At 41.5% G+C, this 144,179-nt stretch overlaps 1 protein-coding gene across 2 annotated transcripts; it reads left to right on the plus strand.

Moving 5' to 3' along the window:
- The first annotated feature begins 12,236 nt into the window (after window positions 1–12,236).
- On the plus strand, window positions 12,237–103,433 carry spsb4.S (splA/ryanodine receptor domain and SOCS box containing 4 S homeolog). Of its 2 annotated transcripts, XM_041564959.1 has the most exons (4): window positions 12,237–12,901; window positions 14,332–14,442; window positions 49,731–50,585; window positions 100,454–103,433. In XM_041564959.1, the coding sequence occupies exons 3-4, from the start codon at window positions 49,892–49,894 to the stop codon at window positions 100,579–100,581; spliced, it is 822 nt and encodes a 273-aa protein (XP_041420893.1). In that variant the 5' UTR covers window positions 12,237–12,901; window positions 14,332–14,442; window positions 49,731–49,891; the 3' UTR covers window positions 100,582–103,433. The 2 variants fall into 2 exon arrangements, with proteins under 2 accessions (XP_041420893.1, XP_018121287.1); XM_018265798.2 differs by lacking the exon at window positions 14,332–14,442.
- The last annotated feature ends 40,746 nt before the right edge of the window (window positions 103,434–144,179 follow it).

Genomic DNA, 144,179 nt, shown 5'->3' on the forward strand with positions numbered 1-144,179 from the left:
ATTTGGGATAAAATAACATGCAATTTGAACAACAGCAGACATATCCCAAGTAATGCATTAAAGGGAAAATTTGCTTCCTTAAAATGCAGACTAGATGGTCTTAATAATATTCCTAGATGGTCTTTTTGTCAAGCATTTTAATGTATTTTTGAAGCCACTTTTACAATATGACCAGAAATGCTATGTGACTGGACTTTTTAATTGTGGGAACCACTTACACTCACCTCTGTTTGAGTCAGAAGTACCAGCAAAAATCCCATCCCAGTCAATGAGACATAGCCAGGAGAAGGAGACAAAGCAAGAATCCATGAGTATATGATACAGGGTAACATTGTACAGAACTGACAGGATACTCATCAGATGTTAAAGGAGGTATGAAAGCGCTGTGCTACAATGACCCTATGCAGTCTACACAAGCCGGGATCTGGGGCGAGAGGCCTGACTGTAGATTTGCTGGATCAGAAGACAGGAGGAAAAAAGGGGGAAAATAGGGTCTATTATAGGCCATGTGTAACCTCTAAGGCTAAAGGCACACAAGCACACACAGCCAGTGTCTAAAATGTCACCACAAAGCAACACTTCACTGGGTTGTGCAAAGTTAAGTTGAGACCAGATGTAAAACCAGTACCATTTCCTGATTCAGCATGGGAAAAACTTGCTATTGATATTGTCGGCCCTTTTACAGATGCTCCTATATACTGTAGATTTGCTATAACCTTGATACAGTAGTGTCACTAGAGGGGGCGGGCCCTGGTGCGTGACGCGCAGCCGGGCCCCGCCCCCTCCATATGGCCACATTTTCAGTGGCACATGGGCTGCCGGGGGGTGCCCTGGCCCGCTCGCACCCCCTGCTCCCCCGGTAGTTCCGCCACTGCCTTGATAGACTATTACAGTAAATGGCCTGAAATTGCATTTGTTTCTCGTATAACATCAGCTACAGTAATAACATTTCTGTCTACAGTCTTCAGCAGAGAAGGTAATCCAAAGGAGTTGATATCAGACAACGGACCACAGTTTGTCTCATATAAGCTTGAATCCTTTCTGAGAGAGAGGAATATTGTGCATAAGAAATCTTCAGTGTATTACCCACAGAAGTCTGAAAGAAGCACTACAGACAGCAAATCTTACTGGGAAATCTTGGAAAGGATTTACATCAGAGTTCCTAGATAACTACACAGCAATGCACCATGCAACAACCCAATCATCTCCAGCTGAATTATTACATGGCAGATGCGCACTAAGTTACATGTTGCAGACATCAAACTTCCACAAAATACTATGCCTACAAAATCATCTACTGCTGACATTGTGAACGTCAACAAGCCAAATGCAAGGCTTATTCTGACAGAAAACATGGTGCAAGAGAAGTACACTTTCAGCCTGGATCTTTAGTCAGAATTAAGAAACCAGGAATACTAAAATACACCACTTGAAGTGAGATGCCAGCGAGGACCAAACACATATGAACTGTCTGATGGACGCATATGGAATGCAAGTCGTCTTGCTGCTGTTAGATATGACTTTGGAGAAGCTCCATTTGATGAAGGGCATTTTCCTACTCCTGATGTCAACTGCAATAGGCCTGAAGAAAGTGAACCTATAAGGCGTACTGAGAGAATCAGAAAATTACCTGCATAGACCCAGAACTATGTGATGTGAATAATGCATAATATTGCTTTAAGATGCATACTGTTTAACTGTTGCTGTTTATTATAGTTGTCCAAATGATTTCCTACTATAGGGGGAATATGTGGTGTTTATACAAATGGCCTGTAGATGTCACTGTGCCCACACTTATACTGTGCATACTTCCTGACGGCTTAAACGTAAAAGTAAAAGTTACTGTTGTGTAATGGCTGCATGAGAGCCTGCTAATAAAGCACTGTTATACTCTACTCATCCTCGGCTACCCAAAGCATAACACAGGGCAATGCAATATAAGGGGCCACAAATGTAAATAATTGAGAGGAACCTCATGTGTCCGTGAGGCTCTGGGAACATTATCAACATTAGGAGGTCATGTCCATTTCCTTACTTATCCCTCAGTATCCTCTGTCTGAGTTTAGCAAAAAACTGGAAGGGATACATTTTGGCCAATAAAACAACTACTGTATTTTATGCCTCTCCTATGATGTAATAATTATTATAATAATAAATGACTACACTTGTTCTTATAAGAAAGATCAAAAAGGCCCTTCCCAAAGCAATCACCCTCTCTGTCCTGCCTTTAAACCAGTCCTGGTAATATTCTCAGAAGAGCAAGTAAAAATGCAGTGGGTTCTTTATTCCAAGTGCTCTGCAGTTATTTTTACAGATCCTACAGCGCTCGCATTCGCTGGATGACACCGAGGGCAAATAATACTGAAGCAGAAAAACATATCAATGTCAAAAGCCTTATTCCTCTGAGTTCCAGGCAACGAATGCTCTCTCTGTGCGAGGGAATTGCGGTTTCACTGAAAGAAAACCAGGACACTATCTCTGCAGAATATCCACTTAACTGTATTCTGGCAAATAATGCTGAAATAAATACTTGTGATTGTATTGGTTCAGCTTTGTTTGAAATACTATTGCAAAAGCATTATTCATTTTGTACTGTTTATCTGAAAGGCATGCCCAGAGCCCAGTCATTTGTCTTTCATGTTTGCAGTTATTATATTGTAGAGATTCAGGAAATAAAGTCATGGAGGTGCAAAAATGGGAATGAAAAACGTGTTTCACAATGTAATAATAATAAATATATTTTGTAGGCAGTTATTACACGGTATATTGTCTATGCTTAAAAATAAAATAATTCATGCAGGAAATATAAACTTGTATTGCACAAATTTTTTTCCTTCACATTGTTCGTGCCATTCCCCAGTTAGAAGATCCCATTGATTGCATAAATCTTCATACAGGTCCCAGAACTCATAGATTTTAAAATAGAGGTACAGATTGCAGATGAAGATTTATAGAATTATTCTCTGCCTTCTGTAAAAGATAAAGATATCAGAGGCCACCAAGGATTTCCATTACCAGGTCAGGTGTTTTTATATAGGCCACAGAACACTGAAGTTTCTTCTAACACACTGTATATATTTTCTGCAGGGCTGTATCATTCCTTGCAAGAGATCAGCAATTATTTTGTACAAGCAAAACATTATTAGTAATCTGTTTTTAAACTTCAATAATCTGTATAAATGATTCCTACTGCTTGAGTCCTCAACTTATTGGCCTGTGTATGTAGTTTTCCCAATGGCCTGCCGAACCAACGACTGTCCAAAATTTGGGCAGATTAGAAAATCTGGTAGCCCTGATCTGGTTCTTTCCTGATGGATCTGCACAGGCCCATAAATGTTATCCCAGGGTCCAAGCGATCAGATAAGCCCAGTTTGGCTCAACAGTTTAGGCCTAAATTGGGTAAAGATCCACTTTGGAACCATACTAAACAAGCAAATCTAGCCCTGTATGTTCAAGTTTAGAAAACACTTTCCTTTTGGTTTCAGTGGCTCACCATTTAATTAGAAATACCTTTACCCAATATAAAGGCTGCAATGTGTATATTGGTAATTCTGCTATAGTTCCAGTATATCAAGGACATACGAGTACAATACAATAAAACCTCACTCCAAAATGCAGACATTCAGCCCAGGCCATCCTAGCAACCTTGTAAGGAGAAGTGGACCTACAATCTCTCAACCTATTGTATAAGGCACTGTAGGGCTGCCTCCACGGGGGATCAGAGCAGTGGCTAGGAGTTCCAGCCTAATTATGGAGAGATTTGTGATCAATGTGCTGAATACCTAGTTGCTTTCCTAGATATGCCTTGATATTTTTGATCTAAGGCTAAATGGTAGTTTAATATATATATGTAACATTGCTATCTTTAATCTGGCCGTGTATGGCCACCCTTAGGCTCTGCTTTGTGCTTGTAAGGATTCTGATCAAAAGTCATCTGAATGCTAGGTGGATCCACTTTATTTAAAATAGTTAAAAATAATATTTAATGAAACCAGTACAGAGCGACCAAGCTATGTTTTACTGCAGTCTTGGTGTAATTGTTGCAGTGAAGGTGAGACAGGATCTGCCCTAATCCCAGTCAACAGAGTACTCATTGTTACTATTATAATGGCAACATATTCTGCAGCAATGAACAATTAATCCGGTAAAACACACACACAGCTGGAGACAAAACAATTGCAATGGATGGAGCAAGCATTGATCGAGAGATGAGGTCAGGGATCCCTGTACAAGAGAGCCTGCGTTTAGTCAATGGGCACACTAAACTGAACTGAGTTAGAAGGGCTGCAATGGAATAGACTTCATTGACAGGGGCATTCCAGAGTAGTGATGTGTGGATTCACCCAAAACCCACACTTACATAGTTAGATTGGGTTGAAAAAAGACCAAAGTCCATCTAGTTCAACCCCTCCAAATGAGACCCAGCATCCATACATACACACACCCCTCCATACACTCATATATGCACTATATACTGTATACTGACACAGTAACTATAGATTTTAGTATCATAATAGCCTTGGATATTATGTCTGTCCAAGAAATCATCCAAGCCCCTTTCAAAGGCATTAACAGAATCAGCCATCAAAACATCACCCAGCAATGCATTCCACAACCTCACTGTCCTGACTGTGAAGAACCCCCTACGGGTCTTTAAATGAAAATTCTTTTCTTCTAGTCTGAAGGGGTGACCTCTGGTATGGTGGTCCTCTTTTTAGGCTAAATGGTCCCCGACTATTTATCTATAATGTTCTCTAATGTATTTTGTAAAGTGTAATCATGTCCCCTCTCTTTTTTCCAGAAAAAACAACCCCAACCTTGACAGTCTACCCTCATAGTTTGTCTTCAATCCCTCTAACCAGTTCAGTGTATGTCTCTGCACTCCAGCTCATTTATATCCCTCTTAAGGACTGGAGTCCAAAACTGAACTGCATACTCCAGATGAGGCCTTACCAGGGACCTATAAAGAGGCATAATTATGTTTTCGTCCCTTGAGTTAATGCCCTTTTTTATGCAAGACAGAACTTTATTTGTTTTAGTAGCCACAGAATGACACTGCCCGGAATTAGAGAATACACTGAGCCGCACACACTCAAATTATGCAGTTGGGGAGCTTACCCCATTTATCAACGTTTCAGGGACGGTGTTGTTAACTATGGAACTAATGGGTTCAGGCTGACCATTGTCCCAAGAGGCAAGTCAAATTAGCTGCCACCTGGCAGCTCCCTACCATTCCAAGCCCCATTACTATAGCGGCAGTTGCCATGTCCCCTCCAATGATGTCAGGTAGGTGAAAGTATATAAATCAATGCAGGTTAGTGTTGGGTGGGGGTCAACAATTTTATTACTACCCAATAGAATGTGATGACCATTCCAACACCTTCCTTGTACAGTGGAAGCTGTGACCATTTCATCTATGGAATTCCATTTGTGGTTAAAGCTCATAGGTTTTTATGCTTCCGTCCTAATAATTCAATAGTTCAAAAAAACTCAAAGGGGTATTATTGCAGGTCAAACTCAATGCACGCTGCGGCTATGTATCTGAGGTCCTGAAATTTGCTGCAAGTTCAAGAGTTGAGCCTGTTATAGGTCAAAATAATTTCAAGAGATAATCATTTTAGTGGATTAGGCATTATCTTAGAAGGATTGGCAGGGAGTAAACAGAGAAAACATAAGGGCATGAAGCAAAGATTTGGAAGATTAATTGATTCAGCAAATGAAACGAATATAAACATTTATGTCTAAAACATCCTGCAAAACATGATTTTCATTTCTGTGTACAAAGAGACTGTAGAACAAGCATACTGGAGGTGTTTAGTGTTGTTTATCAAGGAAAAGTATATTTGTATCATCTGCTCATGTTTCCAAGGGAAAAGTATGGTATTGCGTTAATCAAAATGTCACAGGGTAAAACTTTCAAAATAAATAAAAATAACAAAAATTGATGTAAAGGTGAGCCCATTTGGAAACTAAGATGATAAATGCCACATTCAGAACATTCCAAAATGTCCCGTTAAATTATTACATGATATCACACTAGAATGAATAATAACAAATGTGATACATGTAGTGGCTAACTAAGAATATAATCATAGCAAGCCCTCTTGTTCCCTTTTAAAATTAATTATGAGGAAGTATTGGGGGCTTCTGAAGTTAAAGAAAAAGGCCTGGACTTGTGGAAAGGCCACCAAGGCCCGGGCCTAGGGTGGCAGGATTTTAGGGGGCAGCATGCTGCCCAACCACACTGAATTTGCAGGATTTGCAGGAGATAGAATAGCTATCCCCATAGCGTAGGTCGCAATGATGAAAGTTTGCGCAAATAAAAGGGAGGGGACGGGGGCGACGAACAGCAGCGGGCCTAGGGGCACCCGCTTTGTAAATGGCTATGCTTTATAATAGGGGTCCCCAATCTTTTTTACTTGTGAGCTACATTTTAATGTAAAAAGGATTGAAGAGCAACACAAGCATGAAAAAAGTTCCAGTGTGTGCCAAATAAGGACTGTGATTGGCTGATTGGTAGCCCCTATATGGACTGGTAGCCTACGGGAGGCTCTGTTTGGCAGTACATCTGGTTTTATGCAACCAAAACTTTCCTCCAAGCCAGGAATTAAAAAATAAGCACCTGCTTTGATGCCACTGGGAGCAACATCCAAGGGGTTGGTGAGCAATATGTTGCTTGTGAGCTACTGATTGGGGACCACTGCTCTATAACTTGTACTGGATTATTAAATCTATCTGAAGGATGTGGAAATAAGGGAACAGGAAGGGTGTAAGCAAAGCTGCAGCAGTAAAGCAATTGGAGAAAGAAATTGTGTGGCCCTGGCAAAAAAAACCCCGAAATGTCTCTTTTAAGGTGGCCATAGACGCACAGATAATATCGTACGAAATGAATTTTCGTCCAATATTCGGTGTGTGTATGGTGGAAAAAGAGCCGACCGATATCGGCAGAAGGCTTGGATATCGGTCGGCTCGTCGATCGGGCTGGACGGAAAATTTTGATCGCCCATTGTTAGTGCTGAATCGTCAGATACAGGTAGAATTCTATTGTTTCTACCTGTATATCTAGCTGTATATCTGACGATTCAGCTCTACAGGTGTATATTGAAACAAACGATCTTTCTTGGAAAAATCTTTTCCAAGAAAGATCATAATTGTTACGTCTATGGCCACCTTTACTTCTGTGTGGAGCTGGTCATTGCAGCTGATAGTAGATAACTAGATAGACTTCTAGGAAATCTGCCAGTTACCTAAATGTTAGAAGATAACAGATCCCCATTACATCTAGTATAACATGGTTATCTTATCTCATCATAGTGAGACACTATTATCTCTCTTTTGCCAGCTGAACTGTGGGAAGGGTGGAGGAAGACCTCTCTACTCAAAGCTAATTTATCTAACATATTTGCTTTCCAGTCCCAAAGCTCATTTTAACCAAAGGTGTCCTCTCTTTCCAAATGGGGGGGGGGCTTTCTGGGTCTGACACTCATCCATGTGCCTAGCCTGGTGGCAGCTGTTTGACTCATTTTGCGCGAATAACTCCATAGTCTTTAAAAAGCAGATTTTTACTAGCTATTATAAAACAGATAAATCAATAAACGCACATGCCCATCTTAGTTTATAGAAACTATACAGTATTTGCATTTAGAGCATGGACACAATTTTTTTTTATTGCAATTTTTTTTAAATTGCTTTCAATTATTTTATTTTTTGTTCATGGGGAAATTAGATGAAAAAACTCATTACTTCAAAAGGCCTAATCTCAATGGAAAATAGTAGGAGTCACAGAAGGTAAGGCATTGAAGAGCTTTGCTATTGTACGTAGATTAGAGCAGCTGCATTTCAGTTGTCTGTCTGAGCACTGGTGATCTTTAGGGAGCAAGAGGAGGATGTGAGGACAGAACAAGGCTCACAAGGACAATAACTCCTGCCATGACACAGTGCTGTGCGCTATTGAATAGTTGGGTGAATAGTAGCGTTTTAAAGCTGAGGCAATTAGCTGTTCAATACGCTGCATGTGTCATAGCCCTAAAGAGGACATTCACTTCAATTAAATTCTTTAACTCTTTTTCCATGTGTCCATTTTGGATTTTAAACTATTATCCAGTTGTTAGGCCCCTATTCACCCTAGAAACTGCACAGCAGTCTGGTGGACAAACAGCAAGATAAAAAAAAGAGAGAGAGAGTGGATAGCAAGAGAAACAAATAACATAAAGTAATAACAATAATACAACTTGAAAACTTAAAATTAGTCTGGGTGAAAATTTGCAGTTGCGCAAAGTGTGGTGGAGCCTTTCAAGTCGAAAATTTGCCCTTTAGTAAATTTCCTCCTATGAGTTTTATTTCAACTGAAAGACTGTAGTTTGGGCAAATATGTAATGATGATTTGTCACTGCTGCCTTGTGGTGGCTCTTCTAGACCTGTTAATACTCAGCCAGACTCCCAAAAATGATAATCCCAATACTACTATCAATTAAACTTCAAGTGCAATGGCACGGTCTAGATAATTTACTATTCTGGCCAATGGAGGGGCAATTGCAAGTGTTTTGCTGCTCACCCAAACAACTGGACATCACACAAGCAGCAAAACACTTGAAATCTCCCTATTTGCCCTAAAGAAAGCAATGTCTTTTAATAACATTGTTGATTAATTTCTCTGCATTTCCCTGAGATAACGATTTCTAGCAAATAAAAGTCACATAGACAGCATGTGCTGCTGCACCATCTGTTTGAAGACAAAAGGGGTTGCTGAAAGTGTATTGCCAGGATATGTCGCACTAGTAATTATGAAAGCTCTTATTCAAAGGTGTCAATGCAAATATTCAGAAAATGAATGCTGTGCTCAGAAAATAATGCAGTCTCTTACACTTTGCTGTCTAACTGAGCAGAAATAAACGGAAGATCAATATTGTTTTTGAATGAGATATACTTTGCCTTTGCAAAATGCAGCTGAATGTTTGCCACCTTTTATCTACAGTTTATTAATGGCATTCCGTTTCAATAGCACTTGTCTGCCACGTGATTAGAGCTTGGAAATGCGTCAGTTAGCAGGTTTCTGCAGGCTACAGGCTGATTACCATTCAGGGCTAGGGAGCAGCAATATATGTAAGGCAGCTGATCTAGAAATTGATCAGGTGGCACAAGGCAAGTATTGATCCTGTTTGCCATTGCCCTTTGACTGATAGGACTGACCAGAGCTGTCCCTTAGTGGCCCCATTGGTTAGCAATAGGGATGGGAGAATTTGACCTGTTTCGTGTCGCCAAAAATTTGCTGTCGCCGACGGCCATTAAAGTCTATGGGCGTTGAATTTTTTTGACGCATGTCTTTTTTTATTTTTTTTGACGCACACCGCCATACAAGTCTATGGGCGTCATTTCCGCGGCGAAACAAGGTGAAAAAATTGGCCCATCCCTAGCAGAGATAGGGAGTTAAGCTGCTACAATTTATTCTTTATTTAAAGGGGGAACTATCACAAAAACGAAAACGTAATTTAAGCTTCAGCATACTAAAATAAGAAACTTTCTAAATACAATGAATTAAAAATTCTGTAACATTTCTGAAATGATCAAGTTTATCTTCACTATCCCTCTCTCAGCATCTGTTTCTCTTCATTCTGTCTTCATGCAGCAGTTGTCAGATATTCATTGACAGTCAGATCCAATATATCTGATAAGGGGGCTCCTTTTGCCTAGAAGATGTATTAGAGCTCACTTTATTAAAATCACCAGACATCATGTCTCTCTACATGCAGGATGTGTGCAATCTATTGTGTTAGATTTTGTTTGTACTGGGATCAGTTATTTGAGTGAGCTCTAATTCAGCTTTTAGGCAAAAGTAGCCCCCCTATAAAATGTACTGCTGCATGAAGAGAGAAAGCAGAGAAACAGATGCTGAGAGAGAGACAGTGAAGATAAACTTGATTATTTCAGAAACAGTACAGATGTTTAATTGATTATACTTAGAAAGGTTCTTATTTCAGTATGATGAAGTTTATATAAAGTTTTCATTTTCATGGCAGTTCCCATTTAAGAAAGCAAAATGCCAATTACCCATATAGTTTTTCAGGGGAATAGATTCATGCTCTTCTCTTGTAAGTCTACTGTAAATCGAAGGAGTACCGTATATTATATGGAGAGACGATGAGATTAATGATGCTAAGGTTACCTTGTCCATATTAGTTTAAAGGAGAAGAAAAAGTAAAATCACAGGGGGGGTTCCAACTTCTTAGGCACCCCCAGTCAAAGGTAACATTACAAAACTGCTGTGGGGTCCAGTCATGTATTTCATTTCCAGGCCTGAGTTTGTGGGAAGGAAATAAAGGCCCGGGCCTAGGGTTGCCACCTTTTCTGTAAAAAAATTCCGGATTTCCTATATTCTTGCCATTATTTCCTATTAATAACATTGGCATCAAGCATCATTTTTACCGGCCTACCTGGGCCTAGGGTAGCATGCCAGAGCTGCCTCATATGCATTGGTTCTGAAGCACTGGGGATGCACAGGAGATCTGACAGTTTTTTAAAGGAAACATGTAGGATAAATTAAAAAAACCTAATTTTGTAGGCAATTATAAGTAAGGGGTGATATGAATGACACCCACTATGTAAATCCAGCTCTGCTAATTCCAGTTAGGTACTTGCTACATCAGCACTGCAATTCACTGCTCAGAGCATGCTGGGTAGGTGAGACCACATTATATCATAGCTGATGTCACTGGGGCAGAGAGTGTCCAGTTAACAGGGACCATAAATAGTTGCCTCTGGTAACTTTAAGTACATCATTTCCATTTTTTAGAAAGAAAGTTTGACTCTTTTATGGCAACAGCGCTCTCTGGAATGCACCCCCCTCCCCACGTTCAGCGGGTGATGGGGACAGCATCTGACAGCACTACCCTCAAATTTGCCTCTAAACTCCAAAAATGAATTGATGTAACATGATGGTGGTCATACACCTGAACATCCTCTGCGCCATTTTGAAGGCCAATACAAACTGTTGGGAGATGACTTAAAGGAAAACGTTACCCCAAAAATGAATACTTAAAGGAAAACTATACCCCCAAAATGAATACTTAAGCAACAGATCGTTTATATCAAATTAAATGGCATATGAAAGAATCTTACCAAACTGGAGTATATATTTAAGTAAATATTGCCCTTTTACATCTTTTGCCTTGAGCCACCATTTTGTGATGGTCTGTGTTCTGCCTCAGAGATCACCTGACCAGAAATACGGCAGCTCTAACTGTAACAGGAAGAAGTGTGGAAGCAAAAGACATAACACTGTCTGTTAATTGGCTCATGTGACCTAAAAGTATGGTTTGTTTGTGTACACTGTGAATCCTAGGATCCCAGGGTGGAGCCCTTATTTTTTAAAATGGTAATTTTCTATTTAGGATTACCCAATGGTCGGTTCGTGGGCTGCATCAACAAACTGATGCACTTCTTGATCTGAAAATTGTCCGGGTTTAAAAATCCCTGGACAATTTTCAGACAGATATTGATCGGGGAAGTCCGTCGGAGGGCTCCTTATTGGTCTTTCAGCTGCTTATATTGGCCCATGTATGGCCAAATTACTATATAAAAGGACAAGGAAGCTAACGTCACTGTTGGTGGCAATTCATTAGGCACCTCCTGTGACTTTAATTACCCTGGGTTGGTGCTCCTCTTCTATTATAAATACCAGGCTTCCACCACATCCTCATGGCTCTCAGGTGTGGGGTAAGGCCCTGAAAGCAACGAAAGTAGCCAATGGGTAAATAGTGACTTTAGCTTTTCCTGTCCTTTCATTTTGGTTAGTGGTTTCTGAGATATTAGCGTAGCTGTAGATTGGTATAGAGCACTCAGGTGACAGCACAATACACAAGTAGGGTTGTCACCGTTTTCCTATATATTTATCTTTTTTCTCTATTAATAACATTGGGATCAACCATCATTTGTACCGACCAGGCCTGTAAAAAAACGGCCAGGTGCCAACCCTATACACAAGTGACATCACTATGCAGCTGCTAGTACTGATGACATCACTAAATGCAATGTATGAGGTCACTGGTGATTTCTGTGATTGGTATAGCATTAGAATTTGTGTTCTAGAGCTTGTTATTGGGTCAATGCAGTAGCACGTGGATTAAACCGGTTTATTATTGAGTACAAAGGGACCGGACTATTGAGCCCGCAAACAAGTTCCAGTTTTCCCATTGACCTCGTCGCAGCTGGGCAGGAATTTGACTTCCAAAAGGGCAATTAGTAACAAAGGGATTAAGGCCGCATGACAAAGGCAGAGAGAGGCAGCAGCACAAATCCCCCAACCCCAGTGCCACCAGCAGAGCGCGGATGTCAGTTTCGGCAGCAGCTGCTGGTGGGCTCGTTCCATTGTGTGCGCCGCCGCCGCCGGGAGAGGAGGAGTCAAAGAAGGGGCGTGTCCGTGCGTTCCCCATTCCTCGGCCATTGGATTAGTTAGTTGTGACTGATGAGATCAGCAGGGATCAGCTTGCAGGATGGGGCACTGGTTCGGCAGCAGCGGCACAAGTAGAGTCTTCCCATCTGGGCTGTCTCACTCGCACGGTGGAGCTGGGGGGAACAATCTCTGAACACAAAGCGGAACCTGCAGCAGCGGCCGGGGAAGGATGAAGGAGCAGGGATTCTTTGCTGGATACCTTTCCATTGTGAGCTCCTAGAAGGGAGGAGTCGGTGCGGTGCTCGGGCGAGCGACCTGTGTGTGAGCTGTGATCACTAGTGGAGTAACTTATTCTCGGGGTCCCAACTGGTGCTAATGAAAACCCCTCGCTTCTCATCTGCCCCCTCGCTACGTCTGGGACCTGTGGGATTCTATTGCCCTTCTATTCTCTTAGGATTAGAGCCGACATTGAGGCTTTATATCAGCCCAGCTGCATGGATCTCTCCCTCTGAGGTACGTACCGACCCCCTCTGAAACAATGGGATGCACCGGCCTGGGGGTCAGCTGCCATACAGACTCCCACTACATAAACTTACTGCAGCCCTCTGGGACCGGGGGACCAATTACTGGCAGACTCTTGCAAAAATCATCTACTTTTCTTGCACAGTGTAGATTATAAATATATAATACACAAAAGCCATGAATATCTTGTAAATTATATCCTTATAAACGGTGAGTTCTGATGTCATCAGTTATAAACGGTGAGTTCTGATGTCATTTCTGTCACATGACTCACTGAAACTTGTGTATTATAATAAATAAAGTACCCCCAGTTGCAAAATATGAGGATATTAGAAGTTACCTCGCAGTTCCATGACCTGTATAAAAACACTCGGCTTTCGGCCTCGTGTTTTTATATGGTCATGAAACTCCTCGGTAACTTATAATATCCTTATATTTTACAAGAGGGGGTACTTTATTCACTATATAATACACAAGAGCCATGAATAGCTTGTAAATGATATCTTTATAAACGGTGACTAGTGATGTCATCAGTTATAAACGATGACTAGCGATGTAATTTTTGTCACGTGACACACTAAAACTTGTGTATTATAATAAATAAAGTACCCCCTGTTGGAAAATAGGATGTTAGAAGTTACCTCGGAGTTCCATGACCTGTATAAAAACACTCGGCCTTCGTTCTCGTACTTTTATATGGTCATGGAACTCCTTGGTGACTTACCTTTATATCTTACAATAGGGGGTACTTTATTCACTATATATCTACATACAAAAAACACTCTATACACTGTATTACAGTAATATGTCACAGGGAGTTTCATAGTGTTGTTAGGGAGAAGGTTGCACAAATTGATGGTTTTAGGGCTCTAAGCTTGCACCCTTGATCATTATTATTTATTATTATTCATATATATTGTGTGTGTATATATATATATATATATATATATATATATATATATATATATATATATATATATATAATTTGCAGAGGGGGGTTACACTTATGCTTTTCATCAAACCCTAGCATAAAAGAATTGGCCTACTGAGTGTAGGATACTATAGAGCTCCGTCTGCTGGCCCTATATGGCATAGCACTGGATGTATATATGGAAGCCCTGAGGTTATTCCTGACTTTGGTTTTTCCGAGCACTTGTAGACACCTCCTTTCCCAAATTATTGCTAGGCATAATAGTTTCAATCTAAATACCGAAATCTTCTGGGCAAATGTGAGTGCAAGGCAGCACAGTCAGTCTCTGTCTTTAGCTTATCATCTCAACATGAGATTGTCAGCAGTTTCACCCAACTCATTTTACTCTTTTGCTGTGCTCTCTCTCTCTCTCTCTCTCTCTCTCTCTCTCTCTATGTGTATATGTATGATATGTATATAATAATTGGCTTGTCCCTCTTTACTGCAACAGGGTGGATAGTGAAGATACTGTTTCTTTGGGAGAATGTTTATGATCTCTGCAGTGGCTCTTCCCAGATATTGCTGCACATAACACGCACACGTATGACTCTGCACAGCAAAGGTGGAAACTGCAAAGTTGCTTGTTGTAGTTTGTTTACCGTAACTGTTGCAATTTCTGTAGGGAGGCAGGATTGTTGTGTATATACTGCAAATTCCTAGGGATCCCAGTAAATAATGCAGATAGACTGGGGCAGCAGTCGCCTTTCTGGACGTGGCTCTTTTTTGTTTATCCTTCAGATTTCCAGAGAGTCCTACATTTGCCTGGAGCAAATAAGCAGCAAAGCCTGTAGCATTAGGCACCCGACACATTGCTGAGCCATCTATTTGGCCATTCAAGGCAAGACAGCACTATGGTCCGGCCAAAATGCATCATTTATGCACCTGGGGGGGAGGGTTTAAATCGGATAAATACAAAGTTTTTGTAAAAGCAATATTGTGTCTGTGTGTGTGTTATGAACATGTAGGGGTTTTAAGGATAAGAAAGTATAAAAGCCTGCACCTGTGAGTATTTGGAATTGAAAGATATGGAACCAATATTGATCATATAAAGATGTTGTTATTGAATTAACTGTATCATGGGATACTGTAGGCAACACTGTTTATTATCTAACTTAGTGTTGCCCAACTGTTTCCATAATGTCAGCCACTTATTTACTGTTCTACAAGTTAGGGGTCCACAACAAAATTTCTGATTCATCATGCAGAGGTCAGTGAGGTTCTTAGTCTGGGGGCCACATAAATCTCATGGAGGGCCTGGGTCTCTATTTTGATAGCCCTGAACATTTTGAAAGCTAAGGTCACGCATGTGAGTTCTGCTGGTACAGTTAGATATCCATACTGATAGTGCCAGTAACTGGCCCAGCTGGTTTGTATTAAGGAAACAGAGATGAGGGGGGATTAGACTGACTGCACCAAGAGTGTTCCTACAGCCAATGAAGTATTCTGCTATTTGTGTATACGAAGGCTATGCATACAGATGTGTATATAAATATTAATATGGAGTTGCTTGATCTCCACACACATTCATCAGCCTGACTGATAAACATAACACATTTATGGGTGTATCGACTGGCTTCTTCTGACCCACCAACACGCTATATTTATTGTGGCACTACATTTTACAGACAGCCGTAAATCCGGGCAGAATCGTTTTGTCAGAAATGTGTCATTTATGGTTGCAATTTCATCTGGAGACGTAGCGTGCATAATTCCTCATTCGCTGCAGGTGTGGGATGCGAGCAGGGTAAATGAAACTGACAGAGGATTTTAATTATTGTATTAGTAAATTATTATTTGATGATTGCAATTAGAGACAGTGTGTGCTCAGTGTCCCTGTTCTACAGAACCAATGCACAAGGTGGGATGCCCAGAAGTATAAGGCATCGCTGTGTTCTTGTTGGCAAAGTATGCCCTTATCTAAACTGTCAGTTCTACTTGGCAGCAAGGTCAATGGATTTCAGCCAAGCAGGACCCCTTGTGATATACTACATGGAACTACAATGGAAGTGCTAGAGATTTATTGTTCTGTGACAGTGCTTTTAGATTGTAAGCTTTGTTGAGTAGGACTCCCTTTACCTCCTCCACCAATCCGTTTGTATATTGTATGTTTGATAAAGCCACCCGTTCTATTGTGCAGTGCTGCAGAGTATGTTAGCACTTATAAATATACTTTCATGATAACAGTAGTAAATTGTCATGTAGACAGTGTATCCCATGACTCTACATGAAGAAGGATTCTTAGTGGGGGCTGCAGGGTTCTGTATAGGCTCCACTCTTATTCAATTTAGTCATTAAAGACTTGGAAGAGGGCATTGAAAGTAGTGTATCTGATATAAAAATGATTATGAGAAATGATATGCAGTCTATCCAGGATTCTACATCCTTCAGGGGGTTGTGGACAAACTGTAAGTCTGGGCTTATACCTTTAATGGGATTACAGTAGCCAAACCCTTGATGGAGAAGGATATGGGGGTACTTATTGAATAATAACAGGTAGGGAAGGTCTCCATTATGGAGGAAGGATGGCAAGTTGGTTTTGTTTATGTTGGAGAGGTGGTAGCTGTGATAACTATATACAACTATACGGTTAGATCATACAATAAACTCCAATGCTTTATTCACCATTAGATCCTTCCAGCAGATATGAGGACATCCATTCAGATTAAAAGAAAGGAGAGGTTTCATTTTAAAATGCCAAGATGGGGTTTTTACAATAAGAGCTGTGGAATTCTCTCCTCAAGTGCTTGTACTGGCAGATACATTAGAGAAAGTGTGGGTGGCTTTTTAGAAAGTGAAAAATTCCGGGCTGCTGAAATTAACTCATAATACAAAGTTTATCCAGGGGCTGGTACGATTATCATCTTAGAGTCTGGAAGGAATCTTTTTCTCCTCTGAGTCAAATTGGAGAGGTTTCTGTATTAACTAGCAGTTAACTGGCAATACGCTATAAGATCCACTAATTTGGCAAGGTCCCAAACAAGCGGATCTTTTCCCCAGTGTGCACACCTATAGTGAGCACTGTTCTAAATGTGGCACTATCTATAGCAAGAAACTGACTGGAGTATACTTTATGATAGGCTTTAAGATATTGGGCTTAATCCGACTCTTGGCCCTAGGGTTAAACAGTTGGATTACAACAGTGAAATTAGAAGCCATCAGAGCAAGGACTGTATCAACTAGCTGACGGGCTAACGTCTGGTTGATTTTTGGCCAGATATCGGTCAGGGTGTTCCCATCAGAGGGCCCATTCAGAAAAGCTGCGGAGTCTAAAGGACCCAAATTGGCAGTTTAATCTGCCCTTGTATGGCCACCTTTAGGGATGCTCACTTAGAAAGCAACGATATGAGTATTTTTTTCTGTCCTGTCTACTATGTGGAGGGGGTGGCTGGTTTAACCTCCACTGCAGCAAACTTCAAATCTTCCATGGTGACATTAGCCTAAGGAAAAGATCATAATGAGAGACTGCCTGCATTATTTGTAGGTGTCACATAACATAAAGGTGGCCATACACTATAAGATCCGCTCGTTTGGCAAGGTCACCAAACGAGCGCAACTTAACCCGATATGCCCACTAACGGCTGGGCGATATCGGGTGAAGCCGAACGTTCGGATTACAATACTACGTATGGGCTCCAACGGGTCGCAGGACTGCATCAACTAGCCGATATGGTCCTGGATCGTTTAACAAATCAAACTTGACCGATCGATATCTTGCCGATTTTTGGCCTGATATCAATCTGGAAAACCAGTCGGGAGCCCCCACACATGGGCAGATAAGATGCCGAATGGGTCTAAAGGACCGATATCGGCAGCTTTAATCTGCCCGTGTATGGCCACATTAAGTGACTACTGCAGTTTTTACTCAAAGTTGACCTTAAGGCTGGCAGTTCATGGGAGGCTTCTTTGCTGTGTTAAATGTTATGAAAAGTTACCAAAAATGTATAACAGTACCACTGAAGATATTGTCCTCGGATACACGTAGTAAACTTGCAGACTCTCTTGTTACAGTGAGAAAGCTGAGTCACCAGTCTCCCTTACTATAAGCCAGCAATAGACGTTGGTGAGGTTACACTATAGTAATGTGGCACTACCTGTAGCATGACACTGAGCTGGAATATCAGTTATGTTGGGTTGGGGACTTGAGGCCTCCTGCCCTACGTTCCATTCCCACATTGCTGCATATACTTTAGGTTCAATGTAATGAGAAGCCTGTGAATTTGCATGTTTGTATTAGAGTACGGGAGGCAACTGGAGAATTCAGATAAAAAGCAACGCAGACACGGGAAAGTATACTAACAAGCAGATATGTCCGGAGTTGGATTTGAACTCAGTTAGCCTTCACTAAAGGCATCAATAATGGCAAAAGTAAAACATACGGTTGACTGTATGGGAAAACCTTGTTATGGTGTTACCCTGATGCTTTGTATAAGACCTTTGTGTAAGAGGAAAAGCTGTGTTTCAATCTGAATGTGATGTGTCTCTTCTAGTTAATGGAGGGACAATTGCCAGCATTTGCCACCTGCCAGCCATCCTTTGAATCATATGGGTGTCATAACCAACCATGTTCTATCACCCTAATGATAATGAGAAACCCCCTTGACTCCAATAAGATCTTTTATTAGTTTCCTTGTATTTCCCTAGGATACAAATGGAAACTGAGCAAAATAATAATAAAAAAAAAAAAAGTGTTATGGGTTGCTGTCAGTGTATGCCAGGATATGCTGTACAGGCAATTATGAAAGCTCTTCTTCATAGGTGTCAATGCAGATAGTCATAGAGTGAATTCGGGTGTGCAGACAATATGCCTGTCTTATACTTTACTGTCTAATTGCACAAATTAAATGGGAGATGTGGAATATACAGCCGAATGTGTGCCATCTAGATTTTTTTTTTTTAGAATTTATCATATATCATATTCAGTATCAGCAGTCTTTAGATTATTATTTAAAGCCATACTTTTTTTTAGTCATCTGTAATTCAGCAGTGTATTACTAGCCAGCGCAAATAAAGGCAGATTCATTAGAAAGCAAGTGGTGTATCCCTGCGCAGTGTAACGTTATGTCTTCCTGTTTTTATGAAGGCAATTTGTATTTTCTTTGCCCAGGAGAGAGCTGTTTCCTATAAAAGGCCCAGTGTTCCAGCAGCAGACTGCTAAGTGCTAGCACTTCCATGGAAAAACAAACTGTGACGTTGCAATGCGCTCTAGACTCTTACTGACACTCTGGGTGCTTGTGGCTTTAAAGGAGAACTAAAGTCTAACTAAAGAAGAAGGGTAGAAATATTGTACATTATGTTTTGGACTTCTGTACCAGCCCAAGGCAACTACAGCCCTTTAGCAGTAAAGATCTGTGTCTCCAAAGATGCCCCAGTAGCTCCCCATCTTCTTTTCTGCTGATTCACTGCACATGCTCTGTGCTGCTGTCACTTACTGAGCTTAGGGACCCACTCACAATATACAGTACACATAGAATAGAAATGTCACAATATAAGGCTGATTAGTAATTAATACAGCACAGAAACCGGTGTAATTAGCATCAGAATTTAATAATCAGCCCTTTAAGCCCCTTTAGAAGAGCAATTGTGCATTCTGAAAAGCGATGTATAGTGTCTTGAGTCCACTTATTGCAGGGGATCAGCAGTCCTAGCCATATTTACTGGCTCCTCTGAAATCAGTTTTTTGGGTGAAATGTTGTTCTCATATGAGACTTGGGATGGGTTGGACTGCACCAGCCCATTATTAGGGTCGATGGGAATGATCAAAGCCTATCCTGCAACTGCGTTTGATCCATCTGTGAATGTCAGTGGGAGCTTTGGGCCAGCCTGTGTTGACCATACCATTCACATGTATTAGTTCTTTAGGGTAAGGCCAGACGAGGAGATTCGGGGAGTTTTTGTCGCCTGGCGACTTATCGCGACGTCTTTTGCGCGACTATCTCCCCGAACTGCCTCATAGTTTTTCCCCCAAAGTTGCCTCACACTTTGGGCGACTATTGAAAACGCATCGCCGAGTGTGCATTAGCGCAGGCGATTTTGCGCTGTAGCCTATGGGGAAAAGACGCTGAGGCAGTTTGGGGAGATAGTCGCGCAGAAGACGTGGCGATAAGTCGCCAGGTGACAAAATCTCCCCGAATCTCCTCGTCTGGCCTTACCCTTAGAATGTAAGACCTTGGGGGCATTAAGGATAAAATACACAGGGCCGAAAAATGAGCTGTAAGCCTAAGGGCAGTTTCGCAGAGGGTGGCATTAGCTGGAAGATCAATGTCTCTCCTGATTCCTCTATGGTGACTTTTCATTTATGTAAATAGGAAGATACCAGTGACAAACCGCAACACAAAAATGGTGTAAAATTTACATAAAAATAAATTATTGGGATAATAATTAGAGGTCATTGTGTAAACTGTACCTTCATAATTAACTTATTTGAAAGAAAATACAATTCAGCCTTTTTTCCCCCAGAGCACCCCAATTTCAGCACTGAATTTTCTGAAATTTGGCAGTTTCTGGCAAAGAAATGGATTAATGAAGCTCAATGGCTGCAATAGTGGCTCCTAGTTATTGCTGCGACATAAATGGCATGTCAGTTTCTCTTGCCAGTTGTAGCTAAGTGAGACCGATGCGGAGAGCAATAATAATGGTTGCGGTTGTGGGAGAAAGTGCAAGCTGTAAGTCAAGAAATCCTTAGAACCTAGAACTCTGCCTATCTGGAAAACAAAACGGATTCCCCCAGGTGAGTGATTTTGTCCTGGGACTGCAGATCCGAGTTATTGGAAGGGGGAGGGATCAGAAGATTTGAAATTGTCTGAATTTCACAGTGAATGACTGCATGGGGAGCTAGTGTACGTTTGTGGGTGTCATTACAGAAAGGGAAGGTTAATATCCTTTTCTATACAGTGAATGTCTGCAGTCTGAGTGACGGAAGGGGGTTTTGTTAGCAAAGGAGGCTCCTCTTTCCATTCACACTTTAGATGTATAGGTGCTGGGAAAGAGGAAACCCTTCCAAAGCTTGCACACCTAAATAACATTAGTTTGAAGAATGTTTTCAAACAATCTATCTGTAACCCGTCCAAGAGGATTTTTCTCAGACAGATTACGTTACACCCGAAAGAGAATATCTGTCCCACACACCTTTATGTATTACTGAATATCAAATCTCCATCCTTATTTCCTGCTGTAACTGTAATGTAACAATACTGAAGTTCATACTGTCCGTGGTGTTACCTTTTCCTGACGTATGCCTTATGGCCAAACCTGGGAACCCTACGATTACATCTGTGATTTATTATTGTATTAGACGGACAACTCCCGGACGCCTATCCACAAGGTCAGAGTGCTCCCATACCTTTTTTCTCCGCTTCCCGGAGTTCCATAGACAGCTGTGTAGGTATTTCATATGAATCTGGGAGGCTTTGGGTTGGGCTTTTATCTAAATAGGGATACTACCGTTTTTTTATGATTTATCAACATCCTGTGTTCAAACATAATATACTGTATGTTAATACAGTCATTTAATAGGTTATATAGGGTCATGTGTTCAGTAAATTGGCTCATATCACACATAGCTGATGGGATACTACACTCTGTGGAACAATATCTGCTCAGGGTCCAGTCCCAGGTATGCAGAGGACCATTCGATGTTTTATTTGCTGTTTTATATTTGTTTAATTTATCTAAGCTCTTTTCCCATTCATGTTTATTATCTGCTATAACAGGACAGGTGTAGGCAGAGCCCTATTTAAATAACAATGACACTCCCCCAAAAAAGCCTGTTGCACTTGTGTGGCATCTGTACCCAGGGCCTCTTATTCTACAGTCCTGGTTTAAATTAATGTTGGTCACCTACCCAGAGTTCTCTTGTATCCTCAGGGATGTCTTGTGCTTGTAAAGATGTTGGAAGTTATTTATAGAACTTGTGATGTTCAGGAGCTGGTGCCATATAGCATGATGCTAGGTTTTTAGCACCTTGTCTATTTTATTAGAAACACTAGAAGCTTAACAATCCTTTGACTTGAATATATGTATTAGCTTACCACTGGGTCCGGGTGCTCATGCCCAGACCTTCAGCATAGGGGAGTAGTTCACTGGGAATTTGTAATTGCAGGCAGGCATCAATCTGGAAGCATTCAGCCCAAAATTTAAATAATACAAAATCTTTTACTTTGCATTATGTATGAAAACAGAAAGCCTTACGCGTTTTGTGTCACCTAGGGACACTTAATCATAGGCTAAATTCTTGTAGACCTTACTCAGAGTAAGATCAGGTGCTGAAGATTGACAGGGTAGTCTAGTGCAGATAAAAAAAAAGGCTTAGTTGCAGAACGTCATTGACAGGCAGCTGACTTGTAGATAAGCTGGAGAACTGCAGGTTGTATATCACTCTGCCATGAAAGATCCATGTATCTGCAAGTCCTGTGTCGTGTGAAGATGAATGCTGCACCAGAAACCATTTACTATCGACTTCATTTTCTTCTCATCGGCAAACTGCATATTTGTTTTTCGATCTCGTCATCTGTCAGTTATTCAGAAACACAAATTTGTTTCGCATCTGAATAGTGCTGTTCCATAAACAGTCACGCATATTGATATACTTTGTACGCTGTTCATAGAAATGGAAGGAAAGATACAAAGGGTCAATGTTTTTGTGCTAACTCTAGATAAATAACAGTAAATTCTATGAGCTGGGGCAATGGTGTAAACGACACTCCAGTCTTACATTGCTCCACTTCACCAACCAGCCTGGCCTGAAGAGTGGATGCCTCTTATGCCCACAATGATCATCATTTATAGTTGCTGCACCCAAAAAGAGAGAGTGACAAAAGCTGAGTTTTAATACAACCTGTTATGCATCATTTATTAATTTACCTGCATTAAAGTCATTAATTTAAGTATCCCTTTTCACCTAGGCCAAAACTACAAGACAGTTGCAAAAGTCATTGTGCATGTTCTTCATGTTTTCTGGGGGCAGAGACCTTCCATCATTATGGATCGTTCTCTGGCAGGAATTGTTCTGCAATAGTGATGGGCAAATAAATTCGCCACTCGCGAATTTGCTGTGAATTTCCGCGTTTCGCCGCTGGTGAATAAATTTGTGAACTTCAAAAAAATTTGGATACGCGTCAAAACCATCACGCGTCAATATTATTTGGACACCTGTTGACTTTTACTCTGGCGTCAAAATTAACGCAAACGTTAGAATTGATGCTGGTGTCAAAATTCTCGTTTCGATAATTTTCCGGCAAAACGGGACAAATTCGCCTATCACTGTTCTGCAAGCCATATTTTTCCTTGCAGCCAGCAAAGGTGTCTCCATGCATCACTGAAATGGATCAGTCCACTCTATGTATATGATCAATATACAGGTATGGGACCTGTTATTCAGAATGCTCGGTACCTGGGGCTTTCCAGATAAAGGATCTTTCCATAATTTGGATCTTTTTACCTTAAGTATACTAGAAAATCATGTAACCATTAAATAATCCCAATAGGCTGGTTCTACTTCCAATAAGGATTTTATATATATATATATATATATATATATATATATATATATATATATATATATATATATATATATATATATATATATATATATATATATATATATATGTTTGGATCAAGTACAAGGTACTGTTTCTATTATTACAGAGAAAAAGGAAATCATTTTTAAAAATCTGGATTATTTGTATAAAATGCAGTCTATGGGAGACGGCCTTTCCGTAATTCAGAGCTTTCTGGATAACGGGTTTCCGGGTTAACAAATCCAATACCTGTACAATGATCAGTTTGTATCTTTACTATCACAAGATGAAAGATATAATGCCTTGTATCTGGTTAACTTCTGATCTACTTAACTTTAGAACATAGTGTGCGTAATTTCTTATAATAAGCATTTCTTGTGAAAAAAAAAAAACTCTGCCTCTCTGGAAGGCAAAACTGATTCCCCCAGCAGAGTCCTTTGTCCTGAGACTGCAGATACAAGTTATTGGAAGGAGGGATCAGCTGATCTGAATTTCACAGTTCATGACTATATGGGGAGCTAGTGTACTTTTGTGGGTGTCATTACAGAGAGTGAAGGTTAATATCCTCCTCTGTACAGTGAGGGGCAAATTTACTTAAGGTCAAATATCGAGGGTCAATTAACCCTCGATATTCGACTGTCGAAGTTAAACACCGAAGTCGAAGGATTTAGTGCTGTTCGTTTGATTTAATCCATCGATCGAACGATTTTTCTTCGACCTAAAAAAGCTACCAAAGCCTATGGGGACCTTCCCCATAGGCTAACATTGACTTTGGTAGCTTTTAGGTGGCGAACTAGGGGGTCGAAGTTTTTTCTTAAAGAGACCGTACTTTGACTATCGAATGGTCGAACAGTCGAACGTTTTTTAGTTCGAATCATTTGAGTCGAAGGTCGAAGTAGCCAAAAAAAACATTAGAAATTCGAAGTTGTTTTTTCCTCTATTCCTTCACTCGAGCTAAGTAAATGGGCCCCCTAATGTCTGCAGTTTGAGTGAAGGAAAGGCAATATTGCTTACTAACTTACTAACTCAAAAAAAGATTGCACCTTCCTGTTCCTTTTCTGTAGTGGGATAACTTAGGTGCTGGGAGGGTTTTGGTATTGCTTCTGGATAATGTTACATATTAATATAGTAATTACCAACACACATATCTTTGCTGTTATACCGTATTTTTGGGGTTAAACCAATGAAACTGACTTTATGTAACATTTAGGAGAACTTTTGAGTTTTTTGGTACTACTGCAGCTGCAGTGCCACTGGGCAGAGGTCACTGGGCAGAGGTTCATTTAAAATATAGTCATTTCTCCACATGGAAAGCTTTCTTGCCATCATTTCTGGGTAGTTTTAAGGTCTTGAGTCGGCACCCCACAGTCCAGAATAGCAATCCAAGACCCTTGTATCAGCTCATTCGAATCTTAAAAGTATTTGTTAGTTATTTTCAAGAAACTAATTTATTAGAAAATGTAGCAATCAAATAAATCACTATTTTGCCATTCTTGTAACATGTTTGCAATTTTAGCAATAACATTGTGGCAAACTATGTTCTAATTATTATATATATATATATATATATATATATACATATATTGCCAAATAATTTCTGCAATGACCTAAGTGATTTAAAAATGTTGCTAAAATGCTTACTGGTGTCTAATTTAATCTAGGTTCTGTTCCTCTGCCATAGAATATTGGCTGGCAGTAGTAGTGAATAATATTTGTATAGCAGCTGTTGCCCATTTCAGTCTGTTAGACATGGCTGGCATTGCCAGCTGCTTGAAAAGAAGCATCATTTTTAAATTCCAGTTGTGAGACAGAGGGCCAAGTGGAGGAGCCAGTCCCAGAGTCAGGGCTGTAGGATAAAGATGAGCTTATCTGTTGCTTCATAACTCCCATACTTTCCTCAGGCTGCTTCAGCTAATTATATGGTTTTGGACATATACATGCATGACTGTAATGGTCATCCTCCAGATTATTCAAAATTGTCCATTCACCCTGAAGGGCTTTAAAGGAATAGTTCAGTGTGAAAATAAAAACTGTGTAAATAGATAGGCTGTGCAAAATAAAAAATGTTTCTAATATAGTTAGTTAGCCAAAAATGTAATATATAAAGGCTGGAGTGAACAGATGTCTATTAAAACAGCCAGAATCCAACTTCCTGCTTTTCAGCTCTATAACTCTGAGTTAGTCAGCGACTTGAAGGGGGGCCACATGGTACATTTCTGTTCAGTGAGTTTGTAATTGATCCTCGACATTCAGCTCAGATTCAAAAGCAACAGAAATGACCCATGTGGCCCCCCCTCAAGTCTCTGATTGGTTACTGTCTGGTAGCCAGGATAACCAGTCAGTGTAAACCAAGAGATCTGAAAAGCAGGAAGAAGTGTTCTGACTGACTTGTTATACATCAAATCACTCCAGCCTTTATACATTACATTTTTGGCTAACTATATTAGAAACATTTTTTATTTTGCACAGCCCATCTATTTACCCAGTTTTTATTTTTACACTGAACAGTTCCTTTAAGCCCGGGCACTCTGGGCAGCTGGATAGCCTAACAGTTTTGCAATCCCTTTTCTAAATGGACTGGGGCTATGGCTTTTTTTTGTTTTAAAAGAAGAAGACTCTTGGGGATCCCTTGGAAAAAATACAAATGACCTACTATGTTGTAGCTGTAGGGTTTTTATCAGGGGTGTCTGATATTTAGCCCCAAACTATTGTTAAACTATAACTCTTGGTAGCTGACTTGGGGAGGCACATTTATCAAGGGATGAATTTAAAATTCATGTGAGCTTTTTAAAACTCTACTAAATTTGATTTACCTCGAAATGCGATTGGGGGGTTATTTATTAAAAAAATAGAATATATCAAACTCGGACTAATTTTACCAACCCGAAAACTGGAATCGAGTTTTTTTTTCCCGAAACAAACAGGAAGGCTACTAACATCTTCAACTTGGTCACTGGACCTCTCCCATTGACTTATACATGAATTCGACAGGTGGCAAATAGTCGAATTTTTAAATGGCCACAGTTTGATAAATCTTGAAAATCGAATTCAAATTTTTTAAAAAATTTGAATCGAATTGGATAATTCACTAGTCGAATAGACCATAAAAAAAATGCGGAAATTCAAATTTTCAATTCGACCCTTAGTAAATCTGCCCCCTAGTGTAGAAAGCTGTAGGTCGGAAGGTTAGACTGTAGAAAATCTGGGTATACCCTCTTAAAATTGGGGGTAAAAAACCTTCTGTTTAGGATTATGGTATATTCCTTTATCCAGACAGATTTTTTTATGTTTGAAATAATTTCATAGAGAAGTAAACTTTTCTCCCATCTTGTAACGTTTCCACTCTATTAGAAGACCTCTGTCAGAACAGCTGAATGGAGATATATTTTATTTGATTCATGCTCCATAGCTTTTGTGTATAACAGTATTAACATTAGTCATGTACAGTAAGTGGAGCCAGTTCATTAGCACGACAGGGTGTGAGAGCGGAAAGTACAGGGAGAGCTGTGCAAGCAGTTGCCAGGTCACTATGAATACAAATTAAACACAAGGATGATTGTTTAAATTGCATTTAATAAACCAACATCCTGGCCAATGTTATCTTAGGCTTTGATGAATGATAATAAGTGTGAGACATAACAACTGGCGACATGTAGAAAATGGAAATTCGACAGTCCTTGTATACAGTACCTTCTTTTCTGGTGCACTGTTATTCCAAATGCCAATGCCACTATTTTCGATCTGCTGGCAGGGCCGTTTTTTAGTTTCTCATTTGCATAATCCTTGTGTAAAGGCTTGGGGGTCATATAAAAAAAATTAGATACAGGTCTGGTAACCAATTAACAGTAGCTTTTTCTAGTCAGCTGTTTGAAAGCAAACATATGATAGGGGTTATAAGACCTGGGCAAAATTTGACTTTCTTTGACATTATCCCATTGAAGTATCCCCAGTGGCCTGAAGACAACTCTGCTTGGAACTTTACTTTGAGAAGCACAAAAGCCAAACATTACCTATAAGTCTCCTGTACAGAGCCCTCTCCACAACTGCACCAAGCCACCCCACCCAGAACTGCCCTGCTCCCCCATACTTGTGATGAATACCCGTGCCCTTCAGGGTTTGCATCTTCCATTTCTAGCATCTCGATCTTAAGCAAGGAACATAAGACGTTACAAGTGTGCATGCTCCTGGTTGGATATCTCAGACAGAGAGCATAGGATATATAGACGAGTGACCAGACAAGGCGAAGACAAGCCTGCTACGCAATTCTGCATTTTAAGCACATGTACAGTAAAGCATGACAGTTCTTTGAGTATCACGTTATTGTTTGTAGGGTAGGCACTCCAAGAGCAGTCCTCCAGGCAGTAGTATTAAAAACCAGGTCTTAATTGAAGTGTGGAATACAGCCTTACTCTTTCGTGTTCTCACAACACTTCGAGTATTCTTGGTGCATTTGGTGAGAAGGAATTTTCTTTTGCAGGAGACCAATGGTTAATTGTTGGTTTTCATACAACATTTTATGAAACTTGTGACGGAATAGCCAAAATTAAATTAATTTACAGATTTATTAGCGTGCCTCTGGATGATCAGTATGATTGGTAGACCTTTCCAAACCTGATGTCTCTTCAGGCTAATTTTAGTGCTGTAGCTTCAATTCTTTGTGCAATCCATGGAAGTTGAAATGTTAACATTTTGGTGGTTAAACACCCCAAATCTCTGTGTAGCCTAGTATCCCTGTTTTCTAAGTAATAGTTGCTTTCAGTAGGGCAATACGAATATACTGTTTAATAAACAGGAATTTGGGATTGAATAATCAAAATTTCCTTGGTAAAATTTTATGTTGGACCTCTAGTTGTTGGTGAACTCCTAGGAATTCTAGTTCAGCAATGAGCCCTGTCTGTTACTGACCCCCCCCCCCACTCTCGTATCTAGCAGAAAATGATCTCTGTTGCACACAACATAATGAAATAGGCATTATAATCCATCTCTTCTCCTGGTTTCCCTTACACGTTGGTAATTGTGCATACAGGTCCTAAACTAGGCATAGTTTTTAGTTTAACTTCGTATTCCTCAGACAGATTTCTATTGCAGAAAAAGACATTGCGTGTTATTTTTCATAACTGACTTCAAATATGCATAAGCCTCCCATGAGTCTAGCTATATTTATCTTGGTACTTTCTCTTGGCCCTATTAAACCTTTTGTTTTAATTAAACCCTCAGGAGTGAGGCCAACATCTCCTTGTCAAGGGTTCCCGGGGGTGGTGCACTTGGGGTTGGTAGGTTATGTGAGGTTTTAGAGGGTGGAAGCAAGAACCTTCTCTTCCCCCTAATATAACAGGGCTCTTGTAACAGAGCAATGAATACTCAGACTCATGTGTTTGCTTAGTGGGGTCTGGCCAACAAGTGTTCCTAAACGGAGCTGTGCAGAAGAGGGCTTTGTACTCTTTCATCTCTGATATTTACCTTGACTCCTCAGCAGCTTGTCGGGACTGGAAACACAATTTCAATGCGCTGATAAATTCTGAATCACTATCTTGCTAAGGAGTGTCAAAAGCAAATGAATGAAACATGATGACAGGTCAGTGTGTGCCTGGCATCCCTTGCATTTGAGGGAGAAAGACGCCTGACAAAATGTAGGTTACAGGACTGGCCTGTAGAAAACAAGGGGAAGACTGGTGGCATTGTTTTAATTTAAAGTAAAAACTACAGCCTGCATGGTTTTAATGTAAAATTATTATTTTGATATTGGTGGGGAAGAGACCTGTGTGTTAGGTAACCTTTTAAAATTATAGAGAGCAGTCATATGAAAAAGTTTGGGAACCCCTTTTAATTCTTTGGAGTTTTGTTTATCATTGGCTGAGCTTTCAAAGTAGCAACTTCCTTTTAATATATAACATGCCTTATGGAAACAGTAGTATTTCAGCAGTGACATAAATTTAATTAGATTAACAGAAAATATGCAATATGCATCATAACAAAATTAGATAGGTGCATAAATTTGGGCACCCCAACAGAGATATTATATGAATACTTAGTTGAGCCTCCTTTTGCAAATGTAACAGCCTCTAGACTCCTCCTATAGCCTTTGATGATTGTCTGGGTTCTGGATGGCAGTATTTTTGATCATACAAAATCTCTCCAGTTCATTTAAATTTGATGGCTGCCGACCATGGACAGCCTGCTTTAAATCATTCCATAGATTTCCGAAGATATTCAAGTCGGGGGACTGTGACAGCCATTCCAGAATATTGTACTTGTCCCTCTGCATAAATGCCTTTGTAGATTTCCAAGTGTGCTTTGGGTCATTGTCTTGTTGAAATACCCAACCCCTGAGTAACTTCAACTTTGTGACTGATGCTTGAACAGCAACCTGAAGAATTTGTTGATATTGGGTTGAATTCATCTGACCCTCGACTTTAACAAGGGCCCCAATCCCTGAACTAGCCACACAGCCCCACAGCATGATGGAACCTCCACCAAATTTGACAGTAGGTAGCAGGTGTTTTCCTTGGAATGCAGTGTTCTTCTTCTGCCATGCAAAGTGCTTTTTGATATGACCAGATAACTCAATTTTTGTCTCATCAGTCCAAAGCACTTTGTTCCAAAATAAATGTGGCTTGTCTAAATGAGCTTTTGCATACAACAAGCGACTCTGTTTGTGGCGTGAGTGCAGAAAACACTTTTTTCTTATCACCCTGCCATATAGAAGTTCTTTGTGCAAATTGTGCTGGGTTGTAGAACGATGTACAGATACACCATCTGCAGCAAAATGTCCTTGCAGGTCTTAGGAGGTGATCTTTGGGTTGTCTGTAACCATTCTCACAATCCTCCGCATATGCCACTCCTGTATTTTTCTTGGCCTTCCAGACCTGGGTTTTACAGCAACTGTGCCTGTGGCCTTCCATTTCCTGATTAGACATACCACTGTTATCTTTTTTGTTGAAAGTGAAGTAAATTATTATGCAGGCTGAGAGGGGTTCCCAAACTTTTTCATATCGCTGTAGATGTTACTGGCCCCCACAGCAAATTATTTTTCAGGCCCCAAAAATGTCTAGAGATTGACCTGTTTTACCAATATGTATTGAAATTGTATATGAATTTGGGCCTCATGGGGCCCCTATACCTCCTGGGCCCCCCAGCAGCCGCAGGGTCTGCTTCCCCTGTAGTTACGCCCCTGATAGAGTATTTATGTATATTTATTATACCATGGCATACATGCCCAATTAGAAAGCAGAAACATAACTAATTCCACATCATGCACCTTCCCAGGTAAAGAACATTGTCTCTCGGTTGTTTCATTTTATTTCCACTTGCGATTCTCAAGCAACTGTCACATATAAAAGCAACTTCTTAGGGTTATCTCTGAACAAATGTCTTAAAACTAGAGACAGGCATAGATATATTCTTCCAACATCCTTGGCAGAAGTAAATGCCATAAACCATGGTTCCTTTTTGCAACCAATCTGGCACATGTAAATGCATTAATTGCAGTTGTTTGGCTTTTGATCTGAATAAAGGCTGGCAGGCGCTAGTGAGAGTAATTGCAAAATGTAGGGGAAAGGGACTATTTAATGTTAAAAGGAGGAAGCAGACAGGAATCACATGGTTTCCTAAAAAATGAACATCACAAGGCAAATTCAAAACTGGCCAACATAAAAAAACTACCAGGCCTTTTGTTGCACTAAATTTTCAGACACCTAGACATGAGATCAACCTTGGGGTATCAATAAAAGAGTGGAAGCAATAGCTAAGTCCATGTAAGCGAAGTCTTTTTTTTTATTAAAGACTTGTAGAAGACTGTTAAAGATGTGAACGGGTAAATAGCAGTTTCTCTTCATACACACAAACACACATATGTATGTATATATATATGTATGTATATATATATATATATATATATATATATATATATATATATATATATATATATATATATACACACACACATCAAATGGTCTTTTATATACTTCTCAGAACCGTGGTTTAAAAAGCTGCAGTTTAGTCTCTTACTTGGACCTGATATAAATTAAGCAGCAGTTCAATAGTGGTTGTCGGGCTGCTGAAGAGCATATATAAAGAATGTTTCTTATTCTTAGCCTTGAGATGTTTGCAGAAATCCGCCTGTCATTGCAACATGCTTTAAGCAGTGCATCTACCAGAAATCAAAATGGGAAGCAGTGTCCAGTGGATAGGGGCTTTTAATCAGAGGCCAACAGAATGGGCCAGCGACTATACACTAAGTCTTAGTGAGGCGGTGCTCCTTTGATCGGTAAATTACATTGTAGGCTTTGGGACAGATGGAAATGATTAAACAGAATAAGTTGGAGCTGTACTGGAATGTAATAATAATAATAATAATAATAATAAAATGAAGGTTACTGTAGATCTATTTCTAAAGTATATTTCTGGTTTACAAAGTTTGCCAGTGTGATGCAATGAAATTCACCTGGAGCTGATCATCTATGATAATACCATATACTATTGCCAAAATGATAGCAGACATAGACATATTCACTGAACTTGTGAGTAAAAGCCTTTTTGGTGGTTCATGATATCTGTTTTATTTTGGCCAATGTGATCTTCTTGGGCAACACCCAGTCCAGTATTAGACCCAGTCCTATCCTGGACTGGGTGTATACAGTATATGGCAAATGTATTTTCAGACACTGGGGAAGAGGAAGGAAATCATAAATATTTAAAGGGTTGTTCACCTTTAAACACTATTTTCCAGTTCAGTTGTTTTCAGACAGTTCAACAGAAATAAAGACTTTTTGCAGTTATTTTCTATTTGTGATCATTTTTCTAATATTGAAGTTTAAAGTTTCATTTTTCATCCTCTAAGGCAGGGGTCCCCAACCTTTTTTTTACCCATGAGCCACATTTAAATGTAAAAAGAGTTTGGGAGCAACACAAGCATGAAAAAGTCCCTAAGGGTGCCAAATAAGGGCTGTGATTGGCTATTTGGTAGCCCCTATGTGGACTGGCAGCCTACAGGAGGTGCTACTTAGTTTATATGCAAGTAAATCTCACTTCCAAGACTGGAATTCAAAAATAAGCACCTACTTTGAGAACACTGAGAGCAACATCCAAGGGGATGGAGAGCAAAATGTTGCTCACGAGCTACTGGTTGTGGGATCACTGCTCTAAGGGCTCTTACACACGGGCGGTTGTTCCTGTGCTCCCCTGCGTTGCACTTTCTTCCGGTCAGCTGCAGGGGAGCGCAGGAGTAGACGCGGGTGAAATGCAACATGCTGCGTCCCACCTGCTTTTGGCGCTTACATGCATCTGTGTGAGTACAGCCCTCTTCACAATAATTGAGTGTGTCTACTCCTGCGCGCTCCCCTGCGGTCACCGTTTTTTTAACTGTTCTAAATTGATACATTTTTTCTTTATCCCTACTGAGCAGAATTAGAATTGATACAATAGTTGCTAATATTCTAAAGATGCTGCTGATAAATGTATCAACTAATGTAGCCACTAAATGTAGAAAATTGCAAAAGTTCGGAATCTGCTCCTGAATCACTGAGCTGCCAGACTGAAACACCAGAGACACGAACATTAAACTTTAATTTTGGAAAAACAATAAAAAAAATGGAAAGCAATTGAAAAAGTTGCTCTTTTTGGGGAACTATCTGAAAACAACTCACAACTTCACAACAAGTGAAAAAAGTGTTTGGATGGTGAGCAACCCCTATAAAGGAACCCCAAAAATGAAAGTGTATTTCTCAATTTACTTATAACTGATGTGTTTCCTTCAGGAAATCTGCTATAATTATATAAACAAGCTGCTATGTAGCCATGGGGGCAGCCATTCAAAGCTGAAAAGGCACAGGATACACAGCAGATAACTGATAAGCTCTGTAGTATACAATGGGATTCTTCTGAATTTACCTGTTATCTACTGTGTATCCTGAGCTTGAATGGCTGACCCCATGGCTTGTTTAAATAAACTATAGTAGAGTTTCTGAAGCAAACACACCAGTTTTACCAGTGTGGGCAACACTACATTACAGTATATCATCATTCCCTTTAAAACACTTTCATTACTGTTCCGCTAATGAATGTGACAAGTGAGTGGGAGAAAGTGTCTCATCTGCCACGAGCAGCATCTTGCAGGTTACATAGTACAGTCTGAGTACTTTGTTGCATGGAGAATAGAATGCAAAAGAGAACGGTGCAACCAGTGCAAAATGCCCCTTTACTTTCCCACCACCCTACATCCAGCCCTGATTTTCCTCATTGCATATTTGTAATCAACTCCTCTATTGCTTCTGATAGTGCTGGACTTCCAGAAAACAGTCACATGCATGTAAGCTTCATGCCTTGCTAGTTACAGGCCTTGCTAATTGTAGAGTAGACAACCCTTACCTTTGCCTGTTCCACAGCAAACTGATCTTCACCCTATCGTCAAGATTACTTTGCAGAGATCAGTTTGCTCTCATTAATTGCAATGAGACGAAGATCAGTTTGCAGGGATCAGTTTTGTATTGGATCATTGTCATATGGAAGGATCATGTGGCTGGATTATGGATTTGGGAGGGCTCCAGGTAAGGACTTTTAAACAATACTTCACACTAGATTCTTATTTTTCTATTATTGCTATGTTGATAATATTTCTAAAACATACGGATTTAATACAAGCAACCTGTAAGATATTACAGGTATGGTACCTGTTATCCATAATGCTCGGGACCTGGAGTTTTCCGGATAATGGTTCTTTCCATAATTTGCATCTTCATACCTTCATACCAAATGGGCTGGTTTTGCTTCCAATAAGAATTAAAGGAACTGTAACACCAAAAAATGAAAATGTTTTAAAGGAAAGCCAATATAATGTGCTGGTGCCCTGCGCTGATAAAACTGGTGTGTTTACTTCAGAAAAACAACTATAGTTTATATAAGCAATCTGCTGTGTAGCCAAAGGGGCAGCCATGTAAGCACAGGATACACCGTAGTTAACAGATAACTTCTGAAGAATCCCAATGTCTGGTACAAAGCTTATTTATCTGCTGTATATACTGTGCCTTTTCTCCCTTTTCAGCTTTGAATTGCTGCCCCCATGGCTACACAGCAGCTTGTTTATATAACAATAGTTGTTTTTCTGAAGTAAACACACAAGTGCAGGGCAACAGTACATTATATTTTCATTACTTTAAGACACTTTAATTTTTTTGGTGTTTTGTTTCTTTAATATACCTTAGGTTAGATCAAGTACAAGGTACTGTATTACTATTGTAGTGAAAAAGGAAATTGTTTTTAAAACTTTATATATAACCTCGGCCTGATTTTTGGATTTGGGCTTTCTCCATCCTCTGGGTATAATAAATACTGAAAATTTGAGTGTTGTTTTTGGCAATCGGACTTTAATAAATAACCCCCCCCCCCCAATGTCCAGACCTGCAGTAATAAGCTTGTTGTCCAAACTGTTACAGCGCTGCAAAATATGCTGGCGCTATATAAATAAATGTTAATAATAACTGTTGTCCCAGAATTCCTTCACCGCCACAGCTTGGGTATTTCTGGGGTACCCTCTTGCGGGCTTGGAAGAACATAGGAATTTTCTTTTTCTGCTGCCTCAGGATAATTCTTTTTCCTTAATGGTAGTGGCAAAGCAGCCCCCCCCCCCCATTTTCTCCTACACCAGCTAATGCAGTGCACTCATCTCTTTAAAACAATCAATCGCTGTTGTATGGAATTGTCATACACTCTTACATTCAAGTAAGTGATATGAGAGCCTTCTTTTTAATTAGGCCATAAGAGGATACCTCTTAAAGGGAAAATATTCCCTTTAGTAAGTAATGTCTCTGATCTCTGTAATAAAGGGACAGTATACCCCTTTATGAACATGAATGCAACAAACAGGGCTTGTGCCAAACATACTTTTTGCCAACTGTTTAAATCACAAACCATCTATGGTTTCTTTTATTTCTTGAGCTAAACAAGCCATACAGAAGAATTAAGATAATCCATGTTTTGTCCTTGCAAAGTGGATCATTAGATTCCCAGGGTACCGCCCCCCCATTTACCCTTTGTTGTGACTGTTTTAAAAGCAGGAGTCCATTGTGCAGTGCATTGGGAATCGAATTATCTACTTTGCGTGGAAGGCACTAGTCCAGTGTAATTTGCTTACTGAGCAAATCTAAATTGACTCACCATTCTGTAGGGACAAGCATCCATCATCCTGTCTTTTCTTTTACTATTCAGCATAGACAAGCGAGCCCTGCTGTAATGGCGTCATCATTTTTTCTTCATACCACCTGCTGGCCTCATACATATTTCTTTCATATTCCTTAAATAATTCAGAAGCCTGCAAGCCATTGCAATTGTGACCATTTTAGAAGCCTGTCTTTAAACCAACCTTGAGTCCAGTACCTTTATTTAATAAAATCTTTTAGAACGAGCACTTCCTTCCATGACTGTAGCATGTTTGGGGAAAGCGGAAAGTGTAATAATTTCCATTAGTCCATTTTATTGTCGGGACAAAACGTGCAGCCACTTGTGGAGCATTACATTTCCTGAGTTCCAAGTGTTTGTGATGTAAGGGGAAACTCCTCATTACATGCTGATTTATTCCCAGGAATTCTGCCTGTACATTCCAGCACACTTTGATTTCCCAAGGCCGTGGGTAGTAGTATAAACCTGACGATTGCCCTTAGTTTTTAGTGCTGCTATTTGGGCTGGCATTTGATGGTTGATAAATTTCTTGCATGCCCAGTCTCCAATAGTCACATGCAACATCACTTTAGTTTACTGTAGACCTAGTGTTCATAATTTATGCCTTAAAAGGACAGTTCATCTCTACATTACTGTAGTTTTTTTTTTAAATCAGCCTTCCTCTTATGACCCCAGCAGCCATAAACTATTGCTCTGTTTAGTTTATTGTTCGTGTTAATTTTTATGGTTTATATTCCTATTCAGTTCCCTTCCTATCCTGATTGCAGTTTCTCACTCAGGCTTCTGCCTAGTTGCTAGAGAAAATAAGACCCTAGCAACCAGATAGCTGCTGAAATGAGAGCTGCTGAACAAAAAGCTTCATAACTGGATAACAAAAAATGAAGACCAATTGCAGATTGTCTACATTTCTATATATCACACTAAAAGTTAATTTAAGGGTTGTTGCAGACGAGGCTACTGGGAGAGATTCTAGCCGGCGGGAAGGCATTTAGTCGCTGGGCGTCTAATCCCCCCCAGTAGCCTCGTCTGCCACCCTAAATGTTGGTTTTCATTTTTTATTATTTGTGGGGTGGGTTTTCATTTTTTTTATTTATTATTTAGCAGTTCTCCAGTTTGCAATTTCAGCAAACTGGTTGCTAAGGTCCAAATGACCCTAGCAAACATACATTGATTTGAATAAGAGACTGGAGTGTGAATAAAAGAGGGTCTGAATAGAAAGGTGAGTAATGAGTAGCAATAAAAACTTTTCTTGTCTTTACAGAGCAGTTGAAAGTTAGAAGAAGGAAAATAATTAATCAATAACTAATACTAAAGGTGAACCCCTTTAAGCTGATGTTGATGAACTTCTCTTTTCAGAGCTACAGAAATAAAAAAAAAATCCCAGCTGTATCACATTAAACCAGATACAAGAAATATAATACTAATCGATGCAAATTTTTACCAAGTCTAGTAACCAAGATAGAAACTAAAGCAAAATATGATTGGCTTACACTAGACCTGCGTAAACGTTGCCTATTTTTATAATCCATGGACAAAATGAATACTCCAACCACGAATAAAGAATCTTGTACCTACACCTCCTTTTGAGCCCCTTCTCTTATATCCACGTCCAATCAATGTCCCATCAGATAATATTTTTGGTAATGGTTCCAATTTTCTGTACCCCACTAATAGCTTTCCTACTTTGATGCGCTTCATTCAGACTGAAAGTCTAGCTCACCAGACTTGCTGTAAATGGTTGATGATAACATGAAAGAGATCACAGTATCGGCTACGTTATCTCGCTCTCACCAGATGCTTCACGTAGACGTGTACAGGGCAGCCCATTTATATTGTAGAAATGTCCACGTTTTCTGCAGTTCTGCTTGATCCAAAGAAGAGTTGAGCCTTTTAAATGCATGAAGGTCTTGTAATAAAGTGTTCATCAAAACTAGAAGATTTTTGCATTGTCGGTAAGTATTATCTCTTTGGCACTGCACACAAGGCTCCCATCTGCCTTCTCTGCCTGCCAGTTACAGGATTTGTATGTATATGTGCTACAGCTCTCCTCCCGTCAGTTATATGGACAGTATTAGCAATTAGTGGGTAAGCCTTCCATTTATATTCCCTTTAATAAGCATATACTTTGCAGGTCAGATAGGTACTGAAAACTCGGGGGTACATAGCCTGTATGTGTAATTGCTGTATTTTTCCTCTCTCTAATTTCACAGTTCATCACTCTTTGTTCATTGACCAGCTATAGGGATCATCCAATACCCCCATCAGTTTTAAAATACACAGGAGCCATGAATATCCTGTAAATGATATCCTTATAAGCAGTGCTTAATGATGGCATCAGCTATAATGGGTGCTTAGTGATGCAATTTCACATGACACACTAAAATGTGTGTATTATAAAAATTAGGAATGCACCAAATCCACTATTTTGGATTTGGCCGTACCCCCGAATCCTTCACAAAAGATCCAGCCGAATACCGAATCGAATCCTAATTTGCATATGCAAATTAGGGGTGGGAAGGGGGAAACATTTTTTACTTCCTTGTTTTGTGATTTGCGATTACCCTCCCCGCCCCTAATTTGCATATGCAGATTAGGATTCGGTTGCTGCTAGGGCGGGGGGAGCTTTGATGCAGAAGCCCAGTGGGCCCCGGACCCCCCAATGTGACACTGCATACTAGTATTATTGGCTATTACCAGTATGCTGTAAAAGTAAAAAATATGAATAAATTCCATTTTCTATGCTGAAATCCAGCTGTTTATTAGTTCTTCTTTTTCTGCATCATTTGAAATCCTGGCAGGGAAGGAGGTACTAAAACACTGATGTTACAAATTGTAACAACTTCTCGACAGTTTACAGACAGCATGCAGGAACTACATAACCCACAATGCATTGCACTGTGATGTTCGTTTCCTTATTGAAATCATGTGTGCAGGGAATTGTGGGGTTTGGAGGATGCAGGCTGAGAACAGATGGCTGTTGATAAATAAATAAAGGTAGTCAGCCAGCTCAGCAAAGTAGTCAGACAGATCAGCAGGAGAGCAGGGGGCTAGGCTTAGGGAAACCATAAAAAGTCTGCATATTTTTTCAAACTTTTCAAAAAGCTTGTTATGTTGTTGTGGAGTTCCTCTTTAACACAGTAAATATTGTATCTCAATGTAAAATGGACTCCTGTGTTTATATCCATTCAGAACTTGAAGAAAAAGTTACTTTAACTAATTTCCCTGATTTTACTTTTTCCTGGATTTTACATAATTTTTTCCTGGTCCCCTTAAAAAAACGTAAAATGGGGGTTCTACTGAATATCAAGCTTAGGTTCAGGTTCCCCTTATTTTTATTACAGCACTTAACAGGAATATGTAGTAATAAAGAAAGAATATTAAATACTAATAATGAACAGTGTTGTGTGACGTTTTGACAAAGGGCAGATTTACATTGGCAATAACCCATGGAAAGCAATTAATCATTATTCTTCCTACAGTGGATTGCCAAGTGTTGTTTGGTCGCTATTGGTTACTGCCCAGGTGCAAATATAATCCGTGTTCATAAATGAGCCACCAATTATGTATAAGTACAGTACTGCGTGTGTTTATAACCAGATACTGGAGGCAATATGTGCAAAAAAAGCAATTGAACTCTATAGAGAACATGCTGGGTAAGAATGCTGATACCTTTCTACTGCTAATGATCCTGACATACTAAGCAGTAAGGCTTATTATCTATCTACTGATAACGAACGCAACAAGCTGTGTAATGATGCTGAGAATTTCTCCAGTGATAATGAAGCAAGCAAACGGCACACTGAGTATTTATAGATAACCACTGAAAATTATATGTTGTTCAGTAATTGTTCCTGGTAATGGAAACCGGACAGACTGCTGTGCAGATGTTAGAGGCAAATATATTTGCTGGATGAACACTCGAGAGCCTACATAAATCCCACCTATCCTCCAACTTCACTCTGCTTTGTTAAAACTAAAATCCAGCATCCCTTAGCATGCAAAGGTGGCTTGTAACAGATCAGTTAAACTGCAACTCTGTTACCACTGGCAGAGCTTAGACCTGTGGGGTTCCAATATGATATCATATAAAGAAGTCAGGGGAGCCTGTGTTTAGACAAGGGGCCATGAAATAAGCTTACTCAGGTTCATGCATTCAGTATTCGTGTATTATAGGTGCGGCCCACTCTGTGCTCACTGGTAATTATGTGGCTATGATCTAAGACAGGGATCCCCAACCTTTAGAACCCGGGAGCAATATTCAGAAGTAAAAGGAGTTGAGGAGCAACACTAGCATGGAAAATGTTCCTGGGGTGCCAAATAAGGGCTGTGATTGCCCATTTAGTAGCCCCTATGTGGATTGTCAACCAACATTGAGGCTCTGCTTGGTTTTTATGCAACTAAAACTTGCCTCCAAGCCTGGAATTCAAAAATAAGCACCTGCTTTGAGGCCACTGGGAGCAACATCCAATGGGTTGGTGAGCAACATGTTGCTCATGAGCTACTGGTTGGGGATCACTGATCTTAGAGCACCTTGGTGTTACTGTCGGTTTGGTTATTTTTGGTGAGTGGGGGGGCACGTCTGTCTGAAAGTTAAACCTGGTAGTGTCCTTTTATATATGTATTATTTTATTTGTGTAGCACTACTTCTATTCTGTACAGCAGAACAATAAATGAACCCAAGTCCCAAGTATTCCGGATAATAGATCCTATACCTATGTACTACTCTATATATTTTCGTATTATTATAAGCTGCTATATACAGTACTGTATATTATGATACGATACTGTATACTGTGAAGAAAACGGCAAGCATTCCTGGAGCCACTCGTAGGTAAAAACAGCTTTTTATTTATTTATTTGTCGGTTAAAAACATGCAGTCCTATATATACTGTATACTGAACTATCAATAGCTAGAGCTAAAAAAGCAGTCAAGCAATTCATTTTAAAACTTTAGTTGAAGTCTCTGTCCTATAATGTGCCCTATAATGTAAATATATATATTAAAATACCTGTATTATAATGTAAAACTCTGATAAAAATGACATATTAAAATATCTGGTTGTATATACTACATTTAATCAGAAAACAATTTAAAATGCTGGTGCGTCTCTATGACGATGGAGCTGATTGTATGGAGTGCTGACTTCCACATTCTTCATTCCACATTCCCCTCATGCTGAATGGCTCCTAGAATTAAAAGAAAAATACATTTTTTTTTAAACTGCTTGACTAGTTGGGTGGTGAAATGCTTAGCAGTGGGAAATTGACACCCAGTACACTTTTTAAAAACATTTTCCTATATATTTTTGAGTGGTAGTCCTCTATACAACTGCAAGTGGAAATAAAATGAAGTAAATAAGAGCAGCAGGAGAAGTGCACAGGCATGAGCACAGTGCTGTAAGCAAATATTGGAGTTGGTGGGATATATACAGCAGCAGAGTTGCCTTTTTGTGCCATAAAAGTAAATATTGATAGTAGGTTGGCCAGCCACTTATTTATTCCGTAAAAATAATAATAATCATTCATCTCTTATACTATATGCAAGTCCTAAAAGAGTTGTGCTATTGCCTTCAGTAGTAGGGATGTCCTGCAATCTGCAATACCCCTGGTCCTTCGTATTTGCCAATAATGCCTCACGTGGTATCTACAACTGCATGATCAACATTATGTGGGCTTAAGAAAATAACTTTTCCTCTGTATTTTGACCCATTTTGCTGAAGAATGCTGCCCAGAGAAAGAACATAGTTGCCATTCACTACCTGGGCTTTGGCTTATTGCAACATGGCTTATGCAATGGCTTATTGTATTATTGCACAGGGGAAATTCGTTGGTCTGGCATCAGGGATGTTGAAATAGGTGAAACAAAGTCCATCAGTCTCGAGTGAATCCTGATGGCCAAGTCATAGTCCTGGCGCCTTTCATGCCTCCATGTCCAGTGTGATGGGCAGTCTTCCAATGCCTGGAGGAAATGTAGACATTTTTATACTCATTTATCATTATTTTGTTTTAAAATCATGTTTCAATCTAACACCAATAGAATTAAACATATGCTGAAAACATGCATAATAATAAGCCACAACTTACAGTATTACTGCACAAAGTCACACAGAGTACATTATTGCTTTGACTACAGGTCAGTGTTAATCAATTATGATTGCACATTCCTAGGACCATTGCAGTGGTTCTTTTCCAACACAATATTGTTGACTGCAATTTCCCCTTAGCTCCTTCCCTGAGTGTTCTATCACAGTTAAATGGATCAGTTCTCTATTGCCTGTGCCCCCCAACTCGCATTCCTGTATGAACTGCAGCCCTGCCAGAAGTGCAACCAGATATACCCACAAATTGCCCAGAAATACTAGTGCCTTGGGTTGATAAGTAGAATACTGTAAAGTACTCTTTATAGTATCCCTTTATCAACCCAAAGCAATTGAAAAATGTAATTTTTTATTAGTTCTAATAATGTTGGAAATTAGTGAAGGTGAAGTACTTGATTTGATAAACTCTGTAAAATTGATAGTAAATGTTATTTTTTTGCAATCTGTTCTACCCTGCCCATGCAGGTCTCTGCGAATCCTGCCTACATAGTGTATTAATGAATATTAAATATATAACTGAGGTCTCCCGTACTTTCCCTTCAGTTTGTTTGTGGGGCCCAGGGCAAAAGGCAGTCACTGTTGTTTGAACTCCTTTAAAAGCAGCACTGAACTCAACTATGCCTTTATGTCCATTTTAAAGGAGGCATTTTATTGCCAATAGATTAGCTGCAATAGTGCAAGCTAGAATGCTATATTTATTCTGTAGAATGTTCTACCATACCTGAGTAAAAAGCTCTAGAAACGCTCTGTTTGTTTAGGATAGGAGCTGCAGGATTAACATGGTGTGACATCACTTCCCTCCTGAGTCTCTCCCTGCTCTGGGCTCAGATTACAGTAGAGAAGGGAGGGGTGGGGGGAGAGGAGCAAACTGAGCGTGCTCTTGCCCAGGGCAATGAGGTTTAAGCTGAAGGCAGGAAGTTTGATACAGAAGCCCATGTGTACATAATATAAGGAAAGAAATGCTGTGTTTCTTTTGACAGGGGACTCAGAGCAGCACTACTTTGGGGGTTTACTGGAATATTTAGATGGACCTTTCTGATAAGGCTTACTTAGTTTTAACCTTTCCTTCTCCTTTAAGGGATGTATAGGTTTAAAACACATGAAATGCATCGTATATATGTATGACATGTCATTTGTATATGGACTCCAGTGTTGCTGTGGACAAAACAGTTAGTGGAGAATTTGTCCAAAAGCACTCGCACACCCTGGCCTTCACCAAAAACGGCGACCTCTCTATCCAATGGCAACAAAAATTCACCGGCACACAGGTAATGCAAGCAGGTTATACCTTGCTTAAGGTTTATTGCAGCATGCAACGTTTCGGGGGGGGGGGGGTATAACCCGCTTGCATTACCTGTGTGCCGGTGAATTTTTGTTGCCAGTGGACAAAACAGTGACACAAGACTTTAAGATGTCAGCACCGGCAGATGGAGCTGGCAGTTATATAGTTGTGTTACACCCTTTTGTTGTTTCTGTTTGTGTCCCAGGCATGTCTGTGTAACACGTTGCATTGAAGCAGTTAATATGTATTGTAGTCATTCCTGAGTCTCTGCATAGCTAAAATGTGAGCAGACTGCCAGTCAGACTCACAGGCGTGGATTTTTTGTTGCATACTTATGTCATCCTGCAGCTAAAATTAGTCTGGTGCAATTGTCAGGAAACTCAGGAATCTGATATCTAGGCATGGATGGAATATCACGCAGATGTACGTGTCTGCTCGGAACACTGCTCATGGGCCAGGGATTTCCGTCTTTCGTGCCTCCCACCCAGTGTCCTCGTCCTAGGAACCCCAACCAGCTATTTAGTTGGACAATCATTAGGGTGCCTATGCAGGCTATAAGCTTTTTGTATGGACTTTATTTATATGTTAGGGAGGGTCCTCTGTACTGACCAGTTATATCTTTTGAGAAGAAGTGTAATTTTTTTAGTTTAGTTTAAAAAGTTGGCAATAAGGGGGTCCCAAACACACACACAATGAAGATACACTGTGGTTCCTGTTCTTTTTGGTCCCTCAGGAGCTTTATGGAAGCTTTTAAAAATGGGAAATAGATATGAAGACAGCAGGAAACAACTATAACAGGACCGCTTTCTATTTCAAATATACAGTATGTCATGCTATGGTACCACTGTCTCCTTGGCATGTTGAGAAGCAAATAGTAAATGGCCAATGCGTTTCATGGAAGTATAGGCATGTGCCGTCAGGTTATAGCTTGCTCTCCATGCCTGTTTTATTTTTTTATATACGTTTTTTGGTAGATATGAGCAAATCCTTGGTGTACATAACAGCAATTCAAGAGCAATGAACAGCAGCCCACGATTGAAGGGGTTGTTCAACTACCAGTATGATGTAGACATGGATATTCTGAGACTCTTTGCAACTGGTTTTCATTTTTTTTCCAGTTATTTCCCTTTTTATTCTGCAACTCTCCAGTTTGGAAGTTCAGCAGCTATCTGGTCGCTAGTGTCTTGTTTAACTTATCAAGGAGGCATTGGTTAGAATGAGAGAATGCAATATGAATAGGAGAGGAGCTGAATAGAAAGACCAGGAATAAAAAGTAACAATAATAATAAAATTGTAAGCTCACAGAGCAAATTTTTTTTTTTTTGGCTACCGGGATCAATGACCCCTGAAAGATGTAAAAAATGAAGGCAAATAAGTCAAAACCTATAAAATAAATAACAAATGGCAAAGTTGCTAGGAATGGGGCATCCTCTAACATACTAAAAAGTAACTTAAAGGTGAGCCACCCTTTTAATTACATTGGTTTACAATGCATTTTGGTTGTATGCTGGACTGGTCTTTGGGCTTCTTTAGTTTGCATTGTTGCAAATTTTCCAATTAAGCTCCTTTTTCCCCTATTGCTTAATCTGGTATTTTATGTGATGTTCTTTATAACGGCTGCATCTATACTAGGAAATATAAACCTAATAACTTATGTGCTCTAAAGCCCTAAGCTGCTTTCCAGAAAACCAAATAGCAAACAGCTTGGATTTCCTATCATGTCACATTTTTCGAATGGAAAATACCCTCAACCAACGCACTCATTGCTGCCTATTTTATAACAATTACTTGTGATGGCTTTTTCGCACAATCCCATAGGCAGAAACAGGTGTCGGCGTTGAGCACTTTGATTTGTAGGACAGATAAAATGCCAAAATGATAGCAATTAAAGAAAGTCTAATTCTAAGCAACTTTCCTTTTCAAGGATTTTTAAATGGTTTGTAAAATGTAATTGCTAATAAAAGCAGCATCTGTCCTTCTCTGCACTGCGGGTCCTGACTACATGTGCCATTAAAGAAGTGTAGCAATAGTTGGCTCTCCTCTAGCCAAGAATCCCTTTCTTATAATACTTGCATAATTTTCCTTGTTTATAGTCATAGGACCTGCAAAGTATTAGGGGAACAAAAGTTTTTGCAGGAGGAAAATGATGCTATAAAGCAATGGCATATGTAGCCAGGACAACCGTAACAGACAGACACAACTTTTTAGAGCAATTTGCTTATAAATGACGAAAATCATTACAGTAGAACTAAAGGTTAACTATAGAAGTATGATAGAAATGTTGTACATTATGTTTTGGGTTTGTGTACCAGCCCAAGCAGGGCCCCTCGCCCCTATATGATGCGCCGAGCGCGCATGGATGCAGGCGCCGCTCGCTGCGTCTGCGTGAAGTCGCCACGGCGCTCCTAAATCAACAGGTGCTGAGCGCATGTGCAGGCGGCGCTGCACAGCGCCTGAAAAAACTTCCCCCCCCCCGAATCTGATTGGGAGAGGGGACTGGCCCGTCGGGGCCCATTAAGGGTTGGGGCCCACTGGGTTTTTTCCCGGTATCCCGCCGGGCCAGTCCGACACTGAGCCCAAGGCAACCACAGCCCTTTAGAAGTAAAGATCTGTGTCTCCAAAGATGCCCCAGTAGCTTCCCATCTTCTTTTTTTGCTGATTCACTGCACATGCTCTGTGCTGCTGTCACTTACTGAGTTTAAGAACCAACTCACAATATACAGTACACATAGAATAGAAATGTCACAATATAAGGCTGATTAGTAATTAATATAGGTAATTACTACATGGCAGCTCAGAAACCAGTGCAATAAGCATCATAATTTAATAATCAGCCTTGTAGCATCAATTTATATTACAGGCCAACATCATTTCTTGATAATTTGCAACAACCCCTAAGCTTAGCTTCTCAACAGCTGCTCAGAGCCCACTGAGCATGTGAGTGTCACAGACACTTTCCAAGATTGTGACCCCCTGTGACAAGTTTGAAGTCCTGGATCATTGCTGCTATTGACAAGCTGAAACCTTAGGCTGGTGCAACAAGTTCAGTATATAAAATATGCCATTTTTACCCATATTAGTTTTTTTTTTTAATATTGATACTTAAAGCTGCTACAGTTGCTTTTATTATGTCAAATGTTATATTTGGGCTTACAGCCGTCCTAAGGTTTTTCTTGTTATGTAGATCCAGCAGTAATGAAGTACAGTACATCCCAACCCCATATTTTTCTGCCCTTGATCATTCTGAAGACATGAGCACTTGTGATGCAAACGTCTGCTGTGCTTTATTACTAATGCATTTTTTTCTTATCCTTGCTCGTAACACTTTGTTGGTGCTTCCAGCATGACACAGACTCCTCCAACATACTGTAAACTAGAGGGATAGGAAATTCTTTCTGATATGCTGTCTGCATACTGTACATAACCTAGAGAGATCATTGTGGGCACTCGTACTGACTCATCAGCATTGCATCTCTTCCTATTGCTGATTTGAAAGAATACGTATAAACTTTAATGTGTTATTTATGTACTTTGTATCAGTGTTTATTGTTGTATTTTCCTGTATCCTTCTGCTCTTTGAAAAAACCTTCTAACTATGTTCAACAGTAAACAAGGAAACTATGAAATAGAAACGGTGATATATTTAATAAAAAATAAGCTACTTGTAGATTTGAGGAGTGCCATTTAAGTTCCATTCGGGCTGTATGGCCCACTTCTGCATGGAATCATGGAAGATAATCAATGTAGAGTCAATGGTTTTAGATATAATTATGGTATAAAATGCCATTCACAGCTTTTCTATACACCTAGACATGTTTTATTTTCAGGAAATGGATTAAGAGATATCATTGTAAATACAATATTTATAATTGTCCATAGCTTTCAAAGATTCAAAGAAGGGTTTTAGATATAAATATGGGATAAAATGTAATTCGTAGCTTTTCTATACACCTAGACATATCTTTTTACAGGCAATGGATAAACAGATATAATTGTAAATACAATATTTACCATTGTCCATAGCTTTCAAAGATTGAAATCGTAAAAACACAAATATGTAAATCCATGCTAAACCTCAACTTCACTATCCTAACACAAATGGAGCTTTGCTCGGCGTGTCACCTACCCAGAAGGTTGAAAAGTCGCCCTGAAGTCAGCACCACTATCCCAAAAGAACTGGCCTGAGATGCTGAATCCCATAGGAGCCTCTGGGAAACGTTTCATTATTTTTTGATTTCCTTTCTGTTTGTTCAATCAGTATTCGTACACACTTTCCTAAGGGTTTTGATCTGGATAATATCATTATGATTCAATTTCATTATAACAACAGTGTCCATTGGTCTGTAGCAATCTGTACTGACATTCCATGTGGGATGCCTCATAAGCTCTTTCCTAATTCTTTTCCCGATTATAGCAAGAGTCAGCACCAGTTGTTTGTATGTCTCAATGGTCGGCAGACAAGAACACAGGGTTTAGCCCATGAGTGGTCAGGAAAATCTTGGAATCCATGTATAACTGAAACCAGTGTTCCCCAACATGTTGTTCAACAAACCCTTGGGTGTTGCTTTCAAAGCAGGTTATTTTTGGAAGCTTTGGTTCCCTAAAAAACAAGTTTACTGCCAAACGAAACCTCCTGAAATTTTTTTCATGCTTGTGTTAAGCTCCCCATAGACGTAAAAGATTTCTCTTGCTGAATGACCGATTTTTGGCGAAGTCCGACCAATCCACCAAATTAACGTGCGGTTAGTGGGATTTGAATGATCGATATCTGTCAGAAAATTGATCGGCCAGGTTTAAAAATCTTTATCAGTCCCAGTGCAATCTATCTATGTTTGCCAGGACAAGCAGGCAGCTACCCTTTGTTTTCCTGGCAAATGGTCTTTTTAGTTGATGGACAGATCGTATAATCGTTTCGAGATAATCGTGGTCTTATGATGATGATCGGATCTTTTAAAAATCTTTACATCTATGGCCAGCTTTACTCCCTATCTCTTTTCACAGTTGAATGTAACTCACGGTAAAAAAAAAAAAGTTGGGGACCCCCACCATAACCCCTCTTCCTCAGATGCTCTACTACATACAAAGGCACTGTCTGGGTTTTAAAGTTTATCAATTAGGTTTATCAATGATCAATGTCACACAGACTGGGGCAGAAAACATATTTGGTGTGGAACTGGCAATCTGTAGCTCAGTCTATTGCACTAAATCCAGTACGCAATGCCAAAGAGGGGTAGAAAGGAATTACAGGGAGATGATGAAGGGAATAATGTCTGGGAAGAATTAAAAAGGAGCATTTGTGTTATCCCCCCTTTTATCATATACATTTGCAAAATCATTGCGTGAAAATATTATAACAAGTACTGGAGAGAGGTAACGCTGGTATGTCAGTGTTTATTATTAGTGTTACTGGTCTTTCAACATGTAAGTGTATTTATAATTCCAGCAGGGTATGGCAGGCATTGAGAAATGAATGAAGAGTGCTAACTAGCATAGGCGGTATCTAGGATTTCTGATGCCCTGGACAAGGTTGTCATGCTGCCCCTTTATCTTTATATAATTGCTCCTCCAATCTGGTGCAATTAACATATGGTAGCCTTACAGATTCATAATGTACCCTTGTGTGGTCTCCTAACTGGTCCTCTGTTAGTTAAAGACAACTGTGGGTATTCAAATAGGTAAATAAAAAAGGCAGAAACATTTTTGGTCTACAGTTCACTGGCTTCCTGGTACTTTCCCAGCTGTGTTTAACTATTTCTAAAGCAACACCAGCCCGGATCACAGGTCCCACGCAGGCGATATATAGAGAACAAGTACCTGACAAAGAGTTAAATTTCCCACTGATGTTCTAGCTGCCATGCAGGACCGTTACCTAAAAGAATGCAAGTAATGTTCTTATATCCAAAGGCGAGGCTTTGGCTAGACTGCTAGGGAGGGTGGAGAGAAGGAAAGCAGTGTATGTCTGTATCCCATTATGAATCAGAGGAAGTTATTGTCTGTGCTGCACACTGTGAGCTCTGTACATTGTCAGGCACATTTTGTTTTCCGTTTGCTGTTTCGGTTTGTCAGCGTCAGAACAGGGCGCATAAGATTATCAGCAGAGTCTGATCACTGAGACATGCATAGAGTTGCCTTGGGAGTTGGACAGTGAAGAAATTCTTTGTGAAACATTCAACAGAATTTGTTAGTCTGATGTGTTTACATTTAGTAGGTACCAGGAAAGTGGTGCTCTCGCCAGTCAAGTAAACTCAGTATGGGGGTATGATATTTGTTCATTAATATTTTGTTTAATAACCTTAAATTAGCCTGTTGGTCAGTGGATAAATATTCATATATTTTAAATCAGGCACCTCCATACTGCAGGCCACATTGCTGTAACTCATTCTGGGGGTTATAGGTAGCAATTTCTGCAATGATTATTTTTGCTGTACATGATACTGTGCCTGAAATCTCTTGTACTATGCTTTACTATTGACTGGCTGAGAATGCTGGGTAATCTAGGATTATCCCTCTTTCTCGGTGACGTGAGCCCTCGGTTGCATTTTAAACATCATCATCATCACATGCTTTTCCTATTGCGCAAAAACATTTGGAAACGTTAAAAAAAAAAAAGCCACGGTTATCTAGTTCTTATTAACGGGAATGATTTGTAACCAAAAACACCATTATCAGATAAATGATGTTTAGCAACGCAATTCTCATGAAACTCTGAGTCCCCGGTTCAAGGCTAAGAATTCCGAATTACTTTAAACCCTTGTGCTAATGTGTGCTCTTTTTCTTTTGCAGGAGCGTTTTCTCTGAAGATCTGGGCTCAGTGACTTCTGCACTAAAAGGGTCTTTCAAGACAACATATCCTGCATTTTAATGAGGTAACAACAGGAAACTAAGGAACACTCCCCCCCCCATCCCTCTCCCCCTTTAACATTGTTAGAACCCAAAGCTTAGAAATGGGTCAGAAGATCTCAGGGAATATAAAGTCTGTGGATGTTCGAGACCCCCCTTTTAGGCCAGTCAAGAGGGAGTTGAGAGGTCCTGACTTTTGCAAACCTGCCCGGTTGGATATGCTGTTGGATATGCCCACTGTCTCCTTAGAGGTCCAGCACAAACATGCTTGGAATAATGAGGATCGGTCGTTGAATATTTTTGTGAAAGATGATGACCGGCTGACGTTCCACAGGCATCCAGTGGCACAAAGCACAGACTGCATCAGAGGGAAAGTTGGCTACACAAGGGGCCTTCATGTTTGGCAGCTCCATTGGCCTATCAGGCAAAGAGGAACACACGCTGTTGTTGGGGTATCTACTGCAGATGCTCCATTACATTCTGTTGGATATACTTCACTAGTGGGAAGCAATAGTGAGTCTTGGGGCTGGGACCTGGGACGGAACAAACTTTATCACAACAGTAAAAACCAACCAGGAGCAACGTATCCAGCTTTTTTAGAACCCGATGAATCCTTTGTACTCCCAGACTCTTTGCTTGTAGTTTTAGACATGGATGAGGGAACACTTAGCTACGTAGTAGATGGACAATACTTAGGAGTTGCCTTCAGAGGACTTAAAGGGAAAAAACTTTATCCTATTGTCAGTGCTGTATGGGGTCACTGTGAAATTACAATGCGATACATCAACGGACTGGATCGTAAGTACTATCATTATTGTCTTCCTCCTTTATTAAAAAAATACGTAAGTTTTACAAGGTCGTTTTAGAAGGTTTGAGGTAATACCATGTGGATATCCGAAATGAGGGGGCCAGCTGCTAAGATTGCATGTCTGTTGTCTTGCCATAAATGAGCTATTGTGACATTAAAGCCCTGTTTTAGCCTAAGCTAAAAGCTGTTGGCACCCAAATCCCTTGCAATCCACAGCTGGCTGCCTTGTCTTGACGTAAGCAAGCACTGGAGGTAGGTCAGTAATCTGGCATAAGTAAATAGACTCCATCCTATGGCCCTTCAGCTCCCAGCTCCACCAAAGGGCCACAGGTTGGCAACAAAGCTATTAAACATTACTGTCACATTGCCTTCACAACCGCAGATAATGCACTCTACATTTCCATTGGCTTCCATTTAGAAAATAGCAGTCATTAGTGTGCATAGCAGTGTTTATTTAATACAAAAGGGAGAAATGAAAACTATTAACTGGTAAATCTGTTTTAGGACAATTTTTAAAGCACCAGTATATAAATAAATTTGCCATGTTATCACATCACATGCTCCCTCTATGTAAAACATTATGTTCGCAACACAGAGCCAGTCAGCATGATGAAATCTGTAGCGCCTGTTCCTAGCGACTCTCACAGCATGCTTGTTGCAAAATATTGCGGAGGCGGAAACCAGTAAGATACCGAGTCTGCACAGCTTTCTCCATGTTCTGGCCTCTTTGGGGGGGTTTTTTGCTTTGCCAGTAAACACATTTCTTGAATGCTCCAGTACAGAGAGTCCAGGTTTTGTGTGATGACTCCTGCTTGGAGGATTGTAATGCCAAAGGGAAACCAAGTTTGTTTATCTTTTTTCCCTCTTGTGTTTATTAACCTTTTCACACTGCTAGGCATATACATTAGCCCTGAGCCCTGCGTGGTATGATGGAGGCTTCTTCTTTGTAAAATGAAGAGGAAATTCTAAAGGTAGACACACTTTGATGATGATGCTGCCAGACATTGCCATTGGGACACTGACACTGTGGTTGGACGACCATGGTTAACATCAGAGGTAGACCAATCAGTGAATTTGTCCAGAATTGGCATCTCAGTGTCTGCTATTGTTTTGTTCTGTGTCATTACATTATGTGCAACTTGTCTTCTGCTCATGGTTCAATTTCAAGAGTACAATCCTATTGGATAACCAGTCACAAGGTCTGCCAGGCCTTTAGACCGATAGAGATTAGTGACTACTGGCTAAGCAATTGAAATTCAACAAGAGTAAATGATCCTCATGACAAAGAACACAACCCAACTGGCCAAGTATATTTAAAATGAATAAACTGTCTTATTGGGCTGTTGTTGGGAGAAAGTTATCCCCAACTAGTGGTTTGTGTGCATCCAAGACCTTGGATGTTGCTCCCAGTGGCCTCAAAGCAGGTGCTCATTTTTTCATTCCTGGCTTGGGAGCAAGTTTTGGTTGCTTAAAAACCAAGTTTACTGCCAAACAGAACCTCCTGTAGGCTGCCAGTTCACATGGAGTCTACTAATAGTCAATCACAGCCCATAATTGGCACCTCCAGGAATTTTTTGCATGCTTGTGACTCACTGGTAAAGAAGGTTGAGGACCCCTGATGTAGAGTATGTATTGCCCTGTGGCTGCAGCTGCTGGGCCATACTAAGAGTAGCAGAATTCACTTATTTCTATTTTCAAATCTGCTGTCATTCATTTGACTCATAAAGTTTAAAAAAAAAATGACAAACTTGGGCAAGTCTTAACCGCTTCCTAAGGCCACAACAATGCTAATTTTGTTTCTCCTCGTCTGACCTTTCAAGATGTGTTGTGTTACCAAATTACAGAATTTATAACATACATAGCTGGTAATATCTGATTGGAGTTCGTTAATAAATTTTGACTGCTTAATTACAGTCGTTTTGTGTCTGCTTGGAGGAGGTTAGTCCACTACTGCCTCCTCTGATTACCAAGTTCTGGTTTTTAAACTCGTTTATATCCTTTTATTCTCTTGGCGCTTCTTTTTATACAATACTAAGTCCACCCTGGGTGGAGGGTTGATACCCTTTTTCTATCTACAGAGAGCGACTTCTTAATCCTGAGTGGGGTCAGGACAATCTCCCCACCTGCCTTTACAGTGGTTGCCTATTGGTAACCTTGGTTTGTGAGTATATGTTATCTACTCTTATTTCATTATCCCTTACCAATACATATTACACTATTGGCGCTCTTGGTGTTCCTTTTGTTTATAGCTGGTAATATAATTATATGGGGAAACACCTCAAGATCATGAGATTTGTTACCTGTAACAAAATGTATGGATTAAGGAATGTATTCGTATAACCCCATCTCTCTCTTTAGCAGCATTTCATGCAAATAGGAAGCCCTTATGGCTTCAGCTCTGTATGAGACACAGTCAATACTATATTTGGCTATGATGGAGGGGAGAACAACAGAGGGGTGGGTGACAGAGGGAAGGAAGGGAAGTAAGACTGTGGGGTGCGAACATGGACTAGGGGTAGGCAGAAGACAATTTTAGAGGTAGCTGCCCATCCCGCACCCCCTATCATTACGCCCTAGGCAGCTGCCTCTTCTGCCTACCCATGATTCCAGCCCTGGCGCAGGAAAGATCGTAATTGTGACGTCTATTGCCACCTTAACACTCTTGGTCTCAACCAGCATTAACTATTCCTTACCAGAGGCTGGTGACCAGAGGTTCAGCTTTTAAGGAGGGCCCTGGCCAAACTTTGGACCTTCAAGTCGGAGTATATGATACTGAAATATATATATATTTATTTATGTAAGATGAGGGAGCTCTTTTGAGGTCCTGCCAAAGTGCGTACGCTATTTATAAATCTGAACATGACATGAGCATGTAATGAGGCAAAGATTTGTTCTCAGTGATTTTCTAAACATATAAAGGCCAGCTAATGATATTCCTGGGTGCTGTTAATAACAGTAAATTGCCTGGAAGGCCCAGACCTACTACAAATTAATTGCATGTCCTGTGATCATGTCAGCCTGGTGCCTCAGTAAAGATTTACAGAGCTAATGAATGGAGGGCACCAGAGCATTTCTTTTGGGATCCCTGAAATGCCCATTGCTTGCATACACTGATTCATTTGCACATCAAACCAGCAACCATCTGCTGTTCCAAGTGTTCATGGCCCCTTACAGCTCCTCATTAAGAAAATGATATTGCAAGGGCTATAAATGATTTTTCTCTGCCAAACAAAAGGGGTGAGGTGACAAACTGCCAACCCTCCAGGTCGATCTCTCTCATGAGCCTTGTTTGACACACAGACAAATAGGAGGGTTTTGATATTCATGTTTTTAAGAACTATGTCCCTTAGAAAAATATAATATTTTTAGGCTGGTTAAAAGGAATCATTGCCTAGCCTACACCTTTCTGGCAAGTGTGAACTATGCTTTCCAGTTGGCTGGGAGATGTAGCTGTTTAAAGCAATTTGGGTTTAAATCGGTGTAATGAATCTTATTTCTTTACCTTTGGGTGATATGTGCTTAATTAGTGAAAGCTGTCACTGCCTGTACCATATTGCAAAACAAAAAGCATTTTTTTTAAAAATGTCCCAATGTCCATATCCTATATCTGTTTAGGTTTTCCTCTGTAGCAACATAAAAATTTGGCCATTCTTGGGTACTACCAAAAGCAGCAAATCCCAGTCATTAGCAGAACCAGCTGACATTCAGTGATTGGGCCAAAGGGCTTGATATTGTTGGCACAAGCAGCATACATAAGTCAATGGTAAAACTTTAAGACATAGGTCCACCTTTCTTATGGAAATCACATACCAAGTTACCAAGCACAGGCTACAACTGACCAGAGAATGATCCTGAATTCCATTGTGGAAGAAGGTGGAGAAGCCCTTCAAGCTGTAACAAAGCAACTGAGCATATGGTCTACGAGTCTTCATACCTCATTAGTCCAGCCCAATTGATAGATTTTACACATCCAGCACTGAGTACTAGTAGATTGATTGCTGGGTCCTCTCTCTTTTTAGAAGCAGATTGTTCTTCGGGATGAACATAAATAACTCCCCACTTCCCTGCCCCCAGCATATGGAAATGGTGGTGGCCTTACTTAAAAGCAAAGTGACTCATCTATCAGGAATTGCAAAGCAGTTCATCCCTGCAGATGATTTTACATTTCCAGCTCTCGCATTGGTCTTTGATACAGTTAATAAATGGTATCACTGACGTCAGCAGTACAGTAAAGCTGAGTTTGATCTAGGAGGCCATTTCACAGTAACACTTAAAACGTTTGAAAGTATAAAAAATAATTGTATATTATAGTGATAATTATATTTGTGTTTAATGCTAATGGGATACCTTTATCCAATAACCAATAGCAACCATCTAATGCTATTAGTAGTACTAATGCTATGAGTACACAGGGGACATCAGGATATAGGGGCATCCATTGACTTACGTTGTCACCAAAACATTTGCCCTCCTGAATGATACTTGTTTAAATATTGACTGTGGTTGGCATGAAACCTTATTGGTCTTTGTAAGTGATCCATGGCTTTAAATTATTTTTTAAAAAGTACATGTATTTAATGGAGTAAAAAAAAAATCACCCATTAGTGACTTGGCCAAATAAGCAAGACTTGCATGTATAGAAAGCCTTATTCTAAGGGGCAGATTTATTAAGGGTCAAATAGTAAATTATTTGAATTGGGAATAATCCAAACTTGATTTCAAATCGAAAATTCAAGATTTATCAAACCTTGACCCTGGGAACAATTTGAAATCAACTATTCGCCACCTAAAACCTGCCGAATTCATGTAGAAGTCCATGGCAGAGATCCAGTGACCAATTTGAAGATGATAATAGCCTTCCTGACATTCAAGTTTTTTTCCGAGAAAAAACGTGATTCGAGTTTAGTCGAATTCTATTTAAGTTTTCGACGTTCACATTTTTTATCAAATAACCTCCCATTCGGATTTCAAATATATTCGTATTTATTAGAGTAAAAAAATTCACATGAATTCGACCTTAGATAAATCTGCCCCTAAATGTCCCCATACCAGTAAAACCTTGTAATCTGAGTTACAGGGCCAGGGCAAAATTTTACTTACTTATTAACCCCTCCACAATAATAATAATAATAATAGTGCCCTGGTCAGAATCAATCTCAAGACCCTAACTCTGCATTGCAGCAGCTCTAATGCACACTATGAGCCCCAGTGCTGTCCATGTTCTATAGTTCTTGCATAATGGGGGTTCATTTAAAAGTTTAAATTCAGTACATAATCTGTATGTTCTAGTTATACTTTATAGAACAGTCATTACACACAGTCGATTCTGCCACTTTACATTTGTGGGTGTTGGTTCCCTTTAATAGAAAGGTACTCTAATCCCTACAGCTAAACCAACCTAAAAAAAGACATTGAAACCTTGAACCCTTCCTTTTAAAAAACAAAAAACGAAAGGACAAAAAGTGGGACATTTTGTTTGCAAATACAGTGTCAAAACAGGCAATTGAGTTGTTCTGCTACTTCCTCGTAGGCCTATTCAGACTGTAGATGTGGGTGGCAAAGCTTTGTATATACACACACTGGGAAGGTTAATCTTATTCCATGCTTCATGGTCCTGCTAATCACGTAAGGTTCAGTTGGTTTTAAAGGCTATTATCCCTCCTTTCTGCCTTTCTAAAAGCATGGCTGAAATATCAGTTTCTATGTTTAGCAGATGCCCTGGCTGGAGAGTAGTTTCCTGTCTTACAATAGGATGTTTACAGCAAATTGTGTGTTTGATAATCCCTTTTATTACTCCGAATGCAGCAGCCTTTAACTTTGTTAATTACTTCGCAGTTCTAGGGGCAAAGTTAAAATGTATCGATCCTTGTTTCAGCCAGGAACTAATTAAACCTGTGGGCAGATAGAAAAAATGCACTGTTAACGGGAAGATTTCTTCACTTTCTTGGTGTTAAAGGGGAACAAAAGGCTAAAATAGAATAATGCTAGAAATGTTGTGTTTTATATGCTAAATATAAACATGAACTAACTGCACCAGAAGCCCAATTAAACAAATGATTTAAGCTTCCAAAGTTGGCCGCAGAGGGCTATCATCTTGTAACTTTGTTAAACATCTTTGCAGGACCAAGACTACGCACATGCTCCGTGTGGTCTGGGCTTCAGTTTGGAGGTTAAGCTTAGGGATCGTCATAAATTATCAAAACCACACAAGTCAAATAATATCTGCCATAGAAGCTGATGCAGTAAGACTGATTAATAATCAGAATATGCAGACTGCACTGGGTCTGCAAATACAAATCTCTACACGGTCGCCAGCAGCTCTACAAGGAAACAAACAAAGCTGTACTAGTTCTGAGAAGTAAGGTGGAGGGAGCTCCCCCCTGCCATTTGAAAGTATGATCGTTTCCCTGCAGAGCAGTTATGAACCGTCTGAAGTTTCCTATCCTCAGCAGTCAGAGCTGAGGATAAAACAGTTTCTTATAAAACCGGTACACATTTTTAATTTGTTATATTGGAGATAGATTTCTTTTTCATTAAAGAAAGTAAAAATAGGATTTTATTTGTTTGCCTTTACATCCCCTTTAATAAGAATGATTTTACTATTCTCTAGGGACAAGGCCCTGCGTTAACGTAGAGGCAGCTCAAGGCAAGATAGGATGAGGGTGGAAAGCCTTTGATACCCCTTGGCAGAGTAAGGGGGAGGTGTAAAAGGCAGATGAGGAAGCTGCTGGATATGGGCTTTTATGTTTCAGTCAATAGCTGTTCAATGAAGCAGGGCCAGATTTAGTGAACAGGGGCCCAAGGCAATATGGGAGCTGAAAGCTCCACGGTGCAAGCTAAAACCAGGGATGGTCAACCTACCAGCCATTGTTGCACTGAAGCTTGATGCTCGATGCCTGATAGTAAAATTAAGACTATATATCCAACAATATTTGAAAGTGATTATCATTTTTGCCAAAGGCATTTTCTGGCCAAGTGTCACCTTCTTATGTTAGTGCCCCTCTGTCCTATAAATAGACTTACAGGGGAGAAATAAAGCACCCCGGTCTTTGAAGTGAATGATTTGGCCGCCCACAGGTTAGTCTACTTACTGAACATTTCTCTGAGTGCTGATCTGGAAGGGATTAAAGCACATTGAGGTTCCCCTGTAAAGCTATAGCTAGATGTTTCAAGGCAGGTGGTATTTCCTGCAGCACTGTTTGGAGAAGTATTGTCCTTGTATGTGGTCTCTCCAGTTCATTTCCATGAGCCAGGGCAATACTAGTGCAAAACATACTGGGGCTCCTTTATAAACTTTGCGCAGGGCAGAATGGTTCGCACAGTGAACATATTTGCCCTGTACATGGTTATATTTATAAAGCTGGATAAGAGTAGTGTATTTAATGTGCAAACAGAATTAGCGAATTGCTTTTAGCACCACGAATGTCCATAAGAGCTTTGTAAATATAGCAAAAATTGCAAATTGAAATTACTGTCAGCGCCATTTTCGTGCACAACAACCTTGCACAGTGGGAGCACTCGCACAAAAACCTCTTATTTGCCAGCCATTTTCCAAAAATTTGACAGCAATGCGAATTTGCAAAAAACTGAAAGACGGGCACAGCAGTGTAATATTTTAGCTTTCGGGAAAAAACATTGTGCTGCATGAGGTGGCCATAGACGCACCACTAATATCGTACAAACCGAATATTCATGCGATATTCAATGTGTGTATGGTGAGATGAGCTGATCAATATCAGCAAAGGCTTGGATATTGGAAGGCTTCTCTATCGGCCCAGGTGAAAAATTTTGATCAGGTGCCTTTGAAGGCAACTGCACATCGGCCATTGTAAGTGCTGAATCGTCAGATATACAGGTAGAAACAATAGAATTCTACCTGTATCTGACGATTCAGCTCTATACGTGTGTATTGAAACTAAAGGTGCCCATACACTGAGAGATCCGCTCGTTTGGCAATGTCGCCAAATGAGCGGATCTCCCTCCGATATGCCCACCTTGAGGTGGGCAATATCGGGCTGACCCTAGGGCCCAACGATCGGATCCTAACTGATGCCTTAACGGGCGGTCAGATCGCGGGACCGCATCAACGAATAGATGTGGCCGCGATCCGACAGGATTTTCTGTCCCATCCGATCGAGATCTGGCCGACTTTCGGCCAGATCTCGATCGGTGAAGCCCGTCGGGGGGCCCCATACACGGGCCAATAAGCTGCCGACACGGTCTGTCGGCAGCTTTTATCGGCCCGTGTATGGCCACCTTAACAATCTTTCTTGGAAAGATCTTTTCCAAGAAAGATCTTAATTGTTACGTCTATGGCCACCTTAAGAGTGTGAATCTGTTCTAAAAGCTCTAAATGCTTTTACATTGAAGTCGTCAGGGCTAGAAACAGACTGTAGAATGATATCATTGGATACTCCCAGTTTCAAAGATGTTGGTGCGAAGTATGATTGAGAAAGCTTCTCTGTATGTAGTCCATATATCCAATTTGTTAAACTTGCTGTTGGCATATCCGTGTGCCAAATAGGTATTATCCATAGGCTTTGTTACTAATAGTTTCTTGTCTCTTCTCCAAAAAGATGGTCAGCTCTGGTAACTATTGGCACTCCTTGCCATCAGGTAGTTTAGCGGGGACATACATCTTGCCACTACTTGTTAGATCATCTCAGTCACTCAAGGATGTTACTTCTAGTTGGATGACCTTAGTAATTCAGGAACATAGACTGTCAGAAATAGCATCTCTGGCTGAATGACCTTAGCCAGTCAGAGACTGCATCTCAGGTTGGGTGATCTTAGCAACTGCGGGGGCAGTACCTCTGGTTTGGAGGACCTTAGACAGCCAGTTTTTCTGGTGACTGCAGAAAAAGCAAAACTGTGACTTTCAAATCCACTTCTATAAGGAAACATTTCAAAGTTGAATGTGTTGGGATAGTTAAAGGCTCTGCAATTAAGTGTTGATTGCCATCAAGCCTGGCTGCATGCAAAGTAGTGTTTCGTTGGAAATACATTCACTGGCTCAGATTCAGTTTTTGTTGTGCGCCTTAGGTATCTCCATACCTGCACTTCAGCCCCCAAAACCTGATGCAGGAGCTTCTTAGTCTATTCCCACGATTTATTTTCTTTGTCAGAAAGTTTGGATTTGAATGTCTTATAAACACACGCTCTTGGGCTGATGGTGACCTTTTTAATGTTCAGTCATTACATTTCCTGTGGACATTAGCCCAGCATTCTTATTGGTTGCCATTAGTGATGATGTTGGACTTTATTTTGACCTTTGCCTGTTGTCTTATAAAACACAGCGAGGCAGAAAGTTCATAAGATGTCAGGGGAGAGTAAATGAAACCAGACACAGCTCCCAGCCAGTTGGATAGACTGGTGTTTGGTTACAAACAAGGGTTCTTATGCATTCAGCATTGCTGGCTCTGTTATAACATCTGCTGGCTGGGCTTTTTCACATGTCTGTGTGTGTGCGTGTGCATCAGCGATGATTGACCGATGGGTCAAGACCCAAATACAGGTCCCCATGCTGTTTAGGCTTGGTTTTCATAATCCCTTTACTAATACGTGATTTCTTCCTATAATAGGAAATAGTAATTCAATTGAGATGCAGACTTATGTTCTAAACTTGGGTCGCGAGGCTGTTTTTCTGACATAATGATGGTCCCCTGGGAAAAGGTTAAAAAACAATATAAATCCTTCTGAGTGCATGTTTATTTTCCTTACTCACAGACTGAAGAGATTGGCTGGAAGACTTAGGGGTTGCACATGAGCCAAATGGGGGGGGGGCTACAAGCACAGTGACTGTAGGGCGCCTCAAAGGGAAAAGTTATTTGTAACCATCTTTTCCTCTTAAAGTGATACTGTTACTGCAAGTTACTAGAAAAGGAAGACCGCACAATTCTCTTTTAATATACCCCCCAAAGCTCCAGCCCATAAAGGGATTGTGCTTTCCCCAGTCCAGCGTGAGTGCAGCCTCCCATTTACTAGTGATGTGCATGTACCTCAGTTTGTTATAAATTGTAACACAAATTTAAGTATTGTGTAACTTGATTTCACAGTATAAATGATGACGAGGATGACGATGAATCCTTTGGGGCAAATTCACTAACCTCCGAAAATTCACGAGCGACGGCTTCACTCACATCACAACACTTCGCCAGGCATAGATTTGCCAGTCATAGATTCGCTAATTCACTAAAAGCCGCAGTTGCGTCCAGGGCGCTGAGCAGTGGCGAAGTTGCGCTAGCTTTACTGCGCCAAGCGAAGCAAATTTGCACTAGTATTGCCTAATTTGCATACGGTGGGAAGTTAAAGTTGAATGGACGTATATGGTGCAGCAAATACATTACACTACACAAGCCCAGGAAACCTTAATTAAATAAAATAAAGTTGTTATATTGCCCTACACATGAGCCCAGTGTATAGTTTATGTGCCATATATTAGAAAATGTAGGGGGGAAGCCGGTAACCCCCAAAAAAATTTACGACCTTTTTTTAGCCTATCACCCTGAAAAAAGGAAAAGATGCCAGCGTTTTTTGGGACTTAGAACATTTTTCAACTATTTTTTTAGGAACCCCTATCTACCCTATCCGTATCTAACATTCAGTAAAATCCACATCTTAGTGAATTTGTGTAGTTACTTCCATTCGCCAGAGCGCAAATTCGCCTGGCGTTAGGGAGCGAAGTACTGCTAAAGTCTGTCTTTGCTAGCGAAGTTAGTAAATCAACGAGGTTCCGAAATGAAGTCACGCTGGCGAATTTTCTCCGCCCTTTAGTAAATTTGCCCCTATTCGTTATAGAAATGTTTTGGTAGACAAGGCAGTCCTATTATACATCTTAGAAAGAAGGGTGGGGCTTACCTGTAAGAAGGCGTGGCTTGTATTAAAGCGGTAAGCTGTAATGCCCATCAGATTTCTGGGACGTATGTACTGAGATAAATGGGAAAAGGTGTAGCAATAGGTTATAACAGTCAGTGTATATGAAAGTCCAAACTAGCTTGCCTGAGTGCAGGTGAAGAACACAATGTAGCAAAGCAAGGCACCACAATCCTCAGTTCTTAGTGGAAAAAAAATATATGTGTATACATACATACATACAGGTATGGGTAATGGTTATCTCTTGTAGACTCCACTTATAGTATGGAGTTACAAATCACAGAAAACTGCAGGTCCCAAGCATTCTATATAACAGGTCCCATACCTGTATATGCAAAGTTCGAAGATAATGGAGCACAAAAGAAGCCGATGTTAGTCCATTAAAAAGTAAAAATGTATTAAAGAATCTTTAAAAATGATAAACGCATGCCTAGGACATATCGTGGGCTGCCCGCTTAACGTGTTTCATGGCTACGAGCTTCTGACGAAGTGTCTAGCAGCAACAAAACGCGTTAGCGGGCAGCCTATGATATGTCCTAGGCATGCGTTTATCATTTTTAAAGATTCTTTGATACATTTTTACCTATTAATGGACTAACATCGGCTTCTTTGGTGCTCCATTTTCTTCGAACTTTGCATTGAATTTGACCCTGTGGGATCACAGTGCTTGTGCAGCAAATCCTGACCGGAAAGTGCTCCTACTTATATTCATTGCTGGACTACTGTGTATATACTGGATGGCTGATACTAGAAATGAGAGCTCTGCCCATTAGTTTCCATAATGTTATATATGTATATAATAATGAAGGTATAAGACCTTGGACCAATTACTGTAATAAAGTAATGTGATCTATATTGTATATAATATAGTGGCTTGATATTTTATAACACATGCTATGCTCCAAAAGATTTAATCATTTTCCACAGTGTCATGGAACTTTATATTTTATTGTTCTGCGAGTGCATTTTAGTTTTTTGAGCAGGTTGGGAAAAGCAATTTCCTTTCTATTCCCAGGCTGTGATTTGTCGTATTATGGGGAGTGTAATTTGCACCCATGGCCGAAAGGCTTTGTTTCCTGCTGACCCACTCCATTGGCTTGTAGTCTGATTCTATTGTATATATAGGCATGGGACCTGGGGTTTTTCAGATAAGGGATCTTTCTGTAATTTGGATCTTCATACCTTACTAGAAAATCTGTAAGGCTACACATTTATTGTTATTGCTATGTTTTATTACTCCTCTTTCTATTCAGACCCTCCCCTGTCTATAATCATGTCTCTTATTCAAATCAGAGCATGGTTGCTAGGGTAATTCAGACCCTAGCAACCAGATTGCTAAAAATGCAAACTGGAGAGCTGCTGAATAACAAGCTAAATTACTGAAAAACCACAAATAATAAAAAATGAAAACCAATTGCAAATTGTCTCAGAATATCACTCTCTACATCATATTAAAAGTAAACTCAAAGGTGAACAACCCCTTAAAATAAACCCAATAGGCTGTATTTGCTTCCAATTATATCTTAGTTTGGATCAAGTACAAGGTACTGTTTTATTATCACAGAGGAAAAGGAAATCATTTTTAAAAATTCTGGTTATTTGGATAAAATGGAGCCTAAGGGAGAGCTTTCTGGATAACGGGTTTCCAGATAACGGATCCTATACTTGTATTGCCATATCCCAATGGGTAGTTTGAGCTATGTGTAAGTATTGAGTTGCAGAGTGACAGCAAATAGAGAACGCATTCTTGCGACAGGATAAATCATATAAATCTCTGCTGGTAAATTTTGAAAATCTGGGAATCTTTTCTTGGTCAGAGATGGGTCTCTGCTTTGATTTCCTTACTTCACTATTTTCATTTGAAGTTGTATTTTATTTTGTGCCGAGGGTTGCTGAGGACACAGCTCGTGTTTTGGATAAAAATATTGAATTTCTATTTAGACCAATACGTGTGAGTTCTAGGCAAATGAATAGCCTGAGCAGAACATTGCTCCCAATGCCCGTCAGGTTGCAGGACTCATTAGCAAGCTTATACCAAGGCTCCTTATGCTCCTGGCAGCATCTGCTATGACACAAAGCTCTAGAGACGTTATTAAAGCAAGGAAAAAACACTCACAGTTACTGCAGTAAAACCACTTAAAAGCGAATTCTCCTCTTTTGGCTTCCAGCTCCTCATTACAGTCACAATGTAAAGTTTTACAGATTGTACTGTAATGCGTTGAAATCAGAAAATGCAGCTCACTTGTTTTTAGCAAAGGCACCCAGGGCCCTGCACAGATAAGGCTTTGAGCTAAGTATTTCGATTTGCCATAGATTAGACTTGGGTAGCCCCAAGAGGCACAATATGGGTTTTGCTCCTGTATGAGGTTAAAGACACTAGTAGCAGCTATTTTTGTGGCCAAAATACCCTACCATTAGGGATGCGCCGACTCCACTATTTTGGATTCGGCTGAACCTCTGAATCCTTCGGCCGAATACCGAATCCAAATCCTAATTTGCGTATGCAAATTAGGGGTGGAAAGGGGAAAACATTTTTTACTTCCTTGTTTTGTGACAAAAAGTCACGCGATTTCCCTCCCCATCTAGGGTTGCCACCTTCTCTCGATGGGGGGGGGCAGGAACAAAAGGGGCGTTCCGTTATGCAAAAAGGGGCGGAGCCACATAACGTGTTGCAAAAGGGGTGGAGCCACGTCGCCTGATGGCCACAAGGCGGGAAAAAAGGTAAGTTCTAAGCGTATTGGGGTATGCGGTCCCTTATCCAAAACTCATTATCCAGAAAGCTTCGGATTATGGAAAGTCTCCCATAGACTCAATTTTATCCAAATAATCCAAATTTTTAAAATTCCCTTTTTCTCTGTAATAATAAAACAGTAGCTTGTACTTGATCCAAACTAAGCTATAATTAATCCTTATTGGAAGCAAAACCAGCCTATTAGGTTTATTTATTGTTTATATGATTTTCTAGTAGAATAAAGGTATCCAAATTATGGAAAGATCTGTTATCCTGGAAGCCCCAGGTTCCAAGCATGCTAGATAATAGGTCCTATACCTGTATTTGTGGGTTTTGAGTTATTTTGCTTTTTATTCAGCATCTCTCTGGTTTGGTTAATAAGGTCCAAATTACCCTAGCCACCATGCATTGATTGAATGAGGCTGGAATATGATTAGTAGAGGCCTAAAAAGAACGATGAGTAATAAAAAGCAATAACAATACATGTGTAGCCTTACAGAGCATTTGTTTTTGATGGGAGTCAGTGACCCCGCCGCCCCATTTAGATTCTAGAAAGAGTCAGAAGATGAAAACACATGACTATTTAAAAGAAAAAATGAAGGCCAACTGCTTAGAATTAGCCATTCTATATCATACTAAAAGTTAACTTTAAACTAGATTAAGTGATGCATGTGCTATGGCCCCGTTTACCATGATGCATGTTTTCTAGCTGGTCAAGACTGACCCAGCTGACTAGTTCCTCAGTAGTAAAACTAACATGCTTGTAACACTTCTGCTGTTAACATTTTGGTACTGGTATGCCTTTAAAACATTATGTGAATGATTGCAGGCATTTTTAGCCGAGCAGTGTAAGGAGACTTCTCTCCCTTTTATATTCTCTGATATGAAAATATTGAAGGAGTAAGAGAAACTGTAATCAAAGTGTCAGCCAGCGGCTTCTTCTATTTCTGTTTTCCCAAAGGTTGATCAAAGTGTCTGTTGCTCTCTCCTCATAATTTAAGGGCTCTTACTGACGAGCGGTTGAAGCTGCGCTCCCCTGCGTCCCGTTTTTCTGTGTTCAGCCACAGGGGAGCGCAGGAATAGACGCATTTAGCTTTTTTCAATGGGGCTGTACTCACACAGGCGCGTGTAGGCGCCGAACGCAGGAAAAATGCAGCATGTTGCGTCTCAACCTGCGTTCGGCGCCTACACACGCCTGTGGAGTACAGCCCCATTGAAAAAAGCTAAATGCGTCCCCTGCGGCTGAACGCAGAAAAACGGAATGCAGGGGAGCGCAGCTTCAACCGCTCGTCAGTAAGAGCCCTAAATCTCATTTCCAATTTATTTCATGCAAAACACATGAAACGGCAGCAGCTCGCTGTGCATTATTTACTTCCGCACTTGCATATGTCTAAAATTTCAGCTGGGCCCTTTGTTTTGCTCGAGTATGAACCGTTCCAATAGCTTTCCCCTATTTAGACTGCTTTCATCATTTCCTCCTCGGAGCAGCTGTGGGGATCTGCATTCTAATGCTGAAAATATGAGAAGAAGCTGAGAATGATCTACTCTACTTTTAGGGTAGGACTTCACGGACGATTTCCGCACGATTCGACGCGCTGCGCAAAAACGCAGGCGTCAACAGAAATAAGTAAGTAATGGAAATGTCGGATGAAGTCGCAGCGTTGAACTGACACGACTGTCGAATGCAGACGCAGCGTGTCGCGTCGGATCACTGGTGTTCAGTATGGAGGGTTAGCAGCCTCCCAATCACCTAGAAATGTAAAATGTTGTTACAGCAGAGCATTTGCAAGTAGGGAGAATTGCATTAATATGTAATAAATATGTTCTCCCCCACTAAATAACATTAGGAGCAGTCACTAGGGTTCTGCTGACAGTTGTGTTTTTGTGTCATTACCATAAGGCAGGGTGTCCAACCTTTTGGCTTCTCTGGGCCACATTGGAAAAAGAAAAATTGTCTGGGGCCACACATGAAATACACAAAAACTTTTCATTTGTAAAAGTAAAGAAAATACACAGAAAAGAACTACAATAGCAGTTGGATAACCAGATGGAGCTATACACTGGAATATGGGACTTTAAATAGACTTATTAAATAGATATTAAATAGACTTATTATTATATAATTATGACATTTCCTCGGGAACTGAGCGTTTCAAGCTGGGCCGCATTCATATCCATCCTGGGCCGCAGGTTGGACACTCCTACACACGGGCTGTTTTTCCTGCACTCCCCTGCATTACGCTTTCTTCCGTTCAGCCGTAGGTGAGCTCAGGAGTAGACGCACTCAATTATTGTGAAGGGGGCTGTACTCACACAGACGCATGTATGCGGCGAACGCAGGTGAAATGCAACATTCAGCATACCACCTGCGTTTGGCGCTTACATGCGTCTGTGTGAGTACAGCCCCTGTCACAATAATTTAGTGTGTCTACTCCTACGCTCCCCTGTGGGTGAACGGAAGAAAGCGCAACGCAGGGGAGCGCAGTAAAAAACACCCGTGTGTAAAAGCCCTTAGAGTTTAAAGCCCCCTGAATATTTGTGTGTGGCAGAATAAAGGTAATATAAACTAATTTACACAGATGGTATAAGAAAGAAGAGTATTGTGGCTCTCGTCTCTTTATGGTTTTAGAAATGTTCTTTAAAGGGAACATAATTCCCTAAGGAACTTAATTGTGGAAATTCAGTTTTTCGTGTCACCATGGAGTCCAGCTCTCGTATCAAAGCAATCTATACAGCGGCAGCCCATATCACTATCCAACTGCATAGTGGATATTCTGGGTACCCATGGGGCCACACAAGGAAGCAGACAGCATTTAACTATTTTATTATACATTTAGAAATCTCTTAAAATATAAGCACTAGTGGAGAATCAGATGTCTGTCTCACAAGAGGAGATAGTTTAGCATTAGTCTCTGGCTTTTGCTTTTGTATTTTCCCCCTATGAATTTGTCTGTGTGCCTAATCAACAAGTCAGGCAGACACACACATTATCTGTGAAGCGTCTGGGCAGACTTCAGAGCATAAATCCTGCAGGCAAACCTGAGCTTCCCTTTCATACAGAACCCCGGAGGGGGGACTTTGCCTTCACTTGGCATATTTGGCTAAACTGTATTATTGCTACATTAGTCCCTTAAAATCAAAGGGGGATTTGCCTTCTTCCCTTGCAGAAAAGTAAAAGAAATGGAATTGCATCCGATTTTTTTCCCCCCCAACAAATTCACTTTTTTTTTTTTTTGGAAATGCAGGAGGGACAGGACAATGCTGGCACAGTTTCAGGAAAAGAAAATCTGTGTTGTTGTGAAACTATAATTCCCACAACCCTCTGACCTCTGTGGCAAGTTGTACTTCAGCAACAACAACTGGCAAGCTGCATAATGTATAACATTAATAATTTGTACTTTCACCTGGGATGGATTCTTCTGATGAAATCCCTTCGAAAACACTGATTTCCCCTTTCTCGGAATCATACTTGATTCCAGTCACGCGGGTACATTGGCAGGACAAGTATCTGAATGTGCAACATCCTCTATTATGTAATGGGGTGTTTCATTAGCTTTTCCTAAGTATGTGCGAGATGTGCTGCATCAATGGCAAGTTCTCTGTATTTTGGAAAAGGCAAGGGAGCCTAATGCACTAATGCTTGGGCCAAAATACCAAATGATTACAGTACATCTGGACTTGGCCAAATCCCTATGTCTGCTTCTGACTGCAATAAGTGTAGGAATCCTCTGTGCTCCACTTCCAACCACAATCTTTATGACTATAGCACATGGGTTGATTTGTTGTGCTTTGTCTCCACAGCAGTTAGTACCCTCACTGGTGAGGACATATGGCTCACCCCTCACTTGTATAGCGTCTGCAAGTATGGCTGCATTAAAGGTGGCCATACACAGAGAGATCGCCAAACGAGCGGATCTCTCCCCGATATGCCCACCTTGAGTTGGGCAATATCGGGCTGATCCGATCATGGGCCCTAGGGCCCAACGATCGGATTCTAACGAATAGTAACAGGCGGTCGGATCGCAGGACCGCATCAACGAACAGATGCGGCCGCGATCCGACGGTATTTTTAGTCCCATCCGATCGAGATGTGGCCGACTTTCGGCCAGATCTCAATCGGGGAAGCCCATCGGGGGGCCCCATACACCGGCCAATAAACTGCCGACTCGGTCTGTCGGCAGCTTTTATCGGCCCGTGTATGGCCACCTTTAGTCTTTTTACTCTCATTTACAAATGTCAATCCCCTGATGAGCGAGTGCAGCAGCGTTTGCAGTCCATTCAATTCCTTTTTCTTTCTGCCTTACAATTTTTCTCTTACCATTTTCAATATTCTTACCATATAGCAATATTAAATATCCTGTCTGTCTCATCTGATCCCAATGCTTTTCCTTTGCTTGCCAATTACTCCAACATCAAGTGGAAGTGAAATCCAGTTTATTGTCAATTCTACTGCATACACAAAGAAATCATACCCAGTGAGAAGAAATTACAATGTTACACTTATTTTCCCTTCCTGCCCCAGCCATACACCACTCATTACATATACGCCCACAAGAATATATGCATAAACTGCAATAATTGTATTGCCGTAAATACTAGATATCAAAGAATAAACACTGTGCAAAGAAAAACAACATATATTCAATTCAATTTTACAGTATGGCCAATGTAAATATAATGTGCTATTCTGTTACAATGTTGTGCAATAAAAAAATACAGGTATGGGACCTGTTATCCAGAATGCTCGGGACCCGGGCTTACTAGACAACCGATCTTTCCATAATTTGGATCTTCGTACCTTAAGTCTACTAGAAAAACATGTAAACGTTAAATAAACCCAATTGGCTGGTTTTACTTCCAATAAGGATTAATTATATCTTAGTTGGGATCAAGTACAAGGTACTGTTTTATTATTACAGAGAAAAAGGAAATCATTTTTATAAATTTGATTATTTGGATAAAATGGAGTCTATGGGAGATGGCCATTCTGTAATTCGAAGCTTTCTGGATAACGGGTTTCTGGATAACGGATCCTAAAACTGTAGTATAATGTGCTATTCTATTATAATATTGTGCAAATGTGCCCTTTCTGATAGTCTCAGCGTCTAAGTGTATACTATTGTGCTCAAATATATCCACAAGAAAATGTACATAATGTATATTCTATAGTGATAATAATTATGTTATCTTGTTACATTCTACCCAAGATGCACCATGCTGTGGTTGGCAACTAAATTAAAAATATAAAATCCCGGGCTTGGTATCAGATGAACAGCTAGAAGTAAGGGATCCAAGAAGAGCGTCCTCTCACCTTACACTAACCACAAGCTGTATATAAAATCCATGATCAGAGCTATATCTTGTGACATTAATGTATATTGATTTGAAGTAGCTGATGGTGCATTGTATGTACCACTGAGTAGAGCCGTACAGTGAAAAAAAAAATGGACTCCTATTTTATATTGTTAATGGGTCCTAAGTGGAATACCACTGCCTCCTTCGGCCAACAGTTCCGTAGCTTTCCTGGCCTTTATTAATTAAGCCAATATGTTAATATTGACTTGACTCTTCTAAGGGTAAGGTCACACCTGGAAATTCGGGGAGATTTAGTCAGCTGGCGACTAATTGCCTTTCTTCTGGGCGACAATCCACCCCGATCTGCCTTCCCCTACCTTCCCGCCGGCTTTGTTTTCCAAAGTCGAAGTTGCCTCACGAGGAAACTTCGGGCGACTTCGTTATAGCTGGCAGCATTCTTGCGAAAGTGTGCCCAACAAATTCTACTGGGAAGCTCACATCGATATCGTCAGATCGGCAATACATGCAGAGTTATTATCTCCCCGAACTGCTTCCGCCTGCTAGAATGAAGAAACGCCTGTGGCATGGCACTCACGGCGATTCTTTTTCTGAAGTCGGCCGAAGTTCAGAGGAAACTTCGCCGGGTGACTAAATCTCACAGTGTGACATTACCCTAAAGTGGTTATATTTTAGGTGTTTATAAAGCCAGCCCTCTGTACCTTACTTACCTCCCATGGCTAAATATGTGCCTTACTGAATGTGACATGGCCGTGAGTTGTCTCCTCTTGTCATTCTGGTGCTGCTGTTCCACAAATAGAATCTAGAGCAGACAAACACCCACAGTTCTAGTGACAGCTTAGTGACCTCTGGCCAGCAACTGACCAGCAATGGGCATACTGGATAGTAATCCTGATGGAAACCTCTATGTAGGTGACATAGAGTAAAGCAGTACAATTTAAGGTTGATGGAATGATGGAGGTTGTAGTGCAACAATAACGAGAGAGCTGGCTGGGCATTTCTTCATTTTATTTGTTGTTGTTTTAATTTGCCCTCCCTTTTGTTTTGTCTTCCCCCATTTTTTTTCATCTCCGACCATAGTAGGGACGCTACCTCACCCCTTAAAACCGCTCCTGGCTAATTCACTTTTAAATCAGATGCATGTTGTAAGGCAGCACACAAAGCAAAGTGTGCATCACTGGCTATCCATTCTAACAAGCATTTAATATATGTGTGACTGGCTAGAGCAGTGATTCCCAAACTTTGGGCTGCCCTTCCCGAGGGGGAGCTTGGAACAATGGCTTAAGGCTAGTATTTATTGAGAATTGAATGGCCATCTTCCCTCCTGGATTCACTTGAAAGCCCAGCTTGAATGTCATTTAGGATGATTTGGGCTGAATATGTATTTCATGTCCCTTGACACTGCAGCTGTTTGACTGATACATTATTTTCCTATTCCTGTTCTCATTTCATGAGCTAATGAGGGTCCTGACCAAAGGTTGGACCTGCAACTGTGTTAAGGTGGCCATACACGGGCCGATAAAAGCTGCCGACAGACCGAGACGGCATCTTATTGGCCCATGTATGGGGCCCCCCGACGGGCTTCCCCGATCGGCCAGATCTCGATCGGATGGGACTAAAAATCCCGTTGGATCGCGGCCGAATCTGTTCGTTGATGCGGTCCCACGATCCGACCACCCGCTCCCATTCGTTAGGATCCGATCGTTGGGCCCTAGGGCCCACGATCGGATCAGCCCAATATTGCCCACCTCAAGGTGGGCATATCGGAGAAAGATCCGCTCGTTTGGCGACATCGCCAAATGAGCGGATCTCTCCGTGTATGGCCACCTTTAGGGTGAAATGACAACCATTGGCCTTGGCTCTTGGATCTCGAAAATACATAGAATAACAGTGGCTCTACTCCACTTACGTTGTCATTCATACTCCACTTACGTTTCCCTGCCCCTGACTTATATGGACTGGTTTATTTCTTTCTAATGATGCCCCGGGTTAGAAATCTACTTTTAAAAAATCTTTTTCTGATTGTTATTCAATTCTATGCTTAGATCTCCTTTTGTATCATGAGAAAGAAAGAAATAAAGGCAGACATTAACGCACCTAATTGGAGACAAGTGATATTGATATAAAAAGGGACATTCATTTGTTCTTACATCAGTCTCATTTGCCCCCTCTGACCATTAACACTTTAAGCGTAATGCAAATCCGCTTAAATTCAAAGCCGGCACTCTCTTGCAGGGCGCTCCATATGGTGGCAAGGCTTTACTGTAACATATGCTTCCCAGTAACCTGACGAGAGAGAGAGAGAGAGAGAGACAGCCATGCAGGGGAACAGTAGCACAAAGGAGCCGCTGGAAGTTTGCTCTCTGAATAATACATGACAGGCTGAGTCACAGCTGTTCTACTCGTGGCTTTTTGTCAGGAAGACGTCTGCTCACACTGTGCTGTAGGGCAGGAACTGAAATTTTGTCTTGTCCTTTTTGTGGTTCTTTAATCCCCTTGCACCTGCAGTATGCCTGCCGCCACCTTTCTGGCAGTTCAAGGGTAAAAAAAAAAATGCCCAAGTTGCCAGGATTCCTCTTAGAGGTCAGCTAATGGGATTATAGATATTGTGTGCCATATCCGCATCAATAATGCAAAATGAGCGATTGATTTTCTTATTTTTGTGCGTCTGCGGGAGGAAACCAGCAAAGCAAACTATATATGCTTCTGTCTCCTGAGATCAAGCAGTTTTTTGTTATTCTAAATCCTTCCTCTAACCTTGTAACTCATAGACTAAATACAGTGTTTAAAGGGGGAGTGTTAAAGGAGGATAATTTTGAATATCTGTTGTTCTTTTCATGTATTGCTTTAATCTACTCTTTTCTGTGATTCAACGTGTAATAAACAGGTGAAGGCTTATGGCCTCCCACGCAGCAGGTTGATGTCACAATGGTGTTCCAAGTTCCACCCAATTTAAGTTTGTGGAGTGGGGAGGGGGAGATAACAATTCCCTTATTTGAAATAGCCCATAGCCACTCTGCAGGCACCGGTGTAATGTAATGACAGGAGCAAGCCTTACTTTGATGCTACTAATCCAGAGCAACCATAAGATTTCTGCTTTCAAACACCAGTAAAGTTTACCATTGATGACACAATTGATAGAGCAGACCCACTGGCAGCAGACGATGGGAATAAAGAATACAATGGCAGTGGCGGAACTACCGGGGGAGCAGGGGGTGCGAGCAGGCCAGGGCCCGCACCCCCTCAGGGCCCCCCGGCAGCACCGCGCGCCACAAAAATCCCTGCAGTTCAGGCCGTATGGAGGGGACGGGGGTCCGGCTGCGCGTCACGCACCAGGGCCCGCCCCCCTCTAGTTACGGTACTGTACAATGGCTCCTATGGAAAATTTGAAGGGGAACTATCGCGAAAATGAAAATTTTATGTAAGCTTCATCATACTGAAATAAGAAACTTTCTAAATACAATTAAACATTCTGCATCATCAAGTTTATCGTCACTGTCCTTCTCTCAGCCTCTGTTTCTCTCCATTCTGTCTTCATGCAAGAGTTGGGTATCAGATAATCATTGACCGTTATATCTAATATATCTTATAGGGGGGGTCATTTTGCCTAGAAGATGTATTAGAGCTCACTCTATTAAAATCGTCAGACATCATGTCTCTCTACATGCAGGATTTGTGCAAAAGGCGGTTATTTTGTTAGATTTTGTTTGTACTGGAATCAGCTCTAATTCATCTGCTAGGAAAGGAGCCCCCCCATAACAGATATTGGGTCTAACCGTCAGTAAATATCTGACAGCCAAATGCTGTAAGAAGACAGAATGAAGAGAAACAGATGCTGAGAGAGGAATAGTGAAGATAAACTTGATTATTTCAGAAACAATGCAAATTGATTGTGTAGAAAGTTTTTTATTTCAGTATGATGACGCTTGCATTAAATTTTAATTTTCGCGATCGTTTCCCTTTAACTTCTAAACAATATCAATATGTGCAAGTGAAAAAGTTCATCTTCTCTAAGTTTCTTGCTTTGGGCGCAGTAATAAAAAGAGAATTGCAAGCTTCACTTGTCCATTCTGCAGTGTTCTAAACAAAAGGTGCCCGCCTTCATTATCATTTATTTATTAAGCAAGTGCAGGATATGCAGTGCTTCAGAATATTAAACAAATATGGGGATATGCTTCTTTATGCAATCAGAAAAATTACTTGGGCTTCTTTGTTTTTTGTTTTTAGCTTAGCTCTATACAACCTGTTCTTGCAATGTGTTTTGTTCCCTTTAACTCTTTATTTTTGCAGGAAGAATTACATGGCCTTTTTGTTTTTTTGCAAAGCGTGCAAATGAGACAGCCCCCCAATAACTGTTATTGTTGCAGTGTCCAGCATTTTCCCGCTATATCTGACCCTGTTTAATAATAATACAAATAAACAACTTCCAGAGCATAAATCATTAAATGTTCAGACATTCAGGCAACGGCTGCCTTGTATTTCCCACAAATTGCTAAATGTTGGTGGATGCTCTGCAGTCAGTTCAAGCTTTTTGGTTGTCTGCTTTCCAAATAAGTGATGTCTAAGGCCTTATGTGCCGAGCACTCACATCCATAGGCTGGTCTAGGAATTTGCGTGGGTGCATTGCATGCGGTAAACAGCAATTTTGGTGGAGGCTGGTGCTTCATCACATCCAATTTTATTCTTGAGCATTGAGATCAACTGCAATTGTGTATAAAACCAAAACATGCATAAGGTTTTAATCCTCGCAGCTTGTGAGTGGCACCTGCCTACTTGATTCCCATATGGTATACCAATGGTAAGCTGCCTAATTCCACTCACCAGCTGCTAAAAGCAATATGGATGCCATGCTGGTATTTAGCAGCACATGAGTATTAAGTAGTAGCGCTATATTACATTTATGTCCTTTGTGAATATCCACATAATATCCTTTTTGTGGCTGGCACAACTGAGTATTCTGGGGTTGCAGCCCCAGAATATGCTGGCCTGCCAATGAATTAGCACATGGATGCAGTACCGTAACTAGAGGGGGATGTGCCCTGGTGCGTTATGCACAGCCGGGCCCCGCCCCCTCCGTACGGCCTGCATTTTCAGTTGCGCGCGGGCTGCCAGGGGGCCCTGGCCCGCTTGCACCCCCTGCTCCCCCGGTATTTCCGCCACTGCATGGATGATGATTAATGAGAAGATTTCCCAATTAGTAACCCTTAGTACAAGTATAGGATGGTTATATGGAAACCTGTTTTCCAGAAAGCTCAGAATTACAGAAAGGCTGTCTTCCCTAAACGCCATTTTATCCAAATAATAGGGATGCACCGAACCCCCGAATCCTTCGAGAATGATTCGTCTGAATACAAATCTGAATCCTAATTTGCATATTCCAGTTAGGGGTGGGAAGGGGAACATTTTTTTTTTACTTCCTTGTTTTGTGAATAAGTCACATGATTACCCTCCCCGCCACTAATTTATATATGCAAATTATGATTTGGATTCGGTTCTGCTGGGCAAAAGGGTTCGGCCAAATCCGAATCCTGCTGAAAAAGACCAAATCCTGGCCGAATCCCGAACTCAGTGCATCCCTACCAAATAATAAAAAAATTTAAAATTTTTCTGGGTAATAATAAAACAGTACCTTGTACTTGATCCAAACGAAGATATAATTAATCCTTATTGGAGGCAACATTAGCCTATTGGGTTTATTTAATGTTTGTGATTTTCTGGTATAAAGGTCCAAATTATGGAAGGATCCATTATCCGGAAACCCCCCAGGTCCCACGCATTCTGGATAATGGGTCCCTGTATAAGTTGCCTAACTGGGAATGTTTGCCCAAATCTATCAACCAATCATTCTCCATTCTTCAAGCATATAAAAACTAACTTCCAGTTATGGACCGCAGTTCAATAATGTGTCTCATCATAAATAAACATGATCATTAGGCTTCTAACTGGCCATTGAAGAGAGTCTGTTATTTACAATAAGGGAATAATAAGAGCGACTGAATATCCACAAATCGAATTAATTAGCGACCCACCCCGCTCTTCAGCCCTCAAGATGCGCTGAGCATTATTATTGCAGGGTCATGACAATCCATTATCGGCCTAAGGTCAAAGCGGTGACCTATGGAATCGTTCTAATTATGAAATCAGTGACACAATATCATCATTATGATGACTTAGAGGTGATATAAAATTACTAGCAAGGATACGTTAGTCCAGATATGCAATAGTCGACCTTACAGTACAGTTCTCTGCTCACTGCAGCATTACACGTCAGCATAAATCATCTGAAATAATGAGCTGAACATTCCAGTGGAGCAGGATTTAGGAAACATCAATGAAATATATAACGAGGCATATATTTCCATATATTTTCCAGCTTAAATGCAGCTTTCAACATGCATCACCGTAATGAATATCTAATCAACTCATTTATTGTCATTTGCATAATGACTTGTGAGACTGCCGATATTTGTATCGCATCACCGAAACTCAGCAGATTGCAGTGAATAGAAAATCGATCCGCTTTAGTAAACAATGCTCACGGCTCGGCTTGTGTCAAATAATAGTCATTCTGGAGTCACCGAGTTGGACTTCTCCATCTATTTGCATCGGAATACAACTCCCAGCATTCCAGCTGTCTCGACCTATGACTCCCAAGCTGGACGACTCCTCATCACTTGTCTCAGGTGACATGAGAATTCTCATTCTCTAATTAGTAGATAGGTTTGATGAATACTTCATGGCTGCGCAGTAGCCAGTACAGCTTGCAGAATGCAGATACATTTATTGCTAATTACCAATTAAGCATCTTGATTTAAAGGGGACCCGTTACCCGAAAAAATTATTCAAAATCCTATTTTGTCACATTATTCAAGCAAAATTACACTAAATAAATTATTTGAATCTTGTTTCCTTCAGTCTGGGAATTCATAATTATAGCAAGCAGGCAGGAGCCATTTTGTGGACACTGTTATTAAGGCAAGTCTTGCATCATCTCTGAATCTTTTTTGTGCACCAGAATGGGGGACCTGATGTCCATCCTCATGCCCTCGTTACACAATTAAATGGTGAAGAGAACTGGGGGAATGTGGGGAGAGCAGTGATATCTAGGAAGTGCTAAATGGAAAGTGAAAGTAATTGTCTGTCCCGTCTCTATGCCTAAGGCTGGCCATAGACAAAAAGATCTGATCGTACGAATTGAGGATTTGTACGATTTTCGGAGAGTCCCAAGGCATAGAGGAGTAGCAGACAATATTTGATTGACAGCTGAGATTTTTAAATGAGCTTACAACAGCTATGAATGCTTTAATAAAAAATTGAAATTGGATTTCATGTTTAATGTGAAAAGGACTTTTATTATACATATTTTTGTGTCTTGATGACAGGTCCGCTTTAATGTGACTGGTTTGAAAAGTGTGTGATGGCAAACCTACAAAGAGAGGAGAGTTGCCTCCGTTTGTTTACTAAACTGCAACTTTTTTGGGTCAGGTTTTTTGTATACTGCTAAAAACCCAGAAACATTGCAGAAAAAAAAAACTAGAGTCATTATGCAACAGTTCCGAATCTGAAAATACTCCAGCTAAAACCTGTCGAAATGATGTGGAAGTTACAGATGTCCCTTTTACAACTGTAAGATCTTCCTTTTTTTTTTTTTTTTGAGGTGAAACAATCAGTGCCGGATTTGCCGGGCCAGGCACCCCTAGGCCACGCATTCATAGCGCCCGGCTGAACAGTCTTAGCGCTCAGCTGCACTACCTCGCGCAGGCACAAGAGCGCTGGCGTGCAAGCACCGGGGAGCAGCGTGTCCCCAGTGCTCCCCATAGAGTGGCTGGGTGGCATGCCCCGAAAAATTTGCCGACTTGGTCCGGGCCTTTGTTGTCTCGGCACAAATCCAGGCCTGGGAACAATACAAAGATTTCTCAGTCTTTTTCTAAAGCTGCTGTTTGGTGGGCTGTAGATTACTCACCATACAGACCAGAGAATGGTCCAATTTACAGCAGCCGGGGGCCGCAGCTAATAACATTGCTGTTTTACAGCACAACCATTCACCAGCTGAAACTCAGAGAATCAAAGGTGGAATGAAGCATCGTCTGACAGAGGAAGAGCCCTGCCACCTTGCATTCCATGGAAGCACTCATTCCAAATTGAGTGTTTGGCATTGTTCCCATTCACTTATAGTGGAATTTAGCCGACGAAAATCACTTAGTAAATGTTCCAAGCACATCACTCCTCCCATGTTTCCAATTACATCTGCTCATGTTCCTGTTTAAGATCCCTTTTAACAACCCGACTTATTATATAGTGTGAACTGCACTCAGAGCTGCTGTTTGTAGACCTGTCACCCAGACATTAAAAGCTGTATATTAAAAGTCCTTTTCAAATTAAACATGAAATCCAAATTCTTTTTTTTTATTAAAGCATTTATAAACTCATTAAAAAATCTCGGCTGTCAATCAAATATTGCCTGCCCCTCCCCTATGCCTTAGGCATAGAGGCGGGGCTAGCAATTACTTTTACTTTCCATTCTGCACTTCCTTAATGTCAATGTACTCCCCACTAGTGATGTGCGGGCCAGCCCAATATCCGCTGTTCGGACATAACCTCGCACACCTCTTCGCGAGGACGTCATCAGTGGGTCTTTGAAAAGAACCTGGAAGTCGGATGTGGACAGGCTCAGGCTGAGTGAGGGTGGGATAGGGGTGGGCCGGGAAAAACCCGACCCCCACATCACTACTCCCTACATTCCCCCTCTCTCTTCACCATTTAATTGTGTAACCAGGGCATGGGGATGGACATCAGGTCCCCCATTCTGGTGCACAAACAAGATTCTGAGATGATGCAAGACTTGCCCTAATAACAGTGTCCACAAAATGGCTCCTGCCTGCTTGCTATAATTAGGATTTCCCAGACTGAAGGAAACAAGATTCAAATCATTTATACAGTGTAATTAAAGTTCATTTTGCTTGACTAACATGATAAAATAGGATTTGGATTAATTTTTTTGGGTGACAGATCCCCTTTAAAGTGATACTGACACTAAACATTTTCTTTTCAAAATATTAATCTACATAAGGGGCAGATTTATCAAAGTGTGAGATTAGTACTCACCACAGAAAAACTCACTCACTTTCTGTTCATTCCTATGGGATATTTAGAATCGTATTTATCAATGGAGTTCACCATTTGATATATATGCTTGTAATCCATAGGAATGGGGACTCCTGCTGCACAAATATGGGAGCCGCTTCGTAGACGAAAATGGGGCTAAGATAGGTAATGTAAAAGCATCAGGCAAATGCTTAACATTTTCATTTTGCATTTTCCCCAGTAAACACCTGAAATCTGCAGGAACTTGTGTCACTCAGAGGCTACATAGTATTGGATATATATATATATATATATATATATATATATATATATATATATATATATATATATATATATATATATATATATAGACACACATAGTACTGGATAAATATACACATATAAATATACACATATAAATATGCGTCTCAGAGAGAGCGTGCGCTGGAATCAATAATTTAATAAATTTTACTTTAGAGCAGATGTCAGAGGAGGCAGGTGAAGGAGATATGCAGGGATTTGCTACTACAGGTATGGTACCTATTATCCAAGATGCTCAGTGGGGCTTTCTGGATAACTGCTCTTTCCGTAATTTGGATCTTCATACCTGAAGTCTACTAGAAAATCATGTAAACATTAAATAAACCCAATAGGCTGGTTTTGCTTCCAATAAGGATTAATTATATCTTCATTGGGATCAAGTACAGGGTACTGTTTTATTATTAAAGAGAAAAAGGAAATCATTTTTAAAAAAATTGGTTTATTTGGATAAAATTGAGTCTATGAGAGAGATGGCCATCTGGTAATTCAAAGCTTTCTGGATAATGGGTTTCCAGATAACAGATCCCTTACCTGTACTGAGACAAAGTTATGTATATTTTTTTTTTAAATTGGATTGGATTGTTTGGATAAAATGGAGTCTTATGGGAAGACTGCCTTTAGAGCTTTCTGGATAAATCTCTTACCAACCTACTACTGTACTTGAAAATATCAGGATGTTGAAGAATTGTTGTTCTTGCTTTGGTTCTTCTGGGAAAATGTTACTTTGACTCTTGTCTGTAGTGTCTGTCCTAAATTGCCATTGACTTAAGGTGCCCATACATGGAGAGATCCGCTCGTTTGGCGATGTCGCCAAACGAGCGGATCTCCCTCCGATATGCCCACCTTGAGGTGGGCAATATCGGGCTGATCCGATCGTGGGCCCTAGGGGCCAACGATCGGATCCTAGCAAACGGGCGGTCGGATCGCGGGACCACATCAACGAACAGATGCGGCCGCGATCCGACGGGATTTTTAATCCCATCCGATCGAGATCTGTCCGACTTTCGGCCAGATCTCGATCGGGGAAGCCCGTCGGGGGGCCCCCATACACGGGCCAATAAACTGCCGACTCGGTCTGTCTGCAGCTTTTATCGGCCCGTGTATGGCCACCTTTAGGCTTGGTGCCCTCAGCCTTCCTTATTATCTCAAATAGCTCCACAGGCCGTTGTTATAATCTTCTGACACGACGCATAATGTGAAAATTAGGGATGCACTGAATCCAGGATTCGGCTTTTTTCAGCAGGATTCGGATTCGGACGGATCCTAATTTGCAAATGCAAATTAGGGGTGGGGAGGGAAATGCTTGCCTTTTTGTCACAAAACAAGGAAGTAAGAAATGTTTTCCCTTTCCCACCCCTTATTTGCATATGCAAATTAGAATTCGGTTCGGTATTTGCAAAGGATTTGGGGGGCTCGGCCGAATCATGCAATGCTAATTCTAAGCAACTTTCCATTGTACATTAATTACAATGATATTCATATAAGATTATTGATAAATCTAATTGCTATTGAAAGACTTATTTACGTAACCCTTTTCTCTTCTCTGCTTCTGACCCTTGAGCACATATCAGATCTCCTAATCAACTGGCCTTTGCTACATTGTTTCAGGAGTCAGAACCAACACAGTACAGATCATACACTGCCAGACAAATACTGCTTTCAGTAGAGTTATATTTACAAATTACTTGTAAATGAACGTGGAAAGTTGATTAGAATGATATTTGCTTTTTATTAGACCAGTTTTGGGTACAGGATCACTTTAAAACAAAATGCTATCTGTCATCCCCAGATGAAGGGGAGGCAGAAAGTATTGAACTGCCCTTTGTATTTGGTGAAATGGTAGAAAGATCTGAAGAAGTCTGATTTGTTCTGCATTGCTGTGAGGATGGAGAGGCGACAGGATGAATCATTTGTGAGCCGTGCGAGAGGACAGCAGCGCACATATCCTGTCTGGAGACTCTGCTTCCAGTAATCTGCGTGAAATAACTGCCAGCCACAGGAGAGGATGCAGAGCTCGCAAGCACTTTCCAGAGAAACCAGATGTTCCTCTTTGTCCCCCACGACTCTGCGCACTCTGCAAATTCTGCTAAAAACGTCTACTTCCTTCTCTATGGCCACTGAAACCCCTGTGGTTGGGCGTGTGCGGTTTTTGTGCAGTCGCAGGTTGGCAAAGTCATGGAACGGTCAGTTTCCGAATGTGGCTGCTGTAATAGTGATTTTAAACTGGGTGCCTGCCCTATACTCTCTTCTTGGGTTGCTTTATTGCTCTTTTACTGTTATAAATATTGTACAGAAGGGATAACCAAAAAAACAGCGGATTTGATTATGAAGATTAGCATCAGGATTCAGTTTAGTATTTTTAAAGGGATACTGTCATAGGAAAAAATTTTTTTTCAAATGCATCAGTTAATAGTACTGATCCAGCAGAATTCTGCACTGAAATCAGTTTCTCAAAAGAGCAAACCAATTTTTTATATTTAATTTTGAAATCTGACGTGGGGCTAGATATATTGTCAGTTTCCCAGCTTCCCCCAGTCATGTGACTTGTGCTCTGATAAACTTCAATCGCTCTTTACTGCTGTACCGCAAGTTGGAGTGATATCACCCACCTCCCCAGCCTGCCATATATTGCTGCCATTGACTGTTGTGATAAGTGTATGTCTCTGTAATGTGCAATAACTGGTTAAAGGAGAAGGAAAGCTACGGAGGCCTTTAATTTCCAATAGATAGTTTTGGCACTCATTGGGGCCTTTTTCAAGGATGAAAAAGGCCCCAATGAGGGCTGAAACGTCAGATTTATGTACACAATAAAAGAAGTTTGAATTTTGCACAAAATGGAGTGCCGGTATTTTCAATAATTGTGTATATATATACATATATATACACATTTGATTGAACATTGAGAGCTGGGCTAAAATAATATTTCATGCTGTACTTATAGAGGAGCCAGACAAATGCGGATTCCTAAATATACATTGGCAGTGTTACATTTCTGAAAAATGACTTTAACTTCCTGTGCCCAAACTGTGATTACATTAGCTGAACAGCACTGGCAAACGAAGAAACGGCTGCCGGCAAGTTTCCAATGCAGGACGGTGAATATATGTAATTGGAGCGCTGCATTGGCCCAGGCTCACTAAATGGCGTTGTTTCATTAGAAAGCTTGCTGGCGCCAGAACACATCTTGCCGTATGATGAAGTGAACTGTCAGCAAAGGTGTCTTGTGAATTAGAGCTATGAAATGACAGTTGCAAATACATTTGTTTTATATCAGACTGATTCCTCCACATACATTGACAGACATTATAAGTTTGGGGCTCAGTTATTTAGGTTTTATTGTGATGCGCTGAGATAAGACTGCGGTGTTCCATTGTTTCCCCATGTTCACACCTGCTGTGCAATGGAAGGTGCCAAAGGAATCCACATATAAACACATGGATCACAGTACAACACTCAGGGGGAAGGGGGTGGTGTAGGCCAGTAGTCACTAGGCAATGGGCCATGGCTACCATGGTTTTCCTACCTTTTAGGGTCAGGGCATACGCTCAAATTCGGGGAGATTAGTCGCCTGTCGACAAATCTCCTCTTCTTCTGGGCGACTAATCTCCTGAACTGCCTCCCACCGGCTAGAATGTAAATTGCCTGCGGGATGGCACTCGGAGTGCTTCGTTTTCCGAAGTCGCCCAAAGTTCCCTCGTGAGGCAATTTCGGGCGACTTGGAAAATGAAGCGCACCAAGTGCCATCCTGCCGGCGATTTACATTCTAGCTGGCAGGAGGCAGTTCGGGAAGATTAGTCGCCCAGAAGAAGAGGAGATTTGTTGCCGGGCGACTAATCTCCCCGAATCTGAGCGTTGGGAGGTATGCATATCTGCAGTTACCCTTCTGTGTCCTCTGTTTGCACCCCAGTATGGGTTTTATTATCAAAGTGGAGTATACAGTACTTTGTGTAGATTTTACTAACCCGTATTACTAATTATTCACCTAGAAAGTGCCAGTACTGAAAAGCTAAAGATGGACACAGAATAGTTTGATAATGTGCAACATTATGACAGTACCAAAATAGTCAGCGGCACAATACTGCTTGAGTTATTCATACCCCTAATGCAATCATCCTCTGCTCAATATTTCTCAGCATCATTTGGCAGCTCACTTTCCATCTCTGCATACGGAAGCCATGCAACTCAACAGGGAATAATGAGCAGCCATTAAAGCTCTTATGTAAAAGAGAGCTCCCTATGTCTGAGCATAGAGAATCGGTAATGGTCTCAAGCTGGGACAGAACACATCAAGCCACAGAGCTGTTTTGTCATCATATGCAGCAGGAGGCAAATAAAATCTAAAGGCATGCATCTGTTTTGTTATATTACATGCCGTTTTTGGATAACTAACCATTTGCTGGCCTAACTCAGATGTATTTAGATCCACTGGTTGCATTATTTAGGCACAATCTCTTCCTACAGCCACCCTCCCTTCCCAGAGACTATTATCCCACTGTTACTATAGGCACCATCTCTCCCTACTATACCTGCTATCCCACAGTCACACTCCCTTCCCAGAGATTATTATCCCACTGTTACTATAGGCACCATCTCTCCCTACTATACCTGCTATCCCACAGTCACCCTCCCTTCCCAGAGACTATTATCCCACTGTTACTATAGGCACCATCTCTCCCTACTATACCTGCTATCCCACAGTCACACTCCCTTCCCAGAGACTATTATCCACTGTTACTATAGGCACCATCTCTCCCTAATATACCTACTATCCCACAGTCACAGTCCCTTCCCAGACACTACTATCTCCCTGCTACTATAGGCACCATAACAAAATGTGTGTGTGTGTGTGTGTTGGCTTGCTATAGATAATAAATCAAGGCATTTATAACCAATTATAAAAACCATGGGCCCCCAATTATTTTTTTTTAATCGTTAGCCACATTCACCAATTTACCACCTGCTGCGCTCCTGGAGATGAAGTTACTGGGAAGTCACTGTTTGTTTCAATAATGTTAGTTTCCCCACTCTGCAGCTTTTAGTGTTGGAGTACTCCCGCTCCAAGTATATAGAAATCTGTAGTAAAAGAAATAAAAGCGCAAAGAGACAAAGGATCTTTTCTAAGTGCAGTATTTAGTTGTAGTTCAACATATCCCTGCATGAAAAGTTACACTCACAGGATAAAAAATTTCAAGGACTCTTTGAGAAAGCGGATCAAAGTCCGTGAAACGCGTTGGACAAGAGCGAGGAGTCCGTTTATCTGTCTGAAGTCCCTCCACAAATGAGTGTTAAACAAGAGAGTTCGAGATCCAGATCATAGAAAGATTGTGCCGGCACAGGACTGATTCCGAGCACTGGACACACACAGAGTGAGACCGAGAAGGGCGGACAGATAAGAAATTTATATGCGATATTGAAATTTTTTATCCTGTGAGTGTAACTGTTCATGCAGGGATATGTTTAACTACAACTAAATACTGCACTTAGAAAAGATCCTTTGTCTCTTTGCGCTTTTATTTCTTATTGCTACAGTTAGCCACATTCAATTCTAAAAAGAGCTGGGGAGCAACACAAGCATAAAAACAAATTCCTGGGGGTACCAAATAAGTGCTGTGATTGGCTTTTTGGGTTGCTCCATGTACACTGGCAGCCTACATGAGGCTCTGTTTGGCAGTCCATCTGTTTTTAATGCAACCAAAACTTGCCTCGAAGACAGGAATTTGAAAATATGCACCTGCTTTGTGGCCACTGGGAGCAACATCCAAGGGTTTGGTGAGTAACATGTTGCTTGTGAGCCACTGGTTGGGGAACACTGTTATAGACAAAGGCATAGTGTTTTAGAAGAATAAATATCATGTTATTACAAATGGAGAACAGTCGTTAAGTCAATACTATCAGTACTGACAGCAGCCTATAAAGAAAACATTGTGAGAAATGACTGTGGCTGCTTTGTTGGCACTGAAGGAGTTTTAGTTCTGGGCATTTAGGCTGCCCAGATAGTTAATATACAGGACTAGTCATGGAAAAATAGAAATTGTAGCCCATCTCAGACACACACACACAGTAGCATTCTTGCAAATGAAACTAGATGTCTCAGAACATAAAGAAATGATTTGTCCTCTTGGATATTTTTTATGTATTTATTGCCATTACTGTGTTTCAATGCAGCTGAGAAGTAAAGATTTAGTCTAATGAATAACACTTCTTGTCTTCAGAGAACAGTTGTGTCACCGTGAACTCCAAAAAAAAATAAACCCATTATGTTCCGCCCAGTGTATGAGCTATACTGTACCATTACTATGTACAGCAGTGCCATGTAATTCACGTTCTGTCACTCCCAGGCTCCCTACTGCTATTCTTGTGTTTTTATCCATTGGGCAACTGCAGTTATCATTATTATGACTCTGGACAGAATCGGGGTGAAAAGCCTGCCACTTAGTGCTTATTTAAAAAAAAAAAAAAATGGAAATTTCCAATGGAAATCTGGCACTAAGGGCAGCACCAATGGGCACAAGGCAGCCCCAGTAATTACAGAATTACAATTCTTCTTTGCAAAATATAATGAATGTAAACTCATTTCCTTGCCTGGTTCCTACAGGAAAATTGCTAAATAACCTCAATGCTATCACATAAATAGAAATAGAGTTTATGCCTGAGCAGGATGTATATTTATACCATCTGTGCTCTTGAAATTAAACTGGCAAAGTGAATTATACAAATGCCTTTTTCCCATTATCATACAACAATCTCTCTCTAAGACCTAAGATTAGTAGTAAGATCATATCCAAGAGCCTGCTGTGCAACGCCAGAAAACAGCTTCACGTCTCTTTTATCCTCACTCTATAGAATTGCTGCTTTACAATACAATGGAAAGAAAGATAAATGAGAAATGCAATCTGATGGTAGTTATAGCTGTCTCTATTAGCACTTATAGCTAACGTGATGCCTGCCTTGTCCTTGCTCTTCTTTCTCATTGGTACAGAGTGTGTAGGTTGGGTGTGTGTGTGTAGCGATGTCTTAAATTGGGGTTTGCGCTTTACTAGAATAAAAGCAGATGAAACACTCCCCAGTGTACAGTAGACTAGTTACAAATAGCCTTAGTGAATTGCATATACGTATTATTATTATTATTGGCATTGTTGAATGAAGAACAGGTCTATCGCCATGGTTAGGGTTACCAACTCAACTCAGTGATTCAGGGAACCATGTCCTAGATGGCTGACCATTAAAGAGTGCAGACTAGAAACTAGGGTTGCACATTTCTGGAAAAAAATACAGACCTTGCTCTATTTTTATACTTTTTCGTTATTAATAATATTGGCACCAAGCTTCATTTTTACTGGTCAAGCCAGTAAAATACCAGCTGGGTGGCAATTCTATTAGAATTATCTACTGTGCATCTTTTATTACTAATAGCTTTGGACTAACTCAATTCACTGCAATTTCAGGAATTAGGAATAATCTGATCTCTGTATGCAGTGAAGTTGTCAGCAAACCCCATGTTCGTGTGGCATTCAGAAGTGAATCCTTATCACCCTAATTTCATGGGTTTAGTTGACTTCTGCAGTCTTTAAAGAGGAGGGACAGACACTCATTACATTTTTAGCTTTGCCCACCATTTAGCCAAGGACTGGCCCTGTGCAGCAATGTCGTTAACGGGATACTGTCATGGGAAATGTCTTTTCAAAACACATCAGTTAATGCTGCTCCAGCAGAATTCCACACTGAAATCCGTTTCTCAAAAGAGCAAATAGATGTTTTTATATTTAATTTTGAAATCTGACATGGGGCTAGACATATTGTCAGTTTCACAGCTGCCCCCAGTCATGTGACTTGTGCTCTGATAAACTTCAGTCACGCTTTACTGCTGTACTGCAAGTTGGAGTTATATGACCCCCCTCCCTTTCCCCCCCCCCAGCAGCCTAACAAAAGAACAATGGGAAGGTAACCAGATAGCAGCTCCCTAACACAAGATAGCAGCTGCCTAATTGCACTAAAAACAGCACTCAATGATAAAATCCAGGTCCCACTGTGACACATTCAGTTACAATGTTGAGTAGGAGAAACAACAGCCTGCCAGAAAGCAGTTCCATCCTAAAGCACAGGCTGCCTACACACCAATATTACAACTAAAGAAAATACACTTGCTGGTTCAGGAATTAAATTTTATATGGTAGAGTGAATTATTTGCAGTGTAATTTAGAAATAAAAACAGCATCATAAAAATCATGACAGAATGCCTTTAAGTGCAAATGATATTATGCAAGCAGTACAAACCATTGCAAGTTTGCATATGCTCCTCCAATTGAATACATACAGCTTGAATAATAAAAGCCCCAGATGAAAATGGAAAGAAAGACAAACCGGCACAATTGTTCTTTCCTCTCAAATAACTCTAGGGTAGCAGTTAATAATATATGCCTGTGCTTTGGCATGTATGAAAACCACTGACCTTCTCTTCAGCTGTAGAGGTTGCCGTGGGTACGCCTAATGAATTATTAAACCATTCCAGAACCTGAATTGAGAGGACTATTTTGCAAAACGTTACATGAAATCCATATTTGTATGAAAGACTTGCAAAATTACTAAAGCAGAACCTCCATAGAACACTTATCTCGTTCCTTGGTGGTCTCATTTACAGTGGTTTGGAGACGGTGAACTAAGACTAACCAAAAATAAAGCAATTTTGGATAAATGTGGGAGTGGATCATTTATTTGCCCATACTGTATCTGCTAGAGTCCTGCAGCGGGTCGGGTATAAGCCAGTTACCCGCAAAAACTTGTGGTACCCTGTGAGTTGTGGGTAGAAGTTCCGGGTGCGGTTATAGACTTAGGGTATTTGGTACATAGACATGAAACCAGTTTAAACATTTTAAAGACCAGTAACATCAAAAAAAAAATGTAAAAAAATGTGTTAGTATACAACGAAAAATAAACACCTTGACAAATTAAACTTGCAAATTGCAAAGCCTTTATTAAGAAATAACTTACCGAAACTCCACTTCCACTCCTCTTCAAAAAAGGCGACAGGGCGACCATCCATCCTGCGGTGCTCGATTTCTCCTCCCTGGCTATTCTAGTGACAGCACCTTCCCCATTCTGCTGCCCCACAGCCAAGGCTCAGGATCCCCGCACTTTCCCTGGCTGAGGAAGCGCTACTGATCCAAGGCTATACTTTTCATCTTACAACGAGGTCAGAGCTTAGACTGGACTTTACACCAGGCATCATTCAATGGCCAACGAGACCCGGGGCTTAGCTTTGGAGTGGGAATCAAGAGGATCGGGGATTACGGACAAGTGCTCCGCTTGCTGGCATTGGATTCTGTGCCTCGGTCCGTGCAATCACCTGGCAGTTTTTCAGGAAGAGAGGATGCCAGACTGCATCCTGCAACCTGTCCCTCAATGACTGCTTCATCTGGACGCTGGACCCGGAGTCGGCTGACATGTTTGACAACAGGAGTTTCCTTGGGAGTTTTCTTTCATTGGTGCTGAAGGGCTGAGTGCCAGGGGGCAGCAGTGATGGGGATCTCGCAGATCTAGGATGGGCACAAAGCAATGAAGGCAGATGAGTTAGTACAGGGCAAGCGGGTATCGACTCCAGTCTCGCATCCTCTTCTCGAAAAGGCCAGTTGATTGCACGGACCGAGGCACAGAATTCAATGCCAGCAAGCGGAGCACTTGTCTGTAATCCCCGATCCTCTGGATTCCCACTCCAAGGCTAAGTCCCAGGTCTCGTTGGCCAATGAAAGATGCCTGGTGTAACGTCCAGTCTAAGCTCTGACCTCATTGTAAGATGCAAATATAAATATAGCCTTGGATCAGTAGCACTTCCTCAGCCAGGGAAAGTGCGGGGATCCCGAGCCTTGGTTGTGGGGCAGCAGAATGTGGAGGTGCTGTCACTAGAATAGCCAGGGAGGAGAAATCGAGCACCACATGATGGATGGTCGCCCTGTCGCCTTTTTGAAGAGGAGCGGAAGTGAAGTGATTTCTTAATTTACAAGTTTAATTTGTCAAGGTGTTTATTTTTTGTTGTATACTAACGAATTAAAAAAAAAAATTTGTGATTTTACTGGTCCTTTAAGGTGGCCATACACTGGAAGATCCGCTCATTTGGCATTGTCGCCAAACAAGCCGATCTACCCCTGATATGCCCACATTGAGGTGGGCGATATCGAGCTGGTCCGATCGTGGGTCCTAGGGCCCAACGATTGGATCAGAATGGAAGCCATACAGGCGGTCGGATCGCGGGCTGCATCAACGATCCGACAGGATTTTTTACCCTGACTGATCGACATCTGATCGACTTTCGGCCACATATCGATCGGGGAAGCCCATCGTAGGGCCCCACTCTCTGCCAATAAGCTGCCGACTTGGTCTGACGGCAGCTGTTATCGGCCCGTGTATGGGGGCCTTAAGAAGACATGTAGTACAACTCAAGACCATTGTTATCTTTTTATACATTCCTTCCAGAGATTGTGTTAAATACAATAGAGCACCCTAAGTCATTAAAATTAGTTTTCCAAAGATGGCAATTAGCCGAAAAAATAGACTCTCCCAATTCTTCCAATTTTGGAAGCTTTAATGTTTCCATAATGATCTGTCAGACACCACTAACATTTACCACCTGTTCCAATCCTTCCAGGACCAGCCAAGATTGTTCATTAGTATATCTACGGATAAAATAGGAGAACACTCAGAATGCTTCCCAGGGTTCTTTGACAATTTAATAAAGGGGGCAAATAGTGCACACATTTTGGTAACCAATAAGCATGCAGTAAGCAACCTGATTAGTTGCTAAATGTTTTTCGACTTGGTGCCAAATGAGTGCCTTATAGCACAGACATACCCCCCAATTTAAGCACAGAGGGAAAGGCTTATTCTCACTTAAATTCACATCTCTTGGCCTGTCTTTCTCCCTTAGGTAGATACATTTTTTAACTTAACTGTTTTTACTCTCCATGCCTGCTGAAGACAGCATGGTATCCATGGACACAAAATGCTCTCGGGACAGAACCACTGTAATTGCCTGTGTAACTGCTAATATTATGTAGGGCATGCTTCAATTTTCATGTTGAGCATACACCTCCATGAGAAGTGACCTGTGAATTGGGAGGAAGGGCATGTGTCGTAAAAGAGAGATGTGCTCAAGTGAAAGATAATAAGTAACATGGCAACAATAAAACTAATATCCTGGGAAATGTGTTGGTTTTCAGACGTAGCTACTGTAGATACATTACTATAGGAGTAAATAGAGGAAAAGGGAATTCCTGACTCACTGGTTTGATAATTATTTACTTATGGACTTGTGGGGTTTCTTAAAGGGCAACATAAGCAGTGATAATAGCACCCTTCTAACTTGGTATTTGCCATGGGTTACTAGACCTGTTACTACATTCCCCCCTACATTAAAGGGCATGTAGTACAGGTATGGGACCTGTTACCCAGGATGCTCGGAACCTGGGGTTTTCCAGATAATGGATCTTTCCGTAATTTGGATCTCCATACCTTGTCTACTAAAAAATCATGTAAACATAAAACTAACCCAATAGGCTGGTGTTGCTTCCAAAAAGGATTAATTATATCTTAGTTTTATTATTACAAAGACAAAGAGTCATTTTTTAAAAATGTGAATTATTTCATTATAATGGAGTCTATGGTAGATGGCCTTTCTGTAATTCAGAGCTTTCTGGATAACAGGCTTCCAGGAAATGGATCCTATACCTGTACTTTGACTGGAAATCTTGCCCATGGCATATAACTGGCAGTTCGTAAACTGTAATAGGCAAATACTTTGGGACAGATCTTCAAAAATAGGACTTTCACAACCAATTGGAACGGTTGGCTGTCATCCCTTCTACTTGGAACCCAGATGTGGATAAAACAGCTGAATAAATCACTTAAAGGTTTTGCATGTTTCTTTGCTGAAGGTTTCACACTGTACATGGCTTCATAAAGATATATTCTAACAAGTCTTCAATTTGTGGAGCTTTTTAGGCTTCTGGGATGCTGGAGGATTTTACAATTATCTCTAAGAAAGAAATCACCGTCCCTTAAAATGAAAGGCCTAGGAAATATATAACCATTGAGATCATGGAGCTCAAATGGAAAGGAAAACCCACTGAGAAGATCCATACCCTTCCCTCACCAAAGGTCCTTTAAAAATAGATGCTGCTGTTTTCAAGAACTTCGCACAGATCAATAAGCAATTACATCTTCATTTCCTTTTATGTTGGTGCGTAAACTATAAATGACGGGAGATTGGGCATGCTTACCAGCCAAAGCTGCGTTCATCAAAAAGTTTTAAATACTCAAAGCTTGCTTTTTTCTTATACGCACGGAGCTACATTTGATGTAATGCATGTAAGGCAAAGTTCATCATATGTAACCGTGTCTTTAGTTCTCCCTTCCTCTTCTTCACTCGTCTCATCCTGTCTAGACTGACCCACCATGTGCCCAGATGCCCTCGTCTCTTCCCTCTCTTGTACTGGAGGTGCATGTGAACAGGAACTTTACTTTCAGATAAGAAGTTTATTTAAAATACTAATGTAGCAGGAAGTTGATCTGCCAATTGAGAGCAATTTTTTTTGTATGTATTTTTAGCCTGTGTCTTGATAAGTGATGTGCTATGTCACAATTTCAGCATATAATGTGTAATTTCATGACTATTCCTTTATTTGAGTGCCTGAACATGCTCAGGACTTAGTTAGTAGAACTAGGTATTGGTGTAAATTCATTTTAATCCCATGTGTTTTTGTTGGAGTACTGTGTGACATCCCTGCAGGTCTTCTTTTCATGGCCACAATTGTTACCGCTATCCAAAGGCTTCTCACTGTATAGACAAAAGCCACTGATTTAAAATGTAATACAAATCTTTTTTAGGACATAAAACAAGCCTAACGTGTTTCAGACCTGGTGGGGCACTTACTTTGGTTAGTCTTCTGCTCATAAGTCTATGGGGCAAATTCACTAACCTCCGTAAATTCGCCAGCGACGGCTTTGCTCAAATCGCCACACTTTGCCAGGCGAAAAGTTCGCCAGGACAACGCTTATTCAATAAAATGCAAAGTTGCATTCAGGGCGCCGAACACGAAGTTTCGCTAGCGTTAATTCGGCAAGCAAAGCAAAGTTACGCTAGCGTTGGCTAATTTACATACGACGGGAAGTTAGATTTCAATGGACGTATATGTTGCAGTAAATACATTACACTACACAAGCCCGGGAACCTTAATAAAATAAAAACAAAAATAAAATGAAGTTGTTATATTTCCCCTACACATGAGCCCAGTGTATAGTTTATGTGTCATATGTTAGGAAATGTAGGGGGAAGCCGGGTACCCTAAAAAAAAATTACGATCTGTTGCAGCCTATCACCCTGAAAAACTGAAAAGTCGCCAGTGTTTTTTGGGACTTAGAAAAATGTTCAAATGTTAAATTTTTGAGGAACTCTACACTCTAAACTATACACTCTATTGCACTTCGCCTGGTCTGAGGTGGCAAAGGCAAGTCTGGCGCAAGAGGTAACGTTCATTAAAATCCGCGTAGTTACGTCCATTCGCCAGAGTGAAAATTCGCCTGGCGTTAAGAGTGTGAAGTAGCGCTAGAGTCTATCTCCTTCGCTAGTGAATTTACGCCAGTGCCTGTTAGTAAATCGGCAAAGACCCAAAATTACGTCATTCGAATTTTCGCCAGCGTTAGTCACTTCGCCCTTTAGTAAATTTGCCCCTATGACCTTGATTAATAAGAGGTGAGCTAATCTGTGACATAAGAGCATCCAGGAAATATATTTTTTTTTAACAAAGGTTCTAACATATGGGCACTCGGTTTTCTACACAGAGAGGCTGTCTTTTAGAAGTCCTTGTTTCCAACAACTCTTTTTGGTATACAGTATGTAGGACACCCCTGTCTTTGAACATTCACTAGACTAGAAAATCAAAATACCTCTTCATATATGCCTTTACATACCACAGGTCCAGTCTCTCTCCCTCCTGTAGTGATTGATGCTTCCATCTTTAAAAGTGACTTTCCAACTTGTAGTACCACATTGTAGCTTACATTGGTCCTCCGGGCCTCAGAAATAGGGGCCGGTTACATAACGTAAGGAAGTGCTGAAAGTTGTTGATCTACTTTATATGAAGTGTCTATGAATCAGAGCGTGAAAATACTTACTTTTTCTCTTGTGACTGGGCATGCTCAAAACTCGTGAATAACACAGAGAGCCAGCAGACAGAGAACAACATTTTCTTGCTCAACTATAAAATACAAGTGAGCTATACAGTACAGAGCAGTGTTTGCGTGCTGAAGTATTGAGACATTTATTTCGAAGTGATGTGGAGGAAAGCTAAATGAATGTACAGTGATCTCCTTCCACCACTAATGTCTTGAACCTTTAAAGGCGTAATCCCCAACCAGTGACTCTTGACCAACATGTTGCTCCCAGGGGTCACAAAGCAGGTGCTTATTTTTCATTTCCTGGCAAGTTTTTAAGGTTTGAAAATAGGTTGCCGCCTGTCCGGATTTTACAAGACAGTCTACCCGTTTTTTCAAATAAGTAAAACCGGATGGAATCTCCGTGGTTGGCATGGCGACCAGCCAATCGCTGAACTACACGTCATAACACCGCCCCACGTGATGTTGATTGCTTCACCCGCAACATCACTATCCCGCCCCTCTGATGTCATGGCTCCGCCTCCTGACCGTATTGTGGCCCACTGAAAGGTGGCACCCCTATTCGAAGACCATGTGCATTACCAAATAGAGCCTTCTACAAGCTCCCAGTCCACATGGTGCTACCAAATACCCAACCAGTGTTCTTATATAGCACTCATTATGAGCTTTTTTTTTTATATAAATTTTTGTGTTGCTCCCCAACTCTTTTTACATCTGAATGTTGCTCACCGGTAAGAAAATAATTGAGGATGCAGGGCAGATGTCTCTAAGGGCAATATCAGATGGCAAGTATCCGATGCAGCTGGCAGTATTTAGGGCAAAGGCTGAATGTGAACCATGTAGAGCTCTACTGTACATCTTGAAGCTCAGGGATGTCTAGTCAATGACCTTCCAGCTGCTGTTATTCTACAACAACACGTTTCCTCTGATAACTGAGGGCTCCCGTGGGATCCTGAGACTTTTAGGAATTTGTGCATTTTGTAAACTTGCCATTGAATGATGTGTAGCCTTTTTCTGCCACTTCTTGCTTTTCATTCATTTAAATGCCCACTATAATATGCTCTTTCATGGTTTTCAGTGGCAAGTGAAATGTTATACTGCAGCCATTGAAATATTGAATGGTACTCAGCCCTCTTAACCTACAGTGTTTTCTAAAGGCTCGGGCTGTTGCTGCTGAATCTGTTTATATCAGTCTGCAAGCAGAATATTTGTTTTTTTATGAGCATTAAGTGGTCCACCCTCATCTGCTTTTAAAACGTGTTAATTGGATTAAGCCAGAAGTAATGTTAGCAGTTCCCAAAGGCTGCTAACAAATCAAATTTAAAGGCATTCCCTCTGTCTGAGAGGCCATTTGTCAGACAAAATGACTGCGCCACTGATTAATTTACATGCGTTTGAGCCAAGATGTGCGTGGCCTGTTAGTAACTCATTCTTAATGCATGCTGTTGCCAAGAGACCTGAAATCAATTGCAGTTCATGAAGTAAAATGGCACCGGTTCTCCAGAAGAATAAACAACACTCTAAAGCCAAGGGCACAACATAATAGGCGGGCAGCACCTTGTACACAAACACCTCCCAGGGATTGTTTCGCTCGCTGAGGATCAAAGCCATCGGCATGGAACTGGGAAAATCATTGAGCAGAGCAGTTGTCTGCAGTGCAGTCAGGCTCTAATATCCATTTTCAAAATATAGGCTGGAATAAAAAGCTTTGCAATTACTGCAGGGGGATGTTTCTAGAAAATCCAGTTTTCCAGCCATACTTCTAAAGGTCTGCTTGTTTAGCAAGGTATCCAGATGATTTCCCGATATGTCCACTTTGAGTTGGGCGATATCAAGCTTATCCTATTGCTTGGCCCTCGAACCAACAATCAGATCATAACGGCCACCAATACAGGCCATCCGGAAAATATTGCTTTTATGTGCCAGGTAAATACTTGACTGATCTCTGGCTAATTTTTTTGTCCACAATCCGTAGGGTAGGCCTGTCATTAGTCCCCATACACAGGTGAATAAGCTTGTCCATAAGCTTTTAATGGGCACTTTATGGTTAATGTCACATAGGCTGGATCCTACTCTGCATTTACCATTGGTGGAGAACCTACCCCCTACTGCACTGTTCAATATTTGGCCACATAAGTGTACATGGGGGGCTTTATTTATCCAAGTCCGAATTTATTTTATTTTAATCAAAAAAGTCCGACCATACTAGAATCAACGATTGGACCTTATTGTTAAAAAAATAAAAATTGTATCAAATCGGGGACAAACACGAAAAAAATCTAGCAATTTTTATCCCTAATCTCTTGCTTTTTTGGAGCTTTTTTAATTCCAGCATAGACCACAGAAACTTCCAAATAGGATAGGGACCTCTCCCATTGACTTACATTATTATAATTAATTAGGTTTTTCCATTGTCGGGGTATAATAAATCTCGAAAAAATTCGAGGTTTTTTTTTCCATTTTTTAGTTAAAAAAAACTCATGTTTTTGGCATTCCAACATTAATAAATAACCCCCTCAATATGAGCTGCCAAAGGATGTCTCAAATGTATTTCTGCAGGCAGAGAAACGCTACATGTACAGGACCATATTTATTGATAAGCACCCGAGGGCCTGTACTTGAGCCGGCAGCTTTTGAATACATTTGTTTAAGAAACATTTTAAAAAAAACAGCTGTCACAGGAGACTTTCCGCATAAATGTGGTAGCGGAGATGAGGGATATAGGTTATGATGCGTTGAATGCCCGAAGTGACATCACACACAGTCATCAGACACAAGAACTGTTCAAACTTTCCATTATTTGGAGGTAATGAACTCCGGTAAAAAGAAGTACTGATTGCAAGTGTGCAGCAATCTAATCAATGTTATGCATACAAGTTTCTTTGTGAATGGAAATAGTAATGAGCCTCAAACCTTTTTTACCTTTTAGCTGAGTGAAATCTGAAAAGAGTTGGGAGTAACACTTGCATGAAAAAGTCCCTGGGGATACCAAATAAGAATAGTGGTTTGGTTATTTGGTAACCCTTTACAGTATGTGGACTGGCAGACTACAGGAGGCTCTGTGTGGCAGTACACCTGGTTTTTATGCAACCAAAAACTTGCCTCCAAGCCAAAAAGAATCGCTTGCTTTGAGGCTACTGGGAGCAACATCCAAGGGGTTGTTGAGCAACATGTTACTCACGAGCCACTGGTAGGGGATCACTGCTCTAAGGGTGGTGGCACACGTGAAGATTCGGGGAGAATAGTCGCCCAGCAACAAATCTTCTCTTCTTCTGCCGACTGAGAACAGAGACTTGCAGCTGAAAGGGCAATTTCACCTTAATTAGCAAAACTATTATAACACATAAAACATTGGCCTAAAAGTTCCAGAAATGTGTCTAAACTTTCATAACCTGCCAAATTTTGTAAAATGGACATGGTAATTGGGGGAGTTTGGTCATAAAATGGGCGTGGTCAGACATTTTCATTATACTATGCACAGCTGATGTTTTTGTCCCTTTTTACATTTTCCAAATGTTGGGAGGTATGACCCAAATCTAAAGGTGGTCATACACGGGCCGATAAAAGCTGCCGACAGACCGAGTCGGCAGCTTATTGGCCCGTGTATGGGGGCCCCCGACTGGCTTCCTCGATCGAGATCTGGCCGAAAGTCGGCCAGATCTCGATCGGATGGGGTTAAAAATCCCGTCGGATCGCGGCCGCATCTGTTTGTTGATGCGGTCCCGCGATCCGACCGCCCGTTTGCGAACGTGACGGATCCGATCGTTGGGCCCTAGGGCCCACGATCGGATCAGCCCGATATTGCCCACCTCAAGGTGGGCATATCGGAGGGAGATCCGCTCGTTTGGCGACATCGCCAAACGAGCGGATCTATCCGTGTATGGCCACCTTAAGTCAATCTGCTCCTATGCTCTTATCACTACACACTTAATGCAGATGAATGCATTTCCAGAGATTGATCCATATGCCACCACTTATTTATATGCCCCTTGAAGGTGTAAGTTGCATAACAAGCATTGCAACTGAAGGGGGAGACACTGGGCTCCAGCAGAAAAACTCTTTAATTGAAAGTTTGTATCTGACTCATCAAGTTAGCTGGCTCCTCTTGATAATATGATATCATTCACGTATGTTAGTCTCTCTTAGGGAACTAGGATAATAGGGTATTACTGATAGATCGCCTTTAATCACCCATAGATTTATTTTATCCAGAGCTTTAGTGGATCTGTGCTAAACCTGCAGCTCTTTTTGGGCACGCGGTATATTTGTCTTTAAGCTGGGGCTGCTTTGAAGCATCGCTGTAGCTTTAAGGGAGTTTAATATGATCATTTCTGGCACGGATGAAAATTAGTTTTTGGATAAAATTGGCTTAGTCTATGGAGAAAGAAATCACTGTCCAAGAGAAGAAGAAAAAAAAACATCAAGGGAGATTTTAAAATGTTCTGCTAACTAGCCGTGTCCCTGTGGCATAAATATCATGTTAAAGCTATTAAGGAATGTTTGTTCTAAGGAACACGAGTTGGGATTAGTGGCACAGTGTTCTTCTGGTGTGAAATTGTGATAAGTTACACAATATATGGAAAAGGTCACATTGTGCAAGAAATATTTCAGCAAATGTGTTGCTTTGTGTATAGTATGGGCTATTTCTTTCAGTAAATACACAAGCATGAAGTTAACGTGATGGGGCCTATTTGCTAAATTGTACAAAGCTTGACAAAGGGGTATAGCCCCGAAACATTGCTTTTCTGCAAATAAAGATGCAATGGACCTCCCTGCTTGAACTTGCCCTTGAGTGCCAGTGTATTTGTACAATTGACTCATGGGGAGGGTGCCGATCCCTCCAACACCGAGCACCAGGCTTCTACTCTCGAGGGTCATGGTGTGCGAGCAGGCCATATTGCCTATTTGCTAAAGGCAGACATACAAACACCCCGCATATTATTATTATTATTATTATTATTATTAAGTTGCAAACCTCAGCCTATCAACAGCTGGGCTTAGTGCCTGTCATCCGGATATCAGAATATTTGACTACTGGTTCCCACCACCTAAACCTGATCTGCTACTCTTTAATCTACAGCCCCATTGGGGGATAAAGAATGAGTTTTCCCAACCCATGAAGTTTTTGCAGTCAGGTTGATGTATTCGGCAAAGTGGAAGCTGTACAAAGAGACTAGTGTTTTAAAAGTTACGGGGGAAATAGTTCCACCTTCAAATAGAGACCATGAACTAGATTAAAGCTAGCCATAGCGTACAGGTATAGCTTTTCAGACTGTGGATAATTGTCCTGGCAATATTCAAACCATGGTTATGGACAGTTTAGTCAATCGGACAGGTAAGCAAATGTTGGGTAACAATAATATCTCTGCATGTATTTCCTATCTGACAATATCCATGGGAGACTTGTCACTACTATTTCCAGAACATAATTCGTACAATTGCTGTCTGTCAATTAATGGCCAGAACGTTGTTTCGATTTGATGTACCCTACTTTAATCCTACAATTACAAATTTGAATGGTTCATTTTAGATCATTGCATTGTTCGATATCTGAACACTCATTGTAAAAGAAACAATGTGAATGTCTATGGCCAGCTTAAGTTTGCCTTTTTTCCCCCCAGTGAGTATGATCCAAGCTGTCCCAGTCAGTGGAGCTCATTTATCAAACTGGGGCAAATTTGCCCATGAGCAGTAACCCATGGCAACCAATCAAATTGCTGCAATCATTGTACTTGCAACTGGCTTTAAAAAGGTAATAACTAATTGGTTGCTATGGGTAACTACCCGTGGGCAAACTTGCCCGGTGTTGATAAATGAGCCCCAGTGTGTGCTCCAGAGGATCCCAGGACAGGGCAGAATCCCACTGCAGCTAAAGGGTGGACAAAATGCATTTTTCATAGTCCGGACCAGTACTGGAAAATGCTTCAGCTTTTATACAGTACATTACTGTACAAATCTGAGTGCCTAGTATTTTCATAGCCTATAAGGAAACCTATGGTTTCCTGTGGAAAGAAACTCCACAGCAGCCTGCAGTGTCTGCGGCATGTACAGACCAACTCATGAGAGCTTAAAGGAGCTGATGTCCAAATACCTTAATGCTTTTTGCCACATTCATTTGGCAATGCCTTGCAAAACATGAGATTTGAACTTAAAGCAGAATTTGCTGCTGGCACGTCGCTCTCTGGAATAGAAACTTGCTGAAATTCAGCCGAGCAGAGAAAAGGAATCCTCACGTGGAGAAAACTCAAATCCCAAATGATATTCAAGCTCTTTTCCCCCTCCAGTTGCAAGCACAGTGTTATACTGAGGGGCAGAGTTCAGGGGACCAAGGAATTTCACCATACAATAAATTAAAAAAATCTAATAAATAAATAATGGAACATACCACATATACATTCCGTTATATGAATTTGGTTATGTCACCCTTTTTAAGCCAGCTTTGGCATGGGTGTACGGAAGGTGGTAGCAACAGAACCACAAGAAAGAGACACAGGTAGGGGACCTGTTATACAGAATGGTCGGGAGCCAGGCTTTTTACGGATAAGGAGTCTCCAAACTTTGGCTACTAAAAAAAAAAAAGTAAACATGGCATGTCAGTATCCCTTTATAATATGCAAAAGCCATGAATAATATCCTGTAAATGATATCCTTATATATGGCTCTTAGTGATGTCATTAGTTATTATTGGAGCTTAATGATATATGAATAATATTCTGTAAATTATATAGTTAATAAGTGACAGAGGAGTTTCATGACCACGAGGCCGAAGGCCGAGTGTTTTTATACAGGTCATGGAACTCCGAGATAACTTCTAATATCCTCATATTGTGCGACTGGGGTACTTTATTTATTATAATACACAAATTTCAATGAGTCATGTGACAGAAATGACATCAGAACTCACCGTTTATAACTGATGACATCAAAACTCACCGTTTATAGGGATATAAAGTCACATGACTCAACAAAGCTTGTGTATTATAATAAATAAAGTACCCCTTCTTGGAAAATATGCGGATATTAGAAGTCACCTCGGAGTTCCATGACCTGTATATTTTATATGGTTATGGAATTCTTCTTTGACTTATAATATCCTTATATTTTACAACAGGGGGTACTTTATTCACTATATATCAACTTTATTCTGATGCACAAGGTGAATTTGAAATGTTTTTCTGCCTGTCCACATTGCTGCAAAGGGCCCAGACAGCATGTTATCATACGCTTCATGCCGTACAGTAGAGTATAGCCATCCATCATGCTAGAAATTATAGTCAACTATAGCTCCCCCAAATCTCCTACACTGGGGGTTTTTCCATCAAACTGAACATTTACAACTTCCACTAACATTTTATGTATGTTTCTTTCTTACAGCGGAGCCGCTGCCTTTAATGGACCTGTGCCGAAGATCAGTCCGCTTTGCCATAGGCAGAGACCGTTTGAACCAAATCGAGTCTTTACCTTTGCCTGAGGCGCTGAAGAACTATTTACAGTATCAGTGAGATGTTGCGGATGCCTCTTCACCTCAGCTGGACATCAATAAAACATGGAATAATGCAAAATGGCAGATATTGTTTACATGGAAACAAAACACCGTTGTGGTGGACACTTACGCGTTATTTAATTTCTAAAATATATATATATATAATAAATATAGTTTTGTTTTCTTCCCGGAAGTCGTGCCAGAGAACCCAGCTTGAGTTACTGTTAGTGGGGAAAAACCTTGCCTGTTTCTCCATAAAGTATTTGAATTTTATTTCCAAACATAAACAAGAGGATGTTGGATTACTAGTTGGCCTGTCACTAAATTCTGATTTGGGTAGAAATATACTAAACTCTTTAATATGCAAAACAAAAGGTGCAATGCTGTTTTTTGTTGCTCACTCCTGTTTTGCTAAGGTCCAAAAAGCCTTTTTGTTTTATTCCCTACTTTTATATAGTGACTGTAATCCTTGCAATGAAGTCTAATCAGAGCTATCAGTTGGGGGGTTCAAGTAGGAGCTTCTATTCAGGGAGAGGAGGCAGTGGCTAGGGTTTAGCATGTTTAGATGAGCTGGTGCCTATAGTTGTAGTAGGAATTATCAGTGGGGGGCTGTGACAATGGGTACCAGGTATAGTAGGCCAAACTGACAGCAATAACACTGTATCCGCTTAAGCCCATAATTGTCTTTTTATTGTTCTTAGAGTATGTACAATTCTTAGCAACCTTCATAACCCAACGGCTGCGATTGACTTATTCATAACTGTTTCTCATTTGCTGCCAAGTTCATTGGCAAGAGGTGCACCAATAGCTTTTGTGGTTGGGGCACATCTCTGTTTTTTCCCACTCCAGAAACAATAATTTAAAAAAAAAATTGTCTCCAGTCTATGTGAATTACAAACCAAAGCAAACGTTTTTGTGTGATTTGTGTTTTTCAAAGAGTCGAAATGAGCGCGAGTTTTGATGGTGTATATTCCTTTCGGTATGTCTCTTTTTTTTTTTTTCCCCATTAATACAAAGATGAAATACTTGTCACTTTTTACCTGAATTTTTTTTTTTACTTTATGTAAATGGTAAATAGTTTTTTCCCCCCTCTTTTTAATGTATATATTTGATCATTTGTTTATTTATCTTTAAGATTCAATTAGATTCTATTTAAAATCGATGTTTCTTCTGCCATAGAAATACTGTCCTCTGCCATATTCATGTTTGGCCCCTTTCCTGGTCAGAGGGGACTGTGGGATGTTTGCTTTCAGTTTTAAGTTTGGGATTTGACGGTATATTCCAATTGACACTCATCCAGATTAGCTCTACATGTGGCCTCTTTGTTTTTTCAGAATCTCCTTAGAGGAGAACTAAAACTCAACAAAGAATTGGTCTACAAACAGAAAAACACATCAAGTGTTGGGCCTCTGTACCAGTCCAAGGTCACCACAACCCTTTAAAAGTGTAGATGTTTTTCCTACAAAGGTGATCTCAGTAGCTCCCTATCTTCAGCCCTGTAGCATCAGCCTTGTGACAGACCTTACATATGGCCCTAAGCTTAGTTTTTCAACAGCAGCCAAAAGCACACTGAGCATGTGCAGTGCCCGGGACACTCAAAAGAGAGTAGACCTCCTATAACCTGTATACAAGCACTCAGCCTTCAGCCTTGTGCTTTTACATGGCCCTTGAACACCTCTGTGACTTCTAATTGCTTTTAGAAGGTATGTTTTTCAATATATAATGTATTGGTCTTGTAGTCAACAGCACAGGATCTGCTTGGGAGACCAATATCTACCTTTTGGCCATGACTGATCAAAAGAGAAGGGAAAAGGTTGAATGGCACAACACAACTCCCTAGAAAACCTTATAAAATAGCATTAGATGGCTCCTGCCCATCTAAAGACTGGAATGGATTATAGTAGAAAAATAAGGCCTTTAAATATATATGCCACAGACATATGGGCTACTAGTATCATACAGATATTCTGGAGTTACTTTAAATATGCTGCTTACATTTGTTGTATACCTATCACACACTCCCTCTATCTCTGCTTAGTTTACTTCCCAAGAGTCACCACTCCTAATCTGGGGAATTCCGTGATAATATCCCATATTATAATTAAGAACTCCATACATGACAACTGCATTTATTTGGTGTGCAACACACACAAATGATTAACGATGACTAGTCACTTGACCCATTCTCCTGAAGATTTACAGAACACATTCTAGGATATTCATTGATCCTTCCTAAGATACAGTCATATTATATTCTACCTTCCATGAGAACTGGGAAACATTGACAAGGAGACTAAAGGTAAAGTTCACAACATGTTAGGTTTGTTGCTTCACTCATTGACCCTTCTCATCTGGGCTCCCAAAAAATAGTGCATGGTGGGAAGCCATGACCTGACTTGGTTAATTATAAATGATAATGGAGCTACTATTGCCGATGTTGACTGTAAGAAGGAATGTACGATGCAGAAAGCGTGAACGTGAATTAAACTGTCTGGTCGTATAAAAGCATGTTTGTTTCTAGTGGTTGAAATGATCATAGGTCTAAACTGAACTGCATTGTTACAATGAGAATTGTAGGGAGGGTTGAACATGTCACTAATCTGCCATCATTGTATTGTAAACCACTTTTTTCCCGGATGTCTGGGACAGAAGTTAAGTTGCCAGAAGGTCTATCCAGTGTCAGAGAAACCCTGATGGTAACCAGTTTCCTGCAGTGCCTTACTGCCAATCCAACCATGAGTGGCATCAACAGAGCTGACAAAAGCTCAGAGTTACATATAAGGGACACATAATTTGACCCATGAATGGGGTTCATGTGAAAATGAGTGAATGATATGATCCTTTCGAATAAAGTGTACTTCTTACAAACAATATCCTACATTTGTGTCTTTGTTTTTTTTATCATTTGGGCAGGAGACTAGGTTAAGCAATACAGCACAACAGACACCTCTTTGGAATGTTAATCATTGGTTGTTATGTGCTGCTACCCCAAGTTCTGCAAGTCTGCAGGTCCATCTTCTATGCCAATGATGTCAGACTATTTTAGTATTCCAGTATATATACTGTGTGTGTGTACAGTTTTTGACATGCAGCCATTATTTTAGGCTGGCTGACCACAACTGTCCTCATCACCCCATAGATCTACTCCAATGTTATAATTTCTCGCAGCACCAGGCTGTGGTGTTTCCGTACCCAAGGCAAACTTTTTAAAACTGTGCCCCCCCCAGCCATTCTCTCCTCTTCCCTCTCTTCTCATTGGCCTGTCTCTGCCTCATATACTTCAGAGGGCTTGCACTAGGTCTCTGGGACTTTTTACCTTGAAAGAAGAAGCAAGAACTCCCACTCCTTTGCTGAGCTCAAAGCAGAATTTTTTTTTTTCCGGTACATATGAGCAGAGCCATATTTAAATATAGGCCCCCGAAGAGTTTTTTGGGGCGGCCCTCGAGGCCCACGGATTTCCATAGGAAAGGGGGGTGGGGGTCTGAGGAAGACTGCGGAAGTGACACGCACATGGCACACTGATGTCACTTCCGCTGTGCATGACGTCAGCACGTACGGCACATGATGTCAGCACACATGGCATAGGGGGGTATTTGGGTCCGATGCCTAGGGCGGCATCAGACTTAAATACAGCCCTGCATACGAGCAGTTAATTATTGCCTGGGAGAAAATATTAAGAGGTGCGTGGTTGTATGGGTAAAAATTCAAGGCAAAGAGACCTGGTGCATGTGTGCCCCCAATGTTGCAGCACCCAATGCAAAAACCTCATCCACCTACCCTTAGTTCTGCTCCTGATTTCATATACAATCCATATTGAAGTCCGTTAACACTTGTGTTGCTACGGGATGGTGTATTTGCTCAGAAGACCAGTGTGATAAGCCACATGTGCAGCTAATGGGGTTTATTGATTTTCAGTAACCGGGAGCTAAATATTGACTAGATCTGTACATAAGAGCAGGCTTCTAGGGGAGAATAGCAAAGTAAATAATCAATAGATCTTCCATTCAAAAAGGAAGGTGCTTAAGTAAACATCTGCATAAATATGTTGGTGCTTCTTACATAAAGGCTATTCATAAGATAAGTTTTGGTTAATGCAGCTTAAATAAGGGCTGTGTTCTGTGGGTTTGAAATCCATTTCCAGTGTCTCTTATCTGCTATAAAGCTCTGGGTTTATTTTGATCTCTCACACCTCCCTCATTCCATTTATGCTAGAAGAAAAAAAAAGAATCTGCGTCTTGTTTATGAAAACAACAAGAATTAAGTCACCGGCAGGTCTTGTTCTTATACACAGGACTGCCATCAGAAATCGCAGGGCCCCATAAGACAAAATTTCCTGGGCCCCCTGGGCTGCGCCCACTGCAAGCCCCACCTACAGGTCCGCCCTCCCCACCACACAGTAAAAAAACAAAAAAAATATTGGTGGCTAGGGTTTCCACATGTTAATAAAAAATTAAAAGATATTGGTGGTCAGGGCCCCCCATAAAAAACATTTGTGGCCAGAGCCCCCATTAAAAAATATTGGTGGCTAGGACCCCACATGAGAAAAAAAATGGTGGCCAAAATTGGTGGCCAGGGCCCCTTAAACGTCCATGCCTTCCCGAAGTCAGCAGCTCTCAGAAAGATGGGGGGCACAGCTAATCAAGTAGGTGTGGCCGGGCCCCCCTTACCCTTGGGGCCCCCTACAATTCTCCCTCCTGTCCCCCCCTGATGGCTGCCCTGCTTATACATACAGCCTTCAGTCCATTTATGGGAAGTGGTAAACACTTTGAATGGAATTGGCTTGGACCATCAAGTTATTTCTGAGCGTTTTCTCTTCCTATTCACGCCATAAAAATAGATTTAAGTAAGATCGTCAAACAGAGGCAGATGTTTGCGTAAACTTCAGACTGTAGCAATGGCATGAGCATGAGTGCAGTACAAACATTAGCTAGCTGACAAACACTCCAGAGTGAATGGAAAGGTACTGACATCTGAGCACAAGAATAGTTTCATCTCACGTGTCTGTAAATCCGTATAGGAATTGTACAAACATACCAACAGATTTTGTAGAGTCTGACAAAATGGAATGGAACAGATAAGAGGGTACCACTCACAAAGGTGATTCGGGTTCTTAATGCTGGGATTCGTTCGCCAGTTTGGGGTCCACTTACTAAAAAAGACACAGGACTCCTCCACAGCCTATGAGTAAGTGCCCACCTTTGGCACAAAATGCATCAGGCTTGTATATGTCGTAATAAAGATTTTTCATCATTTATATTTGTCTATCTCAAATACAGCAACGTATCAGAATTAATATGTAAACTCTGTTTTGCACCTTTAGTGTTTGCTTGGTGCAACTAATCTTCAGCCATACACGCTCAAGCATGCCCAGCGTAAGGAATAATGCTGAAGGTGTAATCGTAGCGCGCAATATCTCAGAGTTTCTAATGAAGAACCTAGAGTGGTGTTAAAATGTTCTGGTAATTTGGTAGAAAAGCCTGATGTCATTTTAATCATAACAGTACCCGGCATCTGTTGGAAACACTATCAGCTTTTCCAAGATACAGGACAACCTTGTACTTCCTCAAGTTTAACTCTTTTGCTGTGGGACAGGGGTTAAAAGTTACAGCAAAGAAGATTTAGTTTACTGAAGTACACAGTGGATGAAAAGAATGCTCGGGACCTGGAGTTATCTAGAAATGGGATCTTTTCATAGATTGGATCTCCATACCTTGAAAAAAATAAATTTAAATATAAAATAAACCCAATAGGGTTGTTTTGCCACCAATATGGATTCATGTAGCTTAGTTGGGATCAAGTACAAGGCACTGTTTTATTTTTACAGACAAAAAGGAAATCACTTTTAAAGATTAGAATACTTTGCTTAAAATGGAGTCTTATGGGACTTCCTGTCCGGGCCAGGGAACCCTAGCCATGCGCTTGTGCCTGACCGCGAGGGGAGAATGATGGAGGAAACAGAGGCGAGAGAGACGGTGGGGAGGGAGGGGAGGGTGACCGAGAAGGAAGGAAAGGGAGTAAGATTGAGAGGTGCTAACACGGATTAGGGGCATTGCACTGCCTCTTCTGCCTACCCCTAGTTCTGGCCCTGCTTCCTGTAATTTGGAGCCTTCTGGATAATGGGTTTCCGGTAACAGGTCCTTTACTTGTACAATATATACAGTACAACCAGGGTGTTCAGCCTACAGCCCTCTAAATGCTGCTAACTTTCTGATATGCCTAGCCCTCCAGCACTGCCCGCATAGTGCCTAGAAGGTGGCATTACCCGGGTAAGATATGGGGCAATGTTGGGAGGCCAAGACATTGATCTAAAAGGTGACCGAACCAGTGGTTAGTAATGACCCAAAATAATCATTCCAGGATTTTTCACTTTTAATATGATTCCAACCAAAGCCCCCAAAAATTATCCAATAGAATGCTATGTTTAACGCTGAATCTCAACAAATGCACTGATCTGTACAATGTCTACCACCATGGGGATTTTCTAATGCAGTATTCATTGATGTTTTGTTCTAGCATGTGCACTATTAGGAATGCTAACGTAAAATAAAAAGATGTCTGTATAAGTTCATTATTCTGCTGCCCCAAGCAGTTCAGAACAGCAGCCTAAAAATCAATAATAAGGGAAAAAAAGCAGTTCTACAAAGGTATAGTACCATATGTGCAATAAAATGATCATGGAATATACAGTTGTGCTCAGAATGATAGCAGTGTGTTTCAACAAGTGAATAAAGCTTAAAATCCTTATAATAACTTTTATTTCCATGCACGCAAATGCTTTGGGAACACTGCACATTTTATTCCAAATGAAAACATGAAGAAAAATGTATCAAATTTGTGTTATTCCTTTACAGAAAGAGAAGATAAGGGAATATTAGGCTGTCCAAAAAAATAGCAGTGCCTGCATTCTTCTTTACAAACTCATTCACTGTATAAACTGAAAAATGTTTCAGGATTTTGCTTTTCTTTGAACCACTGAACTGATATTTAGTTGTATAAGCAGTGTTTCTGAGAACTGCTGTACATCTGTTTTACATGGATTCCACCAACTTCCAACAACCTGTTACAGGGCCGGGCCATACTGGCCTGGCGCCCCAGGCAACTCGGCAAGCCGAGTCGCCCCCTCCACAGAGCGCGCGCGTACATGCTGAGAGCCGCGTCCAGCACACGCCACACTCCCCTTAAATAGGCGCAGTAACGTCATCGCGCATGACACTTCCCTCACGTAGGTGCACGCGTGCGACAAGGAGCAGGACTTCACACCGAACTGGGGTAGGCAGCAACTAAAGGTACGTGTCAGATGCCCCCCAAGCTTTGCGCCCTAGGCACGTGCCTACTCTGCCTACCCCCTGACCTGTTGCTTTCCACAATTCTTCTGCATTTCTTGCTTTTGCCTCAGAAACAGCATTTTTGATGTCACCCCACAAGTTTTCTATTGGATTAAGGTCCAGGGATTGGGCTGCTCACTCCATAACGTCAATCTTGTTGGTCTAGAACCAAGATGTTGCTCATTTACTGGTATGTTTGGGGGTCGTTGCCTTGTTGAAACACCCATTTCAAGGGCATTTCCTCTTTGGCATAAGGCAACATGACCTCTTCATCTATTTTGATGTATTGAAACTGATCCATTATCCCTGAAATGAAATAGGCCCAACATCATAGTATGTGAAACATCCCCATATTATGATGTTTGTGCCACCATGTTTCACTGTCTTCACTCTGTACTGGGACTTGAATTCAGTGTTTGGGGGTCATCTGACAAACTGGCTCGGGCCCCTTGACCCAAAAATAACAATCTTGCTTTCATCAGTCCACAAAATGTTGCACCTTTTTTCTTTAGGCCAGTCAATGTGTTCTTTGGCAAATTGTAAGCTCTTCAGCATATCTTTTTTTCAACAATGGAACTTTGCAGAGGCTTCTTGCTGATAGCTTGGCTTCACATAGACATCTTCTAATTGTAACAGTATCACAGGTAACTTTAGACCTTCTTTGATCTTCCTGGAGCTGATCATTGGCTGAGTCTTTGCCATTTTGGCTATTCTTCTATCCATTTGAAAGGTGGTTTTCCATTTTCTTCCACCACTTTCAGGTTTTGGTTGCCATTTTAAAGCGTTTGAGATCATTTTAGCTGAGCACCCTGTCATTTTCTGCATTTCTTTATATGTTTTCCCCTCTCCAATCAACTTTTTAATAATAGTACAATGTTCTCTTATGACCACACTAGAAGTAATAGAGTCACGGCATGCCCTAACAGTTAGCTTATCATAATCCTGTAACTTTCTATGGGTCCCTATCCAAGCAGTATCCAAATTGCTTCAGCACTGTGACTTTGCTATGACTTTGGGCCGGACTCGGGGTGGATGCCCTCATTTATGATGTCAGAGCTAACGCTCTTTTTGCGGGACCTTTCAGTCTCACCCTGGTTTGTGGGAATTGGCGGGCTGTTTGTATTAGCGGAGCTCACGGAGAGACGTTCAACCTACCTAGTTTGAGCACCGATACTTCCCCACAGTTAAAGTTCTAGTTCGGGGCATCCCAGTGGGTGGATGGACAGGGGAGGGAGTGGGGGTTTTTGTGGGGTTCTGTGTGTCTTTTTCCTCTCTTCTCACTTCTTTTCTGCACTTCTCTCTCTCTACCACCTTCTTTCTTTTTATATCAACGGAACCGTCATGATTATGAGGATTTCTCCACTGTTTGATTACCAGCAAGCCTGTATGTTTTACAAGTTTATGTATGTTGCAGCTCAGTGGGCGCGCCTTATCAATGATATGGGGCCTCCCCAGCGATTCCTAGACCCCCGTTATGCATAGCCTATCACTGATCTCCTGGAACGTGAGGGGTCTAAATTCAAAATTCAAGAGGGCTCTCCTATTTAATTACCTAAAGAAGTATAGTCCAGCACTCTTATTACTCCAAGAAACCCATTTGACCGGGCAAAAGCTGATGTCTCTCAAGAAAACATGGGTAGCACATGCATACCACGCTCCCTTCTCCACTCACTCCCGAGGGGTTACAATATTGGTCAGGAAAAGTATAGCTTTTGAACTTCTGTCAATCAGAACGGACTATTATGGGAGATACATTGTCCTACAGTGCAAACTCAATAGCCGGTTGATTACCCTGGTCAATATCTACCTACCTCCCCCATTCTCAGTAGCGCTTCTGGATCATATTGCCACAATACTTGCTTCATTTCCCCCAGCACCTATGTGTCTCTTGGGCGACTTCAATGCCACTCTGGATCCCCTCTTAGACAAACTTCAGCAGGGGAGCGCCCATAACCCTATCCTATTCAGATGGGTCGAAGCCCTAGGTCTGACGGAAGTCTGGAGATGGAAGCATCCTCATGACAAGCAATTCTCTTGTCACTCGGCCACCCATGGGTCGCTCTCCCGAATAGACTTGGCCCTTGCGTCGGCTGAGTTTTGTCAATTAGTGGATTCTGCTGAATATTTGCCCAGGGCCTTCTCAGATCATTCCCCGCTCTTGTTGAAAATTTGTCCCGATGCCGGAGATAGACGGGCGAATTGGAGGTTATCCCCGCTTTGGCTCACAGTCCCTCAAGTCAGAGATACGGTCTTAACGGAATACACGCACTATTGGGACACTAACCGAGACTCGGCATCCCAGGGGGTGCTTTGGGAGGCGTCCAAAGCGGTGGCCCGCGGAGTACTAATTGCCTCCATTGCAACAGCTAGACGTGAGGTCAAGGACAAGATTGAAGCAGCGGAGCACAGCTTATCCCAGGCTGAAGAGGCGCATAAAGAGGATCAAACACCAGCCACCAATACGGCTCTATCCAATGCCCAAAGGGACTTGGAACTCACGCATACCCAACTCACCAAAAAAGAACTGCTCTATTCCAATCATCTTATCTTTGATCAGGGAGATAAAGCGGGCAAGCTGTTAGCTTGGCTGGCCAATTCCAGAGACTCTCAAACTTGCATATCGGGGATTGTGAATGAAGAGGGCACCATTATCACTACCCCTCGAGGGATACAGCGAGTGTTCCAGGAATATTACACCAAACTGTATGAATCTAAGGCAGAGTACACTCAGACTCAATTGGAGGATTATCTGAGCGAGATCACCTTTCCCCAACTGTCGCAGACGGAAGCGACTGCACTAGAGGCCCCGATTACACTCCAGGAGGTCAGGGAGGCGGTGGCAGGGCTTTCTCCAGGCAAGACCCCAGGCCCGGATGGGTTGCCAACAGCTTGGTATAAACTACATTGCGAAAACCTGCCCCATTATTTGCATGCTACCTTTCTGGCTGCGATCGACCAGGCCTCACTACCAGCCTCCTTTTATGAAGCGGTCATAGTGCTCATACATAAAGATGGGAAAGATCCGTTGCAGTGTGAGTCGTACCGCCCCATATCGCTGATCAACGTTGACGTGAAAGTCTTTGCTAAAATCCTGGCCACGAGATTAGCGGGAGTGATTAGCTCCTTGGTCCACCCTGATCAATCTGGCTTCATACCAAGCAAGTCCACCTCCACCAACCTACGCAGAGTCTACACCCACCTGCAAATCTCCCATGATAACGCAGGGTCCAGAGTCCTAGTCTCACTGGACGCAACAAAAGCTTTTGATTCCGTGGAATGGTCGTATCTCTGGGAGATCATGAAGAGATTTGGGATTGGTCATAATTTTATCAGATGGGTTAGACTGCTGTATAAAGAGCCTACAGCCAGGATCAAGACCAATGGTTCGTTATCAGGGTCCTTTCCACTATCCAGGGGCACGAGGCAAGGCTGCCCCCTATCTCCTCTCCTCTTCGCGCTGGCTATCGAGCCAGTAGCCATCCGGTTGCGACACGCTCCTCAAGTGTCGGGATTCCGAAGGGGCCCATTGGAAGACAAGCTGGCTCTCTATGCGGACGACCTCCTCCTATTCCTGGCGGATCCATGTGATTCACTCCAGTCTGCTATGGAGATATTGGAACAATTTGGCTCGTTTTCAGGCCTCACTATTAACAAAACCAAGTCAGCCCTGCTTCCGGTGGACCCCATGCCGGCTCCATCCCCTGAAGCATGTGCAATCCCATGGGTCACAAGCTTCAAATATCTGGGTATTGTGATAACCTTACAGACCGCAAACTATATAGCTAATAATCTGGAACCCCTGATTCAGCAGTTCAAATCAGCATTGTCCATTTGGACTTCCTTACCGATCAATTTATGGGGAAGGGTGAATCTCAACAAAATGCTCTACCTGCCGAAGTTCCTGTACCGACTTCTCAACTCTCCGATCTGGATTCCGCAGAAGGTTTTTAAACGGATCACCACCATCCTTATTCCATTTTTGTGGGCGAATAAAGCACCCCGTCTATCTTGGAAGAACCTGACGGCACCAGTTGATCAAGGGGGCCTAGCCCTGCCACACCTTTACCTTTACTTTCTGGCAAGTCAGCTCAGCCACATCCATTCCTGGTTTCATGTGAGGGAGGAAGATCCTGGAGTAGTACTATCGGCAGCTCTAGTGGGCTCTTGGGCGGGCATCAGCAATCTCCCATACAGAAGATTAGCAGACTATACCAGGCAACCGTCGACCATTACAACTCCCTTCAAGGCATGGAGAGCCGCTTGCAAACTGGGGAAGTTGTCTCCTCCAATTATCTCCCCATTCCTCCCACTGTGGATGAATAGTAACCTGGCTCACCTTCGTGAGCTTTCAATACTTTCAATACTTTCAATACTGGCCGGCGAAAGGGGTGAAAGTACTAGGAGACCTGCTGATGGATAACCAATTTCCTACTCTCCAGCAACTTAAAGAACGGACGGGGCATCACGGGCTACAGCTATATAGGTACATGCAACTACGACATGCCTTCCGGTCTCAATTCTCGAGTCTGGCAATAACATATGTCACACTCCCATTTGAACTGGTCCTCAGGAATCCGCAACGAAGCAAGCTGACCTCCAGGTTGTACAGATCCCTCCACAAAACAGGCCTGTCGCCTTTCGATCTAGCTCTGTCAAAGTGGCAAATCCTCCTACCGTCATTAACAGAGGAAAATTGGGAAGAAGCTACTGATTCCATCTACTCTGACCTGATTGCTCTGAAAGATAAACTCATTCAGTTCAAATTTTTACATCAAGTGTACATTACCCCGAGCAGGCTCGAAAAAATGGGGAGAAACCCGGGAGCCATTTGTCCCAAGTGTGGGAGGGGGGAGGCGGCCTTCCTGCATATGACCTGGACTTGTCCACAGATTACCAAATATTGGAACGATGTAGTGCAATATCTAGCAGACGAATTATCATTCCACGGCCCCTGTACCCCGGAAGTTTGTCTCCTTGGAATAGTGGATGACCTCCTGCCCCTGAACAAAACCAGGTCACTGCTCAGAATACTACTATTTTATGCAAAGAAACTGTTGATGATGAAATGGATGGCGGCCCAACCTCCCACAATTCAGGCTTGGAGAAACATGATTAACAAAATACTGCCCTTGTTCAAGCTCACATATGAGGGAAGAGGGTGCCCGCAGAAATTCGAGAAGGTCTGGGCCCCGTGGTTGGAGGCGAACACGACGGATCTGGCGATCTAGTCCTGCTGGGGAGATCTATAGCCCTTAGTACAAATCAATGACCCCTCAATTTGTAATGGTTCTACTAAGCGCCCACTGTGCTGCACTGACGAGGATCTATTGCATATTTGTATTGTCAATGCACGTGAAAATTTTCTAGTCTTGCCTTCATTTAAATGTGATGGTTCTTCTTTGTTGTTTCTATCTACCTGTCTGTTAAAAGCAAAAATAAAATCTTTCAAAAAAAAATAGTACAATGTTCTTCTAAAATAAGGGTTCAAAATTCACAGAATGAATGAGCTGACTAATTGAACTCCACACTGCTATTATTTGGAACAAGCGATTATTATTTTGAACACTACTATAATTTGGAACAAGCCTCAATTAATAATTCAATGACACAGAATCAGCAGCATGACATGACTGTTGGGTCTGTTGATTTCTATTACTTTACTACACCTACTAGTAAATTATTTGTCATGTAGAAATATATTTACCAAAAAATAGTGATTGATCAGGTTTAAGAGGGAGTGGTCAACACTGACTTCCATTATCAGCCCTCGATCACGTAGGCCAGAAAAAGCCCAGCACTAAGTGACCAAGTTGGAAAGCACTGGAAAACTATAAAAAAGTGAACACCAATTGCAAATTGTCTTAGAATAGCAATGTCTACATCACACTAAGGCTAGTGACACACGAGAAGATTCAGGGATATTTAGTCGCCAATCGACTAATCTCCCCGAAAAGACTTCCCACCAGCTAGAATATAAATCGACATTGGGATGGCACTCGGAGCACTTCATTTTCCAAAGTCACCTGAAGTTTCCTTGTGAGGCAACTTCGGGCGACTTCGGAAAACGAATCGCATCAAGTGCCATCCCACTGGCAATTTAGATTCTAGCTAGCGAGAAGGCTTTTCGGAGAGATTAGTGCCAGAAGAAGAATCGATTTGTCGCTGGGCAACTAAATCTCCCTGAATCTTTGCGTGTGTCTTCACCCTAAAAGTTCATTTTAAGGTGAACAACCCCTTTAAATGATAAAATATTCATAGCACACACTTTTTTTACTTTAATGTACAGGCGTAAATTAGAGTCTACTGAGAGACACCCAGTGAAGGTAAATAGAGTCTACTGAGAGACACCCAGTGAAGGTAAATAAGATGGCAACTCAGCACTGCGCTACTTCTTTTCCCTGGGTCAGTGCAATTTTTTCTTTTAAGAAACATCGGCCCAGGGAAACCTTGTTTTGAGCTATGAGGGAACCAAACATTGATCCACAAAGGTAGTTTGAACCCAAAATATCTCAAAAACCTCTGCTTTAATTAACGAGGCTTCAATAGATAATGGGACCTGTTAGTAAAATGAATGCTGAAAGTGCAGACAGAGTGACGGGTGGGAGAAACAAGACAGAGAAGTATGATTTAGAGGTTCTGAGTATGAGAGTGTCTTCCATGCTTTGCAAGGTGAATTCCACTGGTGATTGTTTAAAACTGTCTCAGAGGGGTGAAGTCTAATTCATATGGGCATTCAGAGAGTTCAGCAGTCTCATGACAAGATCAAGAATAGCTTGATGTACTGTATGGTGAAGATAAATCTTTTTTAACATTTGCAAAATCTTGTGTTTTTCTTCTAAAAATATCTTAAGCTCTTAACCAAGTCTCCTGTAAATCACAAGTCATAGCTGAGTCATAATCCCTTTCCCACAATGGCTGTAATTAAATTCCTGCTAAGGCTTAAGTACTTGTTTTGTTTTTATGAGCCTGCATGATGCAATGCTGATGGGTATATTTTTATTGTCCTCCCTGAATTTTCCTTGAACTGCTCCATTCTGGCTGTTTCTTGACACATCATGGAAATATGAGCATGAAATCCCTACTCTGAAAGTTAGGGGGAAAAATTAACCATGTCACCATCTCTAGCATATAACCCACCAAAGAAATGTAAATGTAATGTTTTTTAAAAAAAATATTTAGGTTTATGGTGCCACTGGCACTATGAATAGGGATGGGTGAATTTGACCCGTTTTGCCAAAAATTCGCCGCCGACGAAATGTCGCAGACGCCCATTAAAGTCTATGGGCGTCAAAAAAATTTTGTCGCACGCCGCCATACAAGTCTATGGGCGTAATTTTATCGGCGATACGAGGCAAAAAAAATCACCCATCCCTAACTATGAAGCTTAAAGGGGTTGTTAACCTTCAAATTAACTTTTAATATAATGTAGAGAGAGATATTCTGAGATGATTTGCAACTGGTATTTTTTTTATTTCTGGTTTTTGAGTTATTTAGCTTTTTATTCAGCAGCTCTCCAATTTGCAATTTCTGCAGTCTGGTTGCTAGGGTCCTGATTACCCTAGCAACTATACACCGATTTGAACAAAAGACTGGGATATGAATAGGAGAGGCCTGATTCGAAAGATGAGAAATAAAAAGTAGCAATATTATATTTGTAGTCTTACAGAGCATTCGTTTTTTAGGGGTCAGTGACCCCCATTTGAAAGCTGGAAAGAATCAGAAGAAATAGGCAAATAATGAAAAAAAGATAAAAAAAATAAATAAAAATGAAGTTGCTTAGAATTGGCCATTCTATAACACATAACAAAAGCTATCTTAAAGGTGAACGACCCATTTAATGAGAGCAGCACTAAAGAAAGACTTGTGGACTTTTCATTGCAAACCACACAAGCATGGAAAAAGTTCCCCATATGGACTGCCACCTTACACATACCTCCCAACTGTCCCAGTTTTCACTGGACAGTCCTGATTTTGGCAGCTCAACCCGCAGTCCCGGATTCTTACTGAAATGTCCCGACTTTCTCTTTGATCTCCCGCACTGAACAGCCAGAAACGAAACCAAGTTTCTAAAACTCAATTGGCTTTTTGGCAGAGAGCACAGAACACCTGGCAGGTGTGCTTAGATACTTTTGAGACAATTAAAGATAAGCAAAGAAACAACTGTAACAATTTAAGATAAGCAGGTCTGTGACTTGCAACTTAAAGGGAAATTCACCTTCATTAGCAAAACTGTAATAACACATACAGTAAAAACCACAGAAATGTGTTCAGACTTTCATAACCTGACACATTTTGTAAAATGAATATGGTAATTATGGGGTGTGGCCACAAAAACGGGTGTGGTTAAAAATTTCCCTGCGCTACATTCAGCAAATCTTTTTGTCCCTTTTTTTTCCCCAAAATGTTGAGAGGTATGCTTACAGGAGGCTGTACTTGGCAGTATACTAGTATCTTTATGGTTCCTCTAAACTAGGAATTAAAAAATGAGAAGCAACTTTGAGGCCGCAACATGTTGCTCCCATATTGGGGATCAATGATCTACATGTTGCTGCCAGCACCTCATAGTTGCTGCTCATTTTTTAATTCATGGTTTAGAGGTGAGTATTGGAACCATAAGGGCCCTTACACACAGGCGGCTTGTCAATGGGGCTGTACTCAAACAGACGAATTTTAAGCGCCAAATGCAGGTAAAATGCAACATGTTGCGTCTCAACCTGTGTTTGGCGCTTATATCTGTCGGTGTGAGTACAGCCCCATTGACAATAATTCAATGCGTTTACTCCTGCGCTCCCCTGCGGCTGAACGGAAGAAAGCGCAACGCAGGGGAGCGCAGGTAAAAACACCCGTGTGTAAGAGCCCTAAAGATACTAGTAGCTGACACGATGTTGCTTGGCTGAGGAGAAGTGACTATACACTTCACAGAGACATCGCAATCCATATGCAAAAGGACTTCTCACTAAAGAAATCACATACAATTCAAGGATCCCCTAGGCTGACTGTACAGAAAAACTGTTGCAACAGCAGCAGGAAGTGGAACCAAAAATATACATTGTAAAAGTGATTATTAGACGGATTTGAGCAAATTTACTTTGATATCTTGGGAGAATCAATGTGCCCTTGCTTGCTGCGATTGAATCTAACAGAGAAACCAGACACAACCCAACAATAAGGGGCAGATTTACTAAGGGTCGAATATCGAGGGTTAATTAACCCTCGATATTCGACTAGGAACTAAAATCGTTCGACTTCGAATATCGAAGTCGAACGATTTAGCGCTAATCCTACGATCGAACGATCGAAGGATTATTCGTTCGATCGAACGATTAAATCCTTCGAATCGAACGATTCGAAGGATTTTAATCCAACGATCGAAGGAATATCCTTCGATCAAAAAAACACAGGCAAGCCTATGGGGACCTTCCCCATAGGCTAACATTGAGTTCGGTAGCTTTTAGCTGCCGAACTAGGGGGTCGAAGTTTTTCTTAAAGAGACAGTACTTCGACTATCGAATGGTCGAATAGTCGAACGATTTTTAGTTCGAATCGTTCAATTCGTAGTCGAAGTCGTAGTCGAAGGTCGAACTAGCCCATTCGATGGTCGAAGTAGCCCAAAAAACACTTCGAAATTCGAAGTTTTTTTAATTCGAATCCTTCACTCGAGCTTTGTAAATGTGCCCCTAAATGTCCTTGTTAGCACAGAAATCTCTTGCAAAGTATTTCAAAGCCAAAGGGAAATTATTTCCAAGGGTTTTTCGAGACCTACAGCCGGAGCTAAAGTTATTTGGTTGCATATAACAAGAGCTTTATCGTGAGTGCAATCAGTTTGGTTTCTGCCGGATGCCACAATTACATTGACTTTTTTATTTCACCTACAGCAGATTCTCATCCAACAGCGGAAATAAAAGAGATGTTTCTCACAATGGAAATAAACCATATCTGCGGAGGTTGTTGTCACTTCAATCTGTCATCCAGTGAGAGGTCAGATGCTGTTCAGCAAATCGACACCGCTCCTACGGCCATAATATTCAATGGAAACTTTCTCACATTTCACGTTCCAGCTGCCAGGGTAAATCTGTGAATAGCTCATTGAAAGACATCTTTCATAAAGCCGCTCAATCATTGTGTTCTTCCTGGCAGAGCCAACGAGAAACAAAAACACACATCTGTGCGAACGGCCTTCGCTGAAACCAAAATCTAAAATTCTAGTGCCACTCACTTGGAAATGAATTTCGCTTTTCATCAGGAATGCTGATCTTGCGTGACAGGGCCAGACAGCCTTGCTTGACATGGAATCTGTAATGAGCCTCTGATTAGGCCTCACATTTCCAATGTATTTCTAGTCCTGTGGAAGAGGCAAAGAAATCCATAGCAAAGAGCTATTAAAATTCCAGCCTCATGCTGTGTGTTTTCAGGTTGTGTAAATATCAACATTTCCATACTCTAATTGTGTGATGCTGTCACCTTGATTGACATACAGAGGCGGTAATATCCTCCTGTCTCTCATTATGCCATATTATTAAAGTCAGAGTGCAGCCTGACTCATTTCAGAAAGGTTGGGGATCCTTACTAAACAGTGTAGGGCAGAGCTTACCCAAAATTAAAAGGGGAAACATGGGGGCAGATTTAGTAACATTCGCCAGCACCCACTTCGCACCCAGCGCAATATTTCGCCAGGCGAAAATACGCTCAGACAATGCCAATTCACTAGCATGCTGAGTTTCGCCATGGGCGACGAACGCTGGCGACTTTTCGCTAGTATTACTTAGCCAATGCGAGCATTTGATAGTGAAGCTGCACTAGCGTTCATTTCTGAATAATGAAACTTCACTAGGGATCTTGCACTCAGGTCAATTTGCATAGGGCAGGAAATATAAAGTTGTATGGACGTCTTTATGTTAAATGTTGGTGTAAATACTTACAAATTACACTTTTTAAAACACATGTCCAGGGAACCTTAATAAAGACAATAGATATATTCTAATGCCCTACACATGAGCCCTTTGTAAAATGAATGTTCCATATGTTTGCAAATGTATTGGAAAACCGGTTACCCAGGAAAAGTTCAAGTTAGATCTTTTGCTGGCAATCAGGCTTAAAAAAGGAAAAGACGCCAGCGTTTTTTTGGACTTTGATGCATTTTCGTCTCACAGAATATAATGTAAGTGACAGAAGATTGAGGAAGATCTAGCTACTTTAATGCACTTCACTTGGTCTGAGGTGGTGAAGGCAACTCTGGCGAAGGAGGTAAAGTTCAGTAAAATCCGCACTTTGAATGAAAAGTCTCCTGGTGATAGAGTGCGAGTGACCGCTAGAGCAAGTCTCTTTCGCCAGCGAATTGGTGCCTGCGCTTGTTAGTAAATCTGCGATGTCCCTGCAGGCGTTAACGCTAGTGAATTGTCGCTAGCGTTACCCACTTCGCCCTTTAGTAAATCTTCACCATGGATGGAAATATAGCAGAGCTTGGTTGGACAGACACCTAAAATATTTTATGGTTTATTTGTAAATACATCAAGCAGTTGGGGTGCTTGAAAATGGACCCAATGGAGATAATATATTGGTGCAATTCATGAAGGTGCTGCTGCACTGTTGCACAACTGTGCCTATTGGTACTGGCTAAACCTGTAGCTATCACCGCTCTGGACCTGGTTGTACAGGTATGGGACCTGTTATCCAGAATGCTCAGGGCCTGAGGTTTTCCAATAACGGGTCTTTACATAATTTGGTTCTTCATACTTTGTCTACTAGAGAATCATGTAAACATTAAATAAACCCAATAGGCTGGTTTTGCTTCCAATAAGGATTAATTATATACTTAGTTGGGATCAAGTACAAGGTATTGTTTTATTATTACAGAGAAAAAGGAAATCATTTTGAAAAATGTGGATTATTTGGATAAAATTGAGTCTACGGGAGTCTTTCAGTAATTCTGAGGTTTCTGAATAGCGGGTTTCAGCATAACGGGTCCCATAATTGTAGTTCCAGGTACGGATACTGGGTTTAGCCTAAAGGCATACCAATGCCTAGTGAATTAGATGCAAACTTGACTCCAATTACCCTGGAATTGTGGGTAAAAAAAATGGAAATTTGCATCTGAAATTGCACTTGCTCTGTGATGTGATTAGCTAAGCACTTTCCTAGTTAAATAAATGACTGGATTCATTTTTCTTTCTTAAAAGCCCACAGTAATGACATGACAGAGCAAGAATAAGATCTTTGCATCTTCACTATCCGTGTAACAGCATAAGTGCACCTATTTCCAGTTCCATTTACTGCATTAGATGAAAAAAGATCTGCTGGTTTCCTTTCCAAGAAGCTAATAATATCTCTGCTTGTGATGAAACAAATCTCTCTCTCTCACTTGCCACTCAGGGGAAGAACAGAATCCTACAGTGTCAAGCAAGTCACTCCATATGTACATTATAAGGGATCTGTCTTAAAGGAGAACTAAAGCTTAACCGAAGAAGTAGACTAGAAATGTTGTACATTATGTTTTGGGCTTCTGTACCAGCCCAAGGCAACCACAGCCCTTTAGCAGTAAAGATCTGTGTCTCCAAAGATGCCCCAGTAGCTCTCCATCTTCTTTTCTGCGTATTCACTGCACATGCTCTGTGCTGCTGTCACTTACTGAACTTAGGGACCCACTCACAATATACAGTACACATAGAATAGAAATGTCACAATATAAGGCTGATTAGTAATTAATACAGATAATTACTACATGGCAGCGCAGAAAGCAGTGCAATTAGTATCCGAGTTTAATAATCAGCCCTGTAGTATCAGCTTATATTCTCCTTTAAGCAATACACCTTTATAGGCATAGACACAGATCATAAAATCAAGAGATACTCATCAGAACCTTTGCAACTAAACCTTTCATTATTATAGCAGTATAGGTAGCTTGTTAGAAATTGGAGGAGGAGAGCAGTGGAGCTCTGCTGATCAATCCCCCCAAAGCCTTGACTCTTGGCCTAGTTCATCTTCAGCCAACGACTATTGCTCTACCTGAGTCTGGAGACTCTCCGGTCTCTTTGTAACATTTGCAGAATCATTATAGACTAAATATACCCTGTACCACCTCCCAGTCATCAGTGGCTATGCAGTGAAACAAGTCTAAACCAAGTTTAGAGGAGCATAAAGACATACTCAACCTTACTTTATTAAACTATATTGAAAAAATATCTAAAATATTAGACTTATCTATTTAATTGCAGACGCAAGTGTTATTATATTGCATAATGATCTTCTTCACAAGTTTATGCTTCCTGCTTTGCAGCAACAGTTTGGCCAGATCCTTTCCTATTTCAGCAGGTTTAAATCCCCCTGCACAAAGTCAGGGCCAAACAGAATGGGTTTGCAGAGATGAAAATGAAAGAACTGGCACAGATCCCTGATCTCAACCCAACTAAACATTGGGTGGACAAAGTCAAACACCAACCAATGCCAGGCTTGGTCTTTAAGATTAGTGCCCAGTTTCATGTATATGGATGGAAGCAGATCCCACCAACAATGTTCCAATATCTAGTAGAAAGCCTTCCTAGACCAGTAGAGGTTAAAGGCCGTTTAAGTAGCAAAGAGAGGAGTTTAGTTTTGGAATAAGCAGCGGTTTACATATTTTGTCTAAATAATGTAACTGCAAGACGACTGGAGTAGGATTCTCACTGGTGAATATACTTACATGTGTTTGTAGTAAGTTTGTCGACCTATTGGGGGCAGTGGTACAGTTTTACCTCTTTAAGTAATAAAAAAAACAGTTTATTTGCAAGGAAAAAGTAACTAAAACCAATTATTCAAATAATTTCCTTTCCATCTCATATTAATTTGTTCTTTTATAATCTGGGAAGCCTTTCCTGCTCAGGTACCCACCACAGCAGTCTGTAGAGTTGGAGCATCTTTATTCTAATTCCAGATATCTGAATTCAGTAAAATCACCCTTAAGTTCTAAAATCCTTTGCTTTTAATTGTTAATCCTACATCGTACTTATGTGAGGCCACAAGGCATTTAAATGTATGTTTCCGATTCATCTGGGGGGAAAAAAAACTTTAATGAGAATGTTAAGTATCTTTGCTAGAACATGAGAATTCATACTCTTTAATTATGGAATTGCACTTATTATATTTCAAGTATGCAAAGTACATTCTCTGCAGAATCTGCGCCAAGGTTTGTCCTTTTGGATGTCATCTCACATACAAGCCAGAGTTATTCAGCCTTTAAGGTCACACTGGGCGTTTCGGGGAGATTTAGTTGCCTGGCGACTAATCGCCTCGTCTTTGCGGCGACCATTCTCCTGGAACGCCTTCCCTCACTCTGCGCCGGCTAAAATGAAAAAATCGCCGGCGCTAAGCACACGCGGCAATTCATTTTCCAAAGTCGCCAGAAGTTTCCTTGTGAGCCAGCGCAGAGTGAGGGAAGGCGTTCGGGGAGATTGGTCGCCACAAAGACGAGGCGACTAAATCTCCCCGAAACGCCCAGTGTGACCTTACCCTAAAAGAAAATGGGAGGTGGGGGGGTGCTACTATTTTCCATAATATCTGTAATTTCCTGAATTGTTGGCAAAATTTGGCTTTAACAGAGATCTAATCCGTTCTCCGAGTCTTCTCTATAACATAGAATCATGCATTTTGAAGTCATTTGGTAATTTGTCAGAAGCTGCTTGGAACTTTTGATGAGTGGAACCAATTCATCTTGTACTTAAATACTGTCCCCTAGGCATTCCTTTTAATTACAAGGATAGTGATAACTTAACATGTTAGGTTATCCATATTGTAGCTCCCACCCTTGCACAGATTTACCCCGTTTCGTCAGACGAAGTGCCTGGAAAGAGGGCACGAAACTCGTAGGTTTTCCTCACCAACCCACTGCTAGAAACTCACTAAGATGTGCCAATAAAGCCGCAAGAAAAATGAACAATACCGTCTCTTGTGATTCCTTCGTTCTGTGCCGTGAAACGGGGTAAATCTGTGCACTGAAGTTACCTCCCCAACGAAGTGAGGAGGATCCCGCGAGAGCTGCGACCGAAGAGAGAGACGGTTCATTGAGAAGGGTGAGCTCCGATTTAATATCTAGACCTGTTTCTGATGCTCCCACCCTTCCCAGCTATAGTCAGGTGATCCTACTGGTGTCTAATAAAAGGACAGCCAAGTATGGAGGTTTACTTTGAAAGCAGCTAGTTGTAGGTAAAACCTAGTCCCTTTGTAAAATGTATAATGAAGCAATAGAATTCTTAATGAATCAGATAAAATTGAGCATAGGACTGGCCAGATATGGGATGACTTTGACGTAGTTGGCCAGCTTAAATATATTGCAATATATGGACAAACAATCCCTGTTTTGTTTAAAGGGTAAGGCATTTTTCAATAGCAGTATGCACAAAATATCTCTGTCTTAAATATATTGATAATGGGTTGAGTGCAGAGGACTCTTGTATTTATCTATATCATTGCACCCCCGCCTAATGTTTTTAAAAAATAGTGGTGAGCACAACTTTCCCTTGTTTGTGATAACTTAACATGTAGCATACTGTTATGTTTTACTGACTTGTGATGACACTCTGTAACCTTGTGCCCATTAAACAGGGATAAAGCAACATGCAAATCATTAGCAATCTGTGATCTTCACCCTTTTGCGACTGCTCACCATGAATATCAGAGATGTTGTACATCTTACAGACAGGGAGTTGTAGGTGAACATCTGGAGAGACACTGGTTGTCTAGCCCTAGGGTATATGCTGTCAATCCTTTAACCTTGTAACTGCCTCATTAATCCTAAAATCATGAGACATTTATCCATTCAAAGATCAAACAAGGGCTAGTAACTTATATTGCTTTATTGTTGGAAGACTCTACATACATTTAGTTTGACTACAGTAGGGTGAAAAATTAGTTAGCATTTCTGCCCTGCAACAAGACATGGTTTGGATACTTTCTGGATAATTTTTGATTAAAGTTTGCCAAGACACTATCCCCATGGAGTTTGTATGTTCTCCCCATGTTTGCCTGGCTTTCCTTTTGGGGCCCTGGTTTCATTTTGCTAAATAACAACATAGTACCAGGTCTACTGGCATTAGATAACCCCACTTGGTGTGTTTGGTAGGGAATATGATTCTAAAGTAGGATTGCTCTAACCTCCTTGGTTCTCTTCCTGAGCTCAACAGCCGTTAAAACACCCCATCTGCCATGCTGGGGTTAAAGCTATGGCTGGAGCTATATAAATAATGGCTTATAATAACTGTAGTATGAAGGTACAGTTTGGTTTCTTCTTCCTTACCTGCAAATAACCCCAAATTGTTTAAGCTTCATCATAGTCTAAACTGCTCAACACAATGAGTAGTTTCAAGACAAGGCACCTGTTGCTATAGAAGTTCTATAGAATTATAGTATTATAGAAGAAAAAAATGTTCATGTCTTCTAAGTTATTTGAAGTCGAAGAAAAATAGTTTGATCGATGGATGAAAGGATTTAATCGATCGATCAAACGATTTTTCTTCGACCGCAAATGGCCAAATTCGATGTAAAAAAACTTTGACTTCGATATTCGAAGTCGAAGTATTCCAATTCCAATCCAATTCGATGGTCGAATCTCAAAGCTTTTTCTACTTTGAAATTTGACCCTTGATAAATCTGCCCCTAACTGTAACAGGAAGAAGTGTTGAAGCAAAAGACACACATCTGTCTGTTAATTGGCTCATGTGACCTAACATGTATGGTTTGTTTGTGTGCACTGTGAATCCTAGGATCCCAGGGGGCGGCCCTTATTTTTTAAAATGACAATTTTCTATTTATGATTACCCAATAGAACATACTACTAGAAAAGTATATTCTTATGAAAATGGTTTATTTACATGAAACAGGGTTTTACATATGTTTTATGCAATATCTTTTTATAGAGACCTACATTGTTTAGGGGTATAGTTTTCCTTTAAGGACTAAATCCTGTAGTGTGACTTATGGTGGACATAGACATGTCCAGATACCGATTTGACGACCCACATTATAGGCCAAACTGGGTTTATAGTAATAGGGCATTATAGATTTAGTCACTAGAGGTCTTACTGTAAGACTTAGCTGAAAGCACTTAATAGTTGCAGCAGTTGTGGCTTCTGATGGAGTCATTTAATAAAGTCTGTGCCTCCAGATCGTGTGAGTGTACCACCCTGACATGTGTAACCAATCATAACAGAACGCATCTGATTGTTGGACCTAAGGCCCAAAAAGAGTCATGAATATTCTATAAAGCTAACCCTTATAAAACTGTCACCAATTATAATCAATGTTTAGTAATGTAATTGACTGAATCTTCTGTATTATAATAAATAATGTACCCCCCTGTTGTAAAATATGAGGATGTATAGAGTATTTCGTAATAATGTACTTTTTCAGTAGTATGTGCCATTAGGTAATCCTAAATAGAAAATTGTTATTTTAAAAAAATAAGGGCCGTCCCCTGGGATCATAGGATTCACGGTGCACACAAACAAACCATACATTAGGTCACATGAGCCAATTAACAGACAGAGTTGTGTCTTTTGCTTCCACACTTCTTTCTGTTACAGTTAGAGTTGTAGTATTTCTGGTCAGGTGATCTTTGAGGCAGCACACAGACCATCAAGAAATGGTGGTTCAAGGCAAGAGATGTAAAAGTGCAATATTTACTTAAATATATATATCAGTTTGGTAAGATTTTTTAATATGCTTTAATTTGATATAAACTCATCTGTTGCTTAAGTATTCATTTTGGGGTTATAGTTTTCCTTTAATAAGTAGGTGTTTGTACAACTACTTATTGATGCAATTCTTTAAGGTGTCAGTAGCACGCGACAATGCTCCCTTCTGCTTCGGCGCAACACATGCAAGATGGCAGCGCCCATGGCTGCCATGTGGGTTGTGGCGCCGGCGTGCAGGAAAATGAAAAACCAGAGGATGCTGAGGTCACGGATTCAATGCCCTAAATTTATTACCGGACTCTTGACCCCTTGTCTTGTTCCTGACAACGAGCATGTGCTGCCTGCCTTTGAACTTCTGCCTGAATCCTGACTACGCTTTCTCTTGAACCTTTTAGCTACTGCGAACTGGACTTTAACCCTAGAGCTTCCTCTTTCAGAATAAATGGACGCAGAGGTCACGGATTCAATGCCCGATTATAGGTCACAACTACTGGTGTTCTGGGTGTTCCTAAATTTATTAATGGTTGATTACTGGACTCTTGACCCCTTGCCTTGTTCCTGACAATGATCCTGTGCTGTCTGCCTTTGAACTTCTGCCTGAATCCTGACTACACTTTCTCTTGAACCCTTTAGCTACCGAGAACTGGACTTTAACCCTAGAGCTTCCTCCTTGGTCCGGACTCCTCCGTCATCCGAGCTGCAGGCCCTTACAAATGGTATAGTATCCTTGCACTTTATAGTCGCATCAAGGACCATTGGGTCTAATCTGCATCTTCTGCTGAATCACATGCATGTCCGGCCAGAAGATGCCGTCTCATACCGACCATATGGGCCTGTGTATGGCCAGTGGTACAGCACTGTTGCTTGGAGATTTCTCTAACATATCTAACTGTGCGTGGGAGAGCGAAAAAGCTTGGGTACCCCACATTTATCAATATGATATATAATCATTGATTTAATATTGATGTTAGTGCACAGCATTAAATGGAATTACAAGGAACAATTGAGTAATATTATAATGATAATTTGGTACAAAATAATCAGGGCAACTTCATCACTGACTGATTGAGGTCAGAGTCAACTTGTTATCACTCCAGTGTTTGACAGCAGTATATCATCTTCATAAAATATGTATATTTTCCATAAAATGCATAGTAGGGCAAATTTTTTTTGACCACTAGCATTTTTGTGGCCACACCCCCTAATTACCATGTTCATTTTACAAAAATTGGCAGGTTATGAAAGTTTGAACACATTTCTGTGGTTTTTATTACAGTTTTGTTAATGAAGGTGATTTGCCCTTTAAGCTGCAATCAGTTTCCCTAAGAGACCTTATCTTAAATTGTTACAATTACTTATTTGCGTATCTTAAATTGTTACAAAGGTATCCAAGTGCACCTGCCACATATTCTGGGCTCTCTGCCAAAAGCCAATTAAGTTGGAAACACTCAATGTCGGACTGGCCCGGCGGGATACCAGGAAAAAACCCGGTGGGCCCGACCCTTAATGGGCCCCCACCGGCCAGTCCCCTCTCCTAATCGGATTGGACAAAAAATAAAGTTTTTTTAGGTGCCGGGCAGCTCCATCTGCGCATGCGTGCGGCACCTATTCACACAGGAATAGGCAGGCATGCCGAGCGTAGGGGTGTGCGTCACAGTAGGGGGTCAGGGGGTTGGAGGGTGGCCCTGGGCCCAACCCTGGAAACACTGTATCTTTTCCTGGCTATTCAGTGCAGGAGATCAAAGAGAAAGTCGAGACATTTCAGTAGCAATCCGGGACTGCGGGTTAAATTGTCATAATCCGGACTGTCCAGCGAAAAACGGGACAGTTGGGAGGTATGCAAATGCAGGTGGAACGCAGACCCGATCCTGCCCTCTCCTGTCACTCCCCATGCTTCCCTCCCTCTCCACATTGCAGTAAAAGTAAGTATAAAGACGGAGGGGCTGGAGGTGGGTGTGGGGGTCCCTGGGGAAGCAGAACCGATGGGTCTTATACACCCCAGAAAAACCCTGATTTCAGCCCGGCCTTGGCTAGAATTTTATGGCTAGGCCATTGAAATACTGCTGCTGGACAGTGAGTTCTGCCATCAAGTATAATGGGTCCCCAATCAAGACAAATTCCCTGTGCATGCATGGCATGCCCCTGACCCACATCAATGATGCCCTAACCTTGCCTGCAACCCACCCAAACCCGCCCACTCCAGGGCCTATGAGTTGCACCATCCTGTTTCTTCTTATGCCTGGAGCACTCATGCCATAGGCGCACAGAATTAACTGTTGGCCTCCAGGTGGTAACTATAGTAAAACATTATCACTAAAACATTATCAACCATTTAGTACTGCCTAATTTCTTCTCCTATGCCAGAACAATTTGTGTTCATTCTTTACACACCACCTTCCTGACTATTAATGAAGTTTCGATCAATTGTATCTTCGAATCTTTAATAATTTGGGAATTGTGTCAGAGAAATAAAAAAATAACACAGAGGTCTATTTCTAGCACTAGCCTTTGTGTTTTAGGGGATGGGAGTTGTCGTTTGCAGCAATTGAAAAGGTTTTCCATGCCATAAAAAACAAGGCTGGGGTTTGGGCTGCTCTACAAGACACGTTTTCTCAACCCAGAATTTGTCGGGTCCAAAAATAACTTTGCTGTAGGGCTCAGTGAGTTACATGGTGTGGCCCTGTACCACTATCATACTTCTTTTCCTCAGAAGGAGCTCAGTGTGATACTGGAATTATGCTGGAACAATATGAAGCCAGGGGTAGTCGGCACTTAAATTAGCGCAAGGCTGCCACCCAGTGGCAGAGACATTATTCCTATTATATTATTATTATAATACAATAATATCATATTATAATATAATAATTCCCTTATTATTATTACTCCCTTATTGGAGGAAACGATTACAGTTCTGTATCAGAGATGTCTTTTCATTTTTTCAATTGGGCATCCCTCCCTCCAGCAACACTGTGTTTATATTAAACGGACTGCCCGAAATCATATGGGAGTTCTAGTAGCCATGTCCATCATTCCTACTGAATTATTGGTCCAGCTAAACAATCCACAAGGTGAACTTAAAGGAATTGTTCAGTATAAAAATAAAACTGGGTAAATAGATAGGCTGTGCAAAATAATAAATGTTTCTAATATAAAGTCATTTGAAAAGGCTTGGGAACCTCTCTTTTGTTTTGTTTATCATTAGCTGAGCTTTCAAAGTAGCAACTTCCTTTTAATATACAACATGCCTTATGGAAACAGTAGTATTTCAGCAGTGACATAAAGTTTATTGGATTAACAGAAAATATGTAATATGCATAATAACAAAATAAGTCAGATGCATAAATTTGGGCACCCCAACAGAGATATTACATCAATACTTAGTTGAACCTCCTTTTGCAAATGTAACAGCCTCTAGACGCCTCCTATAGCCTTTGATGAGTGTCTGGATGGTGGTATTTTTGACCATTCGTCCATACAAAATCTCTCCAGTTCAGTTAAATTTGATGGCTGCCGAGCATGGACAGCCTGCTTCAAATCATCCTATAGATTTTCAATGATATTCAAGCCGGGGGACTGTGACGGCCATTCCAGAATATTGTACTTCTCCCTCTGCATAAATGCCTTTGTAGATTTCAAAGTGTGTTTAGGGTCATTGTCTTGTTGGAATATCCAACCCCTGAGTAACCTCAACTTTGTGACTGATGCTTGAACATTATCCTGAAGAATTTGTTGGATTTTGTTAACAAGGGCCCCAATCCCTGAACTAGCCCCACAGCCCCACAGCATGATGGAACCTCCACCAACTTTGACAGTAGGTAGCAGGTGTTTTCCTTGGAATGTGGTGTTCTTCTTCTGCCATGCAAAGCGCTTTTTGTTATGACCAAATAACAAAGCACTTTGTTCCAAAATGACTGTGGCTTGTCTAAGTGAGCTTTTGCATACAACAAGCGACTCTGTTTGTGGAGTGAGTGCAGAAAACGCTTCTTTCTCATCACCCTGCCATACAGATGTTCTTTGTGCAAATGGTGATGAATTGTAGAATGATGTACAGATACACCATCTGCAGCAAGATGTTCTTGCAGGTCTTTGGAGGTGATCTTTGGGTTGTCTGTAACCATTCTCACAATCCTCCGCATATGCCGCTCCTGTATTTTTCTTGGCCTGCCAGACCTGGGTTTTACAGCAACTGTGCCTGTGGCCTTCCATTTCCTGATTACATTCCTTACAGTTGAAACTGACAGTCCTCTGAGATAGCTTTTTGTAGCCTTCCCCTAAACCATGATACTGAACAATCTTTGTTTTGAGATCTTTTGAGCGTAGCTTTGAGGATCCCATGCTGTCACTCTTCAGAGGAGAGTCAAACAGAAGCACAACTTGCAATTGGCCACCTTAAATACCTTTTCTCATGATTGGACACACCTGCCTATGAAGTTCAAGGCTTAACGAGCTAATCCAACCAATTTGTTGTTGCCAGTAATTAGTATTGAGCAGTTACATGCATTCAAATTAGCAAAATTACAAGTGTACCCACATTTTTGCACAACCAGCTTTTCACAATTGATTTAATTTCATACAATCGAATACTGCTTCACTAAAAATCCTTGTCCAGAAAACACCCCAGTACTCAGAGGAAATTAAAGACATACCACTGTTATCTTTTTTGTTGAAAGTGCAGTAAATTATTATGCAAACTAGGGGTTCCCAAACTCTTTCAAATGACTGTAGTTAGAACCAATGCTAAGCACCCTGTTTACGGCTCTTGCTTCTGCCTCAAACAGCCGCCTTTCACCTCGGGAGGAGCCCTCGGCTAATCGGATGCTGCCGGGTCTTATTAAGAGAGGTGCCAAGCTAAGGGTTCTGGACGAGCAAAGGGGCAGGACGGTAAAGCAAAGTCTTTTGAGCAGACGGTCACAGTACAAGGAGTAAACAGAAGGCGTAGTCAAATCAGGCCGGGACAGGGCAGGCAGAGTACAAGCGGAGTCAGACAGGCAAGAGTCAAACCAGGAGATCAATCAGAAGGGATACGGATACAGAAGAGTCGGTTACAGAAGTCAGGATCATCAAAACAGGCAGGGGTCACAACAGGTATCAGATAACAGACAGGATAACAGCAAAGAAGCACCAGGAACTCAAGAATGATCCTATAACGGGCTGAATACACATTTTATACCATTTGAATTAATCATAACGCCAGCGTGAATGCGCCTATAAAAAGAGGACTTCAGAGGAGTGGCAGCGCGGCGTCCCCCCCGACCCCCAGGGTGAGTACATTACCCCCCCTTGAGGAGGGGCCACCGGACCCCAGGTCTCTCAGGAAATTTAAGATGTAATTGTTTCCTGAGACGATGAGCCTTTACATCACAAACAGGAACCCAAGAATTCTCCTCAGGGCCGTAACCTGCAACTTACCCCGCACAAGGCGAGAGTCAAGGAGTTCTTGGACTATAAATTCAGGCTGACCCTTTACCAACACTGGGGGAGGAAAGGATTGTGAACGGGGACCTGTGAGGCTGGTTTCAAAAGAGACACATGAAAGGAGTTAGATATTTTAAAATTGTCAGGTAATTTGAGACGAACAGAGGAAGGATTGATTATGGACCAATAAACCTGGGTCCCAACTTGAGTGAAGGAACCTTAAGTTTGATATTTTTTGTGGATAACCATACCGGGTGTCCTACTTGATATTTGGGTGCTTCCTTACGAGACCTGTCAGCTGCCCTTTTTTGAGCGTCCGTAACTGCAGAAAGGGAGTCGTGCACCCCAGACCAAATTTTTGCAAACTGTTTGACAGAAGAATTAACAGAGGGTACAGGGGACGATGAACCAGAAAAAGAAAATGCTTTGGGACATAAACCATTAACAATAAAAAACGGAGATTGACCAGTAGAAGCATGAGTTGCATTATTATAAGCAAGTTCTGCCCAAGGTAATAGTTCAACCCATGAGGATTGATTGTCAGAAACATAACACCTTAATAATTGTTCAAGGGACTGATTAACCCTCTCAGTTTGACCATTGGTTTTGGGGTGGTATGTGGTAGAGAATGACAAATCAATCCCAACAAAAGAGCAGAAAATTTAGAAACAAATTGTGCCCCTCTGTCAGAAACAATATTGACTGGAAAACCATGTAATTTGAAAATATTAGAAATAAATAACTCAGCCAAAGTCTTAGCAGATGGGAGGTGTGGGTGGGAAATGAAATGACTCATCTTGCTGAACCTATCCACCACCACCCAAATCACTGTTTTCCCTTGAGATGGAGGGAGGTCAACGACAAAATCCATAGACAGATGGGACCAGGGTCTGTCAGGAATAGGCAATGACCTTAGCAAACCCTGTGACAGGTTTCTAGAAGATTCTGACCTTTGACAGACAAACAAAATTTTGGCATGTTGTTTAAATGAAGGCCACCACACATTATGAGACAATAAAGACGAGGTTTTAGAAATACCAGGATGTCCCGCCATCTTATAATTATGAACCTCACCCAGAACCTGTTTCCTTAAGTCCTCAGGTACAAATAACCTCCCAGGAGTAGTATCTACGGGGCAGAAGATTGTACTGAAGACAATAGTGTGCAAAACTGATCCCAAAACCGCCACAATCAACTCACCAGGAATGATGGAAAACACTCAATAGGTTTAGACAGGTTAGACTCAAAACTCCTAGAGAGTGCATCTGCCTTAGTGTTTTTGGAACCAGGCCTGTATGTGAGAGAAAAATTAAACCGGGTAAAAAATAAAGCCCATCTAGACTGCCTAGGATTCAACCGTTTTAGCAGATTTGATGTATAACAGGTTTTTGTGGTCAGTAAAGACCAGGCCCGGACTGGCCATTTGTGAATATGGGCAAATGCCCGTTGGGCCGCTGCCTCTGTACCGTAAATGGGCCGCACGGACAGTGTGCGATGTCTTGTGCACAGGGCCATTGCGCTCAGATGAAGAGAGTCCCCGCATGTGTGCAGAAATTTAATTAAAATTAACTAAAATTTTATACCACTAGAGGGCGTGCAGCAGAAGTGAGCCGGAAACTGAAGAGCTGCACTGGGAAAACATTAGCAAGTTTGCAGTGCTTTTGAAACGCCCCATTAGTTCCTGCTGATGAAGGGAGGGGTGGAATTTTCTGCTGCTGTTCTGCATTTGCCCCCCTTGCCCCCCCCAACTGTACAGGGAAAGGGCAGGTAAGAACAACTACTTCCTGCTACTTAAAATGATACTGACATGAAAAAAAATACATATATATAAATAAATAATGTACATTTTGAAATCTGCACTGTGTGTGAGTTTGGTGTCTATTAATCATGTGAATGTTGCCTTATATGTTAGAAAAAGTGTTTTTAGTTTACTTTTGTGAAATAATTCTTCATTTGCGCCTGTGTAATAACAAATTACAAGCAGTCTTGTGTCCTACAGATCTCTGTTTCAAAACACTCCCCCACTCTGTGATGCCACATACAGCCCAGAATGATATGTGTCAACACACAGCTCCTATACATCACAGACTCCTTTGCTGTTAAAAAAGTTTGGAGTTCAATTTTGCAATCTGTTCTAATCTGCCATCATAAATCTAGCTTCTCAGCACGATCCCACATGGAATAGCCCAAGCTCATGCTGCTGTAAATAGTTATAGTTCAGCAGATTAATAATAGTAATATTTACGGAACGCATTTTAGGACATCATGCGCATAATTACCTTTGACGCATGCGTTGTCCTCTGCCTTCTCCATAGCGCATCGTTGCCGGTTGTAGTCACGCCTGCTCCAAATGCGCCGTCACTCCTCCGCTCTGCAGCCTCCCTCCTCAGACGTCATTCATCACAGCTCCGCCCTCAGACTTCCTCCTTCGGCTGTCAGGTATCGGGTCTCCGGCATCAGGCGTCTTCCATCAGGCATCAGTCGTCTTCCATCAGGCATCAGTCGTCTTCCATCAGGCATCAGGCGACCGTATTCTGTCCTGGGCTGCTTTATTCACTTTTTTTTTTTTACACATTTTTTTAACTTCCGGTTTTCTATTTGGCGCATTTTTTCCCCAGCCAATAGGAGTCTTAGGTTTTGACCAATCAAGTTAAAGCTGCCACTTGTAGGCGTCGCCATTTCTTCCCACAGACACAGGCACGGCCGGCTTCATTCATTTATCCCCGCATTTGTGCTGGTAATTAGATAATTAATTAACTGAAATGTGGCATATACTTTAATTAATTCGTGTTTATGTTGTTTTTTTTATATAATTTAGCTTGCTGCTTGCAAATAATTTACACTGCACAAGAGAGAGCATGTTTCTCTGTACTTTAATAACCTTCGATGGCTTTGTGTTTTAGTTTAATATTTTATAATATATAATATTTTTCTGGTTTTATTGCCTTCATTTTATTTATTTATTTATTTTATACGGTTTTAATTTTTTAATAGAATTTTTTTTATTTTGTATTTTATCTATTTTATTTTATTGCCATTATTGTCATTACAGGTATTTACCATAGCTTTGCAGCTTGCTCGTTTGTTTTATAAACAAGTTTTTACCCATGTTTGATTTACTTGTCCTTTAGCTTCTATTTTTTTGCTCTATTCTAACTTTATACTGACCACATCTAAAAAAACAATGCATTGTTGCTATGGGTATTTGTACCCTAGCAACCAGATGGTTGCAATAGCAAACGAGAGAACCAAAAAAAAAAAAAAAAACATGATTGAAAAATCGAAACAAATGGCAAATTGTCCCAGAACATAACACCCTACATTATACAGGTATAGGATCCCTTATCCGGAAACCCGATATCCAGAAAGCAACTAATTACGGAATGGCTGTCTCCCATAGACTCCATTTTATCCAAATAATCCAATTTTTTAAAAATGATTTTTTTTTTCTCTGTAATAATAAAACAGTAGCTTGTACTTGATCCCAACTAAGATATAATTAATCCTTATTGGAAGCAAAACCAGCCTATTGGGTTTATTTAATGTTTAAATTAATTTCTAGTAGACATAAGGCACGAAGACCCAAATTACGGAAAGATTCATTATCCGGAAAACCCCAGGTCCCGAGCATTCTGGATAACAGGTCCCATACCTGTACTAAAATTTAAATCAAAGGTGACCAATCCATTTAACATATTGTAGTATCCAGGCCCTGACTGGCAATCTGTGGGTTCTTGCAAATGCCAGAGGGGCTGCTAGAAGATGCCATGGAAAGTCAGTATTTGGTGGCCTGGTGGGGGCTCTTTGTGCTTCTGTGTGGGCTGAATTGGTCTCTGCATACCGGAAATGCCAGGGCCTATTTTAACCCTTCAACTGCCAAGCACGTACAGCGTACGTGCTGGCGGTTCAGGGCTCAGACCTGCTAGTGTGGTTTTAATGTGTGCTGAATTGTTCGAACTTGGTTTTGAAATTAAAGTTATTACATTATGTTCATCAACTGTTTGTGCTGTGTGCTCATATTTCTGTCTCTTCTTTTCGAATTAGGTCTCTACGTCTAGGAGAGGAAGTTTGCTGCTATCAATAAAACCAGTGTTATAAGAGTACGGAAACCATTTAAAGGACCAGTAACATCAGAAATTTTTACAAAAAAAATCGTTACAATACAACGAAAAAAAACATCAAGACCAATTAAAATTTAAAATAGCAAATCCTTTATTAAGATATAACTTACAAAAACTCCACTTCCTGTCTTCTACAGAAACGGCGAAAGGGCGACCATCCATCCTGTTGTGCTTGATTGCTCTTCCCTGACAGCGTCTCGATCTCCTCCAGCTCTTCAGAAGACCGCAGCGGTGTTCTTATGCCTGTCCCCACTGTAACATAGCAGACCGTCAGCATAAAAGGGTAACCCAGAACCCCCTGCCCCTGCATTATTTTAACCCTCCTGGCACCGAGAATATTCCTTCTGCCTGCTGCTGTGGGCTGCTGGGGAGACGCACAATCAATGTATGGATCAGTAAAGAGAGCAGCGTTTCTTCAGAGCCTGCCTTCGGAAGGTGAACCAGCTGGCCGGCATGTTTGTGAATGGCAGGCCCCTGCCCAATGCTGTCCGGCTCTCTCCGCACATCCCCAAGGTGAACTGCTGCCTTCACAATGGCTCCAATCACCTAGCAGCGCCAAGACTCCCGCCGCTCGTTTCCCCATTCCTCCAGAGCGGAGGTTATACAATCCTCAGCCTTTTGCTCCGCTCGGGCTTCCTTATTGTGTGCAAGGCTCTCCTTTTGGTGCCGGAATCACTCCGGTTTTGTTACTGATGTAACCGCTCTGGAGGAATCCGGAAACGAGAGCGGGAGCTGCAGAGTCTCGGCACAGGGAACTAGGCTGCTAGGTGATTGCCATCGCAAAGGCAGCAGTTTGCCTTGGGGATGTGCGGAGAGAGCCTGACAGCATTGGGCAGGGGCCTGCCATTCACAAACATGCTGGCCATCTGGTTCACCTTCCGAAGGCAGGCTCTAAAGAAACGCTGCTGCCTTTACTGATCCATACATTAATTGCGCGTCTCCCCAGCAGCCCACAGCAGCAGGCAGAAGGAATATTCTCGGTGCCAGGAGGGTTAAAATAATGCAGGGGCAGGGGGTTCTGGGTTACCCTTTTATGCTGACGGTCTGCTATGTTACAGTGGGGACAGGCATAAGAACACCGCTGCGGTCTTCTGAAGAGCTGGAGGAGATCGAGACGCTGTCAGGGAAGAGCAATCAAGCACAACAGGATGGATGGTCGCCCTTTCGCCGTTTCTGTAGAAGACAGGAAGTGGAGTTTCTGTAAGTTATATCTTAATAAAGGATTTGCTATTTTAAATTTCAATTGGTCTTGATGTTTTTTTTTCGTTGTATTGTTACAAACTTTTTTGTAAAAATTTTTGATGTTACTGGTCCTTTAAGTACATCCTCGAGAGAAATCTCCAATATGCGCTTTTCTAAGTTACCTCCCACTCCTCTGTTATCGTGCTGTGTGTAGGCCATCAGGGGGGAAAAGGGGGGGTCAGTCGCCCCAGGCCCAACAGGTTTTAGGCTTCCCCTCTCTCTGTCACTCTGTCCCTCTCTCTTCCCCTCACTCTGTCTCTCTTTGTCAGTCTGTCCCTCTCTCTTTCCCTCTCTTCCTCTATCTCTGTCACTCTTTCCCTCTCTCTTCCCCTCTCTCTGTCACTCCGTCACTCTCTCTTCCCCTCACTCTGTCTCTCTTTGTCAGTCTGTCCCTCTCTCTGTCACTCTCAGTCCCTCTCTTCCTCTATCTCTGTCACTCTTTCTCTCTCTTCCCCTCTCTCTGTCACTCTGTCCCTCTCTCTTTCCCTCTCTTCCTCTATCTCTGTCACTCTTTCCCTCTCTCTTCCCCTCTCTCTGTCACTCTGTCCCTCTCTCTGTCACTCTCTCTTCCCGTCCCTCTCTGTCACTCTGTCCCTCTCTGTCACTCTGTCTCTCTCTCTGTCACTCTCTTCCCCTCTCTGTCACTCTCTTCCCCTCTCTGTCTCTCTCTCTCTTCCCCTCTCTCTGTCACTCTGTCTCTCTCTCTGTCACTCTGTCCCTCTCTTTTCCCTCTCTCTGTCACTCTGTCTCTCTCTCTGTCACTCTGTCTCTATCACTCTGTCTCTCTCTCTGTCACGCTATCCCTCACTCTGTCCCTCTCTCGGTCCCTCTCTCTGTCACTCTCTCTTCCCGTCTCTCTTTGTCAGTCTGTCCCTCTCTCTTTCCCTCTCTTCCTCTATCTCTGTCACTCTTTCCCTCTCTCTTCCCCTCTCTCCGTCACTCCGTCACTCTCTCTTCCCCTCACTCTGTCTCTCTTTGTCAGTCTGTCCCTCTCTCTTCCCCTCTCTCTGTCACTCTCAGTCCCTCTCTTCCTCTATCTCTGTCACTCTTTCTCTCTCTTCCCCTCTCTCTGTCACTCTGTCCCTCTCTCTTTCCCTCTCTTCCTCTATCTCTGTCACTCTTTCCCTCTCTCTTCCCCTCTCTCTGTCACTCTGTCCCTCTCTCTTCCCCTCACTCTGTCTCTCTTTGTCAGTCTGTCCCTCTCTCTTCCCCTCTCTCTGTCACTCTCAGTCCCTCTCTTCCTCTATCTCTGTCACTCTTTCTCTCTCTTCCCCTCTCTCTGTCACTCTGTCCCTCTCTCTTCCCCTCACTCTGTCTCTCTCTGTCACTCTGTCCCTCTCTCTTCCCTCTCTCTGTCACTCTCAGTCCCTCTCTTCCTCTATCTCTGTCACTCTTTCTCTCTCTTCCCCTCTCTCTGTCACTCTGTCCCTCTCTCTTCCCCTCTCTCTGTCTCTCTCTTCCTTCTCTCTGTCACTCTGTCTCTCTCTTCCCTCTCTCTGTCACTCTTCCCCTCTCTGACCCTCTCACTGTCACTCTGTCTCTCTCTCTTCCCTCTCTCTGTCACTCTCTGTCTCTCTCGGTCACTCTATCCCTCTCTCTTCCCTCACTCTGTCTCTCTGTCACACTCTGTCACTCTGTCCCTCTCTCTGTCACTCTGTCACTCTGTCCCTCTTTCTGTCACTGTCCCTCTCTGTCACTCTGTGTGTCCCTCTCTCTGTCTCTCTCTTCCCTCTCTCTGTCACTCTGTCTCTGTCACTCTGTCCCTCTTTCTGTCTCTCTGTCACTCTATCCCTCTCTCTTCCCTCACTCTGTCTCTCTCGGTCACTCTGTCCCTCTCTCTGTCACTCTCTTCCCCTCTCTCTGTCACTCTGTTCCCCTCACTCTGTCTTTCTCTCTTACCCTCTCTGTCACTCTGTATCTGTCCCTCTCTCTTCCCCTCTCTCTGTCACTCTGTCTGTCTCTCTGTCCCCCTCTCTCTCTCTCTGTCCCTCTCTCGGTCCCTCAGTCTGTCACTCTCTGTCCCTCTGTCTGTCACTCTCTCTCTGACACTCTGTTCCCCTCTCTCTGTCACTCTGTCCCTCTCTTACCCTCTCTGTCACTCTGTCACTCTGTCCCTCTCTCTTCCCCTCTGTCCCTCTCTCTTCCCCTCTGTCCCTCTCTCTGTCACTCTGTCTCTCTCTTCCCTCTCTCTCTCTGTCACTCTGTCCCCCTCTCTCTGTCACTCTGTCCCCCTCTCTCTGTCACTCTGTCCCCCTCTCTCGGTCCCTCTGTCCCCCTCGCTCGGTCCCTCTGTCCCCCTCTCTCGGTCCCTCTGTCCCCCTCTCTCGGTCCCTCTCTTCCCCTCTCTCTGTCACTCTGTCCCTCTCTGTCACTCTGTCCCTCTCTCGGTCACTCTGTCTGTCCCTCTCTCTGTCATTCTCTCTTCCCGTCTCTCTCGGTCACTCTGTCCCAATCTGTCACTCTCTCTTCCCCTCTCTCTGTCTCTCTCTGTCACTCTGTCTTCCCCACTCTGTCTCTCTCTCTTCCCCTCTGTCTGTCCGTCTCTCGGTCCCTCTGTCACTCTCTTCCCCTCTCTCTGTCACTCTCTCTTCCCCTCTCTGTCACTCTGTCCCTCACTCTGTCTCTCTCGGTCCCTCTGTCCCTCTCTCGGTCCCTCTGTCCCTCTCTCGGTCCCTCTGTCCCTCTCTCGGTCCCTCTGTCCCTCTCTCGGTCCCTCTTCCCCTCTCTCTGTCACTCTGTTCCCCTCACTCTGTCTTTCTCTCTTACCCTCTCTGTCACTCTGTCTCTGTCACTCTGTCCCTCTCTCTGTCTCTCTCTGTCACTCTGTCTGTCTCTCTGTCCCACTCTGTCACTCTGTCCCCCTCTCTCTGTCCCTCTCTCGGTCACTCTGTCCCTGAATCTGAATGGTCTGATCTGAATGGTTAGTGGCAGGTCGGGAGATGGGAAAGATCCGATTGTACATTGATTCATACGATCGGATCTTTGCGTCTGTGGCCAGCTTTAGTTTGGATAAGGTTTCTCCTGTCCAGTGTCTTAGACACAGGGCTCCTGATGCCACCACATTTGCTTTGGTTTAGGCTAGCAGTTTGGTGACCTCCATTGCGGTCCTACAGAGGTGAATGAAAAACTAAAACACCTAACATCTAGACTGACACTAAGGCAGACAAGAGAAAGCTGTGCACATCTAACATTGTCTTAAATCCTCCATGCATTAAATTAATAAAAAAATTTTTAACACAATAGTATGCATTTCTGTATAAGGATAAATTCATTATTCTAATTGTGTATGCAATGATGAAAGAAATATCGCACTGAGCTACTAGTATGTGATGTGTAGATGCCCCAAAATGTACCTTGTGCATACTAATTTAATGGGTTACATCTACCCCGCTTCATAAAGACAACACCTGATTCACGTGTGGTAAAAGCCCAAAAAAAGTACAAACTATTTTAGTAAAACATTTTTTGTATACATGGGTATACACTTGTAAGAGATGGGACACAGTGTGTACAAGTATGTTTAAATGTACATAATGTAAAAAAAGAAATATTTTAAAATAAAGTCAACTTAGACCAATCCCGGAGCAGGAGTTACAATTGCATCGGCACAGGGTCATGGATGTCCATGAGTGCAAAGCTGCTGTTGGAGATTAGCCCTGCAAATATTAAATTGCAGGACATACACGACAGCCACCAGACTCATTGACAAGGGTGCAGTCACTGCTGTTTCCTCTGCGGTCGAAGACGCCAATTAAGAGAGACACTCATCTGAATGAGAACATTAATAGTACGTTCTTGGTAGATAGACCACCAGTCTGTCAGCAAGTCGTCGACCATTGACTTTGAATTGAATGTTTCAACTAAAAATCGTTCTACTATTTGACCATTCGACAGTTGAAGTACTGTCTCTTTAAAAAAAAAAAAACTTTGACCCCCTACTTCGCCACCTAAAACCTACCGAGGTGCAATGTTAGCCTATGGGGAAGGTCCCCATAGGCTTCCTAACAATTTTCTGATCGAAGGAAAATCGTTCGATCGTAGGAAATTCGGTAAATCTTTCGATATTCGAAGGCTTTTACTTAGACAGTAGAATATCGAGGGTTAATTAACCCTCGATATTCGACCCTAAGTAAATGTGCACCTAGATGTTACACTATTTAGCAGCATATTTTTAAGTTAGGTAATATAGGAATTTTCTTGTAACTTAAAGTTCAGGCAACATTTTTCCTTATGATACTCGCAATTCCTTGTATAACTGAGCCTGCAGCCTTGTGCCTTTATATGGTCACATAACCCCTCAATGACTTCTAATTCCCTTATAATACATGAGTGATACTCAGAGTTCCCTGTATAACTCAGCCTGCAGCCTTGTGCCTTTATATGGTCACAGAACAACTCCTCAGTGACTTCTTATATCCTTATCATTTACAGTAGGGGGTACATTATCCCTTATAATACATGAGTGATACTCAGAGTTCCCTGTATAACTCAGCCTGCAGCCTTGTGCTTTTATATGGTGACAGAACAACCCCTCAGTGACTTCTTATATCCTTATCATTTACAGTAGGGGGTACATTATCCCTTATAATACATGAGTGATACTCAGAGTTCCCTGTATAACTCAGCCTGCAGCCTTGTGTCTTTATATGGTCACAGAACAACCTCTCAGTGACTGCTAATATCCTTATCATTTACAGTAGGGGGTACATTATCCCTTATAATACATGAGTGATACTCAGAGTTCCCTGTATAACTCAGCCTGCAGCCTTGTGCTTTTATATGGTGACAGAACAACCCCTCAGTGACTTCTAATATCCTTATCATTTACAGTAGGGGGTACATTATCCCTTATAATACATGAGTGATACTCAGAGTTCCCTGTATAACTCAGCCTGCAGCCTTGTGCCTTTATATGGTCACAGAACAACCCCTCAGTGACTTCTAATATCCTTATCATTTACAGTAGGGGGTACATTATCCCTTATAATACATGAGTGATACTCAGAGTTCCCTGTATAACTCAGCCTGCAGCCTTGTGCCTTTATATGGTCACAACCCCTCAATTATTGAAAAATAAATATCAAGAAATAAGGTAAAATGAAAGGTCTTCTAGAGATTTTAAAAATATTGTGCATTATTTAACCAAATTTTATGTCACCTAGAGTGACAGAAAATCTAAATAAGATTTTTTGTTTTAAATAAAGCAGTGAGCAATGTGTGTAAAATATTCTGCAGTTAACTGAAGCAAATAATCACATAGCAAAATGGGAAAATTAAATTTTAATAAATATAGTGCAAAGAAAGTTAGGTATATAGTTGAATACAAACAAATATAAATACGGAGAAGTTACAGGTAAAAAACTTGGCGAGTAATTGATGCAGCATGAAATACTTCCTGCCAGGGCCAGACTGGGGGTAAAAAGCAGCCCGGGCAAAAAAAATCAAAGCAGCCCACATGTAAAGACGCAACGGTCTGACTTGTTGTACACATCCACTCATATATTGGGGTAAAACTGAAAAAATGTATGCGCATAAAGAGCTGCCTTTCTCACTTAAAGGGGTTGTTCACCTTCAATTTAATTTTTAGTATGATGTAGAGAGGGACATTCTGAGACCATTTGCAATTGGTTTTCATTTTTTATTATTTGTGGTTTTTGAGTTATTTAGCTTTTTATTCAGCAGATCTCCGGTTTGTAATTTCAGCCGTCTGGTTCCTAGGGTCCAAATTCCCCTAGTAACCATGCATTGATTTGATTAAGAGACTGGAATATGAATAGGAGAGGCCTGAATAGAAAGATGAGTAATAAAAAGTAGCAATAACAATAAAGTTATAGCTTTACAGAACATTTGTTTTTAGATGGGGTCAGTGACCCCCATTTGAAATCTAAGAAGAATCCAAAGAAAAAGGCAAATAACTAAAAAACTATAACAAAAATAAATAATGAAGACCAATTCAAAAGTTGATAAGAACTGTCTATTCTATAACATACTAAAAGTTAATTTAAAGGTGAACCACCCCTTTAAGTGTAATTCAGAGAGAGGAACAGAGAGAGGGACAGAGTGACAGAGGGAGGGGAAGAGAGAGGGACTGAGAGAGACAGAGAGAGGGACTGAGAGTGACAGAGTGACAGAGAGAGGGGAAGAGAGAGGGACAGAGAGTGACAGAAGGACCAAGAGCGAGGGGGACAGAGTGATAGAGCGGGACAGAGTGACAGAGTGAGGGAAGGAGTGACAGAAAGAGGGGAAGAGAGGGAAAAGAGAGGGACAGAGTGACAGAGAGGGGGACCGAGTGACAGAGAGAGGGACCGAGTGACAGAGAGAGGGACCGAGTGACAGAGAGAGGGACCGAGTGACAGAGAGAGGGACCGAGTGACAGAGAGAGGGACCGAGTGACAGAGAGAGGGACCGAGTGACAGAGAGAGGGACAGAGTGACAGAGAGAGGGGAACAGAGTGACAGAGAGAGGGGAACAGAGTGACAGAGAGAAAGAGAGTGACAGAGAGGGGGACAGAGGGACCGAGAGAGGGGGACAGAGGGACCGAGAGAGGGGGACAGAGGGACCGAGAGAGGGGGACAGAGGGACCGAGAGAGGGGGGGACAGAGGGACCGAGAGAGGGGGACAGAGGGACAGAGAGAGACAGAGTGACAGAGAGAGAGTGGGGAAGAGAGAGGGACAGAGTGACAGAGAGAGGGGAACAGAGTGACAGAGAGAAAGAGAGTGACAGAGAGAGACAGAGGGACCGAGAGAGGGAGACAGAGGGACCGAGAGAGGGGGACAGAGGGACCGAGAGAGGGGGACAGAGGGACCGAGAGAGGGGGACAGAGGGACCGAGAGAGGGGGACAGAGGGACCGAGCGAGGGGGACAGAGGGACCGAGAGAGGGTGACAGAGGGACAGAGAGAGGGGGACAGAGTGACAGAGAGAGGGAAGAGAGAGACAGAGTGACAGAGAGAGGGACAGAGGGGAAGAGAGAGGGACAGAGTGACAGAGAGGGTAAGAGAGGGACAGAGTGACAGAGAGAGGGGAACAGAGTGTCAGAGAGAGAGTGACAGACAGAGGGACAGAGAGTGACAGACTGAGGGACCGAGAGAGGGACAGAGAGAGAGAGAGGGGGACAGAGAGACAGACAGAGTGACAGAGAGAGGGGAAGAGAGAGGGACAGAGACAGAGTGACAGAGAGGGTAAGAGAGAAAGACAGAGTGAGGGGAACAGAGTGACAGAGAGAGGGGAAGAGAGTGACAGAGAGAGGGACAGAGTGACCGAGAGAGACAGAGTGAGGGAAGAGAGAGGGATAGAGTGACAGAGAGACAGAAAGAGGGACAGAGAGAGGGAAGAGAGAGAGACACACAGAGTGACAGAGAGGGACAGTGACAGAAAGAGGGACAGAGTGACAGAGAGAGGGAAGAGAGAGACAGAGAGAGGGGAAGAGAGAGGGACACACAGAGTGACAGAGAGGGACAGTGACAGAAAGAGGGACAGAGTGACAGAGTGACAGAGAGAGGGACAGAGTGACAGAGTGTGACAGAGAGACAGAGTGAGGGAAGAGAGAGGGATAGAGTGACCGAGAGAGACAGAGAGTGACAGAGAGAGGGAAGAGAGAGAGACAGAGTGACAGTGAGAGGGTCAGAGAGGGGAAGAGTGACAGAGAGAGGGAAGAGAGAGACAGAGTGACAGAGAGAAGGAAGAGAGAGACAGAGAGAGGGGAAGAGAGAGGGACAGAGTGACAGAGAGAGGGGAAGAGAGAGAAAGAGTGACAGAGATAGAGGAAGAGAGGGACTGAGAGTGACAGAGAGAGGGAAGAGAGAGGGACAGAGTGACAGAGAGAGACAGAGTGAGGGGAAGAGAGAGGGACAGA

Source organism: Xenopus laevis, chromosome 5S, assembly GCF_017654675.1.
Source record: "Xenopus laevis strain J_2021 chromosome 5S, Xenopus_laevis_v10.1, whole genome shotgun sequence".
Taxonomy (NCBI): domain Eukaryota; kingdom Metazoa; phylum Chordata; class Amphibia; order Anura; family Pipidae; genus Xenopus; species Xenopus laevis.

What these genes read in the sequence shown, in the direction of transcription:
- spsb4.S (XM_041564959.1), top strand. Translation starts at nt 49,892, where the DNA reads ATGGGTCAGAAGATCTCAGGGAATATAAAGTCTGTGGATGTTCGAGAC. An exon ending in ATACATCAACGGACTGGATC is followed by an intron (nt 50,586 to 100,453) that starts GTAAGTACTATC and finishes TCTTTCTTACAG; the next exon opens with CGGAGCCGCTGCCTTTAATG.